The sequence below is a fragment of the Thamnophis elegans genome, chromosome 2, assembly GCF_009769535.1.
Source record: "Thamnophis elegans isolate rThaEle1 chromosome 2, rThaEle1.pri, whole genome shotgun sequence".
Lineage (NCBI taxonomy): Eukaryota > Metazoa > Chordata > Lepidosauria > Squamata > Colubridae > Thamnophis > Thamnophis elegans.
The window spans coordinates 7,311,128-7,451,548 of record NC_045542.1 but is presented as its reverse complement, the minus strand read 5'-3'; the positions used below and the strand labels follow the sequence as shown (position 1 = coordinate 7,451,548).

At 43.8% G+C, this 140,421-nt stretch overlaps 4 protein-coding genes across 5 annotated transcripts; 2 read left to right on the top strand and 2 right to left on the bottom strand.

The window, feature by feature from the left end:
• Positions 1 to 6,739: 6,739 nt before the first annotated feature.
• Positions 6,740 to 48,204, top strand: LOC116503937 (5'-nucleotidase domain-containing protein 2-like). The gene is made up of 14 exons (XM_032210679.1): positions 6,740 to 7,076; positions 20,448 to 20,632; positions 22,466 to 22,540; positions 23,389 to 23,444; positions 24,114 to 24,207; positions 27,587 to 27,715; positions 30,236 to 30,296; positions 32,832 to 32,934; positions 34,816 to 34,917; positions 37,246 to 37,327; positions 38,476 to 38,562; positions 38,729 to 38,869; positions 39,490 to 39,554; positions 47,530 to 48,204. Exons 1-14 carry the CDS (start codon positions 6,803 to 6,805, stop codon positions 47,789 to 47,791), a joined length of 1,716 nt encoding a protein of 571 aa, XP_032066570.1. The 5' UTR covers positions 6,740 to 6,802; the 3' UTR covers positions 47,792 to 48,204.
• A 14,851-nt stretch (positions 48,205 to 63,055) lies between these two features.
• On the bottom strand, positions 63,056 to 90,284 carry EMD (emerin). 2 transcript variants are annotated; one of them, XM_032210815.1, is made up of 10 exons: positions 90,273 to 90,284; positions 86,803 to 86,895; positions 82,434 to 82,523; positions 80,869 to 80,961; positions 80,717 to 80,797; positions 79,611 to 79,688; positions 73,515 to 73,595; positions 72,644 to 72,747; positions 69,918 to 69,976; positions 63,056 to 63,846 (listed from the first exon to the last, which is right to left on the bottom strand). In XM_032210815.1, the coding sequence occupies exons 3-10, from the start codon at positions 82,513 to 82,515 to the stop codon at positions 63,582 to 63,584; spliced, it is 843 nt and encodes a 280-aa protein (XP_032066706.1). In that variant the 5' UTR covers positions 82,516 to 82,523; positions 86,803 to 86,895; positions 90,273 to 90,284; the 3' UTR covers positions 63,056 to 63,581. The 2 variants fall into 2 exon arrangements, with proteins under 2 accessions (XP_032066706.1, XP_032066705.1); XM_032210814.1 differs by lacking the exons at positions 86,803 to 86,895; positions 90,273 to 90,284 and adding an exon at positions 86,281 to 86,374.
• On the top strand, positions 89,767 to 96,627 carry TREX2 (three prime repair exonuclease 2). Its single transcript, XM_032210816.1, has 2 exons — positions 89,767 to 89,872; positions 94,240 to 96,627. Exon 2 carries the CDS (start codon positions 94,242 to 94,244, stop codon positions 94,914 to 94,916), a length of 675 nt encoding a protein of 224 aa, XP_032066707.1. The 5' UTR covers positions 89,767 to 89,872; positions 94,240 to 94,241; the 3' UTR covers positions 94,917 to 96,627.
• A 16,676-nt stretch (positions 96,628 to 113,303) lies between these two features.
• On the bottom strand, positions 113,304 to 139,780 carry SYP (synaptophysin). The gene is made up of 6 exons (XM_032211642.1): positions 139,763 to 139,780; positions 133,651 to 133,716; positions 123,332 to 123,456; positions 121,064 to 121,262; positions 118,600 to 118,791; positions 113,304 to 113,698 (listed from the first exon to the last, which is right to left on the bottom strand). The coding sequence occupies exons 1-6, from the start codon at positions 139,778 to 139,780 to the stop codon at positions 113,399 to 113,401; spliced, it is 900 nt and encodes a 299-aa protein (XP_032067533.1). The 3' UTR covers positions 113,304 to 113,398.
• Positions 139,781 to 140,421: the final 641 nt, after the last annotated feature.

The following is a 140,421-nucleotide window of genomic DNA, read 5'->3' as shown; positions in this document are numbered from 1 at the left end:
GATATTTGAGGCTTTGTTTAATTATATTGCCAGACAGAACAGTATTGTGTATGGTTGGCTGGTGCCCCCTTCTGGTGAAAATTGATGGGTTTTGATTGATCCCTTCTTGACTATACACTTGATAACAAACATTGGTTTTATTGTTAAATAATAGTGTGTGAAATTTTCCTTCCCTTCTTAACTGAATGATATCTGTGGGAATTTGATAAAAGAAAGGGAGCTAAAAATTAAAAAAAACACCATGTCTTTGAATTAAAAAAAAAGAATGTTAATATATAAAGCTTCTTTTGTGTTTCTCAATAGAAAGTCCCTGTAGACTAGTGTGTCTTCATCCCATAATATGCAATAATAAAAGTATGTATTTTTAAAACGTAAGATTTAAAAATTAATTTGCTTTATTATCCACGTTTTAGCTACTGTAAAGAAGATATTTTCATTGTTCCCTATATCATTCAAAACACATTGTCAGCAAGCATGGAAAAGTTATGCTTGATTCAGAGAGACAGAAAGCCATGGCTATTTTTGTCACATACTGTTTAATGCAGGAATTTTCAAACTGGTTCATGATATCCTGGGGATTTCTGAGCAAATCTGGGAGGGGTTGCCAAGTTTTTTCACCATGCACAGAAAAAGCTGGAACCTATTAGATTATACTCCTCCTTTGCCTAGCTAAATTAGTTTATCCATTCATTATCTGGCTGATTGTTTCATTGCCACAGTGGGGGCAGGCCCTTGGCATTTAAGATCTTGAGCCTACCCCAGGGGTGAAATCCAACAGGTTCTGGAGAACCGGTAGCGGAAATTTTGAGTAGTTCGGAGAACCAGCAAATGCCACCTCTGACTGCAGGGGTGGGTTTCAACCGGTTCACGGCGGTCCCTGCGAACCGGTTGGTTGCCGAACCCGGAAGTAAGTAACTTCCGGGAACGGCGAAGGGCGCGCCCGCCCGCCCGTGGTCCTTATCCGGTTTTTACGAGTTCTGTGCTTCCACGCATGTGCAGGACGCATACAGCGCCTGTGCAATCGTTCAGGAGCAGCTGGAGCGTCGCACAGACGCTAGTACGCATGCGTGCACCATGCACGTGCACGAGGACGCCGCCGGCCCCGTTCCAACTGAACCGGTTGGAACGGGGCGAGAAACCCACCCGTCTGACTGGCTCCAGAGTGGGGTGGGAATGGAGATTTTGCAGTATCCTTCCCCTGCCACGCCCACCAAGCCACGCCCACAGAACCGGTAGTTAAAAAAAATGAATTTCACCACTGGCCTACCCTACTTAGTACTAAGGTCCCCACATTTTATTTATTTATTTAAATTTATTGACTGCCCAACCCCAATAGACTCTGGGCTTTGCACAAAACTAAAAAGACATTAAAACAACTAAAGATATTAAATTACATTTAGATGGTGATCATAACAGTAGATATAGAAGAGCTGAGCAAGGATATTTTGGACTATTCTACACTGACTCCCAAAAGGGGAGTGCTGTGAATCACGGTTAGTCCAGGGTGCTCAACTGCTGCTCTGTTGATAGGGGCGTGAAAGAAAACACGCAGGGAAGAAAATGTGGCACTAGACAGGACAAATATAATTGGCTTTTTGAAGTAAAACCAGACCACGTTCTGACAACTCCAGCTTTGCATGTGAAGTTTGTAGAAAGAATTGGCCAGTGCAAATCCCCACCACCACCACCAACCTTTACCTGCATTAGTTGTCGATACGCTTTTCTTCTTTCTCCTCATTTACGGTGGACTGTATATAATGTATTTTTATTCTGGGAAGTCATGGTACCACAAAGTTTAAAAACAACTTGGCTTAGTAAAGTAGTGATTGACCACCAGCTGTGGAAAACTTTAACACTATCCGTAAAGTCATAGCTAGTTTTAGTAAGACCTATAGACAAAGTTAGGGGAGGTAAGAGATAAATCCTTTACTTCACTTAATGGGAATATGTGACAAATTATGAGACTGAACTCTCCCTTGGACTTGAGGATTTCCCCCTTCCCCACTCTCATGGCCTTCGGGAAAGCTGTTAAAACCTGGCTGTTCCGGCAGGCCTGGCAGGGCTGTTGACCTCATTGTTAAGGTCCAGCCCCGATTAGAACGAATGTGTGTCTTGTGAATTTTTAAACTATCTTTTTTTTAATTTTCCTTTTCTTTTTTCTTTCCTCTTTTGTAAGCCGCCCGGAGTCCTTCGGGATTGGGCGGCATATAAATTTTAACAATCAATCAATCAATCAATCAATCAATCAATCAATAATAAAAATAGCATTGATACGAATCTGGGACCATTTGGGTTAAAATTTTATGAACCATCATGTATATCTTCTAAAATGATTTATTCCTAAGCTATAGTAAGTTTTACTGAGCTGTCCACTGACAAATTAGGGAGGTATGTAAACCATGTGATTCTACTCCCTCCATAAAGGGAAACTGATAATATTGTAGCTTAATGAGTAAACTATATATGTTCTTGCCAATTCTGGCTGTTGATGAAGATGTGCTAATGACAAGAAGCTAGCCTCTCGTCTTTAACAGTGGCAACGTCATATCCTTTCCACTGGCAAAAGCAATCCAGAGAAGGTAAGTAGGCACATATCGAGCAATGGGCCACGAATGAAGGACTGTATACGGAGCTGTGTGATGCTTCCGATTTGATTTCGAAAAAGGTCCATGGGAGTGCAGATGGATGCAAAATAAGCACTTGCCTATCTTTAACGGTTATATCACATGAAGGGAAGAACATGTAGAATAGATAAGACCCGAGAAGATACTTTTCTGGCTAGATGGTGCCCCTTCCAAAGTTAAGGTGCAGAATATATGCATTAATTATGATAACTGAAAATGGGAAAATCCACAATCGTCACTTAATAGGAGTAAAAGGACTGGGAGTAAAAAGTACGGCCCTTTCATGTCACCTAAAAACTAGGTTTCTTCCTCAGCGGAGTTAAACAAAAATACTCCCGTCCAACATTGATTCTAAGACAGTCGGTTTAGAGCAGTGATGGCTAACCTTTTTGTTGTTGAGTGCCGAAAGTGTGTGTGTGCCAATGTCCATGCATGCCCTCACCTATAATGCAATGCGCGTGTGACATACACCCCGCCCCTGTGCATGCGCACATGCTCCCTCCTGCGCCCATTTTTGGGCCTCCCTGCTGCCTCCTGTAACCAAAACTGGGCCATGGGAAGGGGGCACTGCTCCTTGCCCCCCCATCATGCACGTGCAACCCCCATGCATGCATGCACATCTCCTGCATGCGCCCCGCCCCCCCATGCATTTGTGGCAGAGACCCAAAAATCAGCTGGGAGGCGCGTGCACATGTGCGGTGGAGCTGAGCATACTGTAATGATTGGATGGAGTGAGTATAGTTCAAGGAAAGGATAAGGTAAAAATTATCGATGTCCAGCTTAGGTCTGGCTGAGTCTCATCTTTTCAGTTCTGCCTCCGATGTTGCACTTCATGTCTTTCCGGTATCTGCCCTGAAATGATACTATGAGGAAACAGCACGTATTTAGGCCTTCACAGATCCTTTCCCCAAGATTTCAAAGAACAGTAGTGATCAAGGGCTTTAGATGAGGCCCAAGAAAATTTAGAATGTGCTCCTGTCAATACGAAGGGTACAATTTGATTTCACTGCTTTTGTGATCTTTTGTCGGGGGAGGGCAATATTTTAGGTAAATAAAATAGTTTTATGACACAAATCCTGATAAATAATGCAACGTGCTGCAACGTGCTGCAACGTGCTCTACATGGGGCAGCCCTTGAAGAGCATTCGGAGACTTCAGCTTGTCCAGAATGCAGCTGCGCGAGCGATCGTGGGTGCACCTCGGTTCACCCACGTAACACCTATCCTCCGCGAGTTGCACTGGCTGCCTATTGGTCTTCGGATACGCTTCAAGGCGCTAGTCGTCACTTATAAAGCCCTTCATGGTATTGGACCTGGGTACTTGAGAGACCGCCTGCTGCCAATTACCTCCAATAGACCGATTAGATCCCACAGATTAGGCCTCCTCCGAATTCCATCCGCCGGCCAATGCCGACTGGCGACTACCGGGAGGAGAGCCTTCTCTGTGGCTGCTCCGACCCTCTGGAACGAACTCCCTGTGGAGATTCGAACCCTCACCACCCTCCAGGCCTTCCGCAAAGCCCTTAAAACCTCGCTATTCTGACAGGCCTGGGGCTAAAGAGCTTCTGCCCCCCTCCTCGAATGGTATGGTTGTTGTGTGTTTTAAATTGTGTACTGTTATGTCCGTCTTTTATCCCCTGTCTGTACCCCTTTCCCTGACTGAATTGTGAGCCTCCCTGAGTCCCCTTCGGGGAAAAGGGCAGCATATAAATGAAATAAATCCAATCCAAACTAGGTTAACCATAATCTGTTATAGCTCACTGCGCTGTGTGAATCAGCTCATTGTATTTTACTCAACAAACCATGTCTTAACTTTCATAGAACGGAAGAATGACTTAAAAAGTTATCTCAGCCTTTAATTTGAAAGAATAAGTGGAACCCTGGTTAAGGATAATTCTGACCAGGGGACTGAAAGGACCTGTTGGGCTATTTTTCCAGCTACTTTTAGGGCATCCATGGACAGTTCAGCAGAACCCGAGAGGAAAAAACGAACAAAAGTCGCAGGAAGGATCTCCTGGTTGCATTATATTAACTTTAGTTCATCCAATGTTATGGGTGAGTTATGAACTGGTCGCACAGGCTGGCTGGATTCCTGGGCTAACATACTTGGGCTTGGTACTTGTTTACTACTCAGAGTAGTACTACGAGGTGCCCTCCCAGCGAACCCTCCAGGTTTGTAAACCTGACCAAGCAGGAACAACCAAAAGAAGGGGAAGCCCCCACGCTCTCTCTCCAACCACCCTCCTCACCTTTCGCCGTTTTTCTCTACTGTGTTTTAAGATCCGACGCCTTAGATCGCGATCCCATACAATGGATCCAGGAGAAAACGCCTCCGTTGAATCTCTGCTAATCGTTTTCCCACAGCCAAGCTGGGTGTTAATAGCAATAGCAATAGCAGTAGACTTATATACCGCTTCATAGGCCTTTCAGGCCTCTCTAAGCGGTTTACAGAGAGTCAGCATATTGCCCCCAACAATCTGGGTCCTCATTTTACCCACCTCGGAAGGATGGAAGGCTGAGTCAACCCTGAGCCGGTGAGATTTGAACCGCTGACCTGCTGATCTAGCAGTAGCCTGCAGTGCTGCTTTTAACCACTGCGCCACCTTGGCTCTAGAGCGAGGGAAGAGTGAGTTGCAAAACAACGAGGTTGCACTAGACTGGTGTTTCTCAAGCTTGGCGACTTTAAGTCCCCAGGACTTAAAGTCGCCAAGCTTGAGAAACACTGCACTAGACAGAGGTGCGAGGTGGGGCAGCACAGCTGGCTGGGGAATCCTGGGAGATGAAGTCCCCAGGACTTAAAGTCGCCAAGGTTGAGAAACACTGCACTAGACAGAGGTGCGAGGTGGGGCAGCACAGCTGGCTGGGGAATCCTGGGAGATGAAGTCCCCAGGACTTAAAGTCGCCAAGGTTGAGAAACACTGCACTAGACAGAGGTGCGAGGTGGGGCAGCACAGCTGGTTGGGGGATTCTGGGAGTTGAAGTCCCCAGGACTTAAAGTCGCCAAGGTTGAGAAACACTGCACTAGACAGAGGTGCGAGGTGGGGGCAGCACAGCTGGCTGGGGAATCCTGGGAGTTGAAGTCCCCAGGACTTAAAGTCGCCAAGGTTGAGAAACACTGCACTAGACAGAGGTGCGAGGTGGGGCAGCACAGCTGGCTGGGGAATCCTGGGAGATGAAGTCCCCAGGACTTAAAGTCGCCAAGGTTGAGAAACACTGCACTAGACAGAGGTGCGAGGTGGGGCAGCACAGCTGGTTGGGGGATTCTGGGAGTTGAAGTCCCCAGGACTTAAAGTCGCCAAGGTTGAGAAACACTGCACTAGACAGAGGTGCGAGGTGGGGGCAGCACAGCTGGCTGGGGAATCCTGGGAGATGAAGTCCCCAGGACTTAAAGTCGCCAAGGTTGAGAAACACTGCACTAGACAGAGGTGCGAGGTGGGGCAGCACAGCTGGCTGGGGAATTCTGGGAGTTGAAGTCCCCAGGACTTCAAGTCGCCAAGGTTGAGAAACACTGCACTAGACAGAGGTGCGAGGTGGGGGCAGCACAGCTGGCTGGGGGATTCTGGGAGTTGAAGTCCCCAGGACTTAAAGTCGCCAAGGTTGAGAAACACTGCACTAGACAGAGGTGCGAGGTGGGGCAGCACAGCTGGTTGGGGGATTCTGGGAGTTGAAGTCCCCAGGACTTCAAGTCGCCAAGGTTGAGAAACACTGCACTAGACAGAGGTGCGAGGTGGGGGCAGCACAGCTGGCTGGGGAATCCTGGGAGATGAAGTCCCCAGGACTTCAAGTCGCCAAGGTTGAGAAACACTGCACTAGACAGAGGTGCGAGGTGGGGCAGCACAGCTGGCTGGGGAATTCTGGGAGTTGAAGTCCCCAGGACTTCAAGTCGCCAAGGTTGAGAAACACTGCACTAGACAGAGGTGCGAGGTGGGGGCAGCACAGCTGGCTGGGGGATTCTGGGAGTTGAAGTCCCCAGGACTTAAAGTCGCCAAGGTTGAGAAACACTGCACTAGACAGAGGTGCGAGGCAGCCCATCCGCGGCCACGGGCGTACGAGCGGGCCGGGGGGGCGCTAGAGCGAGGCCCTTCCCTCTCGCGGGGCGGAGCGACCTTCCCCTGCCCAGCCCCTCGCCTGCCTTTTTCTTCTCCCGCGGAAGGCGGCTTCCCAGACGCTTCTCGCAGCATGGCTGGGGCCGCCGTGCGTGCGGGCTGGTTCGTGCGCCTGGCGACCCCCTCCGCTTCCTACTGCACCCGCTTCGGGCCCGAAGTCTCCGCCGCTGCAGCGGCCCAAGCCCCGCAACCGAGCCCACCCTATGGCAACCAAAAGTCGCACGCCCGGCGGGTCGCGGCGGAGGAAGAGCCGGCCGCCCGAGCTTTCTCCAGCGCCCCAGCTTCGAGGCCGGACAACAAGAGCTTTCTCTGGGCGCGCTACGGCGAGATGAAGCGGCTAGTGCAAGGTGGGTGGGCCGAGCAGAGCGAGACCTTTCCCCGCTTTTCTCCGCCCCCGGGCAGGGGAGATTGTCTTGCGGAGGTCGCTTTTGGGCAACTGGGGAGGTTCCTCCCGCCCGGAGGGTCTTTCCTTAGCCTCTCTCTTTCCATCTCCCCCCCGCGGCAGGGCTGCTTCATTGTCCCCTTCGGTCTCCCGGTCTTTCGTAGCCCTTCCGAACGGGCTCCCGTGCGTTAACTTCGAGATTTCTCCCTTCCTAAAGCGTTCAAAGGGCCGAAACGCCATCCGGAGTACCTCGGCGATCCACGTATCCCGCTTCTCCTAGTTGGATGCCAGCCTTTTTTTTGCGCACGCACGAGCGAGTTTGCACGTCCGAACATATTTTGGGCTCGTTCCTTTTCTTTCTTTTTTTAGCAGATTTTTTTAAAAATTTTTTCCCTTCTACAACACCTTACAGTCATGACATCAACATTGTTATGTCGTCATACCTGTAGATGTATATAATATGTCGCTTCTATATTTACACACCTTTATACACAGTTATATATCTATATAGCAATAGCAGTTAGACTTATACACCGCTTCAAATGTCTCTTGGGGCTTTAAGCTTCTTGATTATAGCAATAGCAGTTAGACTTATATACCGCTTCATAGGGCTTTCAGCCCTCTCTAAGCGGTTTACAGAGTCAGCATATCACCCCCACAGTCTGGGTCCTCATTTCACCCACCTCGGAAGGATGGAAGGCTGAGTCAACCGGTGAGATTTGAACAGCCCAACTGCAGTCAGCTGAAGTAGCCTGCAGTGCTGCATTTAACCACTGCGCCACCTCGGCTCTATATATCTATATAACTATATATGTGTTGTATTTGTGCTGATAAATAAATAAAGGGAGACTAGTATAGATCTATTTCAAGCTATTTAGCTCTCATCAGCTAGCCGTACCCTTACTGGGATTAGAGCTAAATAGCTTGAAATAGATCTATACTAGTCTCCCTTTATTTATTTATCAGCACAAATACAACACAATTGTAACAAAGGCAACAGTAAAAATATTGGGTTTCTGTCTGGATGGTCTCTTGTGACGAGCCGATGGACAGAGAATGGAAGCAGTGGACTTCCTCCCATGTTTGGGCATACCAGGGATTGTGACTTTAAATACCTACCTACCTACCCACCTACCTACCCATCCATCTATCTATCTATCTATCTATCTATCTATCTATCTATCTATCTATCTATCCATCTATCTATAGTTTTTTGGCTTAATTAATTTTATTCTTGTTTTGCAGCCATTTGTACCAATTGTTCCAAATTTCATAATATTCCCACTTTTCTTTATCTTTTAATCACTAATTCATCCAAGGGGGTTATTATTTTGTTTCCAGCATTGGGCGAATGCTATTCTAGCTGTAGTTAGCAGATGTGTTAATAAGTACTTAATTTTCTTGGTATATTTCCCTTTGATTATTCCCAGTAGAAAGATTTCGGGTTTGTATTTTATCTGTTCTCTTGTAATTTCTTGCACCCATTTCCAAATTTTTGTCCAATATTTGGTTCCACCACAAATCCGCGAAGCCCTTATCCGCGGAGACATAAGCGCGAAGACTAATTCGCGCCGTTCTAAGCACTAAGGAAAAACGCGACCCTACCGCGATGACATAATCACGGGGGGGCAAATTCGCGTATTCCCAAGCACTCGGTACCCTAAACCTAACCCTAACCCTAAACTTAACGCTAAACCTAACCCTAAACCTAACCCTAAACCTAACCCTAAAACAAACCCTAAAACAAACCCCTAAACCTAATCCTAACCCTTACCTTAATTGAAGTCGGCTTTCTGCCGCGGCGCCGTTTTAAAGCGCCCTTCTGTTGCCGCGCTGTTGTCGCGGCGGTGATGACGTGCGGTGATGACGTCGTGGCTTTAGCACCACGATTTTATCACCGCGATTTTGATGAGCGCGGTTTTGTCGTGCCACGCAATATTTTTGTGTTTCCGGGCAGGTCCACCATATGTGATAATAAGTCCCTTGTACTTTTTTACACTTCCAGCAGGTCGGCTTCATGTTTGGGTACATTTTAGCCAATCTTGTTGGTGATAAATGCCAACGATAAAACATTTTGTATATATTTTCTTTAAGTGCTGCTGATCGAAATCTGCTTTCGAGAATTGAACACCGGCTAAGTTGTCGCCCCTTTAAAGGAGAACTTCGGCTTCTCCTGCACACCATTGTTGATGAATCTGATTGCTTTCGCATCATTCCTCTCCTCCTCCATCTATTTCTGGAATTCTGCTCTGGGGTCCTGGTAGTTTCTTTCCCAGGCATTCAAACTGGGATATCCCCCTCTCTCTCCCTCTCTCCCCCTAGTTGGCAAGGACGTGCTCAGGCGGTGGGAGGGAGTGATTTGTAGCAAGTTTATACAGTATTGCTTTGTGTCTGGTTTTTCGGGAGGACTTAGTGGGAAGAAGAGAATAACAACAGAGAATCCTATAGGGTGTTGAAGGTCAATTTTCTGTGATATGTTCCCACAATCTTACTTACATTGGTTTTTTTACCTGCTGAATATATATAGCATTTCATGCTTCTAATATCTCCAGCTGATGGAGTGTTACAAGACTCTTGATATTAAGGAATTGATCCTTTATTTTCTGTATAAAGTTTTTTATTTTTCATTTTCATAACATATAATCACAGGTATACTATTACATAGCCAATATCGTATTGTATTATTAAATGTTTACATCAATTCATCTTACCATCAGTTCCCAAAAACAATTATTGGCTCTTCTGCTCTCCATACACCATATTTGTACCTTATCCATCACTTTCTTCTCCCTCTCTCCTCCCCCTCCCTACCTCCTTTCTTCCCTCTATCATCCTTTTCTTTTCTACTTCCCCTTCCTCTCTCCTTCTCCTCTCTCCCCTTTCCACTCCTCCTTACTCTCCTCCTCTTCCCCCCCTACCCTCTCTCCTATCCCTCTCTTCTTCCCTTACCTCTCTCCTCTGCTTCCCACTCTTCATCTCATTCACTTGGTGTATTTCAGCTTCTGAGCAAGCTCCATTTTATGTTGATGGTATTTATAATTCCTTTTCAATATACATATTAAAATTTAATATGATCCTTTATTTTCTAAGGTGCTTTAAGTGTCTGTTCCGGCTGCAACAGCTTTTCTTACTGCATCTAACCAATGAAAATGTTTTTTTTTCTTGCTGCATCCAGTCAAGTTTCCTTTATCTCATTTAAAGTCCACCAGAAATATATTTGTTCTGCCCTAAAGTAGTATTTTCTCACTGCAGTACCGTTTATTTTAAGAATTTCAAAGTGCATGTAAATAGTTCTGCAAACTGAAGGATGGGTGAGTAAGTGCTTCAACTCAGCAGTAGAGAAAGCCCAGAAACTGCAATTTTAGTGGACTTTTCCACTGAAGTTAACACTCTCTCAACAGACTGAAATCCGAAAGCAGCAACAATTTGGAAGGGTATATGAAAGCATATTATCTTTGCTTTTCAAAAGCTAGTATGTCTAACCGTCCTGTAAACCAGTGTTTTTCAACCACTGTGCCGCGGCACACTAGTGTGCCGTGACATAGTGTAAGGTGTTCCGTGGGAAAAACACCCGCTGGGTGTTTTTGCCTCGGGACATCTCTGTGACTGTGTCCCGAAAGTTGCTTTCGGGACACAGGGATGCCTCTATTAAGTCCCTGCGGTCCCGCGTTTACTTTAAAAACGCGGGGACCGCCGGGAGGTAGCGCACACAGGGACGTCACTGACGTCCCATGCGTGCACCCATAGGAACAATCGTGGAGGATTCAAGAGAATTACTTTATATATAGTCAATATAGGCACAGAGTTAAAAATTTTTAACATTTTCTAATGGTGGTGTGCCTTGTGATTTTTTTCATGAAAAAAGTGTGCCTTTGCACAAAAAAGGTTGAAAAACACTGCTGTATACACAGGCCTGGAAAAGGAGATCCCACTTTGTGGAAGGAAAGTCTCTTCTAAGATGGTAGTTGCTAGACCTGGGTTTTGAAAGCATCTCTTATTATTTTATCTCTTTATTATTTGTTGTCTCTTATCTACAACAGGGGTATCCAACCTTGGCAACATTAAGACTTGTGGACCTTAGTTCCCAGAATACTCCAGCCAGCCATGATCTAAAAGTTTGGAATGTTCCCTTTGTGTAGTGATCCTAATCTCTAGTAGAGCAGAGGAGATTCAAATTCCTATGTAGAGTAGAGTGAGGCTTCAGATGTTGGTTAGGGATTATTGGAGTTATGGTCTAAGCACATCTATACAGGTTAAGGAAAATTGCTCCAAGTGCTTTGAGAGTCCACTCTATCCAGAACACAAGTGATCAACTTTTTTATTTCATTTTTTTTAATGTAAATGTGTTTTTATTTTCCATTTTCATTTCGTACAGTCACATATATACTGTGCATAACCGGGGCCATATAACATTAAACAATAAACACAGCCATTCCTCTTGTCAACAATACCCCCCAAAATAGAAACCCAATGTACCTCTTCGACCCTCCATACACCCTTTCTTTCGCCCCCCTCCAACTTTCCATCTTTCCTCCAACATTCCCCTCTACCCTACTTCCCCTCCCCCCTCTACCACTCCTCTCTCCCAGTACACTCCCTCCCTTCCTTCTCACCCTCCCTCCCTTCCTCTCTCCCACCCTCTCTCCCCCTCTTTCTTCTATCCCTCTACTCCTCCCTTTGGTGTATTTCTACTATCTATTAATATATTCAGCTTGTCCTATTTATACACTGGAATTAAAGAGCAACAGTATACAAGTGCAATCACGTTACCTTAAAATCTAACACATACTATGTATCCCCCCTTCCCCCATCCCCCCTAACACCCCACCTCCCTCCCCCCCCCCGACTTCCCAGAACCCGTACACGGTATAGGTTTTTAACAAATACAGTCTAAAATATATTAAGACAAAGGAAATAAAAAAAGAAGTTAATAACATCTCTGCATTGAATTCAGCTTCTTCCTGTTGCACTAGCTATGAACAGTTTAGATTATTCCTAATCTTAAACATAGGCTATCTGTAATTTCTTAGTCCCGTATTTGTTTTGTATATAGTCAATCCATTTTTTCCAGTCTCGTTTATATCTCTCATTTGAATGGTCTTTAAGATATGCCGATATTTTAGCCAACAAGTGATCAACTTTTGAGGAATGTTGGCGACTGTACTTAACCTTTAGAGTGGGTGCTGCAACATATTTCAGTTGAAAGGGCTGCATTATGCATGGAACAATCTGTTCCATTCTTACCTGTTTTACAGAAATGTAGTTTTCTACTTTTTGGGGTAAACAAAGTATTAAGTCTATGCACTACCTTTTTTTTTCTGGATTTCCCACCTGATAGGTGAGAAACAGCACTAATACGGTTGGGGCCACTGCCAAAGGGCGTAGGATGGAAATGAGGATCACTAAAAAGGTGTTTGAGAAATGTGTGATCCTGAGATTATATTTGCTGTGGATCAGCCCATGCTCTGGGAGAGTGCTGGATAGCTAATGCAATCAACAAAAGGAAAAAGAATACACTTGTGTGCTGCAAAGTTGTTGCATGATAGCTGTTATCATACCCAGCCAACACAACCTAAAACTAGTGTCACACGTTATGTATGATTCTGTATAAGGCAGCATCTTAATGTTCCTCGGACCTGGCAAAATGGCATCGGACCTGGGTACCTGAGAGACCGCCTCCTGCCAATTGCCTCCCAAAGACCAATTCAATTGCACAGGCTTGGCCTTCTCCGGCTTCCATCTGCCAGCCAATGCCGGCTGGCGACCCCCCGGGGGAGAGCCTTCTCTGTTGCTGCTCCGGCCCTCTGGAACGAGCTCCCCATGGAGATCCGGACCCTTACTACCCTCCCGGCCTTCCGTAAAGCTACTAAGTCCTGGCTATTCCGGCAGGCTGGGGGCTGTTGAAGTATCCAGCCCCGTTTCAATTGTGACTGTTGTGGGTTTTTAATATTGTTTGTATTGTCTTATTTATTCCCCCCCTGTTTATTGTGAGCCACCCCGAGTCCTTCGGGAGTGGGCGGCATGCAAAACCAATAAACCTAAACCTAAACCCTTCCTAAAGCGTAAGAGTTATCTACAAAGCTTGAGAGTTCTCAGTTCCTTTCTGATATGCCAATGAGGCAGTGGTGGGTTTCAAAAAAATTTGGAACCTACTCTGTGGGTGTGGCCTCCTTTGTGGGAGTGGCTTGCCAGCCATGTGATCTGGTGGGAGTGGCTTGCCCGCCCAAGTGTTTTCTTTCTCTCTCTCTCTCTCTCTCTCTCTTTCCTTCCTTTTGTCTCTCTGTCCCTTTTTTCTTTTTTTCTTTCATCTCTCACTCTTTTTCTTTCTTTTTTCTTTCTTTTTTCTTTCTTTCTTTCTTTCTTTCTTTCTTTCTTTCTTTCTTCCTTTCTTCCTTTCTTTCTCTTTCTCTCTCTCTCTCTCTCTCTCTGTGTGTGTGTGTGTGTATGTGTGTGTACGTGTGTGTCAGGGGTGGGTTCCAAAATTTTTTGGAAGCTCTTCTGTAGGTGTGGCCTGCTTTCCGGGTCCACTGGTGGAACCTCTTCTAACCGGTTCGGTAGATTTGACGAACCGGTTCTACCGAATAGGTGCGAACTGGTAGGAACCCACCTCTGCAACGAGGGGATCATATTAATGTTGGGTGTTGATGTAGCAGCAGTGATTTCCCCCCCCCCAAATTACTGTGCAGTGAAAGAAAGTTGGTTGGTTTTATCTCTGTGTGCTCAGATCAAAATATTTATTTTGGAAATCCACAATTACCCAGGTTTCTTCCTTAGTTGCTGACGTCTTTCTTTCTGGCTGCTAACAAGCGTGCCACGTCTCTCCCACTATTTTCTCCTCGTCCTCCTGCCCTCAACACTGCATATGTATACAATGTCTGCTTCCTTCCCACATATTCCCAGTTCTTTCCCAATATGCTGTGCCATCAACCGTCTGTACAGTATTGCGTTGTCACAGCTCAACTGCCTGACCCAGAAATTTCTGATTTGTCAGGAAAAAGATCTTACTCATCCTAGGGGTTGTTTGGTTTTTTAACTGAAGAGACTTATTTTTAGCAAAATCTATTCCAGGAAGTAAAGCGGGAAGGATTGGGAAAAGTTCTCCGTGAACTTTTCTGAATTTAGCTGACTCATCAAATGGCAGCTTCTGTTATTAATGGGTCTGTTTGCATATGAAAAGCCAACCAGTTCAGATTTCCAGTTGCGGAATAACAGAAGCATCAACATCTATATTAGTCAACTGATGTCACTGATGTTGTTTAGGTAGCTCATCCTTGAAAAGTATAACAATGGCCTTGATAAATTAGTCTAACATTGGATTCTGATTCCAGCAATGACTATTCAGCTTGTAGGAAGAAGCAAGAATTTTCAAGCAAGTTTTGAAGTGAGCACAGGAGAATGTTCCAGGAAGGAAAAATAAAAGTTTAGGAGAAATAAGGAGACAAAGTCCAATATTAGGGAAACAAATTAATTCTTGTTCCATTCATCTTTAATATATTATACCTGAGAACTAGTAGAGAAGAAAAAAATTTGAGCAAGTACCTGTTTTTCTTCAAGCTATCCTAGAGCCCCAATATCCGATATTCCAGGAGAAATGAGCCTCTATGTGAATTTTTAAATAAATAAAGCAACAAATATTGCATTTTGGCTACTGCCATTGAAAGTTGCTAGTAGACGTCTCCCAACAAAAGATAATTCTATATTGTGTAAAGAAATAATTGTTGTTCTACTAAATTAAAAGTCTTTTTATTTTCACTTTTTTATTCCCACCATTTAAAAAAGTCAGTCGTTTGTATCTTGGTTCATAAACAATTTTCCCCAGGTTTTTAAAAGTTATGTGACCAGTTCTATCCATAACTGTCTAAACCTGTTAGGCTACATATTCATGTATTTGCATGTTTATTCTTAATATGTTCCTTAATTCCAAAAGAAACAGAATTGTTGCTTCCAACGAACTCTTTTTTTGTTGTTCTTGAAAATTGATATTAATAATTTTGAACATTGATAGACATTGACAACTGTATTCATAATTATTTACAAGGGGGGTGCATTGATACTGTTTTAGAAGGTCACAATTTCGTATTACTGATTTACAGATAGCTCAGGTCTGTTGAAAGCACCACCGTGATGTTTCCGCATATGCATCTGGTTGTTTTATTTACTTAGAACAAGTACGGCTGCAATTGATGACAGTCATATCATTTTGTATGTTTCAGAAAACGTAGCTGTGTACTAAAAACCGATTCAAGGATTATGACAAAGCAGTAATGATTTCTAGCTATCAAATATATCAAACAAATAAATTTCATAATAAATTATTAGAATGAGAAATGATTAGATGATTCAAATGTGCGCCCAACAAAAGCGTGGCGAGAAAACCACGAGGTCAAAAGCGCTCCCACAAAAGAGCGCCGACAAAACCATGCCCACAAAAGCGCAATTAGGGTTAAGGTAACGGTTAGGGTTATTACGTTGTTTTCCCGTTGTTTGTTGATGGCGCGCTTTCGTCGACGCGCATTTATCAGCGCACTTCTGTGTGCGCGATTTCAACCTCGCGGTTTTCTCCCTGCGGTTTTGTCGGCAGGCTTTTTTCAGGCCCGCATTTGTTGGTGAACCATTAAATGCTAGCCTATTTTGTAGGAGAGCTAATTAGAAACATCCAATTTTCTTTCTGGTCATGACTTGATTTTGTAAAATAACAAAGGAAATACTGGTCTAATTCAACATATATTTGCATCTTTTCTTCGTAACCGTTCTTCGCAGTGGAGACCTCATAGAGTGACTGATGATTACATAGTCAGAAATGTGATATAAATGTGCTTGGGGACAGATAGGTACTGTATTTTTCGGACTATAAGATGCACCGGTGTATAAAATGCACCAAGATTTCAAAGAGATAAGTAAGAAAAAAAGTTCTTGTCCTCCCATGAGCACTCTGCAGGCTTCAGCAGGGCTGGGGTAAGGCAAAAACGCCCCCGTTTTTCACCAGAATGGGGGGATTTTTTCCTTCCCCCAGCCCTGCTGAAGCTTTTCGGGAGATGGGGGGAAGGAAAACAAACCATCACCACCACCCCCGTTTTGGCAAAAAAACAGGGTGTTTTTCGCCCATTTTTCACAAAAATGGGATGTGGGGCTGGGGCTTCGGGAGGCCAAAAATGGCTGTATTCGGTGTATAAGATGCACCAACATTTCCACGCTCTTTTAGAGGGGGAAAAGGTGCGTCTTATACTCCAAAAATACTTTAAAACGAGCAAGGGCAGCATGTTTTAAAATTGATGGTTGAAGGCAGTGGTGGGTTTCAAAAATTGTTCGAACCTACTCTGTGGGTGTGGCCTCCTTTGTGGGAGTGGCTTGCCAGCCATGTGACCAGATGGGAGTGGCTTCCTGCCCATGTGACCGGATATGAAATTATGAATTAGTACTTAGGTCGGTCCAAGTAGCTATTCAGAAACTCTGGCATTGAAGCATGCAAGTCTTAAAGCTGTCAAGTTACAAGACCCTTGCACTCCTAATCCTTTAGGAAAAAAAACTAAGGGTCTTCAAACCTGACAACTTTAAGACTTGTGGACTTCAACTCCCAGAATTCCTCCTCCAGTCATGTTGGCTCAGGAACTCTGGAATTGAAGCATGCAAGTCTTAAAGCTGTCAAGTTACAAGATCCTTGCACCTCTAACCCTTTAGCAGTGGTGGGTTTCAAAAAATTTTGGAACCTCTTCTGTAGGTGTGGCCTCATTTCCGGGTCCATTGGTGGAACCTCTTCTAACCGGTCCAGTAGATTTGACGAACCGGTTCTACTGAATAGGTGCGAACTGATAGGAACCGACCTCTGGTTGAGGGCCACAAAATTATACAAGACTGTGTAATTGAGCAGGTTCAAAATTTATAGATAAATGTTTGTTAAAATACCAGGTACGCCTTTGTGCTGCCCTGAATGATTTTAAAACTGTATGAAGTTGACATTCCTGCCCTTGGGGGAGCCATGAACTTTGCCATTTTAAATAAGAAAAGCATATTATGTACACCCATTAAGACCAGCAACCAGTCCTACAAGAATTAAGGATAATAGTTAAAAACAAAATGCAGGTTGAGAAAGACAGGAAGGGTAAACAAATATAGGAAATCTAAATCTACTATTTGCTGATATTTTGGACTAAAGCTCCATAAACCCAAGGCAACATGGTCAGTGGCCAGGGATTATGGAAGGTAGTCCAAAATACCTGGAAGAATCCTAGGTGACTCTCTGAATTAGAATATTCCTGAAGTGTTTGGGAATAGACTTCTATTTACCACAACATAGTGTATCATGCAATGTTGTATGTTGTTGCTGGCCATTTTCCTACTTGGCAGTGATGTGGGATGACCCTGAGTTGGGACACTGCTGAATTGCTGCCATATACATTGAGTTTTAGTCTACTTTACAAAAAGTTTGGAATGGGATATTGATAAACAGCAATAACTTTAAAGCAATAATTTGCAAATGCTTCATATTTATTTTATATTTGTATTTTCTATTTCTTAACCACATATCCCCCTCAGAGAATGGCTCTGGGAAGTGTACAATATACTCAATGAAATTAACATTAAAATTAGAATTAATTTAAGATTATAAAGATTAAACCCTATGATTCTTCCCTCATAGGGTTTAGAACAAAATGGAAACAGTTTCATTTCATTAAGCCTTCAACTCCTTAAGCCTAGCATTAACTGGAGATCCTTTATTCTGGTGGGTTTTTAAAACAGTCTAATATATTGTAACCCGTTCTGAGTCCATTGATTTGAGCAGGAGATAGAAATAACCAAATAAGTACATTGGGTTTTGGCTGTGAAGTTCAACAGATGCCTTTGGCAAATGTAATGTCTGTATTCAACCTGTTTTCTCTGGCTTCCTGAGCTCCTTTGAAGAAGAGTGAGGCATAGATGTTTGGATGAGATTTCAGAGATTATGACTTCCAAGGAAGAAATAGCAGACTGAAGATAGCATCGAAGATAGGAGTTGACAGTCACAGTGGGTGAGCCAATGAGTAGACCAGTTCTTTATAATTCCTCTCTAGACAAGGAGAGAACTTGAGATCACCCACAAGTGCTCCAGATGGTTGCTCCTCATGAGATCTCAAGACAGCAGAATCTGTCAGCCTTAGAACTCTGGGAGATGCGAGAATAGCCATTTTGCTCAATCCACAATTGGCACCTTTGAAAGAACACTAAGTTCATGTACTTTTTTTCTAATTACATTAAGAAATCATTGCTAGCAGCTATTAAGAATCTTGGATCAACAGGTTTTATAGAACCAGACATGTTTACTTCAAACCTTAGCGAAAGACATTTTAGTTCAAGGTTAAGAATTTAAAACATATGTTGGAATAAATAGCAGACGGGGCGATGAAAACTTGGATTTTATAATGTTCGAAATGGACTAAGGATCCAAATAAATTTGAAATGAGATTTGGGAATTAATTATAAAGAAATGTTTCCATGGGAAAATATTTTTGTTTTGAATTAAAAAAATAGCCTAAGATAATACTTTAATTAGACCCTAGAGGGAAATAGAAGCAACTAATGATTACAATTAAAGAATACTTACATTTGACTTATTAACATAGAATGGGGCAAATACCTTAACATTGGACATATTGAAGCATATAGCAATAGCAGTTAGACTTATATACCGCTTCATAGGGCTTTCAGCCCTCTCTAAGCGGTTTACAGAGTCATCATATCGCCCCCAACAATCCGGGTCCTCATTTTACCCACCTCGGAAGGATGGAAGGCTGAGTCAACCTTGAGCCGGTGAGATTTGAACAGCTGAACTGCAGAACTGTAGTCAGCTGAAGAAGCCTGCAGTGCTGCATTTAACCACTGCGCCACCTCGGCTCATATGTTTAAACAACGGACCCAGAAGCTAATTTTAAGAATGTCTGCCTCTATAGATAGACTATATGTAAAAGATATTATGGAAGAGTAACAAGTTCTACTTGACAAGATTGAACGGAGTTGAAAGTGAATTTTAAAAAACAATCTCTCTGATTGCTTTGATGTCTCTTTTTGATAATAGAAATGAGATGCTCTCTTAACCAATCCTCTCTCTGAATTCCTTTTTCTTAGTTTCCTGCTTCACAGAGAAGTAAAGTATCATGTATTCGCTTTAACCTACCTTATGTTCTGCCCCCACCTTCCCTCTTAGAAACTCTCTTGGTCAGTGGTGGGTTTCAAAAATTGTTTGAACCTACTCTGTGGATGTGGCCTCCTTTGTGGGAGTGGCTTGCTGCCCATGTGACCGGATGGGAGTGGCTTGCCGACCATGTGACCGGATATGAAGATGCTGACAACACTTGTCAGAACCACCTTAAATGACCTCACACACAGCACTGGCATGCATAAGAATAGGATGTAAACTTGTTTTTTAAAAGGCATCTTTGGTTTGCGTTAAAACAACTTCAAGACACGCAATGTTCTGATTGCACCACAAACGCAGTAGTCATCCTTACCTTTCACAGAGGCACTGAGTTTTATAAATATGAGCATGATAGTGTAGAATAATCCTATCCAAGGACCAGTGGTGGGTTTCAAAAACGTTTGGAACCTCTTCTGTAGGTGTGGCCTGCTTTCCGGGTCCACTGGTGGAACCTCTTCTAACCAGTAGATTTGATGAACCGGTTCTACCGAATAGGTGCGAACTGGTAGGAACCCACCTCTGATCTTGGTACATTGTAAGAAGTAGTAGTTAGTATGGGATGATTATCCACGTGGAAGATTTCTTTGATGGATTGCTTTGTGTCCCATCTTCTGTGTAATTCAAGTTTCCCACAACAACAATCTTGTGAGGAGGGTTGGGATGAGAGCACAACTGGTCTAAGGTCACTTTGCCAACTTTCATGCTAACAGAGGAGTAGAACTCACAATCTCTTATTTTCTAATTCAGCCTATGAGAAGAACAAGGAAGACAACCTCGATGGAGGTACCAGTATGCAAGCTCTCTTGCCAGATTGCAAGTTTGATGATAGCCTTACTAGGCAGTCCAGACCAGGAAATCAACTCCACAGGATTTGAACCACTTTTTAATTGAGATTGGCTATCGTAGCAGAATCATGCCAGTCTGATTTTATTAGGTTGCTTACTCCCTCTTATAGTTCAATGAATTAGGGAGAAGCCTGAATCACTTCCAAATGTTACCCAGCTGTTGTGGATTCAAATAGGTTTTACCTTTTTCACTTTGGCAATGGTGCTTGTGTAACTTAGTCAAGATCATCTTCCTTATTTCTTACGAAGCCTTAACCAAATTGGCTTGTAGCAACCATATGCTATCATAGCTTGTCCTCTATGCTTTTCTTTCTTGATTTAGATTTGCTCCCACCTGGTGTCTGCAATCTTCTGAATTCTTCAACCATCTACGCCAACAATGAGATTTCACTGAATACCATCGGTGTCTACGGCTTTGATTATGACTACACCCTGGCATTGTATTCTCCTGCGCTCCACTCCCGCATCTACAACACTGCTAGGGACATCCTAGTGGAGCAATATAAGGTACAACACAGTGGTGGGTTTCAAAAATTTTTAGAACCTCTTCTGTAGGTGTGGCTTGCTTTGTGGGAGTGGTTTGCTGGCCATGTGACTGGGTGGGATTGGCTTGCTGGCCATGTGACTGGGTGGGTGTGGCCAACATGTAAAATGTGGTGAAATTCACTTAACAACGCTCTTGCTTAGCAACCAAAATGTTGGCTCAGAAACTCTGGCATTTGAAGCACGCAAGTCTTAAAGCTGCCAAGTTACAAGGCCCTTGCACCCCTAACCCTTTAGAAAAAAAAACCCAGGGGAGTTCAAACTTGACAGCTTTAAGACTTATGGACTTCAACTCCCAGAATTCCTCCTCTCGCTCTTCTTGTTGATGATGTGCGGACGGGAGGAGATAGGGAGCTGAAACCGGTTCTAAATGGCACTGTAGATTTGTGGAACCTCTTCTATAGAAGAGCTTAGAACTGGCAGGAACCCACCCCTGGTACAACATAACCTGGGGTTGTTTTCTTCTTGTTGACGAAATATCAACGCAGTTAGGATTCTGGTGTCCTTGGCTTCAAAACTGGACAAATAGGAAGCAACTTTTTAACAAAAGTTTAAACTCAGTTTTTAAAGTATTATAATTACATAATTATAATTATAAAAATTATATAGAGTACTAATAATATAACAATTACAATCAATCAACAACAGGTATCTATCATACAGTAATTATATAAAGCTGCATGTTTTACAATAAATCCTACATAATAATAAAATACATTAAAGCAAAAGAAAATCTCAACTAATTAGAATAAAAAAGGTGCTAATTATTGCACAACGCCAGTAATAAATGAATGTAAACAGGGAAGAATATATTTTTAATTAAAATATTAGGTTAATCAAGTTTCAGAATTATTCTATAGTTTTCAGTCTCGTTGCTACTATTCAATCTTTAGACCAGTGGTAGTCAACCTGGTCCCTACCGCCCACTAGTGGGCGTTCCAGTTTTCATGGTGGGCGGTAGGGGTTTGCTGTAACTCTGCTTTATAAATTTTATAAAGTAAAGTTACTTCCCTACTTTATAAATCACCATGACTGTGGAACTGGTGGGTGATTAGAAAATTTTACTACTAACAGAGATACAAAAGTGGGCGGTAGTTATAAAAAGGTTGACTACCCCTGTTTTAGACAGTGAATGTAACCTAGGTAAATTGAATTGAATTGAATTTATTAGGTTTCTATGCCGCCCAATCCCGAAGGACTCCGGGCGGCTTACAGAATAAAAAGAAATTAAAAGAACTTAAAAACAATAGGACACACAAAGTTAAAAAAGAACGCAACAAAGACCCAATCAGAAGGCCTGCCGGAAAAGCCAGGTTTTAATGGCTTTGCGAAATAAATCAGACTGGTCTAGTCTGGTATAATATCACTAATTGAAAGGCTGAGAATTGACAGTTTCATTCATCCATAACATGAGCACTGAACTTCATTTAAATTTATTAAATTTCCAGCATAAAAGGAAGACAACCAGCTGAGCTTTTCAATCACATGGAACATACTGTATCTTGACATTCCATAAAACTTGAAATCATTAACTGGGCTTTTGTGTGTGTGAAGGTTGGTGGGCTTTGACAGCTGGCAAATGCCTCAATAAGTTCCTGCAGTTTTCTTGGCAAGATTTCGGAAGTGCCTTTCCATTGACTTCTTCCTAAGACTGAGAGAGGGGTACTGGTCCAAGATGACGGGTTATAATAAGACAGGACTAGAACTCACAGCCATGGTATCCAGCCTGATACCTTAACTTAAATTTCTTAGACGATTGCGCATGGTGACATATTTCTCTTTCTTTTATCACATCAGTATCCAAAGGGCATCCTGAAGTATGAATACTGGCCTAACTTTGCTATTCGGGGCTTACATTATGACATTGCAAAGGTGAGAGAGTCTTTGTCGTTTGTGTTTTTGGGGGGGTTAGCAAATTTGTCTAGAAGGTCGGAGGTCTCTGTGTGTGTGTGGTTGCTTGCTTTTTGTGTGAACTCCCCAGAAACCTTTAGTTCGAGGATCCAAAATGGCAGACTATCATAGGTGAAAGGGGTGGAGAATGGCAAGGAATAAATCCCTGACCCTCCAAATCTGGTGCCCATTTATTTCCTGGAATGAGAAGGTAAGAGGATGCTACATTTCAGAATTCTATAGTACTTTGGGGCCTCTTTGCACAAGTGTAAGAATATTCAAAATATCCAATCTAAGTGCCACAGGATTACAGTCTTAAATCATGTAAATATTACTACCTTTATTACCCAGTAGCTACTTTTCTGAATAACTATTACACATAAGTCATCTGCTGAGGATCCCTTGTAAGCTTAGGACAGAAAAATAGCAGTTAGCAATAGCAGTTAGACTTATATACCGCTTCATAGGGCTTTCAGCCCTCTCTAAGCGGTTTACAGAGTCAGCATATTGCCCCCACAGTCTGGGTCCTCATTTCACCCACCTCGGAAGGATGGAAGGCTGAGTTAACCTTGAGCCGGTGAGATTTGAACCGCCGAACTGCAGATAGCAGTCAGCTGAAGTGGCCTGCAGTACTGCACTCTAACCACTGCGCCACCTCGGCTCTTAATGTTCCCTTTTTTGTCTTTGTAGCTGCCGGTATAGAACCCAAGGGACAATATTGTTGAATATGAGTTAATCGCCTGAAAACATTTATAAAATTTATTTGCAAGGATTAGGAATCCTAAAGTTTCTATGTGGGTGCTAAATCCCTCTTTCCCTGTCCCCTATAGGGCTTGCTCATGAAGATAGATGCATTTCACTACATTCAGTTGGGTACTGTGTATCGGTAAGTATTCTTCATGTTGGTTTCCAAATGGTTGGGTTGGCCAAGTTCAAACCCTACCCTAGCTTCTGGCAATTCGTGGTGTGCAAATTTATAATTGGCCTTGAGGAAATGCTGTGCTTCTTCCTTGCCTGGCTTACACTGATAGTATTTAGCAGTAATAAATACGTGATCCCAACCATTGTCAAACAAGGCAAGGGAAAGAAGAATTTCTTGTTCTGCATGAAATGGACTAGAAGCATTCATATAATGTTCTGGCTTCTAATTTTTACGCTGCTGGGCCTAATGACAACATGTTGGGATCCGAATTTAACTTAACTGTTATATGTCTGCATTGGAATGCATTTTATTATGCCTGTGAACGTTCTGGTCCTTATTATAGCTCACACTTCATTCTGTGTGACCCAAGAGTTATGCTGAGTTGCACAATGTCTGATGCTGTTACAAAAATACTTTAATAAGATATTGTTATGTTCTAACTCAGTGTCTCTTAACCTTCGCAGCTTGAAGATGTGTGGACTTCAATTCCCAGAATTCTGGCTCAAAAATTCTGGGAATTAAAGTCCACATATTTTCAAGCTGTCAAGATTGAGAAACGCTTGATCTAACTGCTAAAATACCCTGTTATTGTAATTCTAAGCACCTCTGTCCTCTTTTTTAAATCTTGTGCAGAGGCTTGAAACCTGTTCCAGATGATGAAGTTCTGGAGATGTATGATGGCACCCATCATATTCCCTTACACCAAGCCAGTGGCTTCTATGGAAAGGTAGAATCTCTGAGCTGTCTAAAGCTGTTATTTTCATTCTGAGTTTCCATTCCCAGACATGTTTGGATGATAGCTGGGCTGGTTGTCTTTATTTAATCTTCATATTAGCCATGTGCATGAAATGGAAAAAAATATATTCTTTTGAACCAGAGTAAACTATATATCATGTTCTAGAAATTTGGATCACTTATAGTTAGGGAGCGCCAAACCCAGAATATTTTGATTGCTCCAGATATTTGTCCTTTGTCTTTTGTCATTTGCCCTTGTCTGTCCTTTTTTATAATATTTTATTTTAATTATAATATTTAATATTTTAATTAAAAAGTACAATTAAAATGTTTAAAGAGAGAAAGAGAATGAGAGAGGGCAGGAAGGGGAAGAGAGAGGGTAGGAGTAGGGGAGAGATAAGGGAAGAAGGAAGGGGAAGGAGAGGAGGAAGGAAGGAAGTAGAGAAGGAAGGGAGGGAGAAAAGAAAGGGAAAATAAGGTGGTGTTACAACAGGCGCTAGGGATGGTAAACAAAGCAACTCAAATTGTATATTATAACCTTTTAAACGGAATAACAAAAGTATAAAAATAGCAAAGAAAAAAGAATAACTATGTGAATGTATACCTATAATTGTATGTAAGAGAATAAATGATAGTAAGAATATAAAGCACAATATAGGTAAACAATATTTTGTTATAAATAGCTAAGTATAAATAAATATAGAATTGTACATAAAAATGGATAACAAATAAGGGGACCATGAATTCAAGATAGAAATGTATAGAAGGGAAAACACTAACTGTAAAAAACCCGATACGGAACCGCTGTATGATGTATGATGGAACTTTTTTTTCCTATGTTGTTTTAAGTCATGTGTTTGTTTTTGTTGATGTGTTTATGTGTTTAAAATAAAAATTAAAAAAATAAATTAAAATGTTTAAAACTGCTATAAACTAAGAAAAAGAAAATATATTGCAGAAAAAAGAGAAAAGGAAGAAAATAAAATAGTTAAGAAAAAGAAAAGAAATATAAAGAAATGACTTTGTCACAAGTATAAACAATTTTAATAACTTAAAATACAACAGATCTTAATTGTATATCCAGTATAGCATTTTTTCCATATCATTCTTTGAGATTATCATTTTTAAATCCACTTTCAGATTAGTCTCATTCTATCCAATAAAACTTGTTCTTCGATAACATCTCTCAAACACAGTCTTATGTATTGAAGCAAACATTCTTAAAATTACCTTCAGGATATATTGTTCCAAAATATCCTCCAATATGTCCAATGTTAAGGTATTTTGCTCCATTCTGTATTAGTAAGTCAAATTTAAATGTTCTTCTCCTTTAATTGCAATCTTTAGTTCCTTTTGTTTCCTTCTAGTGCCCAATTTTTAAAGTCTTGTGGTTTTTAAAATTTAAAACAAAAGCATTTTCCCATGAGAAGGGTTCTTTATAATTAATTCCTAAATGTTATTTCTACTTATTTGGACCTTTAGTTTTTTCTAACTTTCTAAAATTAATCATCTTTTTTGCTGTTTGTTCCAAAATAATTTTAAGTTCTTAACCTTATTTTGCTAAGGATTGAAGAAAACTCATCTGGTTCTGTAAAACCTGTGGATCTAATGATTCCTAATAGGCAAAAAGCATTTACCAAAAGTGATTAGAAAAGAAAGTATGCAAATCTAGTGCCCTTTCAAAAGTCCTGACTGTGGTTTGAGTGAAGATGGATTTCCCTCATGCCCCAAAGCTTTGAATTCATCATAGATCACTGTTTTGTGGTCTCCTCGCAAGGAGCAAATTTTTGAGCATGGGTCACTGTTCTGATCCCCCTCATTCCACACCAAAGCACACTGGGAGCCAGAGTTAAATTACGGCATTTAATTAACAAACAAACAAGTCCTTGGCAGCAACCTAGCACAGACAAGCTTGGGCAGCAATAAACACAGATAAGGCTTGGCAGCAATTCAGCCTGCCAAGCTCACACAAAGTTCTCCGACATTCGATTCTGTGTTGACTTCTGCAAAGCGGGGCGTGTGCACAAGTAGCCTTTTTATAGTCTGGAGAGGAGCCTAATGACCACCAGCTGAGTACAATCACCTCCTGTAATTGCGTAATTGTTCCTGATGCCTATTAGCTCTTCGATGGCGTGCATCCAGGAACAACTCACTACTGGCTTCTGGCTCACTCTCCCTTGTCTCCTCCCCACTGGTCCAAGGCTCAGGTGCCTCCTGATGGCCAACCAGCCTCTCTGCGCCCTGCTCAGAGTCGGAACCCTGTCCAGGGTCCTCCACATCCTCCAGAGCCGACTCAAAGGGCCCCTCACTGTCGGAGTCTGGTGGCAGCTCCAACGGCTCCTGCTGGGCCACAACAGATCACCATCCTTTTGGACCTCAGGGATCATTAAATTCATAATTTTAAATCATGCAGACCACTAATATGATTTTTTAAAAATAAATAAATAAATAGTATTTAGTGCAATATAAAAAATGCAAATAATTTTTCTGAGGACCACCAAAATTTTCTCTAAGACCACCACCAGTGGTCCACAGACCACCAGTTGGTGACCACTGGTTTGGAACATTTGTAGGCAATCTCAAGTCCTTGCATTTTCTGGGGGAGGCATTGCCCAGAGCTCGCCTATTCACAGTTCTTCATTCCACCGTGATTATCAGCTCTGCTTTTAACGTAGCTGTCTTCAGTTCTCATTTCTTCCCTGGAACTTGCTACCCACTTTCCTTCTAATAGCTTATATCTAATCTTTCTCTCTCTCTCTCTCTCTCTGTACTTTCCTTCTAAACTCTCTTTGTCCAAATTTCAGATTGTTTTGGAACAATCTGAATGTTGACTTTCTTAATTCTGCTTTTTGAAGGTTAATGACGTGTATGTGTTTTTGTTAAAAAGCCAGAGGGGTTGAACTGAGTAAAATTTAATTTCTACAGAAATCCTTAAGAGCTATTTTAAAAAGGAAGCGCCCAATCAGGGGTGGGTTTCAACCGGTTCGTGGTGGTCCCCACGAACCGGTTGGTCGGCGAACCCGGAAGTAAGTAACTTCCGGGAACGGGGAAGGGCCCACCCGCCCGCCTGCGCTCCTTACTGGTCTTTGAAGGCTTCTGCGCTTCCACGCAGGCGCATGGCACATACAGCGCCTGCACGATTCTCCGCGAGCAGCTGGATGGCACATACAGCGCCTGTGCGATTCTCCGCGAGCAGCTGGAGCATCGCGCAGGCGCTAAGACGCATGCGTGAACTGCATTCGTGCACGAGGACGCCGCCGGCCCCGTTCCAACCAAACCGGTTGGAACAGGATAAGCAACGGGATAAGCAAACACTGGGCCCAATGGTCTACTAAATTGTATCGTTCACCTTCTTTCCTTTTTCCTTCCAGGGCCCTGCTGTTAAGCAATTCATGGACATCTTCTCTCTGCCAGAAATGACCCTCCTGGCGGTAGCTAATGATTTTTTCATCAGCAATGATATTGATTATGATCCCATCCATCTCTACAAAGATGTTACGGTATGTACTTCATCCCCCCTTGGCAAGCAGCTTCTCCCGTTCCACTCTTGTTTGCCTAGGAGAACTTCTGTGTTGAAAGTTAGGAGGAGGAGGAAGTGCTGTTGGCTGGCAATTGTGTATTTTCTTCTCAGTTCTGAGTGGGAGGTAGGAATCTAGCAATTATTTTTGGGAGGTTTTGCAGAACATAGTGTCTCCTCTGTGATTTATCCTACAGCAAAATGACAAGATTTTAGGGGGGCCTGGAGTTCTAAAAGCTTGCTTTAGGTCTGTTGGTTCCCGTTTCTGTTTTTAAATAGAACTTTATTATAGAAGGTTGTGACGTATCTCACCCAGAGAGGAACAGGCTGTCCCAAGCTGGTGGGAAGACTTGAGACGTGTTGCCTGCAAAGCTGCCAGGAAGGCTTATCTGTAAACCCAACTGCTCCAAGGCGCACGTCTTGAGGGCCCCTCGGCTTATGTTTTCAGCATGTTTTTAAGTTTAGAGACCGGAAAAACCATCTGTTCTGGCTCTCTGCCTCTCTGCCTCTCTGGAGGTTGCCCAGCCCCTGATTTTGAGCAAGAGGTCAGAATTGGCATTTTCACTCTAGGAGAACTTCTTTGGCATTCTCATAAATAATGTTTTGGATCCATTCTTTTATGCTCCTGTCCTTTTGTTTGGCTCTGTCCCACTTGCAGAGCCTTAGTCTACCAGCGGAGAAATGTGAACGGCACTTCTGAAGTTTACTTAACATTGAGAAGTTATCATTTAACCTGTGTTAGTGTGTGTGTGTGTGTGTGTGTGTGTGTGTGTGTGAGAGAGAGAGAGAGAGAGAGAGAGAGAAGGGAGGGAGGGGAAAACAAGATCAGGTTACATGCAGTGCTTGAACAGTTTAAGGAAAGAGAGAGAACAGCGTCAACAGGAGCAGATGTCCTGCTCTACAGTACATATATACACGTACGTACGTATGTATATAATATATATTGGTAGCCTCATTTATTCTCCCCCAACCCCAAACCAGCCTGAAAATTTAACGTCATATACTTTGAAAGGAATTGAGGAAGAAATAAATAATAATGAAGGAGACAACCAAACCAGATAAGATTTTCTGTATTTTAAACATTTCTAGAGAGACGGCCTTTTCCTTTTGCGACAAATAAAGGATTATGCTGCAACTTCCAAGATTAAATTCCGACTTCTTATTCATTGCAAGGCTAATGTGAGAAAACAAATTTGGCTAAACTCTGTAATGCCTTTTCTCCTACACATATTTAAAAATGATTAGAAACAGCCTTGAGGGTTTTTTTTTCAGATCAAATGATCCTCAGTTGTCCCACAGGCTGCTATCTGTATTTGTATGTGCAAAACATACAAATACAAGTTGTTAATGTTTTGTTCCACAAGGACGGATGAAGGTTTCTTTTCCAAGTCTTTTGCTTTCAGTTCTTTCTAAGATTGTATTTGTCTGTGTGTTTTGGTACTATTGTTATATTCTGATGTTATTTTAGTTGCTTTAAAGTTATATCTGTTTTAATGTTTTACTTCGTGGTTTTAATTGTTACTTATCAATTACTCAATTACTTTTGTTGTTGTTGTTGATGGAACAGAAATATACATGTTCCCTCAAGAGCAAATAAATAATAAAGGGGTCCACCACAAAACCGCGCTCGACTAAACCGCGTCTGACTAAACCGCGTCGCTGACGTCATCAACAGGGCGACAACAGCGCGGAGACCGAAGCACGCTGTAAACCCTAAACCTAAAATTAACCCCTAAACCTAACCCCCCTAAACCTAATCCTAATCCTAACCCTTAACCTAACCCTAAACCTAACCCTAACCCTTAACCTAACCCTAATCCTAACCCTAATCCTAAACCTAACCCTTAACCTAACCCTAAACCTAACCCTAAACCTAACCCTTAACCTAACCCTAACCCTAACCCTAACCCTTAACATAACCCTTAACATAACCCTTAACCTAACCCTAAACCTAACCCTAACCCTTAACCTAACCCTAAACCTAACCCTTACCTTAAGTTGAATCGGCTTGCTTTCAAAGTGCTATTTAAAGCGCCCTTCTTTCTCCGCGCTGGCTGTTGTCACCCTGTTGATGACATCAGCGACGCGGTTTAATCAGGCGCGGCTTAGTCGAGTGCGGTTTTGATGGGTCACGTAATAAAGGATATATTTGATCATTACCCACAGAGCAGAGTTATGGCAAAGAGTTACTTTCACTCCCTCGTACCACAGTTATCTACTAGTTATCCAAACCACAAACACACAATAATTACTGCTATTAAAAGTTTTTTAAATTTTTAAAGAGGAGATCGGATCACAAACCTTGAGTATTGTTTCCTTCCTCTGAAGTATAACAAAAAAAAAAAAAAAAAAAGTAGAGGCAAGACAGAAGGCATAACACTGATGTGGACGCCCTACTCATGTTGCATTTGAAATGCAGCCCAGATGTAGAAATGTCAGCGCCTGCAATGTTTATTCCTGGAATTCATTTCTTCTTTTTTTTTTCCTTCAACCATTTCCACAGGATGCCATCCGAGATGTTCATATTAAAGGTTTTATGTACAAGTGGATTATGCAAGATCTGGGTGAGTATCTACCTCCTACACCAGTATTTCTAAGCCCTGGGAAACTGTAAACGATCTGGATTTCAGCTCCCAGGATTCCACAGCCATGCTGGATGGGAAATTCTAGGAGTTGAAGTTTGCACAGCTTAAAATTGCCAAGGTTGTGAACGTGTGATAAGAAAAGAGCAAGGAAAGAGCCGTTGGTGTTCAGCCCACAGGTCTACTCTTACGGCATACAGGGAGCTAAGCCGTTGCCTTAGTGACAGCAATTAGGACCAGAATTTTAGTTCCTAAGCAATGAGATTGAAAAGCAAGCTGTTTTTTTTACTGCTTCACTTAGTGACTGCAATTCTGGCTTTCTCAACTGACATTGTTAAGCGAGATCCATGAGTTGTTAACCAGAGGGCATTCTAGGAAAGGAGTGAAGGGGTATCTCAAGAGGTGGGGGAGGCCCTGGAAAACGAGGTGCAGGACATGTGTGAGTTGGGGAGGTGCTATAGTGCAGTATGAAGTTGCAGCCAGGTGTGGGTTCCGGCAGGCACCACTCCCGGTTAACTCGTGTATGCGCTTGATGTGCGCTGCACACACATGCACAGTGCAATTAGCAATAGCAATAGCAGTTAGACTTATATACCGCTTCATAGGGCTTTCAGCCCTCTCTAAGCGGTTTACAGAGTCAGCATATTGCCCCCAACAACAATCCAGGTCCTCATTTTGCCCACCTCGGAAGGATGGAAGGCTGAGTCAACCCTGAGCCGGTGAGATTTGAACCGCTGAACTGCAGATAACAGTCAGCTGAAGTGGCCTGCAGTACTGCACCCTAACCACTGCGCCACCTCGGCTCCACTTGGTGGAGGCAGCACTACAAGTGGTGCTGAAGTAGAGGCCCAGGGCCTTCAGCAGTCTCAGCCAGCTGCCATCACTTCTAGGCCTCCACTTCAGTTGCCCCCTTGCCCCCCAACACAGGGGCAGGGGTGGGTCTGAAGTAGAAATCTGGGGGCAGGGCAGTGGTGGGTTCTAAAAAATTTTACTACCGGTTCTGTGGTCGTGGCTAGGTGGGGAGCATGTTACTTGAGTGGGGGTGGCCAACTTGACCTCACTATCACACACACAGTCACATGACCCCACCACCACTAAGCCACGCCCACTGAAATGGTGGGGGGAAATTTTGGGATTCCGACGGAGGGAGCGGGAGGGAAGAGAAGGGAAAAACTCCCCAAAATAGACCGCGAGAGAAAAGCCATAAGTTTCCTAGAAGGAATTTAAGCATTCAACTTTGCAACCTGGAGGCCATGCCTGTATTTATAAATCCGGCGGGCAAGTGGGGGCGGGGGCAGAGAACAACAGAAAGGAAAGGGTGGGAGATAGGAAAAACGCAGGCGGAGGCGCTGGACTGTGCAAGCAGGGAGGGAGGGAGGAAAGTTCACCCAATCCTGGCTTGGGACAAGGGGGGGGAGGAGGACCTGGCTGCAACACCCCAAAACAGCCCCAGGTGCAGCAGGAATCATGGGAAATCACAGAGCCTGGATTGCACACACGCACTTGCGCCCTGCAGTCGCACGTGGCACCCGCAACCCACTCCGGGTTCCTCCTTTTGTATTCCATTTTCGTGCCTTCGGGTGGAGCAAATGAGCCGCTTCATCAAATTCCTACAATGGGTAAGTTGAGTGGTGGTGATGGAAGGCGCCCAGCCAAGCAGGGTCCGGGCGGGCTGCAGAGCACAGAGCCAGGATGCCACGCAGGGCCCGCTTCCCTCCACCCGAAGGCATGAAAACGGAATGCAGAAGGAGGAACCCGGGGTGGGGTGGGGGCTCCACACGCAACTCCAGGGACCCAGCAGTGACCCAGGCCTACCACGCCCCCAAAGCAGTTCTCCAGGAGGTGCCATAGGTGCCGCCATCTTGATTTTCGCTTATGCGCAGAACAATATTAACAATCATTTTTTCAGGCGATTAGCTCATATTCAACAATATTGTCCCTTGGGTTCTATACTGGCAGCTACAAAGACAAAAAAGGGAACATTAAGAGCTGAGGTGGCGCAGTGGTTAGAGTGCAGTACTGCAGTACTGCAGGCCACTTCAGCTGACTGCTAGATCAGCAGTTCGGCGGTTCAAATCTCACCGGCTCAAGGTTGACTCAGCCTTCCATCCTTCCGAGGTGGGTGAAATGAGGACCCAGACTGTGGGGGGCGATATGCTGACTCTGTAAACCGCTTAGAGAGGGCTGAAAGCCCTATGAAGCGGTATACAAGTCTAATTGCTACTTGCTATTGCTATTGCTAAGTGTCACTGTGCAAAGGGACCAAAAGTGTATAGATGGAAGGAGAAAGGCAGGTGGGGAGGGGGGGAATAGCAGCATCCTTGTGGTCATAAGAGCACATGGGCTGCCAATCACCCAATTTTTGATTACATAACAGTGATTGTAACATTAAGCATGGGTCACAAGTCCAATTTTTTTTAATGCTGTCATAATTTCAAATGGTCACTGAACAGATGGTCATACGCCGAGGATTGCTTGTAATTCTTAAAAGGCCTCTGTCCACCTTTCTTCTTCCAGAGCAATACATCCTGCACGGGGATGAGACCTACGCTGTCCTGCACCGTTTGGCCAAAAATGGCAAAAAACTCTTCCTCATCACCAACAGTCCCTTCAGCTTTGTGTGAGTTTAAGCACGATTAGGCTCTAAAATACCTCTGAGCTATTTGGGATTATTTTTGTTTGTTTTTTCTTAAGTTACCAGGGACTTAACATTTTCTTTTTCAGGAATTTAACTTTAGCTTTAGTTTGGCTGGCGAGTTGGATTGCATTCCAACTATTTTTTTTAATCTGGATGCAAGTTTCTTTTTCTTATGTAATTATTAGATTTGCACTCATCGTATCCATTTACCTGGCTCTTTTTTTTAATCGGCACTTTATATTGTTATGTTTTTAATGTTTTTATACCTTTTGCTGTATACTCAGAGTATATAGCAAGTTTAGATACTAAATATATAATACTAAGAGCGAGATGGGCAGTACCCAAAGTTGAAAAATAAAAATCAGTTCTGCCTTTCATTCAAGAATTCAAGATTGTATACGTGGCATTCCCTTTTGTAAGTTTAATTATATTTATACGCCTCCCAATCCCATAGGACTCCGGGCGGCTTACAGTACAGAAATAAATAAAAAAAATAAAATACAGAGAAAAAAAGATAGATTTAAAAACAGCACACCATGCACTCCATTCTAAATGGGGCTGGACCGTATTTTGGGGTCAACAGCCCCAGGCCTGCTGGAACAGCCAGGTTTTAATGGCTTTCCGGAAGGCCGAGAGAGTGGGAAGGGCCCGGATCTCTGCGGGTAGATCGTTCCACAGGGCCAGGGCAGCTACAGAGAAAGACCTCCCCCGAGTAGTCGCCCACCGGCATTGCCTGGTCGACGGTACCCGAAGGAGGCTCAGCCTGTGAGATCTTATGGGTCGTTGGGAGGTATGTGGCAGGAGGCGGCCCCGCAGATATCCAGGTCCCAAGCCATGTAGGGCTTTAAAGGTAACGACCAGCACTTTGAAGCGTGTTTGGAGACCGATGGGAAGCCAGTGCAGCTCGCGGAGGATAGGTGTAACATGGGTGTACCTAGGTACACCTCCACTACAACATAGGAGAAAATATATAAGGTCGATTAATTCATTAATCTGTTTTTATTTAATCATTTAATTATCATTTTAATTTAATCTACATGGGCAACATTTTGAGGTGCTGCTGATAGCACAACATCCTCAGGCATTTGTTGCCAGTTCTTGTCTAGGGAGCTTAGATCAGCATTTCTGAACCTTGGGAACTTTAAGCTTAATGGACTTAAACCAGTGGTGGGTTTCAAAAATTGTTGGAACCTACTCTGTGGGTGTGGCCTCCTTTGTGGGAGTGGCTTGCCACGCACGTGACCGGATTGGAGTGGCTTGCTGCCCCTTGTGACCGGATGGGAGTGGCTTGCCTCCCATGTGACCAGATATGAAATTATGAATTAGTACTTAGGTCAGTCCAAGTAGCTATTCAGAAGTTAGTGGTTAGAAGCAATCATAAAGCAAGATATGGAATTAAAACCAGAAATATTTTGTTAGCTATTTGAAAGGGAGTATAATATATATTTAATTTTACACGTTAGCAGCTGCTGGAATTGTTTTTGCACAACAGTGGAAAAACAGAGATATGTAAATGAATAAATATTACAATGTGCAGGAATAAATAAATTGACAATTAAAATCAAGAAGGCTTTGAATACTTTTTCGCGTGGGATTGGTTTTAGCAATTGCCAACTAACGGAAACAGAAATTAGAAATCCAAAAGTATGAAAGAAAACACCAATTATGTAAGGAAAGGTCCCTAAAATGCATAAGGAAATATTACTAGATCATTATTAATGCGTAGATAACTGCGGGGCATTACACACTCCCAGAATCCCCCAGCCACCATGATAGTTGGAGAGATTCTTGTTTCACGGTTGCTTCCTACTCTGTACTTTTTGGTACCTCCTAACTCTCCCCTTTTCTCCCTGTTTCTCCTAGTGATAAAGGAATGCGATACATGGTGGGCAAGGATTGGCGAGACTTCTTTGATGTGGTCATAGTCCAGGCAGACAAGCCTCATTTCTTCAATGACTGCGTCAAGTGAGTGTTGCATTTCCCCATATGGGGATGAGCTAATGCATGTCCTGAGGGCATTTGATACCTTTCTGGTTAATGGAATTGGCACACGGCTGCACGTACATTCTTGTTCTGACCCCCCTTCTCCGCCAGGAACTAAAGCCAAAACAGACGTACGAAAGAATGTTTTAATCAGTCCAGACTCTTGTTGGCTGCAAGCCCAAAATAAACAAAGAGATAATAACTCTGGCAAAAAGTCCTTCACACCGACGCAGCACTGCAAACAGGCTTCTCACAGCAAACCACTGCTCCAAGTTGGTTTCTCTTAATTCGTGAACGTGAATTCCTGCAAACAGGGCGTGGCACAAACAGTCTCTTTTATAATCAGGAGAGGATCTTAATCAGCATCAGCTAAGCGCAGTCATCTCCTACAATTTACGCAGTTGTTCCTTCCGTCGAGTAGCCCTTCGACGGGGTGCATCCTGAAACAACTCACAAGTGTTTTCCTGAACACTCCCTCTGATCCAATGCTCTGCCGCCACCTGGTGGCCAACCAGTCTCTCCTCGCCCTGCTCGGAGTCGACACCCTGTCCAGGGTCCTCCACCTCCTCCAGGGCCGACTCATAAGACCCTTCGCTGTCGGAGTCTGGCGGCAGCTCCAACAACTCCTGCCAGGCCACAACACATTCGGATGAATTATACCCGAGTCAGCCATTTGTGGGCCATGTTTAGCCTCCTTGAACTTTTGCTTTGTGGTATTTAGAGCCCCTGAAGATTGTGCTGCAGAAATGCAGCTGTACAAGAAGATTTAGGGGGGAAAAAAAACATGGTGGGAATTTAGTTCTCCCCTAAAATGCATTTTAAAAAAGGCAGAGTGAAGATTGTCTTTTCAATCCTGCCAGTAATGTCCCTGTGTCACTCTCATGCTCCCTGCAGTTTACAGAACTTCCCCAGTTTTTTTTTTAAAGGCATGGTCTGTGCCTGCAATGTTGCAAAAAAAAAAGGTGGTGTGTTTCTCAGTCCTGCCATTGTTACTCAATTTCTGGGGATAGATAGATCAGTGCATGTTGTGTAATGATAATATGTGGCTTTGGGGGAGTGCCCTCCTGAGTAGATTATAGCTCAGACCTGAAAGCACAATGAAAAAACTACTCAGCCTAAAAATGAGGGAGTTGTTCCTTTAAGACAACGAGAGCAAAATTTCCTTCCTCTTAACCATTGGCAGAGTTCTTTGATGGCAGCATTTCAGTTGCTGGTGGTTGGAGAGGATTTTTCTTTTCTTTCCTCCTGCGTATATTTTAATTTCTATATTCTAGCACTTCCTTTCTTTTTCTTTCATTTTTAGATTTCTTTTTGTCTCTCTCTCTACCCTAAATCATCACCGGGGTCACTTCCTGGGCAACAATAGAAAGTAGAAATAGAAAATTTGAAATAACAATTGCTAACTGTAGGAGAGAGGCTACAATGAACTGTACTCGAACTCTGCCTATCCTGATTTCCTTTCCTAATGTACATTTACATCACCAGCCATTATGTAGGGTTTTTTTTCTAATTCTCTGTGTAAGACATACTTAAAATGCTGTACGATGTCTTTTCAAATCACTAGATACATCAAAAGATTTTGTAATGGGTGTCCAGCATTCCTGGAGGGCAGTTGATTGGGGGAGGCTGCTGAACAAGTAAATTATAAAATCAAGATTCCTAATTTACTTTAGCCTTTAGGATCATTTGATACAGAGGTGGGTTCCTACCAGTTCGCGCCTATTCAATAGAACCGGTTTGTCAAATCTACCGAACCAGTTAGAAGAGGTTCCACCAGTGGACCCGGAAAGCAGGCCACACCTACAGAAGAGGTTCCAAAATTTTTTGAAACCCACCACTGGCAAGGATCTTGTAACTTGACAGCTTTAAGACTTGCATGCTTCAGTGCCAGAGTTTCTGAATAGCTACTTGGACTGACCTAAGTACTAATTCATAATTTCATATCCGGTCACATGGGTGGCAAGCCACTCCCACAAAGGAGGCCACACCCACAGAGTAGGTTCCAACAATTTTTGAAACCCACCACTGATTTGATACCCACTAAAATTTGCAGAAAATGCGTACATAGGTGTAACATACAGCAGTGTTAATGTTTCCTAGTGAGTAGTGTTTCTCAACCTTGGCAACTTTAAGATGTGTGGACTTCAACTCCCAGAATTCCCTAGCCTGCATTAAAGAATATGTGCCTATGTGTGTGAGAAAAATAGCTGTGGATTTTGGAGTCAGATATTAGAACTCCTTCCCTTATATAGTGGAAGGCAAAAGGCCTTCTCAGCAGCCTCTCCAACTGATACCCATTTTTCCTTTCAGGCCTTTCCGACGACTGGATAGCAATGGAGATCTGCAGTGGGACAAAATAAATAAGCTGGAGAAAGGCCAAGTGTATAAACAGGTAGGGAATACATACATTAGGCGGTCTGAGTTTTTGAGGAAGCAAGGTAATTCTTACGTACATGCGATATGATTTTAATACCTTGATCCTTGAGCATGGTTAACTCCATCAGCATAAAAAAAAAATTATGACTGCTGCTGGTACTTGGTGGTGTCGCCTATTAAATTATTAATTATTCACCTTCAACCTTCTCAACCCCTTTGAGCTTCTTGGCAAACTTTGGAAGGAAAGTAAGTCAGAGATTTAATGAGATGAAGGGAAAAAAATCTCCTCTCTAATTGCTACACTGAAAAGGCATAATATCCAGTTAGCCCAAGCAGAATCATCTTTGAAGATATACACTCCCCTCTTCCTCCTTTGAGATTTGCCCTGTGGGTATAGAGACGAGAGAAGGAGCACGTGAGACAGGGGTGGGTCTCAACCGGTTCGCGGCGGTCCGTGTGGACCGGTTGGTCGGTGAACCCGGAAGTAAGTAACTTCCGGGAACGCCGAAGGGCCCACCCGCCCACCTGCGCTCCTTACTGGTCTTTGAAGGCTTCTGCGCTTCCACGCAGGTGCATGACACATACAGCGCCTACGCGACTCTCCGCGAGCAAATGGAGCATCGCGCAGGCACTAAGACACGTGTGAACTGCGCGCATGCACGAGGACCCTGCCAGCCGGCGGGATGAGCAACCCACCACTGACGTGAGGACATGTTTCAGAAGTAGCAGTACTGGGCATCTGTTGTGACTTAACTTCCAAGAAAGGTGCCACCTTCCTGGAGTCTTGGACCTCCTCCTCCTGCTACTGATGTTCCTCTTTCCAAACACCCACTCTACTTACCATCTCTGTCTGGTGCAGAGGGTGGGGTGACAGAAATAAGAACAGCTGCCAGCTCTTGCTTGGGTCTAATTATTTACGTTTGAAGGTGGAAACTTGGCCAAGATTGGACAACCAAGTGAGAGAAAAGGCAAAAGGGAGATTGAGTGTTAGACGGTAATTTGCTCAGAGGTCTCTTGAGTCCCGGAGACAACTGTACCTGCAAGATGTGAAGGGGAACTTTCCCATTTTCCTCCACGATATACAATATTTTCTAGGAACGTTGATCTCGTATCCATGCAATTCTTCTAATCCTTCTAATGCAACGTTTCTAACTACAATCTTAGGGCAACCTTTTTGACTTCCTCCGGCTCACAGGCTGGCGTGGATCCAAGGTGCTCTATTTTGGGGACCATCTCTACAGTGACCTGGCGGTGAGAGCTTTGGGCATAATCCTCTGGGTCGCGAAGAGAGGGATGGGTGGAGGTTGGGTCTTTTAGATTTTCTTCCCATCCCTGGGAGAAGAGTGGGCGGAGTTCAGTGTGTAACGTTTCTCGTGATAAATCTATAAATCTTTTCCATTCTGTCTCTCTGCCCCAGGACTTGATGCTGAGGCATGGCTGGCGGACAGGGGCCATAGTTCCTGAGCTAGAGACCGAGACAAAAATGGTCAACACAGAACAGTACTCCCAAGCACTCACTTGGCTGCAAGCCTTAACTGGATTGCTGGAACGAATGCAGGTAGGATAGGAATCAGGACACTGCTTAACTGCTAGGAATAGAAGGGGGAAGGCCAGAGGTGGGTTCCTACCAGTTCGCACCTATTCGGTAGAACCGGTTTGTCAAATCTACCAACCGGTTAGAAGAGGTTCCACCAGTGGACCCGGAAAGCAGGCCACACCTACAGAAGAGGTTCTAAAATTGTTTTGAAACCCACCACTGGCAAGAATCTTGTAACTTGACAACTTTAAGACTTGCATGCTTCAATGCCAGAGTTTCTGAACAGCTACTTGGACCAACCTAAGTACTAATTCATAATTTCATATCCAGTCACATGGGCGGCAAGCCACTCCCACAAAGGAGGCCACACCCACAGAGTAGGTGCCAACAATTTTTGAAACCCACCACTGGGGAAGGCCCCAAATTCTTGATAGAACCAGTGTGGAAGAGAGTAACGTAGAGCAGGGAATACTTAAAACAGCATTGCAGTCAGTTGCTCTCTCAATAAATGGGACCTGTGGGAGTTAGGAGATTCAAGGAACGGTAACATTGGTTCTAAGAAGCTAGTTTAGTGAGCTTTGAGAGGGGATGGAACAGTAATCCCAGGGCTGTCTAACTTTTGGGTTCTTGTTCCTGAAAAGATGTTCCAAGATCCCGAATCCCAGCAGGTGCTGCAGGACTGGATGAAGGAGCGCCAGGAACTCAGGTATTTTATTTCTTCCCCTTTCTTTTCAGTGTGCTAATTCAGACTTACACATTGGCTACTTCCCTGCTTGCCCAATTAATAAATAGGAACTGCCTCCATCCCACTGAACATAAAGGTTTTAAGTTTTTTTTCTTACAAAGTGAAATTGTATGCACATACTCTGTTGCCCCTCTTCAGCATTTTTTTTCTTTAAAATATACTTTTTTATTTTCCATTTCCATAACATACAATCACATGTATACTATTACATAGCCAGTATCCTATTGTATTAAGTAGTAATTACATCAGTTCCTCTTGTCATCAACGCCCCAAAAGATAAAAACCCATTATTCGCTCTTCTGCTCTCCATACACCTCTTTCTTCTACCTCTCTCCTACCTCCTTTCTTCCCTCCATCATCCTTTCCTACTCTACTTCCCCTTCCTTTCTCCTTCTCCTCTCTCTTCATTCCACTCCTCCTCATCCTCCTCATCTTCCCCCCTTACCCTCTCTCCTATCCCTCTCTTCCCATCTTTCTTCTCTCCTCTGTTTCCCACTCTTCCTCTCATTGGTGTATTTCCGCTTCTGAGCAAACTCCATTCTATGTTGATGGTATTTATGCTTCCATATCAATATACTTAACATATTAGCTCTTCTGCTCTCCATACACCTCTTTCTTCTACCTCTCTCCTACCTCCTTTCTTCCCTCCAGCATCCTTTCCTACTCTACTTCTCCTTCCTTTCTCCTTCTCCTCTCTCTACCTTCCACTCCTCCTTATTCTCCTCATCTCCCCCCCTTACCCTCTCTCCTATCCCTCTCTTCCCATCTTTCTTCTCCCTTCTGTTTCCCACTCTTCCTCTCATTGGGTATTTCCGCTTCTGAGCAAACTCCAATCTATGTTGATGGTATTTATAACAATATACTTAACATATCCTAGTTTTAAAGAGCATTAAAAGAGCATTCAGCATTAAAGTATGACCATTCAAGCCTCTAAATTTTGCAGAGTTAATTGGGACCTTAATTTTTGGTCTCTTTTCACCTCTCCTGGATTCATGATTTTCCACTTCAGCTTTGTTACAGTTGGTATAACTTGAACCCCACTGAATTAACTGATTTGATTTTGGGGAAAAAAAGTTACTTATCTTTAGTTCAGCTTAATCGGGATCCAACCTATAATTCTCTCTGTCCTGTCCAAGGTGGCGCAGTGGTTAAATGCAGCACTGCAGGCTACTGCTAGATCAGCAGTTCAGCGCTTCAAATCTCACCGGCTCAGGGTTGACTCAGCCTTCCATCCTTCCGAGGTGGGTAAAATGAGGACCCAGATTGTTGGGGGCAATATGCTGACTCTCTGTAAACCGCTTAGAGAGGCCTGAAAGGCCTATGAAGCGGTATATAAGTCTACTGCTATTGCTATATAAGTCTACTGCTATTTTGAAACAAACTTTAGAATGTGTTTAGCCTTTTCCACTTTCTCTCCCCACCATCAAATCTACATTTAAATTTCTCTCCAATGTAATTCTTAACTCTTCATGGTTAATTTGTAAAGTATAACAAAGATTTATATTACAGCGTTGGCCTTTGTTACATTGTCCAGTTGTGCTTAGGCTGTAGCTCCCATCACCCACAACTAAGCATCCAGTCCAACCGCAAGAATGAAACTTTATTTTGGTTATAGACCAGTCAGGGGGAAATAGAATTGTGAATTAGATAGGCCTCTTTTCAAGTTTCCTGTAAAGTTTTAATAGACTGGTTTCAGGCTTGTTTACACAGGTCCAGACATGTCCTTTATTGCATAGTTGCAATTCCCTCGTGGGATTCTGTTTTGTCTTACTGGACTGACTCTCTTATCAGCCTCATTGACTCTTTCTTGATGGGCAAAGCTGTGTAAATAGAATCACTCGCTACTCCCTTGGAAGCCAAATCACCAGTTGTCGCAATTATGTCATCTTCTTGGTCAGGGGTGGGTTTCTCGCCCCGTTCCAACCGGTTCGGTTGGAACGGGGCCGGCGGCGTCCTCGTGCACGCGTGTGGTGCACGCATGCGTACTAGCGTCTGTGCGATGCTCCAGCTGCTCCTGGAGGATCGCGCAGGCGCTGTATGCGTCCTGCACATGCGTGGAAGCGCAGAACTCGTCAAAACTGGGTAAGGAGCGAGGGCGGGCGGGTGGGCCCTTCGCCGTTCCCGGAAGTTACTTACTTCCAGGTTCGCCGACCAACCGGTTCGCAGGGACCGCTGCAAACCGGTTGAAACCCACCCCTGTTCTTGGTTCTAATGATTTTTTCCCCCCTCCTGCTCAACCATGTTTGATTCTGAAGAGATTGTCTGGACACGTCTCTGCAGTTTTCTTGCCAAGATTTTTCAGGAGCGGTTTGCCATTGCTGCCTTCCTAGGGCGGAGAGAAAGTGATTAGTCCAAGGCAATCCAGCTGGCTTTGCGCCCAAAAGAAAGACTAGAACCCACATTCCCGGTTTTGAGCCTGATGCCTATATCAGAGTGGCTCTTATGACTTATCCCTTGCCAGATTCTATCACAAAACCAAGCTGTAAGTAGCAATAGCAATAGCAGTTAGACTTATATATCGCTTCATAGGGCTTTCAGCCCTCTCTAAGCGGTTCACAGAGTCAGCCTATTGCCCCCAACAACAATCCGGGTCCTCATTTTACCCACCTCGGAAGGATGGAAGGCTGAGTCAACCTTGAGCAGGTGAGATTTGAACAGCCGAACTGCAGAACTGCAGTCAGCTGAAGTGGCTGCAGTACTGCACTCTAACCACTGTGCCACCTCGGCTCTGTGTCCAGGCATGGAATCCTGCTTGAGCTCCAGAAGAGAAATCATGAGTTGATGGGGATTGGAGAACAGGGAGAGAAAAATACATTTCATCTCAGTTCTTAAATATCCAGAAGGTGTTTTGGTTTTTTTTGGTAAAGCATGCATTAAACAGTCAAGGAAAACCACCTTTGATGTAGAAGTGAAAAAGTGACAAGGCAGGCAACAGATCCTTTTTGGGAAATAGTGTTCAGGCTTCTGTACAAAGATTCCACAGCAGAAAGAATGACCTTCATACAGTTTTGGGGGATTCTTTCCTGCCTGTTCACTCTAATATAGCTTCTTAAATGTTTTTTTTTTCGCATAGAAAAATTTTTATTTTCCATTTTTATAGCATATAATCACATGTATACTATTACATAGTCAATATCATGTTGTATTATTAAGTAATTACATCAATTCATCTTCCCATCAACTACCAAAGGGGGGAAAAAAAACCAGTTATTGGCTCTTCTGCTCTCCATACACCATATTTATCCAACACTTTCTTCCCCCTCTCTCCTCCCCCTTTCTACATCCTTTCTTCCCTCCATCGTTTTCTACTCTACTTCCCCTTCCTTTCTCCTTCTCCCCTTACCACTCCTCCTTATACACCTCATTTTCCCCCCTCACCCTCTCTCCTGTCCCTCTCTTCCTATCTTTCTTCTCTCCTCTGCTTCCCACTCCTACATCCTGTCTTCCCTCCATCATTTTCTACTCTACTTCCCCTTCCTTTCTCCTTCTCCTCTCTCCCCTTACCACTCCTCCTTATACACCTCATTTTCCCCCCTCACCCTCTCTCCTGTCCCTCTCTTCCTATCTTTCTTCTCTCCTCTGCTTCCCACTCTTCCTCTAATTCACTTGGTGTATTTCAGCTTCTGAGCAAACTCCCTTTTGTGTTGATGGTATTTATAATTCCATTTCAATAGACATAAAAAAGAAAAAATAGCAGTATACATGTACAATCATAATACCTTAAAATCCAACACCCCTCCTCCAACTTAGTAAACTCCGCTCCCTCCCCCCCAACCCCCCCAACCTTCCCCCCCCGACTTCCCAGAACCAATACAAGGTATACATCTTTAACAAAAACAGTTTAAAATATACTTAAAGAGAAAGTAGAAAATTAATAACGTCTTTGAATTGAGCTTAGCTCCTCCTTGCTAGGCTAACTATAAACAATTTGTATCATTTCTGATCTTAATCATAAGCTATCTGAAATTTCCTAGACCCATATTTATTTTGAATATTCTTCAATGGTATTGATAACATCATTTGTGAGTTACCTTTGTGCTGTTCGGAAACCTGGGGAATTGCTATTTGCTTAAAAACTATGTTACTGCTGTCCTTTTGATGCTTGGAGCTAGTTGAAATGTCGCAGATAGTTTAAATGCACATTAAAGAAAACCCCAGGCATGATTGGCAGTTTTTAACAGCTCTGCTCCTGCCTTGTGCTGAGAGTTGTTATTTTGGTATGAGCAATCACTTCCTTTTGCACATGTGCACCTTGGCACGCACAGACACTGACAATTCCATGAAAGAATTGCAAGCGCAGGCTTTGCTGTTGTGAATCATATCCCATTTAATAAAGGTAGGAGTTTTTGTCTGCCCTCTCCTTGGGTCTGTCTGCTCTAGGCATGAAATAAGCTCTTTTAGATTATAGTACAGCTACGTATTGTTTTAACCTCTGAGTTGCATGGGAAAAACCGGTTCCACCACAAATCCGCGAAGCCCTTATCTGCGGAAACATAAGCACGAAGACTAATTCGCGCCGTTCAAAGCGCTAAGGAAAAACGCGATCCTACTGCGATGACATAATCGCAGAGGGCAAATCCGCGCATTCCCAACCACTCAGTACCCTAAACCTAACCCTAAACCTAAACCTAAACCTAACCCTAAAACAAACCCCTAAACCTAATCCTAACCCTTACCTTAATGGAAATCGGCTTTCTGCCGTGGCGCCGTTTTAAAGCGCCCTTCTGTTGCCGCGCTGTTGTCGCGGCGGTGATGACGTGCGATGATGATGTTGCGGCTTTAGCGACGCGCTTATGTCTCCGCGGATAAGGGCTTCGGGGTTTTGTCGGGCCACGGAAAAACCTAGCTCAGATTGTCTGATAATAAAGAAAGGAACTTAAAAACTATAATACAGAAAATTCCTTATCACAAAACATCCAAGTTTAATGATACAGTAATATGAAATGGAATTCTCTGATATACTGTAAATATACCAGTGCAAAATAATGAAGACAAATGGAAATGTTCTATGTGCTGTTATGTAAGGTAAAAACATTTATTTGCTTCTATTTTTACTTGGCTATGGAGAGGAATAATGTGCTTTTATGCTTTATCACTCCATACCCCAATCCTATTCTGCAGCAACTTGGTGTTTTGAATATTCAGGCGTAATGTCCGGGTCTTTTTATAATCATAAAATAATGTTAGATCAATTCTACCGTGTTTCCCGAAAATACAACATGTCCTGAAACTAAAGCCTTGCCACATTTTTTGGGTGGGCAAAAATATAAGCCCCCCCCCCGAAAATAACCCCCCCGGATAACACCCCCCCTCCGGCCAGGCAGAGCCCCGCTCACCGACCTAGCGATATCCCGAAGGTGCCAAGCTGCAAAGGTGATAGCGTTGCTTGGTGCCTTCAGGTTGGTGCTAGGTTGGTGAGTGGCTCTGTGCCCAGCTGAAGAGGGGGGGTTGCTGGGCGGCTGCTCTCTTGCAAGCGAGCTCTCAGCCGGGCACAGCCTCATGGGCGAATGGCTGTGTTGCGCTGTTGCAGCAGCGCAACACAGCAGCCATGAAACGACCACGCTCACGAGCAGCCACCCGGCAACCCCCCTTTCCAGCCGAGCACAGCACCATTCACTGACCTAGGGGTATCGCCAAGCCACATGAGCGCCTGTTTGCCGCTGCCCGGCTCCCGCGGCTTGGTGCCTTCGAAATGCCAGTGAATGGCGCTCTGTATGGCTGGGGAGGGGGGTTGCGTGAGTGGCTGTTCCGCTCTCACTCACATGCCTCCCAGCCTCACGATGCCCTGGCCCAGCTCTCCCCGCAGAGCCAGGGCACCGCCGCCACCGCTGCATGGCTTTTTCTGCAGCTTCCAAACCGAGTCTTCCGGCAGTGGCTGCTCTGGGCATACGCTCTATGGTTGTGGGCCAGCTGCCGCTCGTGTAATTCCCCCTCTCAAGCCGTGCAGAGCACCATTCACTGGCATTTCAAAGGCGCCAAGCTGTGGGAGCCGGGCGGCGGCGAACGGGCGCTCACGTGGCTTGGTGATACCTCTAGGTCAGTGAATGGTGCTGTGCTTGGCTGGAAAGGGGGTTTGCCGGGTGGCTGCTCGTGAGCGTGGTCACTTCATGGCTGCTGTGTCGCACTGCTGCGACAGCGCAACACAGCCATTCGCCCCTGAGGCTGTGCCTGGCTCTTTGGGAGCCCGCTCGCAAGAGAGCAGCCACCCAGCAACCCCAAAACAACAAACCCTCCCCTCATAATAAGGTCCAAGCCATATTTTGTGGGTAAAAAGAAAATAAGACCCTGTCTTATTTTCAGGGAAACATGGTAGAAATGAAAAGACAATTTGGAGGGCAGACAATGTATAACCCTTAGTGCCCTCCAGTATATTTTTTTAAGAGGCTATATCTGTGATGGTGAACCTATGGCACGCGTGCCAGAGGTGGCACACAGAGCGCTCTCTGTGTTCACGGCCACCATCGCCAGCTGCTCTTCTGGTTTCTGTTGCATACATGCACACTGGTAGCTGGTCTTTGTAAGTGCCAGAGCACCAGAAAATGGCCCGAAAAACAGCAAAACTGAGCTTTATATTGCAAGATAAAATGCAACCTTCTGTCATCTTTATTTGGAAAACAACCCCTGGCCACACTTCAAAATTAATAGAAAGTAGATATAATGCCAGCTGCAATTCCAATATGCTCAGAATAAAATAGGAACACTGTCAGCGTTCCAAATATAATGCAGATTTAAATCATAGTCCAAGGCAGAGCTATCCTTAAAGTTCCAATTTAATAAGACAGACATGTTGGCATCGTGCTATGAAATCCCAATACTGGAAATGACATCAGAATTCCACCCAGTTAACAGTTCGTGATCTTGTCCCCACACCCACAATCCATCACATGGTCCAATCTTCTTCTTCCACGCTGGCATCCACACCCAGCTGCTTCCGGTCAGGTGTCAAAGTACAGAGACAAAGGATGACCTTGGCTTCTAGTAAAGAATGAAAACAATACATTCCACAATCCTACTCCTTCTATTCCCCCCTCCCATCGACTATACTAATGAAACAGCATAATGAAATAAGAGAAAGTGTGGCAGGCCAAAATTCTAAAAGGAATATAATTGCAGGCCTGACAAACACATACTCATAAACATATATTTGCCAGGAATAAAATAGAAAAACTAGTTGTTCGATAAATAGAAACTTGGTGGGAACCCGACCTTCTGATACTGGATATACTGTGATTGGCTATGCTCACCCAAGAGACCCTGAGAATACGCTAATACACAGTTATGGCTTCAAGGTATAAAGGTAATGCAAAGTGAAATTTTGCATCTTAAATATTCATATTAAATTGGGTTCCACCACAAAACCGCGCTCGACTAAACCGCGTAGCTGACGTCATCAACAGGGCAACAACAGCGTGGAGACAGAAGCACGTTGTAAACACTAAACCTAAAATTAACACCTAAACCTAAACCTAACCCCCCTAAACCTAATCCTAAACCTAATCCTAAACCTAACCCTAAACCTAACCCTAAACCTAACCCTTAACCTAACCCTTAACCTAACCCTAACCCTTAACCTAACCCTAACCCTAACCCTAAAGCTAACCCTAAAGCTAACCCTTACCTTAAGTTGAATCGGCTTGCTTTCAAAGCGCTATTTAAAGCGCCCTTCTTTCTCCGCGCTCGCTGTTGTCGCCCTGTTGATGACGTCAGCGACGCGGTTTAATCGGGCGCGGCTTAGTCGAGCGCGGTTTTGACGGGTCACGATTAAATTGAAACCTAGATTCTTAGACAATTGTTTAACATAATCCTTGTAAGCGTTTTATTCAGATACTCCACCTTGCCGACTGAGTCATCTCTGGAGAATGAAATTCCATCAATCCTGATTGTCCGATCCCTCTTTCTTTTTCTCTCCTCCCCACCCCCCCGCATGCTCTTACAGGGCACTCACCAAGAACCTCTTCAACCCGCAGTTTGGCAGCATCTTTCGCACGTGCCACAATCCCACATACTTCTCTCGCCGCCTGTGCCGTTTTTCGGATGTCTACATGGCCTCCCTCAGCTGTTTGCTCAATTATGACCTCAAGTACACCTTTTACCCAAGACGGACCCCCTTGCAACACGAGGCTCCCCTTTGGATGGATCAACTCTGCACTGGCTGCATGAAGACCCCCTTCCTGGAAGAGATGGCACATATCCGCTAGGGACCAATTGGGGAATAGTTTGCAGATGGTTGTGTTTCTAACTTTAGGGCAGTGATGGGATGGCTTAAAAGTCTTGTATGGTTCTTTGTATTAGAATCAAACTTGTGGTCTCTGATTACATGTCAGATTTGCAAAGCAAGGGGCCTACTAAGCCTTAATGATTGCTCTTTGGCAATTCATTTTTGCTTATGGATTTAAGATCTTTGTGGCTCACACCGAGATCTAGCAAGTCCATTGTTCTTTGCTGGAACATCAGCAGCTTCCTAATGAGCGTTACAAAGGTTAGAAGAGGCCCATTAATGGAGCATTGTCTGCGCTACAGAGTATGGCATTTCCATGTAGACAGAGGGAAGGGGCTTTGGAGTGGCCCAGAGTCCCATTTGTTGGTTCTCCCTTAGGGGTGAGTGCTCTTCCTAGACAAATATGCTCAGCATATATACTAGGTAGAAGTCCTTGGTTTTGTGGATCGGTACACGAAGTTTTCATCCCTTGTAGAAACACATATATTTTGTAGTGTTTGAAGTTTACATCCCCTCCCCAACTGTAAGGTCTTTTTTTTTTAGCTTGTAATGGAGAACAGGGTGGGGAAATGGGGCAGTGGGGTGGGGGGAGTTCCTGTCCTGTCTCCCCATTGAAATGGGAGGGAATAGGAGGTGCTATTGAGGGGATGGGTATTTTTTAGCTGATGACTGGAATTTTATAATGTTAATAAAAGAGCAGTATGAAATCCATGTCTGATTTGTGGTGTGAAGTTGAGGCATGAAGCAGGAGCTAAACAAGCTATATGTTTGCCTTGCCATTGTGGTGTTCATCTTTTTGTAAATTTTATATCTTTGTTGGTTTATCAAAATATAAAATGCAAAAATACAAAAAAAAATGAAAACAATGGAAAATTAGAGGAGGGAAATGGGAAGAGGGAAAAAGTGTAGGGTAAAGGGGAAAAGAAAAAGAAAAAAATGATTTCTGAGTCCTTTTGCGCTCTACATGGGGCTGCCCTTGAAAAGTGTTCGGAGACTACAATTGGTCCAGAATGCAGCCGCGAGAGCGATATTGGGTGTACCCTGATACACCCATGTTACACCTATCCTCCGTGAGCTGCACTGGCTCCCTATTGGTCTCCGAACACGCTTCACGGTGCTGGTCATTACCTTTAAAGCCCTACATGGCCTAGGACCCGGATATCTCCGTGACCGCCTCCTGCCACATACCTCCCAGCGCCCAATAAGATCTCACAGGATGGGCCTTCTCCGGGTGCCGTCAACTACACAATGTCGTCTGGCGGCTCCTCGGGGGAGAGCCTTCTCTGTAGCTGCCCCGGCCCTATGGAACGATCTACCTCCTGAGATCCGGACCCTCCCCACTCTCTCGGCCTTCCGGAAGTCTGTTAAGACCTGGCTGTTCTGGCAGGCCTGGGGCTGCTGATCTTTGACTGAGCTTCAGCCCCACTAAGATTGAGTGCATGTTGTGCCTTTTTTAATTCGCTTTGTCTTGTATTTTAAATTCTTTTAATATTTTTTAAATTGTTTTTAATGTAAGCCGCCCGGAGTCCTTCGGGATTGGGCGGCATCCAAATCCATTAAAACCTTAAACCTTAAACCATTAGAATAAGGTCTAAACATATAACCTTGAGTTTTCACTTTTACATTATAATATATATAGCCATTTCTATAACAACAAACCTATCTAATCAGCAAAAGGTAAAATCAAAGATCCCCTTTTTCCACCACAAGCACAAAGTCCAAAAACTGTTTCAAGATAGAAACAACATTTATTGTAATCTTTTCTTTGATCAAAGCAGTCAATTTCATCACCTATGGGTAACTCCATCAACTTTTGCAGCCGGGAATAAAAATATTCTTTCATTTTTTGTGCATAAAGTATTCTTGCTGTTGTCAACATATATAACTTCAAATTTCCAGGTTTTTTCCCAAGTTCTTTATCCATTAAGCCTAAAAGAAAAATATCTGGTTTTATCTTTATATTCATTTAAGAATCTTCTGTATTAAGATGTAAATCCTACTCCAGTATTTCTTCGCTCTGTAACATGTCCACCATAAGTGATAAAGCCGTTAAAACCTGGCTGTGTCGGCAGGCCTGGGGTTGATGAGTTCCCTTCCCCTCTCGAATCGTGTGGCTATTGGTTGTTTTAAATGCCCTGTACTTTTTGTAGTTTTTGTATTTTTCCCTCCACCCCCCCCCTTGGGTTTGTGCGCCGCCCTGAGTCCCGCTGGGAATCGGGCGGCATATAAATAAAATGAACCTCGAACCTCGAAAAGTTCCTTCTTTACATTTGCATTTCCAACTTTCATGTGAAGTACCTTGATACATTCTTGATAATTCGTCCAGTGTTAAATACCAACAGTACATCATCTTATAAAAATCACACAATGCTTTATGCAGGGTACATATTTACATTTTCTGAGTGTCTACAGCCCTATAATGAAGACCGTCTTATAGGATTGTAGTGCCACCTATTGGCTATATGTATAATTTACAAGCAATATCCACATACTGGGGGAGAAAGATTTTTAAAAACCCTATTAAAATCTCATTTGGAATTACAGTATCTTCACTTTGTATTCCATTTATAACTTATGATTACAGTACCTATCTCTAGAACTTAGTAATTTGTTTCATGGCAAGGTTGCTCATAGGCAATGCAAGATGATTAGGAAATCATGGCATGCTACATCATTTGCCAGAGCACGACTCCATACAAACTTGTGACTACTAGATAGTAAAGACGTAGTACATCAACTTATAGCTTTGCACGTAGATGGATTTGACCCTGCATCAAGTTAGCAAAGTTAGAAGGGTGCTGCTTGTTAATTGCTATGCAGTCACATGATTGCTATCTTAAATGGATTTATGATTTAAAGTCTCAAATGATTTTGAATAAAAGCATCTTGCACCAGTGGTGGGTTTCAAAAATTGTTCGAACCTACTCTGTGGGTGTGGCCTCCTTTGTGGGAGTGGCTTGCCACCCATGTGACCGGATGGGAGTGGCTTGCCTCCCATGTGACCGGATATGAAGATGCCGACGACACTTGTCAGAACCACCTTAAATTACCTCACACACAGCACTGGCATGCATAAGAATATGATGTAAACTTGTTTTTTAAAAGGCATCTTTGGTTTGCTTTAAAACAACTTCAACACACGCAATGTTCTGATTGCACCACAAACGCAGGAGTCATCCTTACCTTTCACAGAGGCACTGAGTTTTATAAATATGAGCATGATAGTGTAGAATAATCCTATCCAAGGACCAGTGGTGGGTTTCAAAATTTTTTGGAACCTCTTCTGTAGGTGTGGCCTGCTTTCCGGGTCCACTGGTGGAACCTCTTCTAACCGGTTCGGTAGATTTGATGAACCAGTTCTACCGAATAGGTGCAAACTGGTAGGAACCCACCTCTGTCTTGCACCCATGCTTCTAGCAAAAACTCTCTCTTTGGCTGAGTCCTGATCCAAAACAGAGCTACCAGTCTTCTCCCATCCTGCTACACTTTATACCACAAATTAGAGAAAGTCAACAGCTTATTTGTTGGTTTTTTCCCCATTACTTCCTGTGGATTTTTGTTCTTTTGCCACAAAATAAGAAAGATTGCACTGCTTGGACCTAAAAACGAAAGTAAAACTGAACCTACCACCTTGAGCTCAATATTGCAAGCTTTACTGCCTGCTGTGAAGTATAGAATCAAAGAGGTGATCAGAGACGGAGATCACAATATGAAGCTGTGCATTGTGCTTAGCAAAAATAACTCTAAAAAGTAAAGGTTTCCTCTTGCACATACGTGCTAGTCATTCCGAACTCTAGGGGGCAGTGCTAATCTCTGTTTCAAAGCCGAAGAGCCAGCGCTGTCTGAGGACGTCTCTGGTCATGTGGCGGGCATGACTAAACGCCGAAGGCGCACGGAACGCTGTTAACTTCCCAACAAAGCTGGTTCCTATTTTTTCTACTTGCATTTTTACATGCTTTCGAACTGCTAGGTTGGCCGAAGCTGGGACAAGTAACGGGAGCTCACTCCCTTACGTGGCGCTAGGGATTCGAACCACCGAACGGCTGACCATACTAATCAACAAGCTCAGCGTCTTAGCCACTGAGCCACCTATATACGATAGCCCTAGCAAAGCTTTAAGGATGAACTGAAAATAATAGAACTTTTATTATAAGTCATTTTGACCATATCAAACCAAATTAAAAGATGCTAGTTTCCCCTCTTGGAAAAAGACCCTTCCACACTTGGTGGACACCACCTTCTGATCCCCAGTGGTCAATTTGTGTTCAACGATAGCTAGCTACTCGCCATCAGTCTTAGCTGTGAGCTTTCCCTTAGAGCAAGAGGCCTGAGGAAGGTTTCCGGACTGATCACCTTTAGCAATCCTGGCTCTGTGTCTGCTCGGTTGCCTAGAGTGGGATCTTGTTTCACTCTTCACGCACATGCTGGGGGTGGCAGAGCAGAAAGACGCAGCAGGAGAGACAATTGGAGACCATGTAATTGTTTCACTTGGTTGGGATGGCAGCATCTGGGCCACCCAATCTCTTCGCGGGGGAGATGGGAGCTAGGGAGCTTCCAAACCTCCATTCGCCTGGATCCCGGGTGGAGCAGACAAGCAGCGTGGCATGGCAGCAGGACAGGGCTGGCAACTGGACACGCCTGGAAGGGTCTGGTGAGAACAACCAGCTGTGGATTGGTGAGGTGGATGCTGTTGCAAGGAAGTAGCTAAGAGGATGGAATGATATAAGTACAGTTTAGTGGCTAAAAAGTTCCTAATTGTTTCTTTAAGAGTATCAAAGAATGTCTTGAGGGAAGTTTAAGGAAACATTTTAAGCGGGATTGTGTTAATTTATTTCCTTACCACTTCACCTCTACCTAAATAAAAAAAAATTAACATTACAAAAATCCATTTAGCAGAAGTGAAACGGAAATGAATACTTCTGCTTTTAAATAATATTCACGTCTCCTGGGTATTTAAGCCACTATAATTTTTTTCCACTCTTCAGCAGCAGGGAACCTAATTTCACTCAGAGCTTAGATAAATATACTAACGTACTTCTAAAACAGAAATCAAAAACCTAAGTATTAAATATATTTCCTAATAAAGGAATATAGCAGTCCGATTGATTAAAATGGAAAATATCATGTAAGAGCACCATGCATCAAGGGATACTGATACTAAAGTCTGAGAAATACACATGTTTTAAATCCAATTTTGTAGTTAACCAGAAGACGTACAGGTATTTGAGGAACTAAAACCCAACCGATATGGTCCAGGTATGGTCCTAATTTGAAAAAGAAGCATGGTGGTGCATGGGGGGGGCAGGGAGTGAGAATGAACTCATCCAAAAGGGAAAAGGTTGAGTTGCCCTCTCCCAACAAGAGTCGTGTCCCCCATTTCCTCCCCCTCATTAGGACTTCCGACCAGCTCTGGATTTAGGCTAAATCTCAGGTCCTGGCTTTGCATCCCCCATCCCACAGCAGTAAAAATCCATTATTTATGGTGAGGGCTTATTAAGGTGTGTGTGTCTGGGGAGGGGAGTCTAGAAGTAGTCTCTCACTTCTACAGCCCAGTGAACTCAATTCCGCTTCTCCCTTCCTTCTAGCTGCTCGCTCAGAAACCACATCCAGGGGTGCTGAGGCCCAGCCTGTCACCGCTTTGCGGGTCACAAACCCCAGCAAAACCGCTGGAAACCAGCAGCACTTACACCGGGAGTTGCTGTTCACCCATCGCAAGTATGGCTTGCAGCTCCAAGCTGCTATTGCTACATAAGCTTTCCAGAAGCTAGACGGAATAACTTCTCTTTGGAAGCTCGGGCTTCTGGGGACCTCTTGGTTGATGTATCCCCTAAGACTTTTGCAGATTGTCTGGGTACTTTCCCACTGAAATAAATTATGGTTTATTGTTGGGAGAAAGTTTGATACCCTTGCTGGAAGAAATCTATTTTGATTATTCTAAAAAGGTGGCACTTGGTTGCTCAGTAAATTCCATGTGTTTCTTGCTTCTCCAATTCTGCTTACTTTTTTTTTCCCCTTGTAAATGTGTTTTTATTTTCCATTTTCATTTCGTACAGTCACATATATACTGTGCATAACCGGGGCCATATAACATTAAACAATAAACACAGCCATTCCTCTTGTCAACAATACCCCCCAAAATAAAAACCCAATGTACCTCTTCAACCCTCCATACACCCTTTCTTTCGCCCCCCTCCAACTTTCCATCTTCCCTCCAACATTCCCCTCTACCCTACTTCCCCTCCCCCTCTACCACTCCTCTCTCCCGGTACACTCCCTCCCTTCCTTCTCACCCTCCCTCCCATCCTCTCTCCCACCCTCTCTACCCCTCTTTCTTCTATCCCTCTACTCCTCCCTTCAGTGTATTTCTACTATCTATTAATATATTCAGCTTGTCCTATTTTTACAGTGAAATTAAAGAGCAACAGTATACAAGTGCAGTCGCGTTACTTTAAAATCTAACACATACTATATATCCCCCCTCTCCCCCTCCCCCCTAACACCCCACCTCCCTCCCCCTCCCGACTTCCCAGAGCCCGTACACAGTATAGGTTTTTAACAAATACAGTCTAAAATATATTAAGACAAAGGAAATTAAAAAAAGAAGTTAATAACATCTCTGCATTGAACTCAGCTTCTTCCTGTTGCCCTAGCTATGAACAGTTTAGATTATTCCTAATCTTAAGCATAGGCTATCTGTAATTTCTTAGTCCCGTATTTGTTTTGTATATAGTCAATCCATTTTTTCCAGTCTCGTTTATATCTCTCATTTGAATGGTCTTTCAGATATGCCAATATTTTAGCCATCTCGGCTAGGTTTGTAACTTTCAATGTCCATTCTTGAGTTGTAGGCAAGTCTTCCTTCTTCCAGTATTGCGCTACCAACAGTCTTGCTGCCGTTATTAGGTATAGAACCAAATTAGTCTCTACTGCTGTAAAGTCAGTACATATACCTAGTAAAAATAATTGAGGAGTAAACTTTATCCTTCTTTTAAAAATATTTTGCATAATCCACCACCAATTCTGCTTACTTTTTAATTCATATGACATTATGTGGGTGACACACGGGCACTGCCCACCCCCATCAACCAACGCCTCATTTCCCCTGCGACTCTCGCTGTTATTTCGACTCCGCGAAATGCAGCTGTTACTCTGCTAGCCACAAGTAGCGGTATCCATAAACAGTTCAAAACTGTTTTAGTTTAACACTAGGCCAAAATGCTGCATACACCTTTTACCATGTATCGATGGGAAGCCACTTTAGTTGGTCGAAGCAAAAAACATCAGTGAAGCATGCATGTTGAAGACCAAAAAATATGTTGTTTTATAGTCATATATTTTCATGAACTATCGTCCACATTATCCATTCTGCCAGCTATTGCCAGAGCAAGATTGCTACTCTTTAAAATGCCACATTTTATACATAAATATTTCAACTTGCTTAGCAATCAATGATCTGCGTTTTGAGGAAGAGATGCATGTAACTCTTTTTCCTCCTTAGCAGTGGAGAAGATGTACCAAATATGTACCTCATGGGGAAGTACTTTTCAAAGTAAGAAACCTACCATGCTCTTGTGCAAGCTGATCAGACTCTCTGAGCCACCATGCAGTTACTATTTGAAGATGAAATGCTCTCTCCTAAGATATCACCAAAATATCAGGGCATCCACAAAGCCTGTTAAAATAAAAACAACAACAATGTACTTTCTGCAAGAGAGAGTCTTGGAAACCATGGTATAGGGTAGTGGTGGAAGAAATGTCCATCTGGGTTCAGTTCTAAGTGGGGGGAAAAGACATTGGAAACATGGAGGCTGTTTGGAAAGATGGTTTAATGGTGGACAGGATCACATGCCTTGGAGCTCCTGGGTGAAAAGGGAAGAGATGCTGAGAGTCCCTTGGTTTTATGCCCTCTCTGGAGCTTTGAACTTCCTGGGGCACGGGAAGAGTATCCTGATTGGTTGCTGTCAGAGGTCATAGCTAGCTTTGTAGGTTGTTTGTGTGCTAAGTTGGGTTGAAACTTGGTGGGTGATGCAATGAAATGGCTCTGCCTGAAGGGGCTAGACCTTTGTTATGTAGAATAGATTGGCCCAGGCCTTAATGGCCCATTAACAAAGGGGAGGGGTGAGTTTCTGCTTCTGAGTTTCTGCTTCTCTTTTTAGGGGAAATATTCCTCCTTTTTAATATTTCCTAAAATATTTCATTTTCTAGGAGAGGGGTGGGTTTTAACTTCCTACAGCTGCAGAGCAAATATTTTGTTGGAGGTGTAGCAGACAAAAACCATTTTCCTTAGGTAATTGTAGGATAAATAGGGTTAGCTGGCTCAAAATCATCCAACCAACGCCTGTGCATAACGGAGGAATTTAATATCCTAGTTTCTAAGCCAACACCTTAACCATTACATCAGAAGGTTCTGCAATACGATTGCCCCAATCACTGAAGTATCACTGATGTCTAAATGTATTCAGATTGATCCCTTGTTTCAGGTGAATATATTTTACCTTGTGTTTTCAGTTCCACCCCCCCACCCTCCACATTGATAGAAATAATGAGATTGTGTGAGAAAAGCAGCAATGAACAGATTTGTGTACCATGTATGTCAGTGACGTGCGGTGAGGTTTATGGCTGGTGAGGCACTGACACAGGGGTTTCAAAATTATTTAGACTTGTGGACTTCAACTCCCAGAATTCCACAGCCAGGCATGCTCAGTTCCGATTTAAAGCAACAGCATTTGCTTTTCTCCTTTGCGAAATAAGTTTTCCATCATTCTTTTTCTTCTCTCCCTCCTTCCTCCCTCTCTCCCCCCTCCCCCCTCTCTCAAACAGACACACGCACACAGAGAAGTTGGATCCCTCTCTCACTCACTCACTCTCAAACAAACACAAACACAGAAGTTGGATTGGATATATTTTCCAATGGCTTGAAAGCAGCTTCTCTGCCATACCGCCCCCCCCACATTCCCCTGCTGTCTTCCGATCCGAGCCTTTGATTGCAGGTGGAGCCAAGTTGCCTTTTCAAACTTGTAATCAGTGAAGCTGGGCTTATATACTTTTATCCAGCTGTGTGTGTGTGTGTGTGTGTGTGTGTGTGTGTGTGTGTGTGTGTGTTTGAAAAGGCAACGTGGCTCTGCATGCAATCAAACTTTTTGAATTCCTCCCTCCTCCCCACACACGCACCTTTTCCAGCTGTTTCAGAGAGGATTTCAACTCTGCTCTTGCCTGCCATCATGAAAAGAAAGAAAAAATGTAAAAGGAAAAAGGCATGAGCTCTGAGGTCAGACTGAGCTAGTTGCTCCCAGAGCCTCTAAAAAGCCTCTAAAAAACGCCCTCTAAAGGAGGCAGGAGGACGACGTGCCTCATCTACATAAGGAATTTTTCAGCTTTTAACCCTTGCTTAGCTCTGCTCGAGTTAGACTAAATGAGGCACCTCGTTCTCCTGCCGCCTCCTGTAGAGGGCACATTTTTAGAGGCTTTTTTAAACAGTTAAGCACTAAGCAGAGTCATCCATTGTGACTCTGGCAGCAACTGCCTCAGCCTTTTTCCTTTTATTTTTTTTTCTTTTCATGATGACAGTGGTGAGGCTCTGCCTCCCCTGCCTCCCCTGACTGCACGCCCCTGATGTATGTGTGTGTGAGAGTGTGTGTATATGCATGCGCACTCGTGTTAATATAACATTAATAATATATGTGTCTAGTTAGTAGGTCCTTCAATTGTACAGTATCTGCCTGTTTCTATCTAGGGATGCAGTTTCACCCTCTCCCAAGAGCTCACTTCATATCTAGGCTGGCCATATAGGCCAAATAATGCCCTGTCCATCAACAAGATCCTCCAAGTGCCAACCCTTTAACCTCCACCCTGTAAGAATCCCCCCCCCCAACAGAGTCTGGACTTACTTCTGACTGGACGTGCATAGGATTACATGAATTGTAACTTGACTCACATTCCCAGCCCATGAGACACAGCGGGAGTCACCTTTCTTTCCTTTGCTGGCCCTTAGCCAGTCTGGGCTTTGATCAACAGCAGGTTTTTCAAGCCTCATTTGCTGGCCTATTTCTCGAGGTCTAAATAGAAAGGACAGCTTTACACGGATGTCTGTTCTGCTACTTCTCTGTAGAAGGAGAGAGACAAACGCAGCCAAATTCTCATATGTCCCTTCCGCCTTAAGGCGGAATAGCACATTATTTCTCCTTTATTTTGCTTCAACCTTGTTCAGTCACTGAACCCAGCATTAGATAAACAAGAGCTAAAATGTAAAGCAATGGTGGTAGGGCATTTTTTTTCTTCCCGCCTTCATATACCCCATTTGCAGTGGTGGGTTTCAAAAATTGTTCAAACCTACTCTGTGGGTGTGGCCTCCTTTGTGGGAGTGGCTTGCCACCCATGTGACCGGATGGGAGTGGCTTGCCACCCATGTGACCGGATATGAAGATGCCGACGACACTTGTCAGAACCACCTTAAATTACCTCTCACACAGCACTGGCATGCATAAGAATAGGATGTAAACTTGTTTTTTAAAAGGCATCTTTGGTTTGCATTAAAACAACTTCAACACACACAATGTTCTGATTGCACCACAAACGCAGTAGTCATCCTTACCTTTCACAGAGGCACTGAGTTTTATAAATATGAGCATGATAGTGTAGAATAATCATATCCAAGGACCAGTGGTGGGTTTCAAAAAAATTTGGAACCTCTTCTGTAGGTGTGGCCTACTTTCCGGGTCCACTGGTGGAACCTCTTCTAACCGGTTCGGTAGATTTGACGAACCGGTTCTACCGAATAGATGCGAACTGGTAGGAACCCACCTCTGCCCATTTGGTGCAAATAACAGGTCTCTCTATCCCCCTCTGCTCTCTTTTTCTCTTCCTTTGATTATCATCAGTGGACTTGTTTAGTGCAGGCAGCAAGAACCATCTACAACCACAGACTTTCATCAGCTCTGCCTGCTTTTTAATGCTATAAGGCAGGGGTCAGCAAACTGCAGCTCTGGAGCCGCATGTGGCTTTTTCTTCCCTCTGCTGCGGCTCCGTCACCGGTCGGCGCCACAATTTTGAGAGGAGCTTCCGGGGGGGGAGAAGCACCAGGAGAAGACTCTATGGCAAGGGGAGGGTTTTCCAGTTGTCTCCACAATTGATAGGGCTTTTTGGTTATGATAAGTAGAGGAAAACGTATGCCGTGCTAGGAGGAGACTCTATGATGGGGGAACGGAACTTCCGGTCAGCTCCAGAAGTGAACAGGGGGCTTCTGGTTAGGACCTTTGTGGATCCCTTTTCTGAGGGAAATGGGTCCAAATGGTTCTTTGAGTGTTTAAGTTTGCCGACTCCTACTATAAGTAGAAAAAGAAGATGGGGAGCTCTCTTTTTTTTTGTCCTTTTATTTTTCTATGGAGATTGTCAACCAACCAGGTTATAGTTGTCCCAAAGGTGCTTTTCCAAAGACAACTGGGCTTTCTTGTTCTCTGAAAACATTTCGCTTCTCATCCAAGAATCTTCTTCAGTTTGTGAAGAAAAAGTTCCCTTGGAAAATCACCTTTGGGGTGTCCTTTTATTTGCAAGTTAACTCATCCACTTTGTGGTGGTATCATCTAGAGCAGAGGTGTCCAACTCACGTTGTCATGGTGGCATCACACGATGTATCGGAACTTGTTCCTTCTTTGCTAAACCGAGCGTGGGGGTGGCCAGCATGTGACTTTAACAGCTCTGATCTAGAGCATCAGACAGACATTCTTTAAAAATCCAAAAGGAGATAGAGGCAATGGAGGTAGACCAGTGGTGGTAGGTAATGGATGGAGCAGTAGCAGAGGTGGGTTCCTACCAGTTTGCACCTATTCGGTAGAACCGGTTCGTCAAATCTACCGAACCGGTTAGAAGAGGCTCCACCAGTGGACCCGGAAAGCAGGCCACACCCACAGAAGAGGTTCCAGAATTTTTTGAAACCCACCACTGCTACACACACACACACACACACACACACACACACACAGACAGACTAACAGAGAGAGAGAGAGAGAGAGAGAAAGAAAGGAAGAAATAAATAAAGAAAAAAGAAAAAGAGTGAGAGGGAGATGAAAGAAAAAAAGAAAAAAGGGACAGAGAGACAAAAGGAAGGAAAGAAAGAGAGAGAGAGAGAGAGAAAGAAAGAAAACACATGGCCGGCAAGCCACTCCCACCAGGTCACATGGCTGGCAAGCCACTCCCACAAAGGAGGCCACACCCACAGAGTAGGTTCCAAAAAATTTTGAAACCCACCACTGAGCAGTAGGCTATCAAATTTGAAACTTCTGAAGCTAACATTAACTTGGAGACTCCACTCTAGGGTAGATTGGGCTAGTTGAAAAACCATTCTGGATGAAGGCAACAGAATGCCACTTGCTTCATGTTGTTAAGAAATTGGACAAATTCATCAGGACAATCAAAGGAGCTGACATCCAGGTGGCTTTGATACCTGAAGATTCTGATAGGTTTACTATCTTAGTGACAAGAAGGTGAGCTCTGAGTGGATGGGATTGAAGGGGGAAAAAACCCCACGTAAGATGATCTGTTCTCAAGTATCTTTAGGTACTTCAGACCTCTGCTCTGTTCATTCAGAAATAAATCTTGATCTTTGAATGGTAGCTGTACCCAAACATTAAATGTACATGTAGCATTTGCAGTTCAAATTTGTAAAAACGCCAAAACACACAGCAAATTTCCTCCATAATCCATAGCAGGTTTAAAGCATTTTTGACTCAGGAAGCTAGACAATAATTATTGTTTCTCATCTTAAAAAAGAATGGAATATACATAGTAGGAAGGGAAATTTATGTTATTCCACCAGTTTCAGTACCGAATCCATTTACTGTTAAGTTGTTAAGTAAAATTAACATTATCTACATATCCACTTTGTGTTTTTTTTAAAGGAAAGCGAACTATGAGTTGATATAAAACCAAGCCCATTTATCTCCAATGTTTGTTGATACATCTAGGAATATTTCTTGTTGTTGTTGTTTTTTTAGTATGCCCAGCTTCAGCTTAGGTGGACAATGGTTTTCAGTTCCCCCACTTGCCAACGGAGAACTTTTTGAATCATTGTTTTGTGAGAGATAATTATGTGTTTTTTTAAATATTACCTTATTGCCCAATCATTCTTTATATTGGATGATTTTGAAAATTATGAATGAGTCGTTCACCGATTTAAGACAATATATGGGGCGATTATGCTGAAATCTGGGGATCCTTTATTGAAACTTCATACAGTACACACACACCAGTGGTGGGATTCAAATTATTTAACAACCGGTTCTCTGCCCTAATGACCATCTGGGTAGGTGGGGCTTGGTGATCATGTGAGCACGTGGGCATGGCCAACTCAACGTCACTCATGTCGATGGGCGCTTTGCCTTAGCTGCTATAATGTAATAAAGGTTAACCAGAGAGGCAGTTTCTGTAAGCAGGTCAATAAAGATTAGGCTAGAAACCACATCAGAATGTTTCCTTCCTGCCTTCCTTACAGGATTAGCCCTGTAGAGTGGGAAAAAACAAAATGAGATTTCTTCCAACAACCGGTTCTCCGAACTGCTTAGAAAGTTACCAACCGGTTCTCCCGAATAGGTGCGAAACGGCTGGATCCCAACACACACACACACACACACACACACACACACACACACACACACACACACACACAATTTCTTCTCTTTGTTCTGGTTGCTGTAGCATTTTTCTGCACTGTTCCCATTCTAAAGTGTTACATTAGTAGACAAACTAAGCCTGACTGAGAAAGGAAAGAACTGTCGTCTGCTTTTATGTCAATTTTCCTGGTTTCGTGTACATGTTATCTTGTTGATGGGCTCAATGAGGGTGGATGCTTGTCACAACCCTTCATCTGCTCAGGTTAGGATGAATGAAATCCCCGCATTGTGTCAATCTCCCTTCTCAGAGGCTTGAGCCTTCGATCAAAGCCAGAGCTGCTCCAGGTTCTAGAGCATCGGAACCGGCGCCGGGATGGGACAGAGAGTGGCTTGAAACCATCTCCCCTTGAGCTGGAGCTTCTGCGATGGCAGCAGAGACGGGAACAGGTGAGGGCCAAGCCACCGGGATGACTACAGTTCTTGTAGGCTAGTGTTTCTCAACCTTGGCAACTTGAAGATGTCCGGACTTCAACTCCCAGAATTCCCCAGCCAGCGAATGCTGGCTGGGGAATTCTGGGAGTTGAAGTCCGGACATCTTCAAGTTGCCAAGGTTGAGAAACACTGTTGTAGGCAGTGACAGGAAATGCCTTGCAGGTGGACGCTTCAAGGATATCTCATAGGAGTATTCTTTCTTATCTGCAGCATCAACAACAGGAAGCAACAGATCCCGGTGGGAGCCAACCAGAGTTCGTAAAGGTCCGGGAGAAATTACGAAGGACACAGCAGCAACGGGATCCCACTCCCCAGCATGCATCCCCTTCCTTGATCTCTGCTCCCTTCCCAGGCCCTCATCACCCCAACAGGAAGCCCTCCCAGTTCCCAGTCAAGCACCCTCCTGTAGCCCCACACGCTGCGGCTTCACATCCTCAGAGTTCCCTCAAGGCTTCTAGTCTTACCTCAGTCCCGTCAAAACATTCCCTTGCCAATAATACATGACTGCCCCCGACACATGCCCCTTCTACCACGAAGGCTTCATCGGGTGGTTGGTTAAACATGAAACACCAAGCTGCAATGTGTTCATGTTGGGTTAAGGGACTTATTCAACAACCTTGGTTTAAAAACTTGGCTTAGCATCACATGGGAATGCAGTTCCTTCCTCCTGTTCTTCCAGATTTGTGGAGGGAATCTCAGAAAGATGTGAACTTTGCCTCCACTCACATGCGTAAAAATAAAAACGGAAAAAGATTGGCCAAGTGTGTGAATTCAATTTCTTTCTTTTTACTTTTTTTTGTGGTCTACGAAAGAATTTTAAAAATCCTATAGACGCTAAAAAGACTTAATGTTGTCTTTATTTACACGGCCAGCCAAATCAAAATGATATAAGCTATGGAGAAACCACCCTTCAGCTATTTGACCTTAAACAGATTTGGAGTAATGGGAGGGTGAGCAATGTCTGCTTACAAATGATGATTGTCTCTAGACTAGTGTTTCTCAACCTTGGCAACTTGAAGATGTCTGGACTTCAACTCCCAGAATTCCCCAGCCAGTGAATTCTGGGAGTTGAAGTCCAGACATCTTCAAGTTGCCAAGGTTGAGAAACACTGCTCTAGACTGAGGTGAAATAATGAAATAAGACAACCTTAAAAAATGAGGAGGTTTATTTAGATATTCCGTACATTTGTATATTTAAAACCAACAAAGCAATTGATAGGATACAATTCTTCCCTCCGTGCCCTCCCATCCCCTCATAACAAGCCACCCATACTCCTGATATAAAGACAAGCTTATAAAATCAGCAGATAAAAATGCCCCGTGTTAGCTGGTTTCAGGAAGGGGATGGCCCCAAGTATGGAGAGCAGCTTTATCTCTGGAAAGTTGGTAGAAACTTTTCCATCTCTGGCTCTCAATATACCACTTCCTTCCCCCCCTCCCCATTAACTGACAAGAAGGCACTTAACTGTCAAAAACATTCTACACCCCCCCCCCAAAAAAAAACCCCACACAAAATTCTAGGCTTCTCCTGGCCATTGCGATGCCCTCTGACTGGGTTAAGACTGCAAATCACAGCATGCCAGCCAACGGGCTGTGACATCCAAGGGAACCAGGTCAGCTAAGATTGGCCTAGGCTCTTGGGGATAAAAAGCCTTAGTAATAAAAGCCAAGACTTCACTGACTAATAGACTTGACAAAGGGATTATCACCAGCCCCTCCCTGTAAGAAGTAGATGAAGGCCAGGAAGGCAGCCAGCAGCCCGAACACCAGGAGCTGGAGCCAGAGGGGGAGGTATCGCTTGGCTTCTGCATTGCTCCCCAAAGTCTTCTCCACCGCCTGAGCCTGGCGTTCTGGATGTATGGAACGGCGGGCCTCCACCTGCAGCGAAGACGAGCCGGGTGATTTTCGTTGGAAAACGCTCTGGTAGGAACTGCTGTCTCTGCAAACCCAAAACAGAAAATGTAAATGCACATGCCAGGACCTTCTTTAGCTAGAGCTCAAGGCATTTCCAATCTTTCTTGGCCCCCATGAACCAGTTAAATCTCCCTGATACAATCTAGGTTAAAACTTGGTTCTTAAGATATGAAGAGATTTCCTACATAACTTTTATTAAGCTCTTGGAGAATAGCAATAGCAATAGCAGTTAGACTTATATACCGCTTCATAGGGCTTTCAGCCCTCTCTAAGCAGTTTACAGAGCCAGCATATCGCCCCCACAGTCTGAGTCCTCATTTCACCCACCTCGGAAGGATGGAAGGCTGAGTCAACCTTGAGCCGGTGAGATTAGAACCGCTGAACTGCAGATAACAGTCAGCCGAAGTGGCCTGCAGTACTGCACCCTAACCACTGCGCCACCTCGGCTCAATGTCTTTAATACAGTCCACATTATGACTTCTTTTTCACTGCAGTATAATTTTCTGGCAGAAGCACTAAGAAATCGCTTATAATAAGTAATATAAATGCAGAGTCAACACTTGACGGCCAATAGTCCTAATTTAGGCTTGCTCATTTTGCTCATATTTAAGTCTGCTGATTAAAAAAATGACAAAAATATTTGCTTTCTTGCTTTTTACTGGAAATTACTGTCATCTACAAGAATTGTTATAGGAAAGTATAATGACTAGTATGTGGGAATGACCTTGGGAGGCAGAAGGCAGAGCTGCAGCCTAGACAATGGTCTGATAAATGACATTTGAGCCTGATGGAGGAGAGGGACAAAAGAATCTCAGAAGATTGAGGTCAGCCTTTCAGGTAGTCCAGACAAGAAGCACATCAGGAGTACCAGCTCTGCATCAATTGTAAGAATATATTAACAGATCTTTCAAGTCCGAAAGTATTCTCTTTCCTTACTTTTTATCTCCTGAAAAGGAGGAGAGTCCTTTCTGAGATATGTCGCCGTCCCTCCTCCTTCAGGCTCAAATTTTATCGAAGTACATCTAGGCTGCAGTTTTTCCTCCTGCCTCCCAAGGTCATTCCCACGTACCATTACAGCAGGGCATTCCGCCTCTTCGGCTCCCATCTCAGAGATAGGAATTCATTGCATTCCCATAGGGATCTGTTCTGACCCCACCCCCCTTCTCCGTCCAGGAACGAACGTTAAAACCAACGTAAATAAGAATACTTTTAATCAGTCCAGACTCTTGTTGGCTGCAAGCCCAAAATAAACAAAGAGATAAGCACTCTGGCAGCAAGTCCTACAAAACTAGGCAATGCAAACAAGCTCTCACAGCAAACCACTTCTCCAAGTTGGTTTCTCTGAATCATGAACGTTGACTCCTGCAAACAGGGCGTGGCCCAAGCAGTCTCTTTTATAATCAGGAGAGGATCTTAATAAGCATCAGCTAAGCGTAATCATCTCCTACAATTACTCAGTTGTTCTTGCCGCCGAGTAGCCCTTCGACGGCGTGCATCCCAAAACAACTCACAAGTGTTTTTCAGAACACTCTCTCTGATCCAAGGCTCCAGCGCCACCTGGTGGCCAACTAGTCTCTCCTTGCCCTGCTCGGAGTCGGCACCCTGTCCAGGGTCCTCCACCTCCTCCAGGGCCAACTCATAAGACACCTCGCTGTCAGAGTCTGGCGGACAGCTCCAACGGCTCCTGCCGGGCCACAACAGGGATCAATTTGCCTACACACCTGGGTACCTACTCACCTCCACACAGCTTTAATAATTATTTCTGAATATTCTCTATATTAAGCGAGGAAAGAGTGACATTTTCTTTTTGATTTACAAGAATCCCTTGGGTATCTCATAGGCATTCTTAACAGATAGGAAGGTATAGCTACGGTCCATTGCTTCGTCCCCAAATGCAGCTCCCCAGGTCAGAGAAAGACCAGCAGGGATAAGAGAGCACTCTGGATCATTAGAGGGAGCGTCATTGGAGCATCTTCACTCCTTTTGCCTTCTGGGAAATGCATGTCCTGTGACTGGCCTTGCCCACTGCAGCAATGTGGCACTACAGGTAGTCCTTGACTTACAACAGTTCGTTCAGTGGCTGTTCAAAGTTACAATGGCACTGAAAAAGGGGACATGGCCATTTTTCAGTTGTGACCTTTGTAGCATCCCCATGACCATGCGACCAAAATTCAGATGCTTGGCAACGGGTTCATATTTTTTTTAATTGAATTTTTTTTTAAAAAAAAGCTTTTATAAATATTTACCTCCCCTCTCCCACCCTCCCCACCTGAACCCCCCCCAACCTTCCCCCCCCCCCCGACTTCCCAGAACAAATACAGGGTATAAATCTTTAACAAAGATGTTCTAAAATAAACTTAAAGAAAGTTAGTATCATCTTTCATTTGAGTTTTAACTCCTCTTTTGTTAGGCTAACTCTAAACAGATTATATCGTTCCTTGCTTTTTCAGTCAAAAACTATCTGGAGTTTCTTAGTCCCGTATTTATTTTGAATATAATCAATCCATCTTCTCCACTCCAGTTTATATTTCTCATTTGAGTGGTCCTTAAGATATGCTGATATTTTAGCCATGTGTGCTAATTTTGTTACTTTTAATGTCCATTCTTGAATACTAGGCAAATCTTCCTTCTTCCGGTATTGCGCCACCAACAGTCTTGCTGCCGTTATTAAGTACAACATCAAGTTAGTCTCTAGAACAGTACAACAACGAGTTCATATTTGTGACCGTTGCAGTGCCCTGGGGTCGTGTGATCCCCTTTTGCGACCTTCTGACAAGCAAAGTCAATGTGGGAAGCCAGGTTCATTTAACAACCAGGTTGCTAATTTATCAACTGCAGAGATTCACTTAACAACTGTGGAAAGACATGTCGTAAAATGGAGCAAAACTCAGTTAACACGTGTTTCACTTAACAACAAAAATGCTCGGTTCAATTGTGGCCGTAAATTGATAACTACCTGTAAGTGGTACTGTGGCAACAAGGGGAAATTTCCTGGCAAGTGAGAGCAATCAACCAGTGGAACGGAAGTTGCCCCCAGAAATCATGGATGCTCCATCACTGGAGGCTTTCAAGAAGAGACTGGACAGCCACTTGTCTCAAATTGTATAGGGTTGGACTAGAAGACCTCCAAGGTCCCTTGAACTCTGTTGCATTGTTATTATCACTACACTGTTACTCCTATTGCTTCTGTAAATAACCTCCTCCTATTTACTCTTTCCAATGGCAGTCACTGCTGAGAGCTCCCATGACACACTCCCAGAATACAAATACCTTTTCAAATGGAGTAAGAAGCCCTTTTGTCCAATAAATGTATTTTTAAAATAAGAGGGTAGCCTTGGATTTACTGAGAATGCATGTTAAGATTTCCCCCCACCTGCTTTGGTGGCGATGGGCAACCATTTTAAATCCCAAATAAATAGAGTATGCTGTCAGCAGCTTTGACTTTCCCTAAATCCAGGGAATATTTCTCTCTTTTGAGGTGCCTTAATAATGACTAGACAGAGCCAAAAACTTATTTTCCTAGAATAAAGCCTTTCAATGATGCTGGCAAATTAGGTTACAGGGAGAAAGAGAATGAGCAAACTGTTTCATACCAAAGACTAGCCAGTAATTTGTTATTGTATTGAGAAAAAACCTAAAATGTTTGGATGACTATAAAAAGACAAAAACAGACGCTTTGTCTTTTCCCCTTAATTAAGACGAAGTAAACTTTTAAGGAGCCGAGGTGGCGCAGTGGTTAGGGTGCGGTACTGCAAGCCACTTCAGCTGACTGTTATCTGCAGTTCAGCGGTTCAAATCTCACCGGCTCAGCCTTCCATCCTTCCGAGGTGGGGGAAATGAGGACCCAGACAGTGGGGGCAATTTGCTGACTCAATTGGCTAAAATCTGTAAACCGCTTAGAGAGGGCTGAAAGCCCTATGAAGCGGTATATAAGTCTAATAAATAAATACATAAATAAATAATAAATAAACCATTGCTGACAAGATAAGCTCCATGGAAATGAAATGCAGGGATGCAGTTCATCTCAGTGAGTGCTGTGCAGAAGAACCTTATCAACCGTAGGTTTGAGGCCTCCTAGACTAGATTGTCCATCTGGCATGATATGAAATTTCTCTTACTCTCACCTGATTTCCAATACTCATCATTTGTATATTGATGCTACCCTGCCTTTCAGATTTTTCACAAAGATTGCAAAAGATTCACATTTTGATCACTGCAGCAATGCTCATAATCCTGGTGGTGTTCAAAAACTTTACTACAATATGTTTTTTTTAAATATACTTTTTATTTTCCATTTTCATAACATATAATCACATGTATACTATTACATAGCCAATATCCTATTGCAGTGTTTCTCAACCTTGGCTACTTGAAGATGTCTGGACTTCAACTCCCAGAATTCCCCAGCCAGCAAATGCTGGGAATTCTGGGAGTTGAAGTCCAGACATCTTCAAGTTGCCAAGGTTGAGAAACACTGTCCTATTGTATTAAGTAGTAATTACATCAGTTCCTCTTGCCATCAACACCCAGAAAGATAAAAACCCATTATTAGCTCTTCTGCTCGCCATACACCTCTTTCTTCTACCTCTCTCCTACCTCCTTTCTTCCCTCCATCATCCTTTTCTACTCTACTTCCCCTTCCTTTCTCCTTCTCCTCTCTCTTCATTCCACTCCTCCTTATCAACCTCATCTTCCCCCTTACCCTCTCTCCTATCACTCTCTTCTTATCTTTCTTCTCTCCTCTGTTTTCCTCTCTTCCTCTCATTCACTTGGTGTATTTCAGCTTCTGAGCAAACTCCATTCTATGTTGATGGTATTTATGCTTCCATATCAATATACTTAATATATCTTAGTTTTAAAGAAAAAAATAAGAGAAGACAGTATACATGTGCAATCATATTGCTTTAAAATCTAACACCCCTCGTCAAGCCTACTATACATCCCTCCCTCCCACCCTCCCCCCACCCCACCCCCAGCCTTTCCTCCCCCGGCTTCCCAGAACCCATATACGGTATAAATCTTTAACAAAAACAGTCTAAAATATATTTGAAAAAAGAATAGAAAAATTGATAACCTCTTTACATTGAACTTAGCTCCTCCTTGCTAAGTTAACTTAAAAACTTTACTACTATATATGTTGACAACAGCAAGAATCTTAGATGCACAAGGGTAGAAAGACAGGCTAATTCCCACAATGGAAAAAAATGGATCATAAAGATGATGGAGAAGGCAAAATTGACTGTGTGAATTAAAGATAATTTATCTGTTGTTTTCATTTGGAAACCCTTCCTGGTTTTTGAATCAAAACTTAGTATCACCTGACTACCCTCAAGGTCATCAAATCTACATTTGTCAAAGAACCACAGGAAGGCATCTACCCACATGTTGTGGCCTGCCAGCTGCCAGCAGAGCTGGAGGCAGAGCTTGGACAATAAGGAGGACCCGGGCCAGTCCTGGAGTCTGGGGAAGGCTCTGATGGGCGCTCCAGTCGGAAGCAAAGATGGAGCCAGGGCCTTATGACATTTCCCAACTGCCTTTGGAGTCAGAGGTAAGTGGGGAAGAAGAACAGCTGGGGCCTGTTACAGATGCGCTTATGCGCAGAGCTGCTAGGGGAGGAGAATAATTGAGTACCATGAGCCGAGACGCAGAAAGAAAGGCACACCTGAGTGGCCCTTCCTTGGCTGGAGAATAAATACAAGCTAAAGGGGAGTTGTGGGAAACAACCGTTCGATTTAGGAAGCTTTGCTTATTGTGATTCGTGTCTCAGAATCTGTTTGAGAGAGTTTGATTTACAGCTTTGTGGCTGGAAGCTCCGCCCCCTGGGCAATTATCCAAGAACCGATAAGGTCTGTACTTCATTTAACCCTCGGAAGGATTATTGCCTGGACTTTTCTGTGTGGGAATGCCAGGAATTCACAGTAGCTAAATAAAAAGGGGTTTTGGCGGGCAAGGGGTTCTGTTTCTTGGTTCTGCTAGGGCTGGGTCAGAACACCACAAACCAAACAACCCATTCCACAAGACATTCTTGGGATTAGAAAATATATATATATATATATATATATATATTACTGATGCCTCTGCACTGACCCTTCTTACCTGTACGTCTCAGCTGACATGTCCTTCTCACTGGAAGAGTAGGGATATGGCTCTGCAATCTGAAAGAAAATATGGATAGTAGTGAGTATTCAAGTAGCCCTTCACTTACAAACTATTCGTTTAGCAACCACGTGAAATTACAACAGTATTGAAAAAAATTGACTTATGACCGGTCCTCTCAACTTATGACTATTGCAGCATCCTCCCTGGTCACAAAATTTGGCTGCTTGGCAACCTGCATGCATTAGCAACAGTTGCAGCATCCTGGGGGGGTGTGTGTGTGTCAGGTGATCATCCTGTGCAGGGGTGGGTTTCTCGCCCTGTTCCAACCGGTTTGGTTGGAATGGGGCCGGCGGTGTCCTCGTGCACGCGTGCGGTGCACGCCTGCGTACTAGCGTCTGCACGATGCTCCAGCTGCTCCTTCCGCATGGGTGGAAGCGCAGAACTCATCAAAACCGGGTAAGGACCGCGGGCGGGCGGGCGCGCCCTTCGCCGTTCCTGGAAGTTACTTACTTCCGGGTTCGGCGACCAACCGGTTCGCAGGGACCGCCGCGAACTGGTTGAAACCCACCCCTGATCCTGTGTGACCTTCCCAGCTGGCTTCTGATTAGCAAAACCAATGGGAGAAAGTGGATTTGCTTAATGATCACACGATTCACTTAACTGCAGTAATTAGCTTAACAACTGTAGCAAAACTATCTGTAAAACTGGGTGCGACCACTTAAGAATATGAATATTGACTGTTACCCGTGAAGGGAAGGTTAGAAATACTTTTGGACTATATATAAAGGTTATTAATAACAATAATAATTAAAAAAGAACAAAATTAGACACAGCTAAGTTTTAATTATTAGGGGGGAAATGTTATGATATAGGATATAGGTAAATAAAGAAAGGATAATGATAATAAATTATACACATGCTATGAGTATAATATAAGGGAAATGGATGTAAATGGTAAACAGGGATTTGGAAAGGAGGATTAGAAAATTTTGGTATTAAATATTATGGATGTTTAGCTAGAATAGGACATGAGGATTTAATGTTAATGGAGGATTTTATAAATAAGTAAATGAAATGCCAGTATGTGGTTATGTATTAAATCTTGGTATATTTTATGATGAAGGATGTTTAAATAATCATAGTCAAATAAAAGTGGAGGCATGATGATGGTAATATAATAAATATCCGAGTTAAGATATTAGAATTAATATGAATTACATTTGATGACGGTGGAAGAGATGCACAAAACCCTTTTGTAACCAACTGATACACTTTCAACAGTATGTAAAGAAGGATTTGTATGTTTGTTTTGAAAATAAAAATATATATATTTTAAAAAAGAATTGCCTTGCTTAGCAATAGAGAGGCTGGCCCCAACTGTGGTCGTAAATCGAAATTATCTATCCAGAGTTGTAAGAGGAATCGTTCCTTGATTGTTTCGGATGTTAATCCCACCTGGATATCTTTTTTGCTCTGTCTAGGGATGTGTACAGTGGTGGGTTTCAAAACTTACTAACCTACTCTGTGGGAGTGGCCTCCTTTGTGGGAGTGGCTTTCCAGCCATGTGACCTGGTGGGAGTGGCTTGCCGGCCATGTGTTTTCTTTCTTTCTTTCTCCCTCCCTCTCTCTCTCTCTTTCCTTCCTTTTGTCTCTCAGTTCCTTTTTCCTTTTTTTCTTTCATCTCTCTCTCACTTTTTCTTTCTTTTTTCTTTTTTTCTTCCTTTCTTTCTTCCTTTCTTTCTCTTTCTGTGTGTGTGTGTGTGTGTGTGTGTCAGTGGTGGGTTTCAAAAATTTTTGGAACCTCTTCTGTAGGTGTGGCCTGCTTTCTGGTGGAACCTCTTCTAACCGGTTCGGTAGATTTGACGAACCGGTTCTACCAAATTGGTGTGAACTGGTAGGAACCCACCTCTGGATGTGTACCTTGGGGAGAGTTTCGCCAGCACAGAGCTTTCCCAGAGACAGAGCAGGATTAAAAGACTTTAAAAGAAGAGCAGTAGTGGGATTCAAATAATTTAACAACCAGTTCTCTGCCCTAATGACCATCTGGGTAGGTGGGGCTCGGTGGCCATGTGAGCAAGTGGGCGTGGCCAACTCAACGCCACTCACATCAATGGGCGCTTTGCCTTAGCTGTGACAATGGAATCAGGGTTAACCGGAGGAGCAGTTTCTGTAAGCAGGGCAATAAAGATTAGACTAGAAACAACACCAGAATGTTTCCTTCCTGCCTTCCTTACAGGATTAGCCCTGAAAAGTGGGGGGGGGGGAAGGAGATTTCTTCCAACAACCGGTTCTCCGAACTGCTTAGAAAGTTAACAACCGGTTCTCCCGAATAGGTGCGAACTGGCTGAATCCCACCACTGGGGAAGAGGCTCAAGGTAGCCACTCCCTAGAATCTCTCAAGCTATATCTGGTAGGTTAGAAGCTTATAGCTTTAGCATGGCAAGATTCCCTCTATTATGCATGAGCAAGAAGCAGATTAGATACAACTAATGTCAAGCGCCAGGTAAATCAGGAGATTCAGGAAGAATCTACAAGAATCTGACCAATCAGCAGTCAAGGGAAATAAACCAGAGATAAGAAAGGCATTCAAGGTGGGCTGGAATTAGATCTACTCGTGACTTATGATACATATGATCCCTCCCTCAGGCTCAGCCTGATCACCTCCTACAAGTAGAGTTCTCTCTGTTGTCTTTAGGCTTGACAGCATGTGAGGAGCAACTTACTGGTTGACGGGCGCTCACTGTCCCTGGAGATGTAGTATGGCTTAATAAAGACGAGTAACTTCGATAGGAAGATCTGGAAGGCTCAGTAGTGTTCACATCCATATCTGTCATAAAAGAGACAGGTTTATCAAAAACTCTGATGATATGGCATATAATGTTTGTTATATATCAATATAAAAACAATAATAAAGGCTGGCAAGATCAGATTTCTCTAATTGGGTGCTCTCTGGGTGGGTGTTTTTTTTTTTGTTCCCAGATTTCTCAACAATTATCAGTTTAACCCAGTGGTGGGTTTCAAAAATTGTTCGAACCTACTCTGTGGGTGTGGCCTCCTTTGTGGGAGTGGCTTGCCACCCATGTGACCGGATGGGAGGAGCTTGCCACCCATGTGACCGTATATGAAGATGCCGACGACACTTGTCAGAACCACCTTAAATTACCTCACACACAGCACTGGCATGCATAAGAATAGGATGTAAACTTGTTTTTTTAAAAGGCATCTTTGGTTTGCGTTAAAACAACTTCAACACACGCAATGTTCTGATTGCACCACAAACGCAGTAGTCATCCTTACCTTTCACAGAGGCACTGAGTTTTATAAATAGGAGCATGATAGTGTAGAATAATCATATCCAAGGACCAGGGGTGGGTTTCCAAAATTTTTTGGAACTTCTTCGGTAGGTGTGGCCTGCTTTCCGGGTCCACTGGTGGAACCTCTTCTAACCGGTTCGGTAGATTTGACGAACCGGTTCTACCGAATAGGTGCGAACTGGTAGGAACCCACCTCTGGTTTAACCAAATATTATGGTTCCAATCTTACAGGATTTGTGAATTTTCAAAACCCATTTTGCACTCTCATTTTTCTTCCTACCTTCTGATGCATATGAAGAATGTTCTTCACGTTGAGGCAAACTGTAATTGTAACTCAGATACGACTTGGTGGGGCTGGGATCTAGGAAATCACAGGGAAAAACATTACTTGAAGCAGAAGCTCTTCCTCTTTATGGAACATATGTGTGTGTACATGTATTTATAGTAAAAAGCAAGTTAAGCTATTTAAGCTGAGAACAGGTTGCAAAGGGACGAACAGTATCTGCAAATGGTTTTGGATATGTTTGGCATTCTGTTGCATATGACATAACACAATTATAGGTAATCCGAATTTCACAACATAACTGGGATCAAGCAATGCAGTTGTAAAACAGCATCGTATGACCATGCCACTTAGGAAAGAAATCCCAGAACTTCTCATTGCCATTGTTAAGGGAATAACTGTGGGCAAGTGATTCCCTTAACAAGGGAATCAACAAGGACATCATGTGGCCACTATTTGTTATCCCCTGCTGGCTTCTCCATTGGTTTTGCTTGTAGGAAGCAAGCAAAGAAGATCACAAATGGTGATCCAAAGACCAGCCATAACCATCATTTGTTCAGCACCATCCTACGTTTGAATGGTCATTAAGCAATAGCAATAGCAGTTAGACTTATATACCGCTTCATAGGGCTTTCAGCCCTCTCTAACCGGTTTACAGAGTCAGCATATTGCCCCCAACAACAATCCGGGTCCTCATTTTACCCACCTCGGAAGGATGGAAGGCTGAGTCAACCCTGAGCCGGTGAGATTTGAACAGCCGAACTGCAGAACTGCAGTCAGCTGAAGTAGCCTGCAGTGCTGCATTTAACCACTGCGCCACCTCGGCTCAATGACCTGTCCTTGCAGAATTCATTCCTAATAAGGCACCTGGTGCTGATAAAGTCCTGCCAGAAATAATCCAAAAGAACGCCAGTTGGTGGGCTCCACATTTAGCATCTCTGTTTACATTTATAGATAAAACAGTCCATATGCCAAGAGATTGAGGAGTAGCAATTATCATACCAAGGGGGCGCAGTGGTTAGGGTGCAGTACTGCAGGCCACTTCAGCTGACTGTTATCTGCAGTTCAGTGGTTCTAATCTCAGGTTGACTCAGCCTTCCATCCTTCCGAGGTGGGTGAAATGAGGACCCAAACTGTGGGGGCGATATGCTGACTCTGTAAACCGCTTAGAGAGGGCTGAAAGCCCTATGAAGCGGTATATAAGTCTAACTGCTATTGCTATACCAATTTATAAAAAAAGGCAATAGAAATGACCCAGGCAATTATAGACCCATTAGTCTTCTGAGCATTATTAGTAAATTGTATGCCAAACAACTAAACTATAAACTTCAGCATTGGCTAATTACAGGCGGGCGGGGGGGGGGGGGAGATAATAAAAGACGAGCAAGCTGGTTTTAGACAAGGAAGATCTACGGTGGATCATATCTTGGTACTCCACCATTTAGTACAAAAATACACATATTAAAAAAATCTGCTCTTTTTGAGTCCTTCCTTGATTTTAAGCAGGCCTTTGATTCAGGATCACCCTCTGGGAGAGATTAAAATGCACCACTATCAATAAACGCCTCCTCTTCCTCATACAAAAATTGTACACCAATTCCACCTTGAAAGTGAGGTGCAATCCCCAAGGGAGTTTAACCGGCTCAGTAAGGGTACAAAAAGGGGACGGCAGGGTTGTACCCTGTCCCCTTCCCTCTTTAACTTCTATATTAATCCCCTGATTGATCTCTTACAGAACCCTGATTTCCATCCTCCTAACACAGCACAACGCAAAGTTCCAATTCTCTTATATGCTGATTATGCTGCTATCATTTCACAAACCCCCATAGGATTGAAGAGAGCAATTAGGGCAACACCCGGCTATTGCAGGCAAAACAAGCTTGTCCTTAACTTTGATAAATCAAAATTTTTAGTTTTTGCTAAAAGACCAAGCCAATACTCCTGGCAAATAGAAGGATATAGTTTGGAACAGGTTAGAACATTTAGATACCTTGGTGTGGTTTTCCACTCACTAGGGACATGGAAGGCACACCCGGATCACACATTGCAAGCAGCCATTAGGTCCTCAAATGCAATCAAACGTTTCTTTTATACAGGTGGAGGTCAGTTAGTACCTGCTGCCTTAAAACTTTTTGAGGCCAAAACATTGGCACAAATTCTTTACGGGGCACAATCAGGAATCCTTGCAAAGAGAGACTCGCTAGAAACCATACAAACTAAATTCCTGCGAGCCATCTTAGCTGCTCCCAATGGAACTCCAAATGCCCAATTAAGAATTAAGAGGCATGCCTCAAATTCAGGTAAGAGCCTGGAAGATGATGATCATTCATTGGCTTAAAATGCATTTCTTCCCAGAGGGACTGTCCCCACTAGTGTTGACTGACAACTTCCCCTCCCCCTGGAAACAGGCAATTGATCACAAGCTGGGCTCTTATGGGCTCTTACTGGTATTTTTAATGTCCCTAGGCTTTGATCAAGCAAAGCAAGTAGTAATCAATAGAATGAAGGACATGGAGTTCCAAGAAGAACTAAATAGGTTGCCTCTCCACAGTAGGGGCAGAATCAAACAGGGTGTGTGGGAATCGGCAAGGTATCTAAATCAGTGGTCCCCAACCCCCGGTCCGCGGACCGGTGCCGGGCCGTGGAGTACCTGGCACCGGGCCGCGCAGCGGTCGGGGGCCATGATCGCTGCAGCGGCCGGGGGCCTAAGGGAAAGTCGCTAGGCCTACGGGACAACGTCGTCCAATCAGTAAGTAAAGTGGGATGAAGGAGGGGTGTCGGTTCAGTTCCCTTCCAGTTGCGCGAGGAAGCTTCGGTAGGCGGGCGGATGGGATGGATAAGCCAACCGAAGAAGGACAAGGGCAGGGGTAGCCAATGGACGTTAGCTTTTGGGGCGGGAGCTGTATTCTGGCTGGTCGGCGAGGGAGGGGAGGTAAGCTAAAGGGGCATGAATTAAGGCCGGGCGTTCGGTTGCTGAGCAGCGCACGCAAATTGGTGGCTGGGGTGGCCGGGCGCGTGCCTGGGACGGTGTGTGGAGCGGGGCCTCCGGACTGAGCCTCTCTCAGAGGCGGTTGGTGGGCGTGTGCCGTCGCGAGGTTTCGCTGCGAGGAATGTGAGAAGCCCAGGTGGTTGTTTCCTCCCCCCCTCTTCCCCGCGAGCTCTCGCCGGCGCCGGGCTTTCCCCTCGCTCGTCTGCGGCTGCCGTTTTTGTCTCCCGCAGAGGCTGTTCCCCGAACCACCACCACCACCACCAACCCGGCCTCCCCTGTCAGCGCCCCGCGTCATGTCGTGATCTCCGGGCGGACGTGTGAGACCAGGGAGGTGGCGGTGACGGCTGCTGCTGCTGCTGCCGCCAATGGGGCTGCTCCGGATTATGAAAGTCGTGGTTGTGTGTGTGTGAATGCGATTTTCGCTGGCAGAGCACTCGGGCCACAACACGAGTGATGTCACCACAAGGTCAAACACAATCCTGATACGGTCCTCAATGATATCGAGTTTGACACCCCTGCTTTAGATCCTGATAAGTGTTTTAATAGACATAAAAAAGATGAAGAAAGACTAACCTCTATGTTATTTTTATGGAAGGCCTGCCTGAAAGTTATAATGGTAGATTGTCCACAGATTTAAGCAGGTGAACACCCTGAGAACAGGGGCATATCAGAGAATGCAGACTTGAGAATAACCTGTCAGGACACGGTAGGACTTCCTCTAGCTACCTTAGAAAGTGCCTTCCTTGTTACAGACCTAGGCAGTGTATTAACAATTTATCCCAAAAGCGCAAAAGCTCCTGGGCCGTGCGCAAAGGCTCCAGGGAAGAGACACCCCCCACCCCTGCGCGCGCTCAGCGGGCCACGGTAAAATTATCAAAGGCTGACTGGTCCGCGGCGATAAAAAGGTTGGGGACCACTGATCTAAATGACCTGATCTTCCCAAACAAAGAATAGCTTTCTTCAGAGCCAGATTTAACATTCTTCCCTCAGCACTCCTCCAGGGCAGGTATAAGAGAATACCAATAGCGGAACGCGTTTGTATATATAGTAAAGGAGAAGTGGAAGATAATTCACATGTTCTATTACACTGCGAGCTATACCGAGCTTGTAGGTCTGCACATATTCTCCTCTTATTAGAGAGATTGCCAGGGAGGGCAGAAAATTTTTATCTAGCCTTTCTCCTTCAAGACACAATCATGTATGCAGTGGCAAAGTTCTGTGTTGCTGCAATGTCCACACGAAAAAAAAATGGTTACAGAAGTATAGTTGTCATCCTGTACCAATTATTTGGACATATCTCTAACAATTTCTGGACCATTGTATTTACTCCCACACTTATTGGCTTTGCACCCAGGTAAACCAGGGAGTGACCCGAGCAATTTGAGAACATGTATGTTTTTTTTTTAATTATTATTTTTTTATTACACAATGGGAAAGGGAGAAAATGGAAAAAAAGGGGGGGGAGGGGAAACCCATCTTCACATACAATATGTCGTTTGATCACAGATGCATCCCTACTAAGTTTATACATCCCGTATCTCTCTGTTGAGAACATGTATGTTATTATCCACTTTTAATGTCAATACCTTTTAATTATATTTTAATGCTCAGTACTTTTTAACATATTGTAAAAAGTAATGTGCATTGCTGGTCTTTGACCATAATAAAGATTTATACTTATACATTCCTGAGATAAGAATACAACATTCCAGAAATTCTGACATTTTTAAAAAAAAATGGTAACTTTCATCATAATTACCAAAGCAACATTATAAACATATCAATGAGTAGTGAATGACAGACTCAGAATTCTTGCTAAAATATTGTAGACCTCTATATCTAGCCAATCTATGGACTGCGGAGAAGTTTGTATTCCTGTCTATATTAGCTTGTATGAATTACATTAGGTTATAGTAAGTAAAGATGGACAAATCAAATGACTAATTCCAAACTAATAAAGTGGAAGACCTTTAGTGTTTTTTAATTTTTATACATCTGAGTACAAATCTCCCCCCAAAAAATGCTTATCAAATTCCAAAGGATGTAAAACATTGAAAGAGTAATTTGCAAAAAATGTAAATATTAACGGCAGTATATACAAAAATGTGAATGAATGTTCAGGTGTTATGAAAATAGCACTGAACTAAGTAAATGTTTTATAGATTTTTTTAAAATCACAATTTGTCATAAAAATAGGGTGGAAACGACTTTTGACAGAAAAAAGGCAAACATCATAGGAAGCAAAATGCATCTATCCTTATGTTCTTAAAATATACCTGATTGTGATGTAAAGTATTAATTTTGGCGGTGTCAGTGACAACAAAGTTAATCTTGACGTCAAAATGTCCTAAAAGCTCAAAAATCAACCTTATGGGACAAATGCAGCATTGATTTCACATAGTCTCCGATTTGAAAATAAAATCCGATCAACCTATTTGTAATTTTAGGTTTAACTGAGCCAGATTTATATAGAAATCCTTGTTTTAGGGGTTGAGTTCCAAATATGAACAAGACTGAGCATATTACCGTATTTTGGGGGGTATAAAACAGACCTTTTTCCCCTCAAAAAAGAGGCTGAAAATCTGGGTGCGTCTTATACACTGAATACAGTATTTTTGCCTCCCGAAACCCTGCCCCCTTCACCAAAATGGCCCTGGCATAGCCTTTAAGAGGCTTTCAGAGTGCTCCTGGGGGCTGGGGAGGGCTGTCTTTTGCTCAATTTTGCCCCCCTCCCAGTCCCCAGGAGCACTTTATAAGCCTCCTAAAGGCTATGCATGCCCTTTCTTTGACAGAAAACTGGCCCGTTTTCCCGAAAAATAAACCGTTTTTGGGAGGTCTGCAGAGTGCAAACACTTTTTTTTTTAATTTGCTTCTTCAAAACCTTGGTGCGTCTTATACTTCGGTGCATCTTATACTCCAAAAAATACAGTAACTATGTCATTTGTTTGATGAGAGAATACGTACATTTCTCTTGCTATAAAAAACCCCCTGTAAAATATATCTTCTTCCCAAATGAAAAACTCTCGGCTTTTCAATATTCTCTTTCTACGTCCATGGCCCATAATCCATCTTTCTTCAGTCAAAGACTCTCCTCTCACACTTACCTTCATCTTTGTACTCAGAATAGTATTCCTGTCTTGTTGGGACATATTCTTTGAAGTAAGTTCTTGTGGAGCCAAGAGCTGCAGGGTAGAATGGATGAGAAGGTATTTAAATTTGATCCAGCCTCAAGAGGAGTCAGTACCTGGATCACCTTGTCTGGGCTGGGAAACTAAACATGGTTGGGCCTATTTAGTATTATTACAACATACCTGGGCTGTAGACTAGACTGAAAAGTTGCAAAACATTCTCCAAGGAAAACAATGGCAAACTATTTCCCTACTGTTGTCATGAAGACAGCATGGACGTACCTACATAGTCACCCAAACGTTGATCTCAAATCAATGGAGATTTCTACTTTTTAATTTAACTTGGATTGTCCAGTTCCTTAGAGCACGAAGAACAGATATGCCATTGCCCAGCTAATGTCCATCTCTTTGTTCATTTGTTTCTTGGATTCAGGCCCGGATTTTCCTATAGGCTAACTAGGCTTCAGCCTAGGGCCTCAAGATCAAGAGGGGCCTACATTCAAATTGTTAGCAAAATTAAAATTACACTATTCTAAAAACAGTGAACACTAAAACACTGAACCGAAAATAAGGAGAAATTCTACGCATATGACTAATAAACAAACATAAAAATGTATTGGTTAAGATCGTTCCAGCGCCACGGCAGTTGGGGAGCCCACCCACGTGCCCGGCACCGGTGGTCGGGCGAGAGGCGCGGCCGCTCCCAGTAGCCGCCCCGTCGACGTGGAGCCCACCAGCAGCCAGGCAGGTGAGGGCGAGGGGGCCGAGCCGGGCAGCTGAGCGCAGCAGGGGAGGCGGCTGGCCTCGCTGCCTTTGCCGCAGAGCAGAGCCACCCTCCGTCGGGAGGCCAGCTATATATATTGATATATATTGCTATATATCACAGTAATGATGTATTTTATTGTCTCGCATGTAATTTACAAACTTAAAAATGGGAGGTGAAAGGGCCTCATAAGTGGAATAGCCTAGGGCCTCTTTTCATCTAAATCCGGCCCTGCTTGGAGGGCCCATCCTTCTAACATCTTTTGATTCTTAGTCCATGTCTGTCTTTTACTCCTGTCTTAGCAATTCACTTCACTCACCTTCTCGTCCATAGCTGAAGTCTTCCCCTTTTCGTGGACTCACAAAGGTCTCTTTTACGTAGCTTTGGCTGGTGGCTGGTTCTATGTGGGTGAGAAAAGAGGTAAGTAACCGGCAGGGAGACCTTTCTCCACTTGGGTCAGTTTCTTCTTACCTGTGTGGGACACAGATCCTCCAGGTGAAGGATATCGAGTCCGCTCAGTCTCATATTCATAGATTTTCTTTTCATAAAGTTTCCGGGTAGATCCTGGGAAACAGAAACCAGACTGGGGTTATATCTAAGCGGAGAACTATGTACAACCTTTCAGCCTCCTCCCTATGTTCCTTCCGAGGTGGCGCAGTGGTTAAATGCAGCACTGCAGGCTACTTCAGCTGACTGCAGTTCTGCAGTTTGGCTGTTCAAATCTCACTGGCTCAAGGTTGACTCAGACTTCCATCCTTCCAAGGTGGGTAAAATGAGGACCCGGATTGTTGTTGGGGGCAATATGCTGACTCTGTAAACCGCTTAGAGAGGGCTGAAATCCCTATGAAGCGGTATATAAGTCTAACTCAGTGTTTCTCAACCTTGGCGATTCTGGGAGTTGAAGTCCACAGGACTTAAGGTCGCCCAGGTTGAGAAACACTGGTCTAACTGCTATTGCTATTGCTACTCTTCTATTAATACTTCCAGATATCTTTATTGATTTTGCTTTGAAGTCTTGCCAACTCCCAAAGGACAGCTCATTGATTAACCTGTCCTAAATATTTTTCATAGAGGACGTTAATGTGTTGGGAAAACATGCCCGAAGTTACATTTGTCCAAGATAAATGTGGGTTGGATATTTCACAGGAAAGCAATTCCTGGTTGGGTGCAGCACTCCCTTTAAGCATTTTAAGAGTCTTTTGACTTTTCTCCTTCTTAAGACTCAATGAATGTATCCACATTTGTTATTTATGCATCTTTCTCCCTCACCTTTGAGAGTAGAGAGGCAGAATTTTATCCCCATATGCTCCACCACTTCAGGCAATTCACTGTGAAATTAGTGAAATTAGTGAAAAACTGGAGCGCGGCAAGAGAGAGGAGGCAAATAGACTCTTCTCTCATAACTGGTCTCTTCTGCTGTAAAAACCAGAGGCACAATTTTTATGAACCAAGAACTTGGTTTTCAGTTCTGTGCTGAAGGGGGTGCCTGACTACGCTCCAAAAGGGAAAGAATCCAGAGGAAAATAAATGATTAGAGCGTGACCCGACAAATGCGCGCATGACAAAAGCGCGCCGACAAAACCGCGACGCTAAAACCGCGACGTCATCAACGCGCCGACAACAGCGCGCCAACAACGCGCCAACAGAAGCGCGATTTAAGTTAAGGTAAGGGTAAGGGTTAGGTTTAGGATTAGGGTTAGGTTTAGGGTTAGAGTTAGCGTGCGCTTCTGTCGGCGTGCTGTTGTCGGTGCGCTTCAGCGCTCATTCGTCGGCGCGGTTTAGAACTCGTGGTTTTGTCACTGCGGTTTAGTCGGGCACGCTTTTGTCGGGCGCCCTTTTGTCGGTGCAAACAATGGGTTCATTTAATCACCGCCACACAAAAAAGGTAATAAAATCAGGCATGGCCGTGCGGTAACGCACTTTGCAATCATCATAATTTAGGAGCCAAAATCGCGAGTTCAATTAAGATAATAAGTCAAGGACTACCTGTACTTATTTTTTTCTGATCTGGGTAAACACATTGTCGCAACACATACCAACAACTGGCCCGTGGGGGATGCTGTATTCTTTCAATCGTGCAATAAGTTCCTTGTCTGTCATGCCTTTGTATTCATCCATGGTGCCACCTAGAAAATGTAGAATGAGGACGGGGTGAAATAAGTTGCAGCCAATATCCCTAAATAACAATTAATTGTACAATAGGAAAAACTAAACTTTACTTTTAAAACTAAATGAAGATCTCTCACATATGATCATACCAACCCAGTGGTGGGATTCAGCCAGTTCGCACCTATTCGGGAGAACCGGTTGGTAACTTTCCAAGCAGTTCAGAGAACCGGTTGTTGGAAGAAATCTTTTATTTTTTTCCCACTTTACGGGGCTAATCCTGTAAGGAAGGCAGGAAGGGAACATTCTGGTTTGTTGCCCTGCTTACAGAAACTGCCTCTCCGATTAACCCTTATGACATTGCAACAGCTAAGGCGAAGCTCCCATCGACCTGAGTGACGTTGAGTTGGCCACGCCCACAGTCACGTGACCACCGAACCACGCCTACCCAGCTGGTCATTAGGACAGAGAACCGGTTGTTAAATTATTTGAATCCCACCACTGTACCAACCACTAAAATACTTTATCTTGAAAACAAAAGTAGAAGCATGTGTATGTTTTTTCCTTTTCTTGTGAAGGGGATAAGCTCTTCCTAAACGAGTTACATATGAAAGGAAGAAAGGAAGAAACAACAGGGGCTGAGCCAGTGGCGGGTTTCAAAAATTTTAGAAGCTATTCTGTAGGTGTGGCCTGTTTTGTGGGAGTGGCTCGGTGGTCATGTGACTGGGAGGGCATGGCTTGGTGGGCGTGGCCAACTTGGAAAATGTGGTGAAACTCACTTAACAATGCTTGTGCTTAGCAACCAAAATTTTGGGCTCAATTGTGGTGATAAGCTCTCTTTCTTTTTCTTTCTTTATTTCTCTTGCTCTCTCACTCTTTCTTTCTTTCCTTCCTTCCTTCCTTTTGTCTCTCTCCTCCACTTTCTTTCTTTCTTCTCTCTCTCCCGCTTCCTTTTTCTTTCTTTTTTTCTTTCTCTTTCTATCTTTGTCTCTCTCTTTTTTCTCTCCCTCTCCCTCCATTCCTTCCTTCCTTCCTTCCTTCCTTCCTTCCTTTTGGAACAGGTTCCAAAAGGTACGGTAAATTTCACGAACCGGTTCTGGCGTACCAGTGCGAACTGGGAGAAACCCACCCCTGGGCTGAGCAATAACAATAAAGGCAATATTGCCTCAACAAGAACTAATGTTCTCAACCCCTAACAGTACTACAAACTGGCCCTGTCTGTGAATAGTTGGGCAATGTTGGATTAAGCCAGGCAAGGCAGTGGTGGGTGGATTTAATTCATTGCTAGGCAGTTTACTAACACAGCATTGCTAAAGCGTCTAGGAGGGGCACATAGTTTTCCCAAAGCACTTTTGCCGAGTGTGGGAAAAGAGGATTATGTTCTTCCTACTCCTCTTGATGAAAAAATAAAATCAAATTAACCCATTTGGTGACTCCCTCTGAATCAGGATAAAGATGTTGTTCCATTACACGTAACTTACAATGAATGCACCTTTAGGATTATTGGCAGCAACAAATATTTTATCATGTGTACTTATTTTAGTCAGGTTTTATTTAATGCCGTAGTCTCCATTTTGGGGTATCATTTCCTTCTACACTTATGTGTGCAGATTTATTTTATTCATTTGAGTTTATTATCACTGCCCAACTTCAATTCCTGCAAACTTTGGCTAATTCTTAATGCAGCTAATAATATTCAATCTAGTACATAAACATATAGGCCTTCATAAAAGCAACAAGCTTTTTGCATTTTTGCAAGATTATAATTTTGACAAAAGAACTGGAGGCAGGGTATCAGACAAAAGTATTGTAAGCCACTTCTTAAGTTTTTCACCATATTCTTTGCCTGAGCATGAATACAGAAAGATTTCTTTTCAGCCACAAAAGAGGCCATTTAAACAAGTTCCCCTCAAAATATTCAGAGCTTGTTAAATCAGAATAAGCCCCAAATGGAATTCATGAATTCTAGATCTGTATTACAAGGGATTGGGTCTGATTAGAATCCACATGTTGTACGAAGTTATGCATTGTTTTTATGATGGTATGTCAAACAGCCATAAATTAGATTGACATATTAAATCACTTCTTATTCTGGACCTTTGTCCAATTCAAATTCTCCTAAAATCCAAAAAAGCTGGGGGAAAAGCAAGACAAAAAGCAAAACTTCAAGTAATTATTGTACTTATTAGATTTGCCTGAAATTCTTTTTTCATAATTCAGACTTTACCTCTATGGAGAAGATAAAATGTTTTTATTTAAGTGGAAAAAACATTCAGAGCTGGGGCCTGAATCAGTATCAGACATAGTTTGCAAATTTGTTTTGTCTCAAATGCCTGGGTGTGTCTTGGTTTTCCCTTGAATCCCCCCCAAATAAATAAAAATGCAGATGGAATACTGTAATAACTCTTTTTCCGCCTAACAATTTGGGATTGATAGGGCTTTGGAACACATTTATTCCATAACAATGAAACATAATATTACCGTTGCATGCTTCCTATGCCTAAGATTAAGTAACATTTTAGAAAACAATTTAGACAAGCAAATGATCACAGAGAAACATTGTGCTAATTAGGAATTTCAGTGTATTCAGTGTAACCAACAATAGAAGCCCTGTGTTCCTTTTTCATTTGGGAACAGTTAAATAGGGACCAGGGAGAGATAACCAAGAGAGTCAGTTTGGTCTAGTGGTTAGGACACCAGTCTAGAAACCCAGCTGGATGACTTTGGGCCAAGTTAGTCTCTTTCAGCTGAACATCTCACAAGGTTGTTGTTGTGGAGAAAAGAGCATTAGATATGCTCACTGCTTTGAGTTATTTATAACACAGAGGGGGAGGGAGACTTTACCAACCAGCAGCATGCATGCCTAAATTAAGCTTCACAAAAAAACCAAACCCTTGATCATGCTATCTTTCCAACTATATATGTGTGAACTGAAGTCTAGATTGCGTTTGAATGGAAGAAGCAGATTCACGCGGGGAAAAAGAAGGAAAGTCAGCCAGCGGGTAACTGAGCTCCCGAGTAAGGAAGTTTAGCAGCGGGAAGAAAGTAAACCCCGCCCAAAACATACTTCAGGGTCAGCTAAGGAACCCGATAAACCTATCCCATCAGCCACTACCTGCAGTCTTTTTGCATAACTTCGTACAACCTGTGGATTCTAATCAGACCCAATCCCTTGTAATACAGATCTAGAATTCATGAATTCCATTTGGGGCTTATTCTGATTTAACAAGCTCTGAATATTTTGAGGGGAACTTATTTAAATGGCCTCTTTTGTGGCCTCTGAAAAGAAATCTTTCTGTATTCATGCTCAGGCAAAGAATATGGTGAAAAACTTAAGGAGTGGCTTATAATATCTTTTGTCTGACACCCTGCCTCCAGTTCTTTTGTCAAAATTATAATCTTGCAAAAAATGCCAAAAGCTTGTTGCTTTTATGAAGGCCTATATGTTTTATGTACTAGATTGAATATTATTAGCTGCATTCAGAATTAGCCAAAGTTTGCAGGAATTGAAGTTGGGCAGAGATAATGAACTCAAGTGGATACAATACATCTGCACACATAAGTGAAGAAGGAAAGGATACACAACAACGGAGGCCCTCCAACATCCCCCCCCCCCAAATCCTCATCAATAAATCTGCACACATAAGTGTAGAAGGAAAGGGTACACAACAAAGGAGGCCCTCCAACATCCCCCCCACCCCCCCCACCCAAATCCTCAGACGGGACAGCAAAGGCCGAGGGCGCCAGGATCAGAAGGAGAGGCGGAAGAGCCCAAACCTGACAGCTGCCAACTTTCAAAAGCCCGGAGCGCTCCGGGCTCGCCTCTGCCTTGCCGACGGAGGGCCAGAGCGGCGGGAGACACGTTCAAACAGAAGGGAATCAATCACCCTGTCGCCCGGTCTCCTAATCCCCCCCCCTTCAAGCCTTTCGTGGGGAACCGCGCCCTCTACCAAACGGTGCAGTCGCTGCCCCGGGCAGGCTCGGCATGGGCGATGCCTTCCGTGCCCGGGATCCTACGGCCCAAATTCCTTTTGGGTAACACGCGGATCGGATGGGTCTCTCTCTACTCCCCGCCAAGATGCATCAAGTTGGCGAAGGAAGGAGGGGGGGAAAAGCGACGGAGCCCTTTCTTCCAGTCCGGCTTCATGGAGGGGGGGAAACGAAGCTTTTGCAACCCCAAAGAAAGCCTTAAAGAGGGCCGGGTGGGGAGAGATGGCCGAAGGCTGCGAGGGGAAGGAGCAGGCAGGCGGGAAGAAGGCAGGGTGGCGGCGCAGAAGGGCAGCGCGGGCTCGTTCCTACCTGCTATTCCGGGCGCGCTGGGCTGGGCGCCGTAAGGGAAGTGAGTCAGGCTGCGAGGAGGCAGGGAGGGAGGGACGGCCCGATCGGCTCTGGATCTCAGCGCCGCGCACACCCTCCTCCTCCTCCTCCTCCGGGCGGGTTCGGGGCGTGTTTCCTTGTCTTGCTGGCTCTCGTTACCGGCCTTTTCCCCCCTTCTTGGCACTGGGGGCAGCGCAAAGGAACGCCGCGCCTTCGCCGCCTTCCAGAGGAACAAGAGGAAGCAGCGAGCGTTGATAGGCAATAGCAATAGCAGTAGACTTATATACCGCTTCATAGGGCTTTCAGCCCTCTCTAAGCGGTTTACAGAGAGTCAGCATATCGCCCCCAACAAGAATCCGGGTCCTCATTTTACCCACCTCGGAAGGATGGAAGGCTGAGTCAACCCTGAGCCGGTGAGATTTGAACCGCTGAACTGCTGATCTAGCAGTAGCCTGCAGTGCTGCATTTAACCACTGCGCCACCTCGCCACCGAGGCGGAATTGCTCGGATGTAAGGAGGGTGGTAATAATTAACACCGCCAGAGATCAAGCTCTGCCTACCTCCAGAAGTCGATGGAAATGCCAAGCCCGGTCGAAACATCTGGCCAACCATAATAGAAATAGAATGTCTGCGGCAGAAGAAAGCAAAGACGGCACCGATTGTAATAGAACAGTGTTTCTCAACCTTGGCAACGTGAAGATGTCCGGACTTCAACTCCCAGAATTCCCCAGGCCGCACCGATTGTAATAGAACAGTCTTTCTCAACCTTGGCAACTTGAAGATGTCTGGACTTCAACTCCCAGAATTCCCCAGCCAGCATTCGCTGTAATAGAATATTCTTTTATTGGCCCAAGTGCGATTGGACACACACATATTGTGTCTCGGGTGCATAAGCTCTCAGCGTACAAAGTAATGCCGGTAATCATAAGATACCAATAGGAGAAGGTACTGATGCAATATTGGCAATAGTGCTGGACATCCTGAAAGCTGTGCAATACTTTGGGGTGCATCAGTATATAAATCTAGCACCTATATAATTATACTCAATCAGTGTTCCAATGAAGATGGATACCATATCCATCAGGCTGCCTCTGAAAAGTGTTCGGAGACTACAATTAGTCCAGAATGCAGCCGCACGAGCGATACTGGGTGTACCTAGGTACACCTACACTACACCTATCCTCCGCGAGCTGCACTGGCTTCCTATTGGTCGCCAAGCACAATTCAAGGTGCTGGTTATCACCTTTAAAGCCCTACATGGCCTAGGACCTGGATACCTACGAGACCATCTTCTGCCGCACACCTCCCTAAGACCAATAAGATCGCACAGGATGGGCCTTCTCCAGGTGCCATCAGCTGGACAATGCCAGCTGGCGACACCTCGGAGTAGGGCCTTCTCTGTTGCTGCTCCGGCCCTATGGAATGAGCTACCCCCAGAGATCCGGACCCTACCCACTCTCATGGCCTTCCGAAAAGCTATCAAAACCTGGCTATTCCGGCAGGCCTGGGGCTGTTGACCTCTGGATTGAGGTCCAGCCCTGCTTAGACTGGGTGCATGTTGTGTTTCTTTTAAATTTGTTGTGTTTTATTTGTTTTTAATCTTTCTTAATATTTTTATTTCTGTAAGTCGCCCGGAGTCCTCCGGGATTGGGCGGCCTATAAACTTAATAAACAGTAAACAGTAAACAGTATACACAATCAAATTCTAAAGGACCTGTTTGAAATTGATTCTGCTACAACATCTCTAACTTGATAGCATATTCCTTTACGTGTCTACCAGCAAATAAGTTCAAATCTTGATGAGAATAATCTACTTGATGACAATAAACTCCATTCGCTTCAGCAAGATTAATTTATTAATAAATGCATTTAGATTTGCATGATTTTATTTTGTTTTGACCTATCCAGTTTATAATGCATTTTCCCAACCCTTATACGTGATATAAGCCAGAAGAGGATAATTTGGAGGGAATCGAGCAAGTGAAATGTGTAATATGTAAAATCCTGAGCTAAAATGAAATTTATGCTATAATTAAATTAGCAGGAGGTTTTTCTCATTGGTTTGGGGTGTAACTGAAATATTTCAGCTGCTCTTTGCTTGCATTAGGTTAATAAATAAGCAACTTGCCTAGCAAACATTTATTTAATCACAAATTACGCCTAATCAGTTCAATGAATCTCCCCCAACTCAATATGTTGGGACTGTATCTCCCAGAATGTCCAGACAACATGGGGAAAGTTTATATTATTTTCTAAAGAAAAGTAAATGCGGAGAGTTACCAGGTGATTTATTTAATCACAAATTACGCCTAATCAGTTCAATGAATCTCCCCCAACTCAATATGTTGGGACTGTATCTCCCAGAATGTCCAGACAACATGGGGAAAGTTTATATTACTTTCTAAAGAAAAGTAAATGCGGAGAGTTACCAGGTGACATGGGAACACAAGAAAGCCCCGTTTGCCCAGCTCAAGGCGCTCAAGTTTTAAGTATCTGGGCGTAACACTCTGTAAGGCCACGCGGTGGCAGCAAAGACACAAAGAAACCTTTAGTTCCTTGCTGGCATTTGATGGCCGTCCAGAATTTTAGGGACCACCAGATGCAGCAAGAAGTAGGCAGCCCTAAACGTTTCTCCTCTCCTGGCCTTCCTCCGCCGGGCGCCGGCTATGAATTCAGCCAGATTATTGCGAATGGAGCTTCGACACTACAGTATTCGTTGCAAGGCATCCTCCATGAGCCGAGCCTAGTCTCAAAATGGGGCCGCCTTGCGATTCGACGCCAGGAGAAAGGAGACGCCGCCTCCCTTCCAGCGGCTTCCGTCAGACAAAAGGGAGGGCGGATTGTATGAAAAGCCTGGGCAGAAAAGACTACATCTCCCATCAGGCTCTGGGGAAAGACGCCCTTCGCGTCTCCTTCGCCCCGCCCACCGGCCAGGAGAGGCTTGGCCAGGACTTGCCCGAACATGCAGCTTTCAGTTTCCCTGGAGAGCCAGCCGGCAGTTCAATCCTTGGTGCTTCTGGTTCTGCTTCTGCGTCTGGAGAATCGCGGCCAGGTGAGATACATAACGCGTCTCTCCTGCCCATTCCCAGCATTTGAGCCGGGGAGATGTTTGGTCTTATTCAGGAGAGAAGAAAAAAAAGATGTTTCCCCTCTTTTTCCTTTTGCACCCTTCCGTGGGTCTGAAAAGAGAAGGACCAAAATGCGGCAGGGGGGAGCACCATCGGGCACCTTTCCCCAGTTATTGCAGGAGGAGAGAGAGCCAGGTCGTAAAAATCAGGGTGGCATCTCTTAACGACTGACAACGCAACACAACAACATCCACTTTGGCGAACTGGAGCTGGCTTCATCGGATGCAGAGAGTGGGAGGGTGATATGGGATTTAAATTGGGGCGGGGTTGGAGAGGTGGGTGGTTATGTAGGTAGGTGCAGGATACGCGCGAGAGAGGTTGCAAATAGCAATAGCAATAGCAGTTAGACTTATATACCGCTTCATAGGGCTTTCAGCCCTCTCTAAGCGGTTTACAGAGTCAGCATATCGCCCCCAACAACAATCTGGGTCCTCATTTTACCCACCTCGGAAGGATGGAAGGCTGAGTCAACCCTGAGCCGGTGAGATTTGAACAGCCGAACTGCAGAACTGCAGTCAGCTGAAGTAGCCTGCAGTGCTGCATTTAACCACTGCGTCACCTCGGCTCTCAAATGTCTTGCCCGTTAGCAAGTGTGATGTGTTCCAAGTGTGATGTGTTCCAAACTCGTTGTATTTGTTGAGACCTTCTGAGGTTGCCTGGGTTGATGTGAGTTCAGCCATTTCTCACTTGATGGTACTGTCAAAGTTCCTCTTTTGTAAACTAGCCACTGTGAGGTCTGCTAGGAAGGATCTAGGAAAGCCCTTCATGGTATTGGACCTGGGTACTTGAGAGACCGCCTGCTGCCAATTACCTCCACTAGACCGATTAGATCCCACAGATTAGGCTTCCTCCGAATTCCATCCGCCGGCCAGTGTCGACTGGCGACTACCCGGAGGAGAGCCTTCTCTGTGGCTGCTCCGACCCTCTGGAACGAACTCCCCGTGGAGATTCGGACCCTCACCACCCTCCAGGCCTTCCGCAAAGCCCTTAAAACCTGGCTGTTCCGACAGGCCTGGGGCTAAACAGCTGTTGCCCCCCCCCCGTCTCGAATGGTATGACTGTTGTGTGTTTTTAAATTATGTATTGTTATGTTCCGTTTTTATTTTTTGTCTGTACCCCCTTCCTCTGATTTGAATTGTGAGCCGCCCTGAGTCCCCTTGGGGAAAAGGGCGGCATATAAATATAATCAAATCAAATCAAAAGCTGAAATGCTCTGATATAACACTCTTCTGGTTTTGAGTCCTGATGTCAACTATGTGTCCGTTAATTCTTTTGCACAAAGTTTTCCCCGTAAACCCAGAGGGCCATTGCTGGCAGATATGAGCCGAGGTGGCGCAGTGGGTAGAGTGCAGTACTGCAGGCCACTTCAGCTGACTGCTATCTGCAGTTCGGCGGTTCAAATCTCACTGGCTCAAGGTTGACTCAGCCTTCCATCCTTCCGAGGTGGGTAAAATGAGGACCCAGACTGTGGGGGCGATATGCTGACTCTGTAAACCGCTTAGAGAGGGCTGAAAGCCCTATGAAGCGGTATATAAGTCTAACTGCTATTGCTATTGCTAGATATCACATTGAAGGAATTCACATTACTTCCCCTGATTTGGGAGAGTAACGGGTTAATGGAAAAAGCCTTTATGGGTTGAAAACGCTTTTCTGGACCAGTCCTGCAAGTTGATGTTCTGGTTATAGTATTTTTATTTGTGAGAGTTCAATATGAACCTGAGGACTTCTTCTTACTTATTGTTTGCCTCGCCATTTAGAATCCAGATTTATCTTGTTTTGAACAAGACTTATTTATCGCCTGCCTTCAAACTATTCAAAGGAGTGCTCATAATTCCTCTTTGAGTCATTGAAAATTGACACTGGCATATTGTAAGCTGTTTGATTGTGAAATTTACATTGTTCAACCTAAATGACCAGTCTTCTAACAGTGAGAACAATTTATCAGTGGAACAGCTCACCTCTGAAAGTTGTGAGTGCTCCAAAACTGTTTTCAAGAATAGACTAGGCAGCCATTTGCCCAGAATGATACAGGATCTTCCAGTCCTATTATTCCATTTCTGTATTCTAAATTATGGTATGTTAATAGAATTTTGCTAATAGGAGAGAGGAAGAGAATTTATTTCTCTGTACTGTAATTTTATAAATTTCTCGTTTCCTGAGCTTTATCCACTCCACTTGTTTTTAACCCAAGCATTTTTGTTATTCACTAGCATAGCTGGCTGGGGAATTCTGGGAGTTGAAGTCCACAGGACTTAAAGTCACCAAGGTTGAGAAACACTGCACTAGATTGAATCATAACCTAACATTTTTCTTGGCATCTGCTCATCCTATAATACCCGCATCCTGTATCTTCAAGACAGGAAAAGACTGTTTACAACCAGGCCTGCAAATTGTTACAAACTCTTTTTCATGCCCTTAGAAGCCTCTTTGATCACAACTGGTGTCATAATTTTCTGTTACAAAAAGCATACAAAAATTGAAAGTTCCCACAGAACTTTCAAAACCTCAACTCAGCTTTAGGAAACAGAAAGTAGAGCAATGCTTTTTTGGTACATTTTCTTTCTGTAATGTGTTTTTTTTTAAATAGAGGCAGCTTGGTCCTACCCATTGGTGTGCAGAGCCTTGGAAGTTACTCAAAAAAATAATAATAATAATTCAGAACTGCAAAATAAGCCACTTCATATACACACTTCATGTGTAGGCAGAGCATGACGAAAGGTTTATCATGAAGCAGCAAGATTCAATTGTAGAGGAGGAAGAACATTTATCTGGCTATGTATGCAGTTTTGAAAACAACCTCAAATTCTAGTCCAGAGAATACATTCCTGTGGTATAGTGGTTGACGTCCTGGATTTGTGGTTATGGGGTTGAACCCATTTTGAGGCTGACTTCATGCATGAAAGCCTTCTGGGTGATTTGAGGCCAGTGTCCCTCCCTCAGTCTAACCTTCTTCGCAGAGTTGTTGTTGTGGAGGGTGGATTGATAGAGGAAGTGCTGTGTGTCCCTCACCATGAGTCCTGGAGGAAAGGCAAGGTGGAAATCTAACCAACAACAAAATTCTGGGCATCTTGGTTTAGAGCAGGGTAGTCAACCTGGTCCCTACCACCCACTAGTGGGCGTTCCAGCTTTCATGGTGGGTGGTAGGGATTTTGTCCGATACTGAAGCACTTTCCTTTTTTAAAATTTAATTGACTTAAAAAAAATTCATAGCATTATTTAAAAACATTTTCATTAGGTTTTCATAAAATCACCATTACTGTGGAACTGGGTGGGCGGTTAGAAAATTTTACTACTAACAGAGATACAAAAGTGGGCGGTAGGTATAAAAAGGTTGAGGTTCACCGACAAAAGGGCGAACGACAAAACTGCGCCCGACTAAACCGTGTCGCTGACGTCATCAACAGGGCGACAACAGCGCGGAGACAGAAGCACGCTGTAAACCCTAAACCTAAACTTAACCCTTAACCCTAAACCTAACCCTTAAACTAACCCTAACCCTTACTTTAAGTTAAATCGGCTTTCTTTCAACGCGCTATTTAAAGCGCCCTTCTTTCAACGCGCTGGCTGTTGTCGCCGCGTTGATGACATCAGCGACGTGGTTTAGTCGGGCGTGGTTTTGTCGTTTGACAAACGAAAGGTTGACTACCCCTGGTTTAGAGCAAAGAATATTAAGGTCATAGTAGGCAACATGGACTGTTTTGTCAAAATGCAATATGGATATGAGTTTCTCTTACCTTACAGGAAGGTCATTAACAACATTAAACTATGATTTTCTTCTAAAGGGAAATCTCACTTCTGCAATTGAACAATGACTTTCCTCTTTTGTGTGTCAGACTATGGAGCATTATTCATTAAGAGTGTGAGTGCGAGAGTGTGAGGCTTGTCTTTTCAGATGATGATGATAGTAGACAGGGACACTTCATGGCACTTGGGAATAAAACCCAGGCTGGTACTTGATGGATGAAGCAATGCTTGACCAAGCCACATAATAGCAATAGCAATTAGACTTATATACCGCTTCATAGGGCTTTCAGTCCTCTCTAAGCGGTTTACAGAGTCAGCATATCGCCCCCACAATCTGCGTCCTCATTTCACCCACCTCGGAAGGATGGAAGGCTGAGTCAACCCTGAGCCGGTGAGATTTGAACCGCTGAACTGCTGAACTAGCAGTCAGCTGAAGTGGCCTGCAGTACTGCACTCTACCCACTGCGCCACCTCGGCTCTGAGTAATAACTGTTGTTGCTAACAGTGATTCTAACAAGCTTTGCCTTTTTTTTTTTTTTTGTGCCAGCCATGACTGAACCTTGGAACTACTACCAAACGTTTGTTTTCCTTGATATTGAATCCACCGGATTGCCCAGAGACCAACCTCGCATAGCAGAGCTGTGCCTCTTCGCTGTTCACCAATCTTCCCTGCAGCCCTCTCCGCAGGCAAGAGGACCGCAGCTCCCGCGCATCATAGACAAGCTGGTCCTCTGCGTCAACCCCCAGAAACCTTTCACTCCGGGCGCACAGGATATAACTGGGCTCAGCAACCAAAAGCTAGAACAGAACTACAAGCCGGGAATCAACCATTCTTTGATGGAGACCTTGAAAGGATTTTTAGACCGGCAAGCTGGCCCCATTTGCCTAGTGGCTCACAACGGTCTCTACTTCGACTTTCCCCTACTGCGTAAAGAACTGCGGCAAATAGGCACCGACCTGCCTGCAGATACGGGATGCCTTGACACATTGCCGGCATTGAAGGATGTGCTTAAAGAGCCGAACCTGAGCTATAACCTGGGAAAACTCTACCAGTACTTCTATAGAGAGGCACCATCTGGAGCCCACACAGCTGAAGGAGATGTGCTTACTCTTCTCCTCGTGTTTCTTGCTAAGGCCCTTGAGCTGAAGGCTTGGGCAACCTATGGGGCCCAGAAGTGGGGGTCGATTCAACCTATGCATTTCCCCCAGTCAAACAGGTTCTGATCTCTCTCAAAAAAAAAATTATCCTATCTGCTTGTCTTCCATTATACTGAACCATGATTTTTAAACAATGGTTTCTTGATTAAACCATACTTCATAAACTTCAGGACTTGGTTTCTTGACAAACCAAGCTCTTTTTCTTTCCTGGATGTAGAAAACCGCAGCAACAACCATGGAGAAGATATGCTGTGGCAATTAGAAAAACACGATTTAAGCCTCGAACAGGAAGAGAACACTAGAAAGAAATTCAATCTGGTTCTGCCTAAATGTTCTTTTGTATAAGACGGGGGAGAGGCAAGGAAGAAAAATGCGATGAACTTTCAGGACTTTAATACTAATACCTATATCAATAAATTAGAGGGCCAATAAATCTTGTGGGTCCTGCTACCTGATCTGGACTTGAAGAGATCTGGACACTTGGGATCGTGTGGCAACTGTCTGATCCTGGGAGAAGATGCAGCTGCTTTAATAAGTGGCCAACACATGCTGTGTAAGGTCCCAGTGAAATCTTGCTCTTCAAATCTGAAATGCCACGTGATCCTAGAAATTCCTTTTCATTTGCACATTTAAGGAGTTCGTCTAATTCTACTTCAGATTTTCATCATTACTTTTGAGCATAATGTACACAGTTGTTATAAGGCTAAAATTTAAAGATGCGTGCATTAGTTTCTCAGACAACTTTTCCTTATTTTAAAGGAAAGGGATTCTCCTGAAGATACGGATTTAAATCTACTGGATCTGGATTTTGCAAATATTTGGAAGGGAACTTCAGGAATCCTTTTTATGTGCTCTGAAGGAAAATAAATTATTGGTTGATAAGAAAAACAAGCTTTAGAAAACAAATCTGCCACTAGTGTTCCATAATTTATTGAAGCTATGTTAAATTGGGGTAGAGGTTGTTATGGAGAATTAAATTTGAAATGTGGGTGTTTTGGTAACAGACTTTCCACTAAAGATCCTCAAATTTTGAGGATTTCGATCCAGAGGATTTGCTCTGGATACAAATGCCAACTCACACACATGCACACACACACACACCCTTATGTATCCTGAAGTAAGGTTGTTCATATAAGTCCCTGTTCCTCAATTACTGCATGTCTTATATTAGTAAGGAAACCTTTACAAATTTCTGGAAGACGCCAGGTTGGAGATGAATAACGTTGCCTTAGCTTACAATCATGAATTGAAAAGTTTATTTTTGAATGGGATTGTGATTTTAATTTGTTTGTGGGTGAGACCAAATTTGAACCAGGCACTTTTTGTTATATATTTCAGCCATCATTGCTTTCAGAAGGCTTTTAACCCATGGTATTTAGCATTGTGATGTATAAATATTGATGAACATGGAAGTAGCATTTCTAAATAATATTGGCATAAGGAAGTTATGCCAAACCTTCCTAGCACAGTACTTATTTAAACTCCCACATGCTTGTGAAAAAAAAATCCTAAGTAAACAAAATGTTGTTCTAGAAGTACTTCCTGCTGTTTATTTGTTTATCTCTTAATTATCAGTTACAACTGATAGACTGTTTTCTTATTCTGTTATTTTCCTATTTTTTAAATCTTCTTTTATTTGATATACTGTATGAACAGTTGTGTTAAAAAAAAAGAGACTGAAAGGTACAATCAGTGAACTGGTTAGTTTAAAATTGTCTCCTAATTAAATTGGCCACATATTTTATTTTACAAATAAAATTTACTTTCTTTTAAAAAATTATAAATAATTGGCAGAGGTTTTCTTAAAAGAAACTCCCCTCTCTCTCATGCTGGAAGATGCAGCTTTGTTGCTACCTTCTCCAAATTTGTGGGATGCACCTCCTTGAATGTGGCCTAAGACATCAGTAGGAATGATTTTTCCAACTGATTTTATTATAAACAAGTGCGTGATTTTTAAAAAATTGATTAAATTAAAGCTCATACAATAAATTGGTCACAAAATCATGCAAAGTTTCCTTCTTTTTAACTATCATAGATTGAATTGTACACCATGGGGGGGGGATTGGCGCTTCACCTGTGAAACTTTCCTCAAATTATATAGTGACACACCAATTTGTTCTGACTTTTTAATAGAATTTGATTTAATAGATGAATGAATCTAGGTGGACAATAATCTATGGGTTTTGAAATGAATTTCCTAGTTAAGGGTTTATTTGACTCTGCACCTCAAAAATGGTATTTTAATGTTTTTAATGTACTAACTGCTGGAGATAATAAATAAATGAAAGCATATATTTCAAGTAAACTTGTGTATGGAGTTTTCTTAATACAGTAAGCAGTACTTGCCAAAATTTTTCCTTCATTCACTAAAATTACTTATGAGAAATTCCTTTTTACCCAATGTTGATAAACTGTTTAAGTCAACTTAAATGTACCTGTTTACCTAAAGAAAAAAGTTTTACCTAATTTGGGGTAATTTATCCAGGCTTGGGAAGCACAGCAATACATTATTGCACTTTCAAACTGAATATAGAAGTTCTGTCTTAATACTTTTGAATTGGCCTGCAGTGGGGAAAACACTAAAATACTACAGTATGACATATTGTGAAATAACTATGGGGAATTGCTGAAATATTAAAGCGGATTTTCAACAAACTTCCTGCTTGAAGAAATTATTCACACAATTGTAGGAACATAACAAAATTGCTAAGAAAATCAGGAGAGATATATACCCAAATTTATATTTAGTTATGATATTCAGTTACTTAGATGGGATCATTACTTCTCACCTACCTTTCAGTTGCCTTGTGAGGATAAAACAGGAAGTAGAACAAGTCCCATTTATGTCAAGAGTTTCTCTCTGGACTAGAGAAATTTATTTTCTTTAGGAAACCTTTGTGATTGACTTTTCCAATTGAGTTTATCACAGTGAAAGGTAAGATTTATAGACCTTCTATTCCGAAACTTTCTCCCGCATGTCCTCAAGTGCTGAGAACCTACCTTAGCTATAGACTGCCATGTAGGTCAGGGGTTTCAAACTTAGCATCTTTAAGACTTGTAGACTTCAACTTCTAGAATTCCCCAGCCAGCAGAATTCTGGGAGTTGAAGTCCATAAGTCTTAAAGTGGCCAAGTTTGGAGACCCTGGTATTAGATTTATGTGGACTTAAGCTGGAACACGGTTTGAGCAGAGCATGTGCCACACGGCAAGATAGCATTCCACATTCAAGATAGCATCCTATACAGCAGGGGTGGGGAACTATGGCGTCTCTATGACCTGTGGAATTCAACTCCCAGAATTCCTGAGCCAGCATGGAGCCAACATGTTCCATCTTGCGCTCCTCAAGCGAGCCTGCTTTTTACCTTGCAGTGATGCTCTGTTTTGTCACCTCTCCAAGCTGCTCCTGTCATGAGGTGGAAAGGCAGGCCACCTTGACCTTCACCAAAAGTTCCTTGGGGTGGATCTGTCTGTGCATGTTTTTGATTTATAACCTCCTGGAGTTTGAGATTAAGGAAGTTGTTCTTGCCCTGAACAAGCAATTTGGCAGAGGAATTGTTCTCTGAATCATCAACAATTGAAGAGAAGCCATACTTGCAATAAGAAAACAATTTAAAATGGAATGTACCTACTCTTACATGCTATTTTACCAGCTACACCAGGCTCCCTTTCTTCTAAGATGATGTCCTCCAGGACAAGGGTGCAATATGCGTTACATTTTATTGAGTGGGAATCATACACGTTTAGGAATTATTTTCTCAACATCTTTTCCGTATGACACAAGGGAAAATGTAAGGGCATTCCTCTCGTGAATCAACGGGGTAGAACTTGTCACTCTTGATACTGACATACTGGTTGGGGAAATTATTGTGGCTGGGTGGCATTTTTCAGAACCAGAGCAGTGAACAGGAAGTGTATTGCACAGAAACTTAAATGTGGGGTGTTCAAAACTTTTGTCTCTGAGATGCCAAAGCTTTAAGATAGACTTAGGGCAGCGAAAATATCTCATATAGCCACCTTGGTTGCGTCCGCTGAGTCCCGCCCAGCCGCCCTGTTTAAGATAACCCGCTCCCTATTAAATAAAAGGGAAGCGGGGGAACCCTTGCAGGGCAGAGCTGAGGATTATGCCCAATTCTTAGCGGACAAAATTGCTCGGTTTCGGTCGGACTTGGACTCCATCCCCGCAGTTCCAGCCGAGGCACAAGAGGATCAGGTGGAACATCTCTGGGTTGAGTTTCAGGATGTTACCCCCGGGGATGTGGACAAGGCCATGAGGGCTGTAAGTGCCTCCACCTGCGTACTGGACCCGTGTCCCTCATGGCTGGTTACTAACAGCAGTGAGGTGACACGAGGCTGGATCCAGGCGGTTGTGACCGCCTCTCTTCGGGAGGGGAACTTCCCCGCTGCACTGAAAGCGGCGGTGGTGAGACCCCTCCTAAAGAAGCCATCTTTGGATCCAGCTGTTCTTAATAACTATCGCCCAGTCTCCAACCTTCCCTTCCTTGGGAAGGTTGTTGAGAAGGTGGTGGCCTTTCAGCTCCAACGGTCCTTGGAGGAAGCAAACTATCTCGACCCCTTCCAGTCAGGCTTCAGACCCGGTTACAGCACAGAAACCGCTTTGGTCGCATTGACCGATGATCTCTGGAGAGCCAGAGATGGAGGACATTCCTCCATCCTGGTCCTCCTTGACCTCTCAGCGGCTTTCGATACCATCGACCATGGTATCCTTCTGCGACGACTGCGGGAGGTGGGAGTGGGAGGCACCGTGTTGCGGTGGTTCTCTTCCTACCTCTCGGACAGGTCGCAGTCGGTGTTAGTGGGGGGGCAGAGATCGTCCCCTAGGCCCCTAACATATGGGGTGCCTCAGGGCTCGGTCTTATCCCCCCTACTATTCAACATCTACATGAAACCGCTGGGAGAGATCATCCGTAGGCACGGGATCAGATACCATCAATATGCGGACGATACCCAGTTGTATCTGTCCGCCCCGTGCCAACTCAATGAAGCGGCAGACGTGATGAACCGAGGCCTTGAGGCCGTTATGGACTGGATGAGGGTTAACAAGCTTGTGCTCAACCCAGAAAAGACCGAGTGGCTGTTGTGTTTTCCTCCCAAAGATTCGACCAATATTCCATCACTCAGGCTGGGGGGTCAAATTTTATACCCCTCAGAGAGGGTTCGCAACTTGGGAGTCCTCCTGGATCCACAGCTATCGTTTGACCACCACCTGACGGCTGTGACCAGGGGGGCATTCGCCCAGGTTCGCCTGGTGCGCCAGTTGCGACCCTACCTGAATCGGGAGGCACTCACAACAGTCACTCGGGCCCTTGTGACCTCTAGGCTGGAATACTGCAATGTGCTCTACATGGGGCTGCCCTTGAAGAGCATCCGGCGACTTCAGCTGGTACAGAACGCGGCCGCGCGAGTGATTGTGGGTGCACCGCGGTTCACCCACATAACACCTATCCTCCGCGAGCTGCGCTGGCTACCTGTCGATCTCCGGATGCGCTTCAAGGTGCTATTAGTCACTCATAAAGCCCTGCATGGTAGTGGATCTGGATACTTGAGAGACCGCCTCCTGCCAATCACCTCCCTGCGACCAATTAGATCTCACAGATTGGGCCTCCTCCGTATTCCATCGGCCAGCCAGTGCCGGCTGGCAACCACAAGGAGGAGGGCCTTCTCAGTAGTAGCCCCGACCCTTTGGAACGAGCTCCCCGTGGAGATTCGTACCCTCACCACCGTCCAGGCCTTCCGCACAGCCCTCAAGAACTGGCTAGCCCGTCAGGCCTGGGGACATGGATAGTTGCCCCTCCCGAATGATGAATGTATGTTGCTTATTACTTTTATTATATGTGTCTATGTCACTGTTTGTACTTCCCCTCCCTGATTTTATGTGAGCCGCCCTGAGTCCCCTCAGGGAAAAGGGCGGCCTACAAATGTTAATAAAATCTCTAAAAATCTCTAAATCTCTAAAGATCTTGTTTACTCTGGTGATCTTTCACTGCTTTTCCTTGTTTATTTATTGTTGTTAGTTGTGAAGTCGTGTCTGACCCATCACAACCCCATGGACAATGTTCCTCCAGGCCTTTCTGTCCTCTACCATCCTCTGGAATCCATTTAAGCTCATGCCTACTGCTTCGGTGATTCCATCCAGTCATCTCATTCTTTGTCGTCCCATTCTTTTCTTCCTCAATCTTTCCCAGCATTAGGCTCTTCTCCAGTGAGTCCTTCCTTCTCATTAGGTGGCCAAAGTCTTTGAGTTTCATCTTCAGGCTCTGGCCTTCTAAAGAGCAGTCAGGGTTGATCTCCTCTAGGACTGACCGGTTTGATTGCCTTGCAGTCCAAGGGATTCGCAGGAGTCTTCTCCAGTACCATAGTTCAAAGGCCTCCATTCTTTGGCGCTCAGCCTTTCTTATGGTCCAACTTTCACAGCCGTACATTGCAACTGGAAAAAACATAGCCTTGACTATATGCACTTTTGTTGGCAGGGTGGTGTCTCTGCTTTTTAGTATGCTGTCGAGATTTCCCATAGCTTTCCTCTCCAGGAGCGTCTTTTAATTTGTTGGCTTTAGTCCCCATCTGCGGTGATCTTGGAACCCAGGAAAATAAAATCTGTCACTACCTCCATTTCTTCCTCATCTATTTGCCAGGAATTGAGAGGGCCAGTTGCCATGATGTTAGTTTTCTTAATGTTGAGTTTCAAGCCAACTGTCACACCAACTTTTCACTATCTTTCACCCGTATTAAGAGGCACTTTAGTTTCTCTTCACTTTCTGCCTACCTTTGAAGTTATACCAGCACTGAAAAAAGTGGCTTATAACCAGTCCTCACACTTAATTGTTCTTAACTAGCATGGTCACTTAATCAAAACCTGGGTGTTTGGCAACCAGCATATATTTACAATGGTTGCAGGGACCCCGGGGCATGCAAACATAATTTGCAATCTTTCCATCTGGCTTCTGACAAGCAGGCAATGATTCACCTAATGATTCACTTAATAACTGCTGTGATTCACTTAACAGCTAGTGAAAAGGTCATAAAATTAGATGTAACTCAATTAATAAATGTTTTGTTTAACAACATAAATTATGGTCTCAAATCTGGTTGCCAGTCAAGAACTATCTGTATTTGCTTGGGCTTCTCTATTTTTCTTATTTCATTGTTACCTTAATGATAACCGTACGGCCAATTAATTACTGGCAGCCTGTAAGTACAAGTGGTCCTCAACTTTCAACTGTTTGCTTAATGACCATTCAAAGTTATAAAGGTACTGAAAAAAGTGATGATGACCGTTTTTCACACTTAACAACCATTGCAGCCTCCCTGTGGCCACTTGATCCAAAGTTCAGACATCGACTCATATTTATGAGGTTGCCATAGCTTGAAGTCATGTGACCTTCTGACAAGCAATCATTTAGCAATCCTGTTAACTTAACTGCAGTGATTCACTTAACATGGTTCACTGACAAATGCGCGCTCGACAAAAGCGCGCCAGCAACACCGCGGCGAGAAAACAGCGAGGACGAAATCGCGCCCACAGAAGCGCGCCGATAAATGTGCGCGCCATCAACAAACAACGCGAAAACAACGTAGTAACCCTAACCCTAACCCTAATGCTAAACCTTACCCTAAACATAACCCTAACCCTAACCCTTACCTTAACCCTAATCACGCTTTCGTCGGCGTGCATTTATCGGCGCGCTTCTGTAGGCCCGATTTCATCCTCGCTGCTTTCTCGCCGCAGTTTTGTCGGCGCGCTTTTGTCGGGCGCGCATTTGACGGGTCACGCTTAACATCTGCGGCAAGAAAGATCGTAAAATAGGACAAAACTCAGTAACTCTCTTGCATAGCAACTGAAATTTTGGGCTCAATGGTGGACGTAAGTTGAGGACTACCTGTAGTTACGCCATTTTATATATCACAAGCAGGGATTCATTTAAAACGTGTGTTAATGTGCCATTCGGCACACAAATATATTTTCCATATGTATCCTGTTTATTTTTCAGTGATGTATAGTTCTATGCCCCTTCCCTTTATTAATTTCTACATTAATAATGTCAAGTGTCAGGGCAATCAGGAGATCCAGGCATTTCAAATGGGTATAAAAATTTATTATAAGCTTAAGCTCTCTACAATGTGAGAAAATAACTCTTCCTACACCTATACTCTGATCCCATACCCGGCCTATGCTCCTATTAAAAGATACCTTATAAAGCATATTATAGTGCTTGCTTTAAACTTGCAAACTAACAAAATATTTGTAACCCATATAAAATGCAGTATAATCAGTTTTGAGATATTTTTGAACATGACGTGCCTGGGACATTAAGAAATAAGGAACTGAAAGTTGCAGAGGGTAGGAGTTTTCAGACGGGCACATTGAAATGCGGTAACTGCAGGATGGCACTGTGAAAAGAGGAAGCTACCCCGATAATATTCCAGAGGAACAGAAAATATGTGAAAAGAAGGTATGAAACTGGAGGTTTGAATTCATATCGGGGTCATTGATGGCAGCTGCTCCTCGCTGGATCTAGCTGCTATCTCTGTCCCTTATTGCAATAAGATGGAGATTTAAGTATTATCTTACTGAAGTATTGATGAAAACTGTTGGCTTTTCATGTTCTAAAACATTCACGAAATAAACTCTTGATTCAAAGTAGAATTTGGTTGCACGCTTGCATTTTCTATTTTACGTGTCTCGTTTTACAACAAGGATCTGTACTAAAGGTGCCAAAGCAATTTGGCGGTAGATAAGAAATTCAAGGTAGGCTGCACTTAGATCTCTTGTGGGCGCAGACTGATGATGCATTTTGACCCTTCCCGTAGGCTCAGTCTCCTACATTAACCTTCTCTTAGCAAAACAGCAGGTCTGGCTGCCCGCCCTATGTCTGGCTTTCTGCAATCATATTAGGTTCCAGCTCATCCCATAATCTTCCTTCCCAAATTAGTTAATATGCTAAGAAGCAAACAATTAAGCCAAGAAAAGGTCCTGTTTATCGCGACCCGACAAAAGCGCGCCGACAAAATCGCGGCGAGAAAACCACGAGTTCAAAATCGCGCCCACAACAGCGTGCTGACAACAGCGCACCGACAAAAGCGCAATTAGGTTAAGGCAAGGGTTAGGGTTAGGTTCAGGGTTAGGTTTAGGGTTAGGTTTAGGGTTAGGGTTATTACCTTGTTTTCGCGTTGTTTGCTGATGGCACGCTTTTGTCGGCGCGCTTTTGAACTCACGGTTCTCTTGCCGCGCTTTTGTCGGCGCGCTTTTGTCGTGCGCGCATTTGTCGGTGAACCCCTGTTTATAAAGGGCTAAGAAAAATTCTGTGGCTCTAAGCAATGGCAGATGACTCCTTTTTTTCTGAACTGATGTGAAGTGGTTGGGAAACACTGTATTCAGATTGCGCTTTTAGCTTGAAGTGAAATCATTCAAGAGCAATTTAGAAAGCAGATTTTCCTTAGTTTGGGGTTTCCGACATGCCAAGAAGATGCCGTTGCATTCTTTTTTCTTTTCTTTCCCTTGATAATCCTGCTTAGCCAAGGGAACACAGGTGCTCATTTTCAAATGCTCACTTTTAGTTTAATAATATAGTTTCCCCTAACCAAGTCAGCTTTAGTGGCTAAGATTTGGAGAGTTACAAGCCCTTTGATGATCACTTGGACTTACATGTAAGGATAAATGAGCCGAGGTGGCGCAGTGGTTAGGGTGCAGTACTGCAGGCCACTTCAGCTGACTGTTATCTGCAGTTCAGCGGTTCAAATCTCACCGCCTCAAGGTTGACTCAGCCTTCCATCCTTCCGAGGTGGGTGAAATGAGGACCCAGACTGTGGGGGCGAAATGCTGACTCTGTAAACTGCTTAGAGGGGGCTGAAAGCCCTATGAAGCGGTATATAAGTCTAACTGCTATTGCTATTGCTATTGCTATAAATCTGGAATACACAGTGGGGAGTGCGGCCTTTGATCAATCAAAAAGATCCATGACTCAAATATGCATTTTGACAGCATGTTTAAAACATCAAATAAAGACACATCAAACGTTTACTTTTAAATTCATTTTCTTTCCTTTTTTATTTGGTTTTATCCATTTTTTTCTATAATTTTGGAGGGATAAGGGGGCATTTTGGGGGGAATAATGCATATTTTTCTTAAGTTTTGTTGCTGTTCTTGTTGATTGGTGTTTTTGTCATTTAAAGATGGAAGAAAAAATCACACAATATCGACCGGGGCAAAGAGCCGGACAAACCGAAACGCACAATTTACGGCACAATCAGATACACAGACATTGAGTAATATATAGTCAGAGTGCCACTGGGGGTGGGGAGAGGGGGGGAGAATGAAGGGGTCTGGGCTGAAGGGGGAAGCTTTGGCTGGTATGGAAAGTGGAGCAGTTGGAGGCCAGAGGTTTTAAAGGGAGAAAAGAGGAGCAAGAATTAGGGGATGGCCTAGAGGGCTGGGGGGGGGGGGAATGAGTAAGTGAGGAGATCCGTGTAAACTTGACGAATAAATTTGAGAAAAAGTAACAGGGCCAAGGAAAGGGGAGAAGTTAGTGGTAGGGCTCAGATTAACAGAATGAATTAAGAGAATTTAAGAGCAAATGCAAGAGAAAGAATCTGAATGGTAACGCATATTTATTTGGAAACAAGCTCACACGGAATCAACTTTGTTTATTGTGCTAAGAGCTACTAACTGATACCAAGCACTCCAGATCATATTGTACAAGCCTGTATTGATCAGAATGGTTTCACATGCAGCGTGTTTACAGTTGATTAGGTTCCCCCCCCCCCCATTTGATCTACAAGCTTCCGGCCTTCAGGAGTTTGGTTTGCGTGAGAATGGGGTACATCCAGCAAGTGGGCGGTCCTCTGAAAACCGCAGCGCTCATAGAGATGGCATCGGAATAGATTTCTCTCTTGGGTTTGTGTCATTTTGGACCACCATGGTGATTGCTGAGAGCATGGCAGCTGATAGACATCCTCCGTAGACAGGCCTTTTGAGACATGCCACCATGCAGGTCTCATCGGCTTCTGAAGCCTGAGGGCTGTTCAATACCCCTGTCAAAAGCAATCATGTACGGAGGCTTCTATGTGAACCAGATTGGGGACATCCCTGGTGATTGAAAAGGTTCAGCGGTCAACCATCCTGACGATGAGTATGGTGTCTGGATGGATTAAATTACCATATCGTAAAGAGTGGGGGCAGGCGGAGGAGAGGGAGAAAGAGTAGAATGCAAATTAGGAAAAGCATGGGGAAAGAATGGATGGATGGATGGATAGTGGAAGCCTCCCCTGCAATTCTCCCCTTAACTATAGACCCCTGGTGCAACAACTTTACTATTAATAAGTCCCCCACCCCTTTTTTTTTTGCTCTTCCCTCCCAACTGGGCTAAAGCCTTCTAAAGAGATGGTCAATACATATCCATTCAAAACAAATAAATCAGCACCCCAAAGCTGTGGATCTTTCTGAGGCTTCCCCATTTTAGCATCCCTCCCCCCCCCCCCCGATGAGGATATCCTCGAGGAATAGGAAGAACAGCTGCCACCAAGGTAACGGTCAGCTACGAGAAACATAGGCTCAAAACTAGTATTTGGGAAAGCATCTCAGACTATACCCTCCCTGGTTAATAAAGAATAAAGCAGGGGGGGTGGGGAGAAAGCGTGATCCGACAAAAGGGTGAAAGACAAAACCGCGCCCAACTAAACTGCGTCGCTGACGTCATCAACGCGGCGACAACAGCCAGCGCGGAGAAAGAAGGGCGCTTTACAATAGCACATCGAAAGAAAGCCGATTTAACTTAAGGTAAGGGTTTGGTTTAGGGTTAGGTTAAGGGTTAGGTTTAGGGTTAGGTTTAGGGTTAGGGTTAGGGTTAGGTTAAGGGTTAGGTTTAGGGTTAGGTTTAGGGTTAGGTTTAGGGTTAGGTTTAGGGTTAGGTTTAGGGTTAGGGTTAGGATTAGGATTAAGTTTAGGGTTAGGTTAAGGGTTAGGTTAAGGGTTAGGTTTAGGGTTAGGTTTAGGGTTAGGTTAAGGGTTAGGTTTAGGATTAGGTTTAGGATTAGGTTTAGGGTTAGGTTAAGGGTTAGGTTTAGGATTAGGTTTAGGATTAGGTTTAGGGTTAGGTTTAGGATTAGGTTTAGGGTTAGGTTTAGGGTTACTTTTACAGCACGCTTCTGTCTCCACGCTGTTGTCGCCCTGTTGATGACGTCAACGACGCGGTTTAGTCAGGCGTGGTTTTGTCGTTCGCCCTTTTGTCGGTGAACCGGGAGAAAGTACATTCAGAGTTGCAAGGTTCTATTACTGTAACCCTAGAATAAAAGTAGCTTTAGTCTTCATGACTTTGTTATTTAAGTCAAAGAGCTAAGATCAGCCTTGCAACTGTGAATGTGCCTTCACTCCTCCTCTCCGCGGTGCCTTTTATCCTGAAGAGAACTAGGGAGGATAAAGTCTGAGACGCTTCCTCAAATTCCATTCCTGCTTTGGATTCAGATTCCTCTTATCTGGCTGCTGCCTTGGTTTGCGGCTCATCCTCAAGATTATTCCCACAGCCCATTATAGCTACCTGGACCCACCTGGAAAGAAAGCAGGGGATCATTTCCCCGAAATACATTTGCCCTCTATCCTACCCCCATAGATTCAATGGGGCGAAGTCAGGAATGGAGGGTATGTTTTAAAAAAACAAAACTTTAAAGTGCTGCTAGAGGATTGAACCCCCCCAAACCTCTTAAACCCCAAACCTGCCTGGCATTTGCACACTCAAAAGAACAACCCAATTGCCCTCCACCTCATCCCCTTCCGGCTCAGCTTTCCGGCCCATTTTAGAGGCATGCAGAGGAGAGAGAGTGAGGAAAACTTGGCGTCAGAGGAGGGGGACAATGTCAAAACTGAAGTCCTGGAATGCCTTCCACTCTGCAGAAAGCATAGGATGGGGTTCAAAGTGAATGGTGAGAGAAAAAGGGAACTTCAGGAGGATATCTGACAACCCATTTTGGCTGGAGAGTGTAGGAGATAGGCCTGGAGAGGCCGAAGGTCAAGAAACGGTCCTGGGGATTGCAATGATGTGGAGAAGTGTGTTATGCATGAGGCATTGGGGCAGTGGGAGAGGGAGCGGTCTACCTCTAGTTATAGTTTCTCATATATATATAATATATATGTATATATAAACAGCACAAACATCTACATTCATCCTGGGGGGGGTGGGAGGGCTCCACCAGCCACCTCCCAGTACGAGCACCCACCAGCCCTCCCTTCCCCTGCACAAGGGACATGGGGAGCCAGGACGGCATGGCTGCTTCCTTCTCACAACGCCTTCTATTTGGGGGTGGAAACCTGTGGAGAGAAAAGGGAGAAAAAAAGAAAGAACCGAATGAAGACAGAATGAGTGACATCATCCTGAAATCGATGGATATCCTGACATAGCAGAAAAGGACAGACAGACATCTTAGCAGAAATCAATAGAAAGAGGCACCACTCTCTAGTACAGTGTTTCTCAACCTTGGCAACTTGAAGTCCAGACGTCTTCAAGTTGCCAAGGTTGAGAAACACTGCTCTAGTACAACGGTGGCAGGCCGCAAAATGTTATCCGCCATCCCCAGTTCTGGCAGTTGTCTTGGCTCAAGGAGACCATGGGCTTCTGCTGTGAGGCTGGCCTGGCACTTCCTAAGCGTCAGCCCGCACAGAGCAGACCGGAAGAGAAAACCAATTCTACCAAATAGACCAGAACTTTTATCCAGGTGGGCTGTAATCAGTGGTGGGTTTCAAATTTTTTTGGAACCTGCTCTGTGGGTGTGGCCTCCTTTGTGGGAGTGGCTTGCTGACCATGTGACCTGGTGGGAGTGGCTTGCTGGCCATGTGTTCTCTCTCTCTCTCTCCCTTCTTCCTTTTGTCTCTCTGTCCCTTTTTTCTTTTTTTCTTTCAACTCTCACTCTTTTTCTTTTTTCTTTTTTCCTTTATTTATTTCTTCCTTTCTCTTTCTCTCTCTCTCTCTGTGTTTCAGTCAGTCTGTCTGTCTGTCTGTGTTTTGTGTGTGTGTGTGTGTGTGTGTGTGTGGCAGTGGCGGGTTTCAAAAAATTTTGGAACCTCTTCTGTAGATGTGGCCTGCTTTCCGGGTCCACTGGTGGAACCTCCTCTAATCGGTTCGGTAGATTTGACGAACCGGTTCTACCGAATAGGTGCGAACTGCTAGGAACCCACTTCTGGCTGTAATGACAAAATCTTGCAAGTTTTGATTACGCTGTTCCTCCTCCTCCTCTTTCATATAAACGCTTTTGAAAAAGTTTCAGAGTGACTCGGGATTGTCAACTCTGAAACCTCTGGTTAAAATAGCTACAATGCTGGGATATTCCCAGCCGAAGTTCCTTCGGATGGTTGGCTGGATTGGGCTGTGATAAGTCAGGATAACATGGCTTTTGTGATAATGCCTGTGCCAAAGTGCCTGTCGCAGGACACAAATATATACAGTACCCGAGATTTTCAGAGTTGACAATCATGAGTCACTCTGAAACCTGTTCCAAAGAATGTGGAGCGAGCCACCCCAAGAATACTTTGGACAAAGGAGATGACAGCTGTTCTTTTCTACACCATGACAAGAATAGATTTTTTGGATGACGAATGAGGAAGTTTGGCCTTAATTGAAATCTACAGGAAGCATTAACTAGGTACAAGGTAATTACCATTTCACATAGGTGAGATGGGTGGTATATAAATGGGATGAAGGAATAAATAAGTAAAATTTCACCAGGTGACTTCCATTTAAGTCTAAGCTAGGCCTGGTTAGGAAGCAGTTTGCAGCCTATTGTGTTTCGTTTTTCAAACCCATTCAAGCTCTCTGAAACTAGCCAACTCAGATTTACCATATAAAGCAGAAAATCTTCAATCCCCTCTTTTTATCTTTGGACTAAAATAACAATAGTTTCGCATTAAAGAGAGAATTTCCTGTCTGTATTCGGTTGCTGAAATCTGCTGCCTGAGGTGGAAGTCTGCCAAGAGGGCAACTTTCTCTGGCTTGAGAATCGAGAAGACAAACTAGGTTTTCTTCCCAATAGTCTTAAAATTACCAATGGGAGAGCAGGAAGCTTAATGCAATTCGGTTTTCATTGTTAAAGAAGCTTGATACGCTACCAATGTTTCTTTTGTTATTGTAAATTACATGTGCTTACCCTTTTGATTCTCAGGACCAAATTAGAAATGATACAGAAAGCTTTTGATTAGAGTTTCTCTTTAAAATATACACACACAAAGTGAATAAGTGCCAACCTGGCATGGAAGAAACACCCAATGGGATAACATCACTGGAAAGGGAATGTACAAATTCCCACACGCAATGATAACAATTTCCTTTCCTTTCCATAAACTGTTGCTTGCTGCGCAAAGTTAGGCATGCAGCAAAAAGAAATTAGATGGTTTGTTAACTACAATTCCTCTGGGAATTTGTTAGCAGGACAATACAAACCAGAGGCAGCGTGAGTAACTTAATCAGGTTTTAATTGGTGGAACTCTAGCATCCTGGCCCTGATATAGCTTGGGCTGTGAAGAAGTTGGTATTCAGTTGGTCTGAATTGCACACAGTATAATTTAAATTTTACTGGCTTTTACAGAAGCGTGATACAGTTTTGTATAATTATATAGTGTGAACTTTTTTCTGTTTATATACTTACACCTATTATAAAAATATGTGATTTTATCAGAGATAGGCAATTGGTTGCCATCCACATGGTCGTAAACACTAGTCCCAGTGTCCTTATTCTGGCTATACTTTCTAGGGATATTGGGAGTTATGTTTGAGTAACATTTAGAGTGCCATAAATTGCTTATCACTGCTTAGAAGATCGATACAGAGAAGTGGTTTCTTCTTTCCATGAGTGGAAGAGAGCGTAAATGTTTTTCCCTTGGAAAGAAAAAAGAGTTTAGCTACATTTGGTAAGAGTGGGTACTGCAAAATGAAGGGGTTCAAGAGGAACATGAAATATTTGGGTTAATGTATCTAGTAAGCAAACTAGCAAATTTCCTGTATGCAGATCTCAGAGCCCAGACATTGATCTTATTCACTTCTTTTCCACAACTTTTTGATAGCATTTTATTCCCAATGGCTGTCCTCCCACCACTAGCAACACAATCTCTCTTCTCCCAACCAGTGGACTCATTACTGTGTCCAAGAAGCTGTTATTCCCTGCTTATTTCAGACAACAAATAGGGAGAAAAAAAAGATAAAGCATGATAAAATGATTGGAGAGGTTTTTTTTCCATTTCTTTGATTGATTTCTCATCTTTTCTCTTCATTTTTCACACCTCGTGTGGCTGTGTGAAGACTGAAAATTGAATCTGACCAACTATGGAGTGGAGGTAGTTTAATCTTTGTAAGATTGAATTTAAGGCTAAAGCTAAACACCTATGGGTTAGTGACCAGGTTAGCTAACACCTTTTCAGTTATCTCTGGGTAGCATTAAATATGTAATGGAACATGACTGCTGCTGAAAACTAATTAAACAGTTGGACTATGATTACTAAGCGTAATTAACATATCACAAAGGCTGGGTTCATGTAACATGCTAAACCAAATAAACAACAGCTTAACAGTTGATTTGATTCATGCAACACCTTGTTTAATTTTAGATTAGCTACTGCATCTTATAACCCATGGTTTATGGTTCAGTTAGTTATGTTGAGGGAGCACAGCCACACTAATTTCCTTTTAGCGTAGGGACAATCTAAGGGCTTAATCTCTGGGCATGGATCAATTTTAGTGTTGTAACAAGCCCAAAATCTGCAAAAGCTAAAATGAGACAAAATGGTAGGCAGACGGATAATACAGCTGAACATGCTGCATGAACTATTTAAACTGTTCTGCACAGACATAATAATTCTCCTGAAGTTACAACCTCAGTCACGGTGTACATGTATGTATCAAAATGATGATAGGTAATGAGTTATAATCGAAACCCCCCCACACACACCTTTTGCACAGAGGTGCTATATTAATGCAAGTACAATGGGAAGAGCTTTGTTCACAATACCACAGCTGCCATTTTGTAGGTTTTGCTCCTTCCCATAGACACTACTAACCACTATGCAGAACCATGCTGCATAATATTGAATCTTAGACTGGTTTCCTTTCTCTCAGTGGAGCCCCTTTTGTAGTTTATCAAAGAGATAACGAATCTTGTTAGCATACCCATCCTTTCAGACTCATTATCTAGGATCACATCCAGCTATTGGCTCCTTTACGCCTTTACGCCTCTCAGACGTAAAGAAAATAGCAATAGCAATAGCACTGCGTTACCATGGCTCCTACAAATCTCCCGCTTTCCTTTATTTCTCTCTTTTTTTTAAAAAAAGAAATTGCTTGTATGCAAATACATCCAAGCAAAAATCCAAGCCAAATAAATGAATCCTACAGAGATGTTCCTTGTGTTCTTTGATTGGGACTGGACACCTGTGTTTACCTGATGCTGGACTCCTTTTAATACGATGCTTACAATGTGTTGAACCTCACCCATCAGTCTGTATACAATCATTTGGAAGCGCTCAAATGCTAATTCTAAGGCAGTTAGGAAGACTTAGCACATCACAATGAATAATAGAAGATTTTCCAGTTATTGCATACCTGTACAGATGTTACTACTTGCTTCAACATCAATTGTAGCTACGGATATCACTATGCGAGCCACCATTTCCACTTGGTAGATACATATATCTACAGAACTTACATATTTATTTGTAGGATACATGGCATGGCATGCAGACAAGCTCAGATAAACAGTGAATGGTCTTTGCTGCTACAGAGCACATATATAGCTTATCACATCTCTATAACAAAACTGTACTGAACAATGCCACATATAAATAGACTCTATACTTCAAACACGATTGGTTTTAAACCAGTTTTTATGGTTATTTTTCCTCTGAGAATTGTTTGAGCTTAGAAATTTCTGGGGATTTTCTTTTGGTAGTCCTCCGTGATGGTACTGGACGTGAGGATTTGACCCTGTTAGGCAGGCATGTCACAAAACAGGGGTAACTAGGGTTGAAACAAACCTTAAATAAAGAAACCATATATTCTGGTTAGATATAGTAATTGGGACTCAACTACTGCTATCCTTATATTTACTGAACTGGGTAACATTTATGAGTAACATTGGCTAGGAAAGAATTTATCTGCCAGTATAATTCTGGCAAGGCTCAATTTAAAAAAAAAATCATGTATTTGCATACATTTATATGAATTTCTATAGTCTTCCCAAAGGACAAAAAATATAGAGTGTGGTAGCATATGTAGAATTCAATCTTCTGAGAACTTTGGATAAAAGCCTGTCCTTGGGCAATTGTCAATATCTGTGGAAATCTTATAAATTTTTAACACGCGAGAAGGAAGCCACATAAGATTTCCTTTGATCAAAGGAGTCAGGTTGCAGAGCGTCAGATCAGTCCTTGCTTCTCCATAGGGCTAGCACAACCGTAACCTATCATGCAAAAATCTTATCACGTATAACATTGGAGGGATCGGCACAATATATGCAACAACTACACGATTCCTTTTCCCCACATGTTTCCAGGACTCACCCGCCTACATCTGGTTTGCAAAGGAAGTGGGCCCGCCTTGAACATAGCCACCTTGCTGGCCGAATTCTCCCTGCTGAACATAGCCTTGTTGGCTGTATTCAGGCTGGTAGCCACTCTGCTGTTGCCCGTATGTGTCCTGTTGTCCATATCCCGGAGCTTGGTTGTAGGTATCTCCATAGGTTTCAGGTGCTGGCTGCTTCTCCTGGGCTGGTGGGTACTTCATGAAGGGGGCACTCCATCCAGTCTCTTTAAAGACGAACCATAGGTTTCCAATCCAAAGCACCAAGTTCAGGAAGCCAAAAACCTACGGACAACATGAAGATAAATTGATGGCAGAGACTGGGGATGTACAGCCTTACCAGTTAAAAACACTGCATGGAGCATTCAAGAAGAATAGCTCAGCAACTACACTGGTCTAGCAAGCATATAATACTCCTGAGGAATAATGGCTTCATTCTTCATTGGTCAGACTCAGATCTACGCAGAGGTGGGTTCCTACCAGTTCGCACCACTTCGGTAGAACCGGTTCGTCAAATCTACCGAACTGGTTAGAAGAGGTTCCACCAATTTTTGAAACCCACCACTGAAACACACACAGAGACAGACAGACAGACTCATACAGAGAGAGAAAGAGAAAGAGAAAGAAAGGAAGAAAGAAAGAAATAAAAAAGGAAAAAGGAAAGAAAAAGTGAGAGAGAGATGAAAGGAAAAAGGGACAGAGAGACAAAAGGAAGGAAAGAGAGAGAGAGAGAGAGAGGGAGAGAGAGAGAGAGAGAGAAAGAAAGAAAGAAAGAAAGAAAGCACATGGCCGGCAAGCCACTCCCACCAGGTCACATGGCCGGCAAGCCACTCCCACAAAGGAGGCTGCACCCACAGAGTAGGTTCAAAAATTTTTTGAAACCCACCACTGGATCTACGGTACCTCAAGTGCTAGGTGCAGTTTCGGATTCTATATTTTCAGAAAGATTCCCACAAAGTAGGATGAACAATGTGAACTATCCAGGCAACAGAAACCTATACTACAGTAGACAGAAGAAAGTGGATGCTGGATATTTTATCCTGAGGAAGAATGACTGTGGGGAACCATGTATCATATTGAAAATTATCATGACTTGTCCTTTATTATCCCAAAAATTTAACAGCTTATTCCACAGAACGCAGGAGGTGATCCTCCCTGACTTTTTGCACGCACCCTAGCCATCCCAGGGAGCATGTCTGGCACAAACTGGATGTGCGTCGCATTGTGCAGGTGTACAAAAAGAGGACAGCCTGTTTTCGCAAGTCGGAATCGTTCTTCATTTCATTTAACTTCAATGGGCAGGAAAGTGTCATCTTCCACCACAGGTCGTTGGCTGCGCGCATGCATCAAGCTGATCTACGAACAACAAGCCAGGCCTGTTCCTCCTCGTATAACAGCACACTCCACGGGGAGCGCTACGACGACGGCCGCTTGGGCCACTCAAGCACCTATTGAGATCTGTCAGGTGGCTTCTTGGTCCTCGCTGTCTCCATTCATTCGAAATTACAGACTGGACTCCTTTGCCTCGGTTGAGGCTTCATTTGGAAGGAGGGTCTTACAGCGGGCCCTTATGGCCCCTGCTAACCAGGACATTCCTTCTTCCCACCCTGGGACCACATAGCTTGGGTATGTCCCATGCTTGGACACTCCAAGCAGCGCCTAGGAGAATGCGTGGCATGACAAAACCGCGCTCGACTAAAGCACGCCTGATTAAACTGCGTCGCTGACGTCATCAACAGGGCAACAACAGCGAGCATGGAGAAAGAAGGGCGCTTTAAATAGCGCTTTGAAAGCAAGCCGATTCAACTTAAGGTAAGGGTTAGGGTTAGGGTTAGGTTAAGGGTTAGGGTTAGGTTAAGGGTTAGGTTTAGGGTTAGGTTTAGGATTAGGTTTAGGGGGGTTAGGTTTAGGTTTAGGGGTTAATTTTAGGTTTAGCGTTTACAGCGTGCTTCTGTCTCTGCGCTGTTGTCGCCCTGTGATGACGTCAGCTACGCGGTTTCGTTGAGCGCGGTTTAGTCGAACGCGGTTTTGTAGTGGAACCAGGAGAATGACCGTTGGCTTACCTGAATGGTCGTTCTCTAGGCGCTGCTGGAGTGTCCAACCCCGTACTGGGGTTTCTCGTGAGGGTGCAGGACTTAGAACCTATATTACACGGACGTTTCCATACAGCAACCTTTGGATCGGATACCTTCGTTTTTAAAACTGAGTCTCTGTTGGGAGCAGGAGGCGTGGCTACACAAAATTTGAACTCAGTCCTTGGGCAGCAAGCTGAAGTTAACCCATGCTTGGACACTCCCTCAGCACCTACAGAACGACCATTCAGGTAAGTCATTTTCCTTTTTTCCCCTTTAAATGGTATATTATCTATATATTTAGAAGTAAATTGCATTTAGGTTTGTAGGGGGTGGAGTTTTTAATTTTGCTCAATTGTATTTTTTTATTTGTTTTCTCTGCTCTTTTCTCCTTTGATTTTTCTTTCCCCCCCACCCCCTAAATTAATATCAGGTCTGTTTCATTTTTTTTTCCTTACCATATGGGTAAGGTTTATGCAATGCTTACATTGCCTTGTAGTTTCTATGCAATATTGTGTAACAATTAAGCACTTTTTGTAAAAAATGTCAATTTAAGTGTTTTATAAAATTACAAATTTTAAACTAATCTCCATTAATCTCACCTGAAAACCATTGAGGAGCTTCCCAGGACCTCAAAAGTTATTAGTATTAGTATTAGTATTTAATCAATTTATAGGCCGCCCAATCCCGAAGGACTCCGGGAGGCTTACAGAAAATACATTTAAAAAATAATAATAAAGAATTAAAAAAAAAACAGAGAAAAAAACAAGTTAAAAACCGCACTCAATCTGGTCGGGGCTGGACCTCAGTCATGAGGTCAACAGCCCCAGGCCTGCCGGAATAGCCAGGTTTTGATAGCCTTTCGGAAGGCCATGAGAGTGGGTAGGGTCCGGATCTCTGGGGGTAGTTCGTTCCATAGGGTCGGAGCGGCTACAGAGAAGGCCCTCCCCTGGGGAGCCGCCAGCCAACATTGTCTGGTTATCTGGTTGTAACAGCATTTTAAAAAAAAATAATATTTGAGCTGTGCAATTCTGCTTAGTCATTAGTACTTAGTCAGCTTCAGGAGTAGTTCAACAGAAGAACAGCTTACTCTGTCATGTGGAACGAGTGGTTTTTTTCTTCTTCTTCATGGCTGTGTGCACGTGTGCACACGAAGAAGGATAGAAGAAGTGATGAGAAAATACAAGAGGGCTATAAACAGGAGAGGGCTATAAACTCCTCGCCTGGAGTCTCTCACAAAATTCCAAGAAAGAGGCAGGATGGCTTGCACGATAAAAATTTATCTAGTAGTAGCATTCCGGGAAAAAAAGGATTATGCCTCGCTATGAGTCAGACCAGAAAACGGAATTGTGGGGTTTATTTGATAACAAGTAGATATGATTTGGATCAGCAAATGGTAATATGACACTTGTGTAACACAACAATTAAGGTTGTTTCCTTGAAACTGGCTCATTATAAGACACTTATAAAGTAGAGACATCACCCCAAGTTCAGACACAGAGGCATTTTTACAAAGAAACAGATAAAGATGCACAAAACACCAGGACATCCATGTAAACAACAAACTTATCCTGGTACAGAGTTCATTAGCTGGAAGCCAGAAGTACAAATGAACTCTTTGAAAATATAGTAAATATTTCATTTCATTTCATTTATTGAATTTCTAGGCCGCCCAATCCTGAAGGACTCCGGGCGGCTTACAGAAATGAAAATATTAAAAAAGAATTTAAAAACGTTAGGACACAACAAAGTTAAGAAGAAGCACAACATACACCCAATCAGAGGGGGGCTGGACCTCAGTCAAGGGGTCAACAGCCCCAGGCCTGCCGGAAAAGCCAGGTTTTAATAGCTTTGTGGAAGGCCATGAGAGTGGGTAGGGCCCGGATCTCTGGGGGCAGCTCATTCCATAGGGCCGGAGCGGCAACAGAGAAGGCCCTACTGCTAGGCGCCGCCAGCCGGCATTGTCCCGCTGAAGGCACCCGGAGAAGGCCCATCCTGTGCGATCTTATTGGTCTAAGGGAGGTATGTGGCAGAAGACGGTCTCGCAGGTATCCTGGTCCTAGGCCATGAAGGGCTTAAATAGAGTCAAATGGAAACACACACACACACACACACACACTGCAAAACTATAGTCAAAGAAAGCTAAGAAACACAACTATAAAATGCATGTTCAGCCTCCAGGAATTGACCCTATTATGAAAATCCTATCTACACTCTAATCCAGTGGTAGTCAACCTGGTGCCTACCGCCCACCAGTGGGCGTTCCAACTTTGATGGTGGGCGGTAGGGATTTTGCTGTATTTGGATTTGGATTTTGGATTTTATTCAATTTGTAGGCCGCCCTATTCCCCGAAGGGACTCAGGGCGGCTGAACAAAGCCAAGGGAGGGGAAATTACAAAAAGTAAGACAAAGACAATCAGACAATACAAACAGTTTAAAAGCACAACAGACACAGCAGATTCTAGTAGGGGGGGGGGAACTCAACCCCAGGCTTGCTGGAACAGCCAGGTCTTCACGGCCGTCCGGAAGGCCTGAAGAGTGGAGAGGGTCCGAATCTCCACGGGGAGCTCGTTCCAAAGGGCTGGGGCAGCCACAGAGAAGGCCCTCCTCCGAGTAGTCACCAGCTGACATTGGCTGGCAGATGGAATACGGAGGAGGCCTAATCTGTGGGATCGAATGGGTCTGTGGGAGGTAATCGGCAGAAGGCGGTCTCTCAAGTACCCAGGTCCAATACCATGTAGGGCTTTATAAGTAATAACTAGCACCCTGAAGCGTATCCGGAGACCAATAGGTAGCCAGTGCAGCTCGCGGAGGATAGGTGTAATGTGGGTGTACTGGGGTGCACCCACAATCACTCGCGCGGCTGCGTTCTGGACCAGCTGAAGTCTCCGAACACTCTTCAAGGGCTGCCCCATATAGAGCGCATAACTCTGCTTTATAAATTTTATAATGTAAAGTTACTTCCCTACTTTATAAACCACCGCTACTGTGGAACCGGTGAGCGGTTAGAAAATTTTACTACTAACAGAGATACAAAAGTGGGTGGTAGGTATAAAAAGGTTGACTACCCCTGCTCTAATCATATTCTTATGACGCTAAGCTGGAGGACCTACCACAGAGGTGTTGAGGCCAGAAGTGATGGGTTCATATTCCTCCTTGCATTTGACCTCTGGTTCCTTACACACAGTCATGCCTTCTATCACATTATCAGGGTCAGTGGCCTCCTTGACATCTGAAAGCCCCTTGGCCCAAGCACAAGAGCTCACCAACCACATGAACACGAAAACGGCTGTGACAACGAAATCCTGCAGCAAGAAGAAGAAGAAAAAACAATGAGGAAAGATTACCCAATGTGGGAAGAACAGTAAACCTCTGGGGATCTTGTCAGGGAATATCATAAGCCTCACTTGAAATCCAGAATTAAGAGAGAGCCGAGTGGCACGGTGGTTAAATGCAGCACTGCAGGCTACTTCAGCTGACTGCAGTTCTGCAGTTCGGCTGTTCAAATCTCACCGGCTCAGGGTTGACTCAGCCTTCCATCCAACCCGGATTGTTGTTGGGGGCAATATGCTGACTCTGTAAACCGCTTAGAGAGGGCTGAAAGCCCTATGAAGCGGTATATAAGTCTAACTGCTATTGCTATTGCTATAGATCCTGCCATGTCCTCCCAGCACACCCTAACCCTAATTCAGTATAGGTGGAAGACTTTGCCATAGTGGCTACCTGTACCTCAGATGTAGGATGATGGTGAAGGCTCAGCAACTCAATGGCCATGTCAGTCACTCAAGCCCAAGGTTTTAAACTGGCTAATTGATTATTTAAATTTCACCTCAGCTAGAAGATCATTAGGTGGTCTAGGATAAGCCACTATTTTGTAATAATAGACCCTGGTGGTAAGTAAAAATTGGTTTCACAAACCTTGGAGGAGTCCCCACCTGACACCAGTGCTTGCAATGGGTCAGCAGTGGAATAAAATTATAGATACAGTCCTTGATTTACAGCAGTTCGTTTAGTAACCTGTTCTGACCCCCCCTCGTCCCACACCAAAGCACACTCCGAGCCAAAGATAAGTTACGGCATTTAATTAACAGACAGACAGGTCCTTGGCAGCAAACCGGCACAGACAAGCTTGGGTAGCAATAAAGACAGATAAGGCTTGGCAGCAATCCAGCCTGCCAAGCTCATAACAATGTTCTCCGACATTTGTTCCTGCGTTGACTTCTGCAAGAAGGGTGTGTGCACAAGTAGTCTTTTTATAGTCTGGAGAGGAGCCTAATGACCACCAGCTGAGTGCAATCGCCTCCTGTAATTGCGTAATTGTTCCTGACGCCTATTAGTTCTTCGGTGCCGTGCATCCAGGAACAACTCACTACTGGCTTCCGGCTCACTCTCCCTTGTCTCCTCCCCACTGGTCCGAGGCTCAGGCGCCTCCTGGTGGCCAACCAGCCTCTCTGCGCCCTGCTAAGAGTCGGAACCCTGTCCAGGGTCCTCCACATCCTCCAAAGCCGACTCATAGGGCCCCTCGCTGTCGGAGTCTGGTGGCAGCTCCAACGGCTCCTGCTGAGCCACAACAGTAACCGTTGGAAGTTACAATGGCACTGTAAAAAGTGACTTATGGCCATTTCCATACTTACAATGGTTGTAGCATCCCCTTGGTGACGTGATTAAAATTCAACCGTATGGCAACTGATTCGTATTTATGACAGCTGCAGTATCCCTTGGTCATGTGATAATCTTTTGCAACTTTCTGATAAGCAGAAAAGTCAACGGGGAAGCCAGTTTCACTTAACAACCATGTGACTAACTTAATAACTGCAGTGATTCATTTAACAACTGTAGCAAGGAAAGTCGTAAAATGGGGCGAACTCACTTAACAAATGTCTTGCTTGGCAATAGAAACTTTCGGCTCAATTGTGGTTGTAAGTTGAGGACTACCTGTAGTATGCTAAACTACAGCCCTATGTCAGTATTCAGAATAAATAAAGAACCCATCATGTAATATTTATTTTGTTCAACATACTTTATAAGAGCCAAGGTGGTGCAGTGGTTAGGGTGCAGTACTGCAGGCCACTTCAGCTGACTGTTATCTGCAGTTCAGCGGTTCAAATCTCACCGGCTCAAGGTTGACTCAGCCTTCCATCCTTCCGAGGTGGGTGAAATGAGGACCCAGACTGTGGGGGCAATATGCTGACTCTGTAAACTGCTTAGAGAGGGCTGAAAGCCCTATGAAGCGGTATATAAGTCTAACTGCTATTGCTATTATAGACACCCTGACTTGTGCTATCAATAATTAACTTCCTGTTCCTAATGAACTTCTGATATTTTGGTGCACAAAACAGGCACTCTTCAAAAGGCACTCTTTACTCAATCAGGTGGGAGCATGGACAACCTGAATGGAAAGTTATTATTTAATGGTGGATCCTTCCCAATGGATTTGGAAGGTTTTCCAAATGCCTGCTTGCCATTCTTCAGAAGCAACTATTCCTGCTGAGGTTAATTCAAAGGGTGCTAAGTATCAGGTGTGACACAGGTGCCAAGATGGCTTGTGCAATCCTATCATCCTATAACTGTACTCACAATCATGGGGCCTTTGTTGTTCTCCCTGTATTTATCCTGCATGAAGATGTAGACAACAATCACAGCTAGAGAATAGAGGAAGGCGAAGACTGCAATGGTGACAAAGAATTCAGCAGAGGAAGAATAGTCTCCAATCAAGAAAACCTTGTCTTGTTCACTTCCTTTACAGGTGGGAGCATCAAAATACACCTGGTGGAGCCTGGAGAAAGAGAGAAAAGAATCTGTAACAGGAATTCACAGAAAAAAGGCAGCCAATATGGGTGAACGTTGGTTACACTGAACCAGATAGATGTTTTATTGGGTTGGATTATACTTCCCAGAATCCCATTTGGGAAGTGTTACATTAAGGCAGTGGTTCCCAAACTTGGCAACTTTAAGACTTGTGGACTTCAACTCCCAGAATTGAAGCGGTATATAAGTCTAATAAATAAATAAATAAAATAAATAAATAAATATACATACAAGCAGGAGTCCCTATACCATTCTGGACAAATGGCTGTCCAATATCTTCTTTAAAAAAATTATTGATAGCTGCCGTGGTAACTGCATGCTGATAATTAACGCCTTAATCTTTATCTGAAAGTTTCAAAACAATTGTCTAATTTTTTTGAGGCTTTGCCAATTTATCTGGCTTCCCTTTAGAGGAGCATAAACTTTAAGAAACTGTATTTCCCAATAGAGTATTTGTCCTGTACAGCAAATAACTACATTATGGAATAGGATGGCTGACTCTTATTTAAAAAAAAATAAGCAAAACATAGAAGTTAATAGTTCTGTAGAATTCGCTCCTTGAGATTTTGTCTTGATTGTGGGCCAAGGCCTACCCTGGGACAATGGCATGGCCAAATTAAGATTCTACCACGATTTTCTTATTTGGACCAATTTAGATCATGGCTGGGGACACACATGCTAAACCAAAACTTAATTACATTCTGACTTGGAATGGCAGTGGTCAAGATATTCTATGGCTTAACATGATTCATGAACCAAGCTATAGGTTAGGGCAGTGGTTCCCAAACTTGGCAACTTTAAAACTTGTGGACTTCAACTCCCAGAATTCTGCTGGCTGGAGAATTCTGGGAGTTGAAGTCCACAAGTCTTAAAGTTGCCAAGTTTGGGAACCACTGCCTAAAGGAAAGCGGCCTAATACTACTAATTTCAGGAGAAACAAAACCATGGGGATAACAGCCACAGGATTAGACCCTGATTATGAAAAAAAATGATTAGCAAAATTCATAATGGAATCGACTTCACGGTAGCAGTTGCTATTAGCCATGACAATGGATGGATGCTCATGGTTCAGGGTAAGTATAGTCCTCAATGCAACAAATTAAAGATTAACAATTGTGGAGGTCCATTACCACATGCTCTGCTAATGGACTCCTTGGGTTTTTCTGCATGACTGTTGAAAAAGCACACACATAGACCTACATAGCCACTAAAACCTGGCTATTCCGGCAGGCCTGGGGCTGTTGACCTCACGAATGAGGTCCGGCCCCACCAAGATTGAGTGTATGGTGCGTTGCTTTTAAAATAGTTTTTCTTCTCTTCCTATTTTAACTTTTATTTTAGTCTTGTTTTTGTAAGCCGCCCGGAGTCCTGCGGGATTGGGCGGCATATAAATCTATTAAATTACAATTATTAAATTACATATGTGCATGCCTCTCTACCCACAACCCATCCATGTATATATATATCAGGAGTTCAAACTTGTCTTCTATACTTGATCCAGAAAAGATATTCTCTTTGTGTTGACCCTACTTCCAGTGCCCTATTGTTTCCTTGGCAGCAATAAATAGTGGTTGATCCTTCCTTTCTTCTTGGATATTTGTTGGCCTACAAACATTCCTTGATGGTCTTCCACTTAGTGACCTAATTTGGTCCTGCTTGGCATTTGGGGAATCCCAAAGTTTTACCTGGTGTTGGACATTGACTGTCAAAACCAGAACTTCAGGCCGCTGGTTGGTAGCTTCCTTATTCCTGGAATGTGCTGTGTTCTTGTCCATAAACAACATCTTGCTTGTAAACCTTTGTATTATTTATTTATTTATTTATTTATTCATTCATTCATTCATTCATTCATTCATTCATTCATTCATTCATTCATTCATTTATTTATTTATTTATTTGTCTTGTATGCCGCCCACTCCCGGAGGACTCCGGGCGGCTCACAAAAGACAAGGGAAAGGGGGGAACAAGACAAATTTGCCCACCAGCAGTTTCTTTACAGTTTCTTCAGAGAACAGTTCCAACCAAGTCTTAACTCACCGGAAGGGATAGGCGAATTCCACCTCTATATTGAGTTTGCTCTCATTTTTCTTGGGACAATCAACGCTGAGGCGGAATTTTCCAGAGTAGCTGCCACACGTCGCAAATGCAAAAATGGAAAAGAACTGGGGAGAAAAAGGGAAGCAAACATGAGTGACATTCACAGGAAATTTGGAAATCTACTCAGCAGCAATCCTAATTTATTGTGCTACATACCAGAGGTGTGGCATCAGGGAAGCAAAAAGGCTGGCGATATTACAAAACGGTACAGCTTTCACAGATATTTAGTGGCCACACAACATGTAAAATATTATACACTCCTGAAAAAAGTTGCAATGGAAGTTATTTCTAACACTAGAGAACTGAAGTTTCCTGAAAATAACCTAGTGGAAGGTTTTGAAAAAAAAATAGCTTGATTATTTCGTTGTATTGACTTTTTATGAAATATTTTGTTTGAAATATTAAATCTGGATTTTAAGTACCTCTTTCTATATTGAATACATTAATTTTTATAAGATGTCATTACTGTAATGCTAATTATATTTGCAACATTTCTGAGGTGCTCCCTGATACCCAAATATTTTAAATACCTTTCCCACAAACATGCCAATTAATTTCTGCCCCAGTGATCTAGTTAAAATGCTGAAACCTGGAGGTAGATGGCTTCTCATTTGTACCTTATCTTGGTTCCTTAGAATGGTAGGTTAAGATGAGAACATGTTTTGTGAGCTCTGTTAGATAATGATGGATAGATGATGGATAGATAGATAGGTAATAGGTAGGAGAGAGAGAGAGAGACAGACAGACAGGGAGGGAGGGAGGGAGGAAGAGGGGGGAAACAAGATCAGGTTACATGCAGTGCTTGAACAGTTTAAAGAAAGAAAGAGATGGATGGATAGATATGGGAGGGACATGGATTGGTTGCTGGCGTTTGTTCTCTATGATTGGTCAACTGAACAGTTCATTAATAGCTCATGGTATTGAAAGGCACATCGGGCTGGTGGTGGTGGTGGGAATAAAATTTCCTGATATTTTTTTGCTTGCAAGAACTTGGGTGGTGAAAATGGTGAAATTGCTCTTAGATATAATCATTTTTTACTATTGCATATTTAAATATTTTAGTATGATTTTTTTTAAAAAAAAACCAACTGGTTGGATTGACTAACTCAAGGATTTGAAGGACAAACTATTATAATAAAAATGTGTGCAATATTTTCCCCAAACAAGTTTAAAAACAATAGTTTTTTTTAAAAAAGAAAAGAAAATACAAAACAGGTTTAGCAGGCTTCAAACAAGAGTGGGAAGTACTTAGTCTTTTTTTTTCTATCAATCTTTTTCTCCCTAGTCAGAATCTCCTCAAAGTACTTTCTCCCCTCAATAAGGATTAGCATCTAATTTGAATTTTTATTTTAAAAGGACCACATTTTGAACAATTATTGTTCAAGTTTTAAGTTCACTTAAAAAACAAAAGTTAAAACTTGAAAAGTTACAAGCAGTTGGTCTACCATATTGCAAAGATTCATAAAATTTATGCAATTAAAAAAAATAGATTCCAATGAAGGAGTCCGGGAATTTTAATTTAGTGAAGGCTATATTGTCTAGATTTAATAATATATGAAAGGACTCCGGTAGTTGTGTACATCCTAATACAATGTACTTTTTTTCTTTGAAGAGCTTGATATAATTTTAATCATATTTTATTGTATATCATTGCTTTATTTTGTTTGTTAAATGAGACATTAAAAACATTTAAAAAAATGTTAGTCTCCTATTGTTCTAGAGGTCTCTTAGCTTACTACTTCCACTCCAAATACCATATTTTTGGAGTATAAGATGCACCAGAGTATAAGACGCACTGGAGTATAAGATGCACCAAGATTTTGAAAAGGCAAATTAAAAAAACAAGTTTTTGCACTCTGTAGATCTCACCAAAACGGCCCATTTTTCATGAAAAAGGGCCTGTTCTTTGTCCAAAAAAAGGGCATGCATAGCCTTTAGGAAGCTTATAAGGTGCTCCTGGGGGCTGGGGGGGCAGAAAACAGCAAAAAATAGCCCGTTTTTTGCCCTCCCCAGCCCCCAGGAGCACTCTGGAAACCTCCTAAAGACTATACACAGCCATTTTTGCAAAGGGAGCGGGGTTTCGGGAGGCCAAAAATGCTGTATTCAGTGTATAAGACGCACCCAGATTTTCACCCTCTTTTTTGAGGGAAAAAGTTGCGTCTTATACTCCGAAAAATATGGTATGGGGATTCCCTGGTTCAGAGTCGAGAAATACATGTTAAGCTAGTTATATGTTTTTACATGATTAGAAATGAATCATAAGTCCTGGGTGGAGTTTGTAGAATTCAGAAGAGGTTAATCTCATCTCAATTTTTTTCATCCTATGTTATGCAGCTTCCTCTGTTATGCCTGACAAATTTGGGTGTATGGAAATTGCCTAACGTGGCACCACCCAGTTGTAAAAGGTACAAGCCAGTTGCAGATTTCCTCCCTCAATGAGAACCAGGGACTTGAAATGAAAATTAGTAGGCCTTAAGCACCCATCATTTCTCCACGCCAATTTGAAGGACCACCTGTTAGAGCTGAGGCACATTTATTTATTTATTTATTAAATTTATATTGCCGCATAAATTCGCCCATGGTGACTCAAGGCGGCTTACATAATTGAATGATGCTGTATTCTGCCGGACCTTTTGCCGCTTTGTGTGGAGACATATTTCTGAAACGCTTTAGATAAGAGCTGAGGTGGCGCAGTGGTTAAATGCAGCACTGCAGGTTACTTCAGCTGACTGCAGTTCTGCAGTTCGGCTGTTCAAATCTCACCGGCTCAGGGTTGACTCAGCCTTCCATCCTTCCGAGGTGGGTAAAATGAGGACCCAGATTGTTGTTGGGGGCAATATGCTGACTCTGTAAACCGCTTAGAGAGGGCTGAAAGCCCTATGAAGTGGTATATAAGTCTAACTGCTATTGCTATTGCTATTTAGGACTCCAATGTGGCATCAAAAGATTTCACCTCTCTACAAAGCGCATCTTTTCTCATATGTAGCCCTTTCTTTAATTGATGCCAACGCATCTTCTTTTTCGAGCAAGGCAACCTCTCGATAATGAGCAATGCCTGCACCCATGTGAGTCACAGGGCTATTTCAGTCTTCCAGAGCAATAGTGCGCAGAGGTGGGGATGTAAATGCTGTTGGGTTCCCTTGGGCCAGCAGGGGGCACTCTAGGAAGGAAACCGGCAGATGAAGGGATCATCTTAGCCTTTGCTTAGGATGGGGTGGGGGGTGGGGGGGCAGGAGGCATTTGGTTTACTGTCATCATGGATCAGCTGAGAAATCACTGTGTGATCACAGATATTTTTAGAGCAAAATTTGCCATGGGAAGAGCTGGAGAACGAGGGTAGGCGAGAGCGTGCCTTATCCCTCTCTTAATCTCTTCCTCCCAGCATCTAATCAGGGAGGGACCAGATATTAACCCAGCCCTGACCCACTTTTCTCTCTACCACCCAGGGAGCCACCATTCCCAGCCCACAGAACAGAAGAGCCGGCAGAGATCCCTGCTTTAAAGACCTGCTGTAGGGCAATTGCTATTGGAAGGCTTTTAAATTATGCCGCGATGAATTAGATTGCGAGGAGCTTAAATCCCTTTAATGAAATGGCTTCCAAAGACAGAGGGCAAGTAAAGAACTGCAATGAGAAGGAACAGCATGCTATTCAGCGTTCCAGCCAGCTGTTTGGGATTGTTTTTCCTGCATCCTCCATTCCAATTTAGCATCTATTGAATGTGCGCAGTCCTCATTAATCTGATTTGAAATCCCCCCCCCTACCAGAATTCCCTTCCCCCAGATGGTTTGGGGGGTGAGGTAACCTCAGTGGTGGGATTCAAATAATGTAACCACCGGTTCCCTGCCCTAATGACAAGCTGGGTAGGCGTGGCTCGGTGGTCATGTGACTGGGTGGGCATGGCCAACTCAAGGTCACTCAGGTCGATGGGCGCTTCGCCTTAGCTGTGACGATGTCATAAGGGTTAACCAGAGAGACAATTTCTGTAAGCAGGGCAACAAAGATGAGGCTAGAAGCAACACCAGAATGTTTCCTTCCTGCCTTCCTTACAGGATTAGCCCTGTAAAGTGGGGGGAAAAAAAGATTTTCTTCCAACAATTGGTTCTCTGAACTACTTAAAAAGTTACCAACGGGTTCTCCCGAATAGGTGTGAACCTGCTGAATCCCACCACTGGGTAACCTGCTCCCTTGGAATACTGATAGGGCAGAAGGGTCCATGCAACAGAACAAGCTTACTAGAGGTCCCGTATACAAATAAATACAAATGGTAAGAAATTGGTTCAAGATAGCAATAGCAATAGCAGTTAGACTTATATACCGCTTCATAGGGCTTTCAGCCCTCTCTAAGCAGTTCACAGAGTCAGCATATTGCCCCCAACAACAATCCGGGTCCTCATTTTACCCACCTCGGAAGGATGGAAGGCTGAGTCAACCCTGAGCCGGTGAGATTTGAACCGCCGAACTGCAGCTAACAGTCAGCTGAAGTGGCCTGCAGTACTGTACTCTAACCACTGCGCCACCTCGGCTCTTTTAAGCAGAGCTCATCTTTTTGTGTGTGCACCCCTGAACTTCTAAGCTGTTTGCGTGGCTTGTTTTAAAGCTCACGTATCAAGGTAGTTCAAGTTTACTAACTCGGGAATGGTTTCAACTAAGCTAGCAATTCAAGCTCGGGGCACGAGTGGAATATTGTGCCATTTGAAAGTAGTATGTCCACCTTTTTTTTTCCAACCTGCCCCACTGCAGACAACTGTGAGGCTGACTAGGAAAAACAGCTTGGTAGTCACAGTTGAGACCCACAACTCCTGAGTTTGCAAGTGCAAAGCTTCACCTAGAAAAATGTGGGGTTGCACGCACCACTGCAAAATAGCGAAGTAATGCATCTTTTAAGGAAACAAAATAGAGCCTTTTTGGTCTGAGAACAAATCTGATCCCTCCTTCTCTGCGGAAAGCTCTGGAGACGTAGAGGGAAATCTGCTGGGCTCTCCAAAGGCAGGACTTCGGAGCACTTCACAAATCGCAGTGCAAATGTACTTCCAGACTAGTCTTTGCAAAATACATAATAAAAAGTGGATTAAGAAGTGCTGGTGAGCCTGAAAGATGAAGGGATTTAGGATTTATTTAAAGCCTCTGGGGCCAGGATGTGCATCTAAGAAAGAACAACCAGAGGAAACCGGCTTTGAGGTCTTGATATGCTGCAGGCTACGCTGGGAGAAGGATTTAGTCCCGATCCGTCCCAGTGTCTATTTACTACAGGTCCCAGTGCCTATTTACTACACGTTCCGTAAGATGTCCTGGAGGCAACAATGTGCACAATATATTTCTTTGAGCTCCACAAGCTGACTATTACATTTAACCTTCTTTTAAAAATCCATTATCTTTTTTTTTTCTTCAAAATGGGGAGCCTGTATGTTGCAGAGCAAAGCATGCCTTAAGCATAAGCCGTATTTTCAATGACAGAGGCTTTCTTAGAAAATGGGTTGGTGAGTAGGGCTGTAGGCAAGTTCTTCGTTTGTTTTTTAGTAGATACAAGTGTTTGGGTCTGGCCATATCTCCCGTGGTAACCATTGTTCCGAAAATACCTGCATATCCAAACATGCCCGTTGGTTCCAAAGGCTGGGATCCTTGCTCTCTACCCCAGAGGTAGGGAACAATGGCCCTTTTGTGACTTGTGGACTTCAACTCCCAGAATTCCCAAGCCAGCCAAGTCATAAAGAGGCCATCATTCTTTACCTCTGCTCTATCCAGTAGGGAATATCTGGCCTCCAGAATTTTCCAGGAAAAGATATCCCAAACTGCCCAGGTCATATGGGATCATATTTTCCAGCTCTCAAAATCAAGGACGGCTTCAACCATATGGGATCTTATATTTGCAGTTGTGTCCCATCCAGAGGTGGGTTCCTACCAGTTTGCACCTATTCGGTAGAACCGGTTCGTCAAATCTACCGAACCAGTTAGAAGAGGTTCCACCAGTGGACCCGGAAAGCAGGCCACACCTACAGAAGTTCCAAAAATTTTTGAAACCCACCACTGGTCCTTGGATATGATTATTCTACACTATCATGCTCATATTTATAAAACTCAGGGCCTCTGTGAAAGGTAAGGATGACTACTGCGTTTGTGGTGCAATCAGAACATTGCGTGTGTTGAAGTTGTTTTAACGCAAACCAAAGATGCCTTTTAAAAAACAAGTTTACATCCTATTCTTATGCATGCCAGTGCTGTGTATGATGCAATTTAAGGTGGTTCTGACAAGGGTCGTCGGCATCTTCATATCCGGTCACATGGGTGGCAAGCCCCTCCCATCCGGTCACATGGGCGGCAAGCCATTCCCGCAAAGGAGGCCACACCCACAGAGTAGGTTCGAACAATTTTTGAAACTGACCACTGGTCCCATCCCATCAATAGCTTCCCCGTTCAAAATTCTGCTCATAAATTTTCTCTCTCTGTGTGTGTGTGTGTGTGTGTGTGTGTGTGTGTGTGTGTGTCTTACTGATGACACCAAAAGAAAATCTTCATAATGGGTATGTTCTTATACAGGAATTGAAAAAAAAATAGGTTGAGTTTAATGTCAAAATAGTTGTACAAAGCAATTTTCATGAGCCTGGAGCTCTCCAGGTATATTGTAACACAAGGCCCATAATTTCCAGGCACTGTGAGAACCTATTGGGAAGGCAGTAGGGAGAAAGCTATTTTAATGTGCTTAGCTATTGGGGTTTTTTTTGGGGGGGGGAAGAAAAGGAAAAAATAATCCACCTGTATCTGAACTGCAAAGATCTGCTCGATGACAGCAATTTTAATTATAAATTTTAAATTTAACTCTTGGCTGTCACCTAATGGTTATCCGAGATATTACAGCTCATGTATGGTGGAGGGGAGAGGCTAAAGCTCCTCATTTTGATCCACCCATTCTTGCCCCTTTATCTCTCTATAGAGCGCTCTTTTTTCTCTTTCCTTTCTCTTCAATCCTCCAAACACACTTTTTAAAAAAACTGGATATTGGTGTGTGTGTGTGTGGGGGGGGGGTTAACTGAGTATTGAATGACTTTAAGTGCTACCCTACATTCTTGGTGGTTAACCTGTATCAGTGTTTCTCAACCTTGGCAACTTGAAGATGTCTGGACTTCAAGTCCCAGAATTCCCCAGCCAGCATTCGCTGGCTGGGGAATTCTGGGACTTGAAGTCCAGACATCTTCAAGTTGCCAAGGTTGAGAAACACTGACCTGTATTTTATAAAAGTAACTGGGATGTCTTAATGTTTCAGGTGAGGGCTGTAATTCTTCAGAATTTCAGCTGGACTTACTTTTGAGTAGATCCACTTCTGCACTGCAAATGTAATTCCTATTGGCTCAGTGTTAGTTTTCACCGATCTCTTGATATCATAACTTGTGATGATACCATTCAATAGGATAACATAAAGAGATAAGTTCTTTTCCAAATCAGTTTGGCTCATTGTGACTTCATGGATACGTTCTGGAGGCAGCAATACAGAAGTCAATTGGTGCCGCTTATAGAGTGTTTTATTTTCCACTCTAGCCTGCCGCCCTGGGCATTCCTTGAAATCTCTAATTTGAATACTAACGAGACCTAAACCCTGTTTTACTAGGTTTCAAAGGCACAGGGAAATACAGAGAAGATACCGTACCTTTTCTGGGCACCAACCAATGTTCCTGCACACATTCCAGTTCTTATTGTGTTCGATTACAGCAACCGACATTGCAATAAAACAGGCAGATTCCCTATGGAGTGTGCTCTCAGTTAATTAGGGGAAGCATCTGAATTTTCCATCTCAAGTGCCCTAACTGCTCCTGATTTTTCTAAGGTCTGTTTTTTTTTTATTTTAGATTTCATTGCGTGTGGTCTAAAACACTTGCTGTTTCTTACAACAGAATTGAATGAAAGGGAAAAAAAATTGGCACTCCTGTCATTATGGCCAAAAAGATGTTTGAAACTAGCAATAGCAATAGCAATAGCAGTTAAGACTTATATACTGCTTCATAGGGCTTTCAGCCCTCTCTAAGCGGTTTACAGAGTCAGCATATTGCCCCCAACAATCCGGGTCCTCATTTTACCCACCTCGGAAGGATGGAAGGCTGAGTCAACCCTGAGCCGGTGAGATTAGAACCGGTGAAGTGCAGATAACATTCAGCTGAAGTGGCCTGCAGTACTGCACCCTAACCACTGCGCCACCTCGGCTCTACTAGCTTGTTTTCCTATATGTTTGGATATTATTCTAATTTAATGGTCTAGAATCGTCACTTCAACTTCTAAGGTAGGGTATTACTTTTTCCAATTCCAGTTGACTCTCAGGTTTATGCCGTGTTGACATTTATTCATTTGTTATAGTTATATTCTACTTTTCTGCAAGGTGATGTACGCAAGACAATCTTCTCCCATTTCTCCTCCTAACAACAACTCTTTGAGGTTGAGTTGAGAGAAAGTTGACTTGAAGCCAACCCAAGAGATTCTTTGCCTGTAGTTAGAGTGTCTCCAATCCCAAATATTTAATTGCTATGGAACCCTGGCTTTTATTATTATTGCTTAATATGCATTCATTCCGGCAACTGTGGATTTGTAACGAGGTCTAAAGTGATATAATAGAGTGTCAGACTGGGACTGGGGAACAATTGGAAAAGCTTCCTCAAGTTGTGTTCAACTCCTGATGTCTTGCATAGTGTGGATGTCTTGTATCCACACTGTACAGTTCTCTTGGCAGCAAAATGGAAGTGGTTTGCCCCTTTTTTTAAAAAAAATTAATGGCCTCTTTTCCACGTAGTTTCTATAACAGGTGACATGATGGTATCTGCAGAGCAAGCACATTTTAATACTGTATCATCATTTATAAAAACACTTAACTCAGCAAGAACTCAAGGACAGTAAGTTCTAAACTGCTGTGTGATATTTGGTTCCATGAGGATTGTGAAAGGAACACTCCGTACATATCTTTCCCAATTACATAGTTGATTGATTGATTGATTTTTATAAATTTATAGGCCGCCCAATCCCGAAGGACTCCGGGCGGCTTACAGAAAATGAGAATTTAAAAAAGTGAAGAGTTAAAAGACAGAGGAAACAAATTAAAAGAAAAACCACATCATGCACTCAATCTAATAGGGGCTGGACCTCGGTCATGTTGGAATACATTTAAATTAAATGATAAGATCAGAGGGAGGGAGGGAGGAAGGGAGGGAGAGAGAATCAATCAGGTGCGACGTAGCTTGGACTTTCATTCTGTTCCTGGCAGAGCCGAGGTGGTGCAGTAGGTAGAGTGCAGTACTGCAGGCCACTTCAGCTGACTGTTATCTGCAGTTCAGTGGTTCAAATCTCACTGGCTCAAGGTTGACTCAGCCTTCCATCCTTCCGAGGTGAGTGAAATGAGGACCCAGACTTTGGGGGCGATATGCTGACTCTGTAAACCGCTTAGAGTGGGCTCAAAGCCCTATGAAGTGGTATATAAGTCTAACTGCTATTGCTATTGCTATTGTCCAGTTATCTATCTGAGATAGAGAATCTCTCTTTTGCACCATCTCTTCTGATGCTGGCATCATCACTCGCAAATCCCAGCGCTGCAATATCATGGTAGCACTTTCTCCCTGTATCCCTTCCTTCCATCCTGCTAGGTTGCTATGGCCACAGTGGTTGTGATGTGGAGAATTTCCAGATGATTGGAAGAATAGCCTGCCTGACCTGGTTCAATGCTTCAGCAAGCAGGCTGTGTTCCAACCCATTCTTGTAAGATCTAGGCCAGGAATGGCCGGCAGACCCAGTAATTCTGGAGATAGCACAGGGGGGGAATGAGACACTTCATCCACCTGTGAGACCACCCAATGTTAAGCAGTAAAATCCTGCTGGGAATAGCACCCAGGAACTCATCTTTCAGCCTTAGTCCTGACTTCACATGCAGCTGGAGCCCAGCCAAGGCTCGGGAGCAGACTACAACTGATCAGAATGCCAAAGAAAGCAAACCTTCTCTGCCTTTAAGGGATGGATGCAACTTTGGGAGAAGGAACAAGCGAACACTGCCATCTCTGGAGCATCTGTCTTAATTTTAAGCAGGATGAAGAAAGGAGTTAGACCAGTGTTTCTCAACCTTGGCAACTTGAAGATGTCCGGATTTCAACTCCCAGAATGCCCCAGCCAGCATTCGCTGGCTGGGGAATTCTGGGAGTTGAAATCCAGACATCTTCAAGTTGCCAAGGTTGAGAAACACTGAGTTAGACAGACTCCTCTTGACTTATAGGGGTGCTGGTATGGTGGACTCACCCATTCTAGCAACTTTACAAAACCCAGGGGCTCCTTGAAGACGCGGAACTGTCCCACCGCCACAAGCTGTGAAAAGAGAAAGGAAATTTAGTTTACAAACCTGTGGAATATATACATCTAAGATGCTGCATTCAGCAGAAACCTGTACTGGTCCAAAGTCCACAGACCTTTGACATCTTCCAGCTGGATAAGCTGAAGGTGAATCTGGAATTTAATAAGTACCTAGGATAGGTATGGCCATGTAAGTCCACCCCTTTTCCTGTCTCCTTTTGCCTCATTCAGAAAATCAAGAGTTTCCATCCCCCAGATCAGTTGGGATCCACCAAACACGTTCAAGCAAAGCAAACATGCTAAAGAACAGAAGCTGTAGTTGGGAGCTCTCTGCCACACTTCTCAGAATCATTTATTCGGTTTTTGTGTTTTTTTCCTAAGCACCACAACGAAAGAGAATATAACCTTGGAATCACACAGGGAAATGGCCCAGAGCGTCTTTCAAAAGTGTCCAGCTAAATCAGGCTTCCCCAACTTGACAACATCTGGATATGTTGGAAGGAAATTTCAAGAATTCATGGGAATTCTGGGAATTCCTGTCCCAACAAACCTAGAGGATGCCAAGTGGGAGAGAGGTCTAACTGGATTTGCTTTAGCTTCCCTTATAACCAGTGCTCAGAAAACATATTGCAATCCAAAATAATGTGATTTAAATAGGGTAAGTTAAATGATATTTCCCTTTAATTTTCTGGGCTGCTGTTTTGCTCTTAAAAAGGTGTTGGCTCAGATATGTTAAAAAAAAAACATAATGGGAGCTGATAAAATCATAGCAGGAGGGGCAGTGAAGAGAAGGAAAAATAGTTCAACTGTTGTCAGCAAAGATAACCAGTTTAGAATTTGCTAGGGTATCTTAATGGAGATAACTGAAAGAAGGACGTTCAATAAAGAAACCCTATCATGACCCCCCAAATGCCAAACCAGGAGAGAGCCACTGTGATTGTGATGGCCCCTCTTCCTCACAAAGCACCTTTCCAGGGTGGTGAGGGCTAACTTATTCTCAGCATCAGATAGGTTTGGGATTGCACTAGGCCAGGGAAGGCTGTTTGAGACTTCCACCCCTGTTCTGGAAGGCGAAAAGAGACTGTCCTAGAAACAGGTAAAAAAACAATGCATAATAGGTCATCTAACATGGCTTTTCTCTTAGCTAGATCTGTTCCTATACTACAGGCAGCATTCAACAAAGTAAAAATGATTCCGAGATCTTAAAAGGCTCATACATCTCTTGTGTGTGTGGTGCCCATGAATGCTGCGGTTTTCTGAATGCTGAAATCTCCCCTCTCTCTGTATAAATATTATGTAGCAGATTTCAAGAATCAAAACTGCTTCATATAGCTAATCATATAGATTAGCTCAGTAAAGTCAACACACTAAAGGTTATTATTCGCACGGTGTCCTTGGTTTCATGATATGTGCCAAAAATATGTCTCATGGCCACAGACTGGCGCGATAGTCATCGTATCCTCTGGTGCATTCTGAGATAAACATAGGGCTGCTCAAGGCACACCAGTGACACGATCCTTTCTTCCTACACACCTATGAGTAGCTACATCTGCCTATACTGCAAACCACTCCACGGTTTTTCAACGTTCTGGATGATCCCATATTTTGGGGACATTTTTTTGTCCCACATTTGTCGATCTCACACTGATGTGCAACCGAAAGCCCTGCTCTCTTATGACTCACACACATCTCTGACTCGTACAGCCTCGCACAGGCAATGTGATACCACTGCCTACGCACGCCATCCAATAGCTGAACTGTCCTGCAGGCTAGCAAAACCTCTTATCTTGTTCACAAGCAGCTTGGACTAATTCTGTTCCCCGGCATCTCCTGCCTCGCATGAGAACATGCCTCGAGACAGTTCACTTATCGGCAGTGGAAAAGCCAGGATGTTCAAAAGCACTGGTAGCACCAGCAACATTCCCCTCTCTGAGAAAGCTGACTGATTCGCATTTATTATTTGATCTGTTCTAGAAGAAAAGGACAGCTCCACGTCTCCGGACGCCCTTCAAGGTGCTAGTCATTACTTTTAAAGCCCTTCATGGTTTAGGACCTGGCTACCTGAGAGACCGCCTCCTGCCACTTACCTCCCAACGACCAACAAGATCACACAGGTTGGGCCTCCTCCAGGTGCCGTCAACCGGACAATGCCGGCTGGCGACTCCCCGGGGGAGGGCCTTCTCTGTTGCTGCGCCGACCCTGTGGAACGATCTACCCATTGAGATCCGGACCCTTACCACTCTCCTGGCCTTCCGTAAAGCCGTCAAGACCTGGCTGTTCCGGCAGGCCTGGGGCTGTTGAGTGATATCCAGCCCCGCTTAGATGGAATGAGTGATGTGAATTTTAATACTGTATTTTTATCTTTTTTTATTCTGTTTTTTAAATTTTAAATGTTTCTTGTCTGTTGTGAGCCGCCCAGAGTCCCTATGGGAGTGGGCGGCATACAAATCCTAATAAACTTGAAACTAAAAAATATAAAATATACAAACATTACATTCAATTGAAAAAGAACGACTTAAAAGCCAACCGAATCAAATACATTTTGTCCCGAAGCTGACGAAAGCCAAATAAAAGACCACAATTTGTTGTTCCATCTAACCACTGGGGTTGCATGGAAACATCATCACCAGAAGCCCTCTTGTGTTTTTAATCATGTTTTTCCCCCCCTTCTTCTTGTAAGATCCAAGGGAAGAAACAAGGATTGAGTGAGTCTGCAGTCCTAAACTTCCTTATTACCCAAGAGGACTTACTTTTTGAGTAACCATCTTACAACTGAGCAGGAATAAGTGTAATGCGACAATCTTCTCTAGAATATCCCCAACTCTACCCTTCCCTCTTCAGGAGCCTTCGTTAGGGGTCTTCCTCATATTCCCCCTAACCAGGAAACCAATGTGCCCCCCTAGCTTTTCCCATGTCACTGTCTTTGTCTCATTTCCAGCTCAAAGCAGAGCCAGCCAACACCACCATTTTGAAATTTAACACTGTGTTTTCCTTCTTGTCCCACCCTAACTTTTGCCAAGGACACAACCTAGCACATTTGATCAATAGGAAGCGGGGGATGTGGTCAGGAATTGGGATGTGCCCAGTTCCTAGCCACTTTGGGACTGCTGCGAGCACCACCGCCACCCTCCACTCCCCCATCACTGAATGCTGCTCAGTGTGATCCTATCTGGTTTGGGCTGTAGGAGACACCAGAGCATAAGAGCCAAGGTGGCGCAGTGGTTAAATGCAGCACTGCAGGCTACTGCTAGATCAGCAGTTCAGCGGTTCAAATCTCACCGGCTCAGGGTTGACTCAGCCTTCCATCCTTCCGAGGTGGGTAAAATGAGGACCCAGATTGTTGGGGGCAATATGCTGACTCTCTGTAAACCGCTTAGAGAGGCCTGAAAGGCCTATGAAGCGGTATATAAGTCTACTGCTATTGCTATTGCTATGTCACTGCTGCAGAGGAATTTGCTTGCCTAATTCTTGGCCAGCAATTTCTGAGGTTCTTATCGATCCTAGGCAGGGTCTTTATATGTACAGGTCGTTTGAAAGAGCACTGGATAGGTGTTCAGAAATAGCCTGGCTGACAGGTACAGACAAGAGAGCACCTGTTCCTGAAGTAATACAGGCAGCTGACTAAGGCCGCCATTCAAAGGACGCCATCTACACTAATTCCGTTATGCTGAAAACAATTAAATGGCTGGGTTTCCTGCTGGCAGGTGGTCCCAGTGAGTGGGAAGATTTAAGTGGGACAATCCATCAATCGCTTTCCTTATCTCGTTCTGCATGAAAGCTGTAAGGACATTCGTGAGCCTTTCGAGTGAGACTGAACAGGGCTTGACCATTGGGATAGCAAAGTGTAGGGATGTTTTTCCACTGGCTGGTGGACGACACTTTTAACACCCGGTTGTTCTCTTAATGCTTCTTCTTATGCAAAGAACAGCTCAAAATCCCAGGTAGGAAAACATAAATCTACATTTCTTCTTTCCATCTTTCTGATCTGTTTAAAGCCCTCTGCCCTCACCATAGCTCAGGTTCCCAGAGACACTTCATCCAAAAAGGGGAAAATAACAATAATAATAATAATAATACAAAGTTCATGCCAGTCCTTGTGGCTTCCTCAAAAAATACTTCCACTGCATTGACATATGAATCCCACACCCTGTGCAACAACGTTGCTTCACTGAACCTCTTCCACCAGGGCAGAAAATTAGAAGCCACCTTCATTCCCAAGGGGGAAAGAAACCACTTCCTTTTGCAAATCGTCCCCACTGCCTGGTGCATCTTGCTGCAGTTGCTCTAGGGAACAGGAATTAGAAACTGCCCCTAAGCGACAAATCTTATTTTGCCTGCTCTCCTCTAGTCTAGTATCTATAACTACCTCTCTCCAACCAACCCATTTTACCTACTGACATCCTTCTCCACTCAAAACATGATCAAATAAATTCTCATCTCATGCCCCCACCTCCCTCCTTCCTCGCTCTTCTTCTCCCTCCTCCTTTCTCTGGCTTGGGGTTATTCCGCAGCCATTCTGACAACCCTCCATCCATCCATCATCTGCTGCACCCCGCAAAGAGAAGGGCTGCCCCTTTTACCCTCTGTGCTCACTCTGTGGCCACTCTCCTTTTGGCAGGAAGCACCATTATTTATTTATTCATTCATTTGGTGGAACTCCAAGGAAGAGAGAATTGTGCCTATCGGTTCCGTATTATCCGCTTAATCTGTTTTTCCCTTCCCTGCAATCACCTTGCCCGATTTCTACGACATGCCTAGCTCCAACTCTGCCCATCCTCTCCCCCCGCCCCACCTCCACAATTCTCAGTTATGGTATTGCGACTTAAGCCCACCCACCTCTTCAATACTTGCAGACACTTTCTGCATGCACCGGATTCGCAACCGACCTCAGTGCAGTGATATTGATTGCCATCACTACCCCCACCCCCACCCCCCACGGTCTGTTTACTGTCCTGGTGCTTTCTCTTTCCTAACCCTCCCCCCTTCCCCCAAAGATTCCCCCCACATCTCCCTTGCCCTTTGGCTCCCTAAATACAGCCAAGGAGCCTATTTTATATTGCGCAGCTTTATTGCATCACCCCAGCCATTTTGCTTCCTTCCCACCCACTTTCCTCCCCAGTCTGCTGCAGTGACAGCTGGCAGAACGCTGCTGTGCCCGTACAGTTACCTAGAGTTGCCAGCTACAATCTAGAGCTGCTGTATCAAATTATGAGGACCCGGATTGTTGTTGGGGGCGATATGCTGACTCTGTAAACCGCTTAGAGAGGGCTGAAAGCCCTATGAAGCGGTATATAAGTCTAACTGCTATTGCTATTGCTATTATAAATGGAAAAGGATGGGGGGAGGGATTATGAATGACCTCCATCTCTCCCAACATAAATCTCTGGTCTGTCATCCATCTGTCCGTCTATCCATCCGTCCATCCATCCATCCATCCATCCATCCATCCATCCATCCATCCATCCATCCATCCATCCATCCATCCATCCATCCATCCATCTATCTATCTATCTATCTATCTATCTATCCCTCTATCCATCCATCTATCCATCCATCCTCTATTTACCTATATCATCTTGAATCTGTTTTGGCACCTGCCTTCTCCAGAGTCCCCATTCCCCATTTCCAGCTGCCTCACTGCAGCAATTTGACAGCCTCCTCTCCTCTCCCCTCCCTTCCACCCAGGACGGGCTCGGTGCAGCTCCTGCAAATTGCTGCAGTGGGTGATGTGAACTCCCCGCAGCTCCATTAGCCTGCATCCCCCCCCCCCACTTTGGGAGGCTGCTCGCCTAAACTAAACGCGATCCCCCCCCAAAAAACCCCATCGCTCTAAAGCGGAGGCTCTCGTCTCGCTGCAGCGCGCAGATGGTGCTGCGCCCGGCGCATCTTCATGCTGGCTTTAGACTCAATCTCGACCCAGGCAGGATGGGATTAAAGCGGGGGAAGCGGCAAATTGGAAGGGTGGGAGCCAGCTTATAGCTGGTCAACCTTCCCAATGTGGGGGTGCGCGCTAAGAAGGCTGCGGGGAGCTGTTCCCGGTGTTGAAATCCTCAGCGCTTACCTGATTGACGACTTCCATCTTTGCTTGGGGAAAGCGGAGGGCGACGCAGCAGAGCGCAGGGGAGGTTGGGGCCGGCGGGGGGGGGGACTTTATCTGGAGCAGCCTTAGAGGGAGGGGCGAAGAGCGTGAAGCGGGGGGGGGGGGAGAGAGTAATAGCGGTAGGGAGAGATTGGAAGAGCCGGGAGGGATGACGTCAAAGCTACTGGCAGGGGAAGCTGGGATGAGAACCATGTTGTTTCTGGGCAAATGGAGAAGCCTTTTAAGAGGGGGAAATGGAGGTTCAGTTGATGCTAAAGTTCAATGGCTTTTCTGTTTTGATTTTTGCCCATGCTTTGCTATGGTGATCCATCATAAATAGAACACACATTCTGTAGGTGTGGGTTGCCATACTATATGTGTCATACTATATAGCAGTGTTTCTCAACCTTGGTGACTTTAAGTCCTGTGGACTTCAACTCCCAGAATCCCCCAGCCAGCATAGCTGGCTGGGGGATTCTGGGAGTTGAAGTCCACAGGACTTAAAGTCACCAAGGTTGAGAAACACTGCTATATACCCCAGGGTTTCTGGCAATTTTAAGATGTGCAAACTTCAGTTCCCAGAATCCATGCATTCTGCATGCTGGTTAGGGAATTCTGGGAGTTCGATCCGTGCAATTTAT

Excerpts from the sequence above, each read along its gene's own strand:
- EMD (XM_032210815.1), bottom strand. The coding sequence starts at position 82,515 with ATGGATGAATACAAAGGCATGACAGACAAGGAACTTATTGCACGATTG. Across the intron at positions 79,689-80,716 it reads CTTCAGCTATGGACGAGAAG|CTCTTGGCTCCACAAGAACT; the intron begins GTGAGTGAAGTG and ends TCTACCCTGCAG. Across the intron at positions 73,596-79,610 it reads TTCTGAGTACAAAGATGAAG|ATCCCAGCCCCACCAAGTCG; the intron begins GTAAGTGTGAGA and ends GTGATTTCCTAG.
- TREX2 (XM_032210816.1), top strand. The coding sequence starts at position 94,242 with ATGACTGAACCTTGGAACTACTACCAAACGTTTGTTTTCCTTGATATT.
- SYP (XM_032211642.1), bottom strand. Across the intron at positions 123,457-133,650 it reads TTGTAAAGTTGCTAGAATGG|TTCTTTTCCATTTTTGCATT; the intron begins GTGAGTCCACCA and ends TTTTCTCCCCAG. Across the intron at positions 118,792-121,063 it reads ACAACAAAGGCCCCATGATT|GATTTCGTTGTCACAGCCGT; the intron begins GTGAGTACAGTT and ends TTCTTGCTGCAG.
- LOC116503937 (XM_032210679.1), top strand. The coding sequence starts at position 6,803 with ATGGCTGGGGCCGCCGTGCGTGCGGGCTGGTTCGTGCGCCTGGCGACC. Across the intron at positions 24,208-27,586 it reads CCAGTGGCTTCTATGGAAAG|GGCCCTGCTGTTAAGCAATT; the intron begins GTAGAATCTCTG and ends TTTTCCTTCCAG. Across the intron at positions 32,935-34,815 it reads AACAGTCCCTTCAGCTTTGT|TGATAAAGGAATGCGATACA; the intron begins GTGAGTTTAAGC and ends TGTTTCTCCTAG.